The sequence below is a fragment of the Danio aesculapii genome, chromosome 20 (assembly GCF_903798145.1).
Source record: "Danio aesculapii chromosome 20, fDanAes4.1, whole genome shotgun sequence".
NCBI lineage: Eukaryota > Metazoa > Chordata > Actinopteri > Cypriniformes > Danionidae > Danio > Danio aesculapii.
The window spans coordinates 18,139,194-18,278,824 of record NC_079454.1 but is presented as its reverse complement, the minus strand read 5'-3'; the positions used below and the strand labels follow the sequence as shown (position 1 = coordinate 18,278,824).

Sequence of the window (139,631 nt, the reverse complement as noted above, 5' to 3'; positions counted from 1 at the left end):
GGACCTGCGCCGGGCTGATAGGCAAACGCAGGGCCACCGCAAGGTGAGAAGGACAGCTGCAGGGGGAAGGGAAGGAAAACTCAGGGTCCGATGATGCCGTCTTCCACTATGCAGATGTTCGCCTTCATTCTGGCATTGCTTGGGGTTGTGAGTGCCACAGTGGCCACACTGCTACCCAACTGGAAGGTGAGTGCCGATGTGGGCTCCAACATCATGACTGCTATCTCGCAGATGCAGGGGCTGTGGATGGACTGTACCTGGTACAGCACCGGAGTCTTCAGCTGCTCGCTTAAGTACTCGGTGCTGGCGTTGCCGGCTTATCTTCAGACTGCACGCACCACTATGGTGCTGTCCTGCATGATGGCGACAATGGGACTCTGCCTCGCTGCCCTAGGGCTGAAATGCACTCGCTGGGGTGGCAGTTATCGCTCTAAGGGACATACGGCCATTTCCGCAGGGGCTTGCTTCGTCATTGCAGGGATCCTGTGTTTGGTGCCCGCATCCTGGTTCACCAATGAAGTCATCACTACGTTTATGGACTCCAAAGTGCCCAAGAGCAGCAAATATGAACCGGGAGCTGCAGTGTACGTAGCATTTGTATCGGCAGGATTCCTATTAGCCGCAGGCGTAATCTTTTGCTTATCATGTCCTGGAAGAAGAGGCGGTCCATTAGATTCGGGCTCTTCCCACCCGGAGAAGCCAAAACAGCTGAAGCTGCGCCAGAAGCAGCCGACCGGCAACCAAAAGAAACAGCAGCACCGCGAACAGCAGAGTCAGACTGAAACACCGGAACAAGAGGAGTCACGTCCAGAAACTCTACACCAAGAGAAGCCACAACCTCAGCAAGAGAAGAAGTCTGTCCCCGACAGATTAAACCTGGAGAAGGAAAAGCAGTACCGGTCTCCTTCCCGAACCCGAAATCAAGATGCCAAGGCCGTCTACAGTCTGCACGACTACGTGTAAACAACAGTCATTTACCGCAGGAGCATGAGTGTTCTTACTTATCAGACTGCCTTTCTTTGTGAGCGGCAAAAAGAGGAGGGGAAAAATCAGTGGAGCAGCAGGAGAAATAATGACTTTGATGGCGTTATCAACCCTTCTCATCTGTGCTTTCACTTACAGCAAGCGAAGCGGTGGAGGTATTTCCAAAGCCTTGGAAGAGACAGACAAACTAAGGATTGCGAATTCTCGGGTCTTTGATTTCACTGCAACCACAAGTGACAAAAAGGGGGCCGAATTCGTAAGAATGCAACACAATTCAGCACAGTTCTGAAAGTGCTTACCAAAGGTTTTAACAAGCTATTTATTGCAGTCATTTGCCTGTCAGTTGAAAATGCAAACTCCGGCAAGCAATTTTATCAGCATTTGTCCACCTGGAACCATGTGTGGTTAGCAAGTTTTAATTCAGAAGCTTGATTCATTAAGCAATATGTGCATGCTGTTTGTAGATAATTATGTTAATAATGCCGCTAAATGGCTTGCAAACACAAAAGAGGAAATCAGGCTTGCACCTGAGGATGCTTCAGTCCATTAAATGGTGCGTGTCCATCAGAAAAGGGATTTTGACATGTCCAGTCCATATTTTCTTTTCTCAAAGAATGGTGATGGGGGAGAGGCAGAGCAGCAGAGATCGTCTGAGGTAATGATGCTCTTTGCTTTTCCATTAGGTTCGCTATGGATGGGCGCACACTGCTCATTTATTGCGGGCAGGCACAGATACACCAACACACACACATACATAAGCTTTCCTTCCCTCCCTCACACTCTTGCTAGAAGGGTAATGGGGGCTTGCACCCAATCATGATGATGCTGTGCGTCAGGGTGTCATGCCTGCAGGAAGTGCAGTTGGTCCTGTTCTAGGGCAAACAGGACGAAGAAACACGCTGTTCACCGTTTTGTCGAAAAGTAGAACCAAGGTGACAGAAATCCCAGCGGCAGCATTAAACTACCCCGCTGGGCAACAATTACACCTTTGGTCTATGTCATTCACAGCACTTTTTTATTCTTATAGCGATGCTGACTGCATTGAGTGTTCATTTAGAGTCAAGCTATTGAATGTATTTTAGAAAGAAGACAATGTAATGCAAGGTATCTGACTCAAGTTAATACTGGAGTCATTGTATGTTTCCGATTTAACAATGGTCAAGGGCTCCTGTTGTCTCCAGCGAAACATTTTCTGCCTTCATTTCTGTCTCACATATAAGCACACATACTGTTTATTGTGTTTAATACAGAATACTCTAGAAATTGACACAGACTGAGAGTGTAAATATAGACAGCAAAAAAATGTCATAAAGTGCCAATAGACAATGACTTAATTGTACGCATAGGCTTGATTCTTGGGTTAAGAGTTTGATGCCCCTGGTGAAAATGCTGCTACTGTATATATTGCATTTTATTTTTTCATTATATTTGGTAAAGGTTAAAATCATATGAAATAGGTGTTACCCTCTGTATCTTTTACTTTATTATGTCTTCTAAAAAATGTTGTATTTATTATTCCTTTTGATTAAACTATTTATTTTCAAGGTATTTGCAGATTTAAATGATTGAAACTCATTACCTCTGCAGTGGAAGTGGGCCAAAATTAATTATAATCCTGGAACAGAGGTGCACTTTCATGTGTAACCGTTCTGTTGTATAAATATCACAATGATTCTGACATTAATTCTTTAAATTATACGAATGCTTGTAATGAATACATGAAATAATTTAATTCTTTCTTCATGAATATACAATATAGGATTAAGAATAAATAAAATATAATTCGTATTAAGTTAATGTCATCATGAACACATTTGGATTCTTGTTTTTACGCAACACATATATTATATATGAGCAATATAACACGAGTAGCCTTATATCGGCACTGGTGGGAGGCCAGTGACTATAAAGCCATATCGCACTGCTACTTATGTGATATTGCGTTTATACAACAGTTCGACGGCATAACAGTGTATATAATTAAAAAAAATAAATAAATCAAACACGGAAAGTCTGAAAATCTTTTTGTTACGAGGAACTACTACTTTCCTCTGCCATTCATTTACATCTGCAGCTGATGCCAGAACAGCAGAAACTGTTTCTACTTCACTAACGTCACTTCAGAGCTAGTATTTGAATGATTCTTTAGCGTAATGTCTAAAGTGATGACAAAACAGGTGATTTTGCTCACATTTTAAGATCATAAGGCTGAACAGCATAAAATATCATCGGTCTAGAGACATTTCAAAGTATTTCTCTGTTGCAATCAGGAGATCACAATAATTAACCCCGAAAAAGCCAAACCAAAACAAACACTACCAGATTACTATGGTATAAATACAGCACTATGACATACAAAAGAGAGAAAGAGAGAGAGAGAGAGAGAGAGAGAGAGAGAGAGAGAGAGAGAGAGAGAGAGAGAGAGAGAGAGATCGACAGAATGTCACTTACCTGTTTTACAATGATTTGAACAGCTGCCGTTTGAAATTTCGCCGAGTTTTTCCACCTCTAAGTGCTTATTATGCAGTCTCTGTCGCCATCTTGTGGCAAAACGTCAACCATCTTTGCTCTGTCAGTATGACAGGCTGATGGATGTTGATGCGCTGCATCTCCGAAATTATAAATATTTAAAACAGGCACTATCCTTATAAATAAACTGCATCGTTGCAATCTAAACAACTACATTCTCACATAAAAAAAGCCTTTAAAGTACATTATGTTGTCTAACTGCTGCAATATTTGTCAAATTGTTGTGAGTTTATTGATCTGCCGTCACTCTATGTGGGTGGAGTAATACAGAAGGGTGAGGAGGCGGTACGAGTGCTGTTATTGCGGAATATCGCACGGCTATCAGATTCGAGAACCAGACAGAACTGTAGACAGAGTAGACAGAATATATATAAATAATCAAAGTAAATATATGACTGGATTAAGCCTATACAACAGAACACAAAAATATATTTTAACTATTTAATGAGGTTGATAAAATCTATTTCTAATGTCTATTTAGAAATGAAAATACATTCATTTAAAATAAAATGTATATTGATGTTATGATGAAGATGCTAGGAATGGGGTTGTTTACATTATGGTCACTTTAATTGTGTATTGTCTGATATGGGTCACATCTAAAAGACAAGTAAACAGCAGACATTACGAACTGCTTATTTTAGTTTGTGATGCAAACATAGCCCCAGGAATCAACCCCAGGAATACATTTTACATTTACTGTAAGAGATAATGATGGTGAAATACTTGGTTTCTTTTACTAAAAAAACAAGCATGCTGTAATCAAGATGACGCAGTGAATGTTGATAAAGCAAGACCATTTTTTCCCCATAGCATTACGCAGCTATATTGTGTTGGATTTGTCATTTTGATTTCTCTATTTTACAAAGTGAAAGCTTGTTTTAGTCCATTTATAAACTCCAGTAGTAATGTGGATCTATCCAGTTCAATTAAAGCACACGCCTGTACATTTGAACGTCTTTGTTTTTGTCATGTCACTGGAAAATAGCCTCCTATGCTTTCATTTCTCCTCAATTTCAGCTAATGTTCACATCAAGGACTTTTTGTACAACTGGCTATTCAATTTGGACATCATTCCCTCTTTGTTGTGAGTTCGTGATCGGACTGCAAACGCCTCCTTATAATGGGGGTGTGTGGTACGAGGTGTCTTGGTTGGTCGGGCCCATCCAAACGACAATCTGCATACTCCCTCTGAGAGTGAATCCAAGCATCAAATAAGCTCCATTTACACAGCTGACTGCCCATCACAGTGTAGCCACTTTTTCACTCAGCATTCATGATTAGGCCAGGCACACTTCAACACCCCCCTCCCCCTAAACCACCTCTTATAGATCAGACTAAGGTTAAATCAGCAGTCATATTCATCTTCTGCTTTACATGCGCTTTGTTTACACAGATGGAGACATTGTTTATTCCCGTTCGCGATGCAGAAATCGATTCTACAATTCAAATGCTGCGAGCAAGAGACTCATCAAAAGGACAGAAGCTGTGCTGCATTGTGTTTCATGAGCTCTTGGAAGCTGCGATTGTGACATATTCATTTTCAAGACATGAATATGGTAGTTTGGTGCTGTGCACTTTACAAAGAATGAAAATGCATGTTCTTTATTTAAGGTGTTGTGCTAGGGTCTTAAAGCACGTTAAGTGCAAGTTAAAGGGTCACGAAACACCAAAACACATTTTTTGAGATGTTGACAGTCATGTGTCCCACGTTGCTATAAACACTATTAGGAAAATTAGTTGTTTTTGCAATGTTTCAAGCAAATTCGTTCGTCCAGTTTGAAAGCTACGTTACGGTCATGAGACCCTTGTGTAAATTCCAGCGTGGAGAATGGATGTCTGTACTGGCAGGTACAACAGGACATCTTTGAGTTTTCATTATTATTCATGAGAAAAAGCCTAGTTCAATTAGTGGGCATCAAACTTACATACTGCACCTTTAAAGGTACAATTAAATTAAAATAAAGCTTTTTTTAAAGATGTTAGTATTAGTATTGCTTGTTTTTACAACATCTGTAAGGTAGTGTGCTCCAAAACATTGGCAAAATTATTTTATATAAAGAAGGTATAAAACCGATATTAACATGTAAAGCTTGTAGCTTCTCACTTCTACATAAATGGATTGACGGTTTTATTCGTCACCTCATACTACAGTTTCTCATCAAATCTTAATCAATCAAATACTCTCTAGTATCTGACATGCCCCGCCCTCTTCAAGATGCTTCTCATTTGATGCCCTTGAGTTCAAGCAAACTCACTGGCAGAGCGGTGATAAAACAAAATGCTATTGGCTGTTTTTTTTTTGTTGTTGTTTTTTTAAGGGAGGGGCTACATTATGGCTGCATTCACACTGCATATCTTGATGGTCAATTCCGATTTTGCGACTGTATCCGATATTTTTTTTGAAACCCGCTTACATCATCTTTTAAAAGTGACTCGTATCCGATGTGCGCATTTACACTGCACACGGCAAAGGCGTAATGACCAAGAAAAAATTAAGCAAAATAAAAAAATAAAAGAGCGGGCACTGACTGACAGCTAATAATAAAAGATAGCTCCTTTCTCCATTCCTGTATTTAATCTGTTCACAGGGTTTAATTTTTTATTTTATACTTTTGACAAGTTGTTTTACTATAGTTTATAACAGAAAAGTTCTCATTTGGCCATCTTCTTTTAATCTAGACCTTTTTAAACCAGTAGACATTTTAATGTGATGTCCATGGTGTGATTTATGCAGGTGATATATGCAACACTTTTATATTAGTTTATACGAGGCGGATGTCTCACTCTCTCTTATTAACATGTTTAAATACTTGTATAAATGACAATATAAAAGTTATTTTAGTCCTTGTGTATGAGATTTAAAGTTTGCGACTCTGCTGAAGTCTGTTCTGAAATGAAAGTGTCAGAGTTGACGTCATTCGCTACAGACTTTATGGCGTGTAACTTACATTGACACATGAAAATCCGATCTACCTGCTTACACCGCAGACAAGGGCACAGATCCGATTCATAAAGGATAAATATTCACTTGAACAAAGCCTGAATCTGATTTGAGTAAATCTGAATCCATGTGATTTTTTCCCTGTTTACACATAAATGGGCCATATCCGTTCCAATCTGGGAGAAAAATAAATAAATAAAGAAAAAAAAGAAAAAAAAACTAAAAAAACAAAAACAAAACAAAACTAAAAAAAATCGGAATCGAGTCACTTGAACCATGCAGTGTAAATGCAGCCTTTGTTCCATTCTCTCTTCATGTTTGAGATTACATCAAACATCAAATAAAAATGCATTTTTGAAAGCACTTCACAGGATCTTTAAAATTATATCTCAATATTTTCTGTTATGACGATAAATTATATTATTGAGACGAAAGAGAGAGACAAAAAAAAAAAACCTGTATGTTTATATAAAAGTAATGATTTTCATTTTGTTTTATTTGTATTGCCCACTATCCAGCAGCGCTTAGCTCCAACTACCATTAAACACATTGAAGCAGCTAATGGACCCTTTTTACACTTCAGCATTCTCGAAGTGGAAGTCGTCATAGTTGCTGAAGTGTATGTGTTTTTGCACCACCTCAACCTTTAAAGAGCCCCTATTATGGGTTTTTGAAAATGACCTTCAACGCAGTGTGTAAAGCAGCTCTAAGTGAAGTGAAATATCCAGCTTAGGCTTAAATCTGAAAGTGCACTGTGTTTAAAACTATTGATTCATCTACAAAAGAGTCGACTCAAAGTGGTTCAAATGAATCGCCACTGTAACCAGTCTTTAGCCGTGTCGGAGTGACGTGGATATGGAACTCAAGCCCCGTCCACAAACACTGTAGAACGAAAAAAAGGAAAACACTGTAGCAGATCCCTGTTGAATCAAGTCGCATAGACGCTGTACTCTGAAGTGTGAAGAAAAGTTATTTTTCAGCCGTTTGTTAAAGGAAGGATCAGAAAAGACTATTGATGTATGGGACTTTGACAGAGCTTGACAGGAACTTTACAGTACACAGTTTATGGATCAGTTTCTTCCACCATTTCACATGTGTAAGTAACTTAAATGCAATTAAAATGGTTGCCTCCTTGTTTTCTCTAGCTTGCACATTATGTATTTAGTTGTGTTTTGTTACTTGCAACCGCTTGTACTGTATCAGGTTAATTCTTTATATTCTCATATCACGTCTAAAACCACGTTGAAAATTCAACACGTACCGTGATAAATAGAATAGAAATATATAATATAAATAGAAATGTGTTTGTGAGCACGTGATCCACTGCCGTTTGTCGTTGCCACCGTCAGCTGTTCCTACACAGGTGCGGCGGTGAAGTTTCAAAATAGTTCAGCTTTTGCCACTGTGTGGATTAATACTGAATGTGTATCACTGTTTTTACTTATGTTTAAGAACAGAGCAATGTGCTGGTGTTAAACTGCATTGCTTTAATGCACTCTTGCATTGAGTTCACACATGCACTCTGCACTCTGACTACTCACTTGTACAAATGAATTCATCAAATCAAAGTTCAAGAAAGGCTACAAGTTCTTCTTCGAGGGCTATCCGTAAGCTAACTCCTTTGGGTTTTAATGGTATAGTATCCTCCTAGGGCTTGAGTGTCCACATATGAGGACAGCACATTTTAGCTCTTAAGTGGCTATTTAAAGTACTTTAAATGTTTTATATTTTGTTACAGACATCCAGTGTCATCCTGCAACGGTTTTGCAGCATATGAAATGTCCCATACAATATTTTTAACTGTTCAAAATGGGAAAAAATTGTTTTTTCTCTCTGATAGTCAAAGCAAGTTCGAAAAAAAAAATCTATGTTATATATGCATTAAAAAAATTCAGGAAATAGTGTTTTATGTAAATTCGGACCACGAGTCCACATATATGGACATCATTTTTCTCTAAAAGTACATCATATCAAAAGATGATACTTAGGTTTTTATTCTAATAAGCCCAAATCTCAATTAGAAAAAAAAATGCATGTAAAAAACACCTTGGGCTCATTCTCACACACACACACACACACGCACACACACGCACGCACACGCACGCACGCGCACGCACGGGCATGCACGCACACACACGCACACATCAGCCATTTAATTTTTTTAAATCACCTATAGCTCATGTCTTTGGACTGGGGGAAACCAGAGCACCCGGAAACCCACACAAACATGGGAAGAACATGCAAACTCCACACAGAAATGCCAACTGGACCAGCCAGGACTCAAACCAGCGACCTTCTTGCTTTGAGGCAACAGTGCTAACCACTGATATAAGAAAAACTGTGAAAAAATTCCTTGCTCTGTTAAACATAATTTTAGAAATATTTGAAAAAAAATAAATCAAATAAAAAATAAAAATCACAGGAGGGCTAATTTTTGACTTCAACTGTATAACACAACTGTATAACACAAGGTATTTGGCTCATATGAAAAGCATTTAATTAGTGAGTGTGAAGAGTTAAGCTCAGCGACTGCCAAATGTCCTGAAGCGTCATCATTTCAGATGGGCTGCATATGAGAACGGCTCCTGCGAGGCCGAGCACAAAGGCTTCTCCATCTGTCTCCCATAATGAGCTAAATGATCTGACACATTTAAAAGGGGTCACTTTTGCAGGTGTGCCATGTTCAAGTGCTGTATTTTTAGTGTGCAACTTGACATTATGACAAATGGAGTTTGACTTCCCTGCAGGCAATAGCAGAGCAATTCCTGTGTGTATTCTGCCACCAAGTGACAGGTTTTTTTCCCCTCCTCTCTTTTTTCATTTATTGCTTAACTGCTATAGGCAAGACTTAATACCACAGATATAAAACGAGACACGTAAAAGAGACACCCATGTATGCTTTTATAAGGTTTAAGTAGTGATTATGTTATTATTTGCCATCCATATTATTGCGTAATGTAAAAAATAAATAAAGTAAAAAAATAAATAAAATAATTATTTAAATGTCTCTAACTATAATTAGTTGAAAAAAGCTTTTCAATTATTATTATTATTGTTGTTGTTGTTAATTCTACACTAAATTGGGTTTAATAATGGTTTTAATATATTTAGTAATGTATAAATCAACCATTTTTTCATTATTAACTAAAAATTAAGAGTTCAGATGCCAAGAGCCATCAAAAAATTTCCTCCAATATCAGCATTTTTCCCAGTCGCCAATGTCTTGACTCAATAATTTCACTTTTATGGCAAAGAATAGGTTATTTTAATTGCTTAAATTATGAAATAACTGCACTTAAACATAATAGGCTGAGAAAAATGCTCATTGGTGAAGAATATTCCAGATGGCACTTATATGTTTTTGACATGAAACTGCAATTAAATAGTGGCATATAAATAAATAAATAAATAAATAAATAAATAAATAAATACACACAAAAACAAGTTGAGTTTTTACCCCTTTTTTCACAAAATCACAGCCAAAATAAAATAAAAAAGTAAAAGTATCAAAGGAGGGCTAATAATTTTACCTTCATATTTAAGTGGCTGGTATTGTCTCATTATCATTATCATTACTATTATTATTACTACTACTGCTGCTATTTTCCAGCAATTATCTAGAGTTTGTTACTCTGCCATCATTGTTTTAAAAAGAACAATTGCTAAAATTAAGCGGTTGAAATTCTTGTAATGAATATAAGTGTACGGTATATTGTTAATAATAAAGTCTATAAATGGCCATCTGTCTATGTCTGTCTATGTCAGGGTTGCCCAAACTTTTTCCTATAAAGGGCCAAAAAGCAAGCTTGATTGAGTGGTGTGGGCCGAATATACCCCAAACCGTATTTATTAAATTTGCCATTGTTTATTCTCTAATTAATTAATATTGAAAAATAACTAGAAAACGTTGCTTTAACACATTATGCAGTATAATTTTTTACTTTTTATAATGAACTTATTACAGTAAAACTTAATCCTGTTTATAACACAAGTTCAATGCTGAATACACTAGTTAAGCTTACTTTGATTTGCTCACAGATGTCTTGTGCAGTTTGCTGCCAGTATTTACATTTTAAATATCTGATTCATTTACAGTATTTAATTGAATCATTTAATTTCAGCTAGCTTTTTTGTAGCTCCGCAATAAAACAAAGAAACGAAAGGTTACGTTAAATTCGAAATGATGATCATTGTCAAAGGCAATTCGCTCCAACCACCTCCCCATCATTTTCATCATCTCTGGTCAATGTCAATATTTCATTACAAACACTTGATAACTACAAACTAATATATGGCATTTCTTGTAATGACAATGTTGTGTTATTGTACTGTATGTTAATCCTGCTCTACCCTACTACAGTATAACATTGTCAATGTAAATGTACCTTCTTTCTTAAGCAGTCTTGTTGGAGCTGGAGCTGTGTGTGGACTCCACTAGAGGGCAGAAATGACCATCGGCTCTTCAGTTCACTGTAAACACGACAAACCTCATCAATACAATAATCTAAAACATCCCCATTACTACAGTTTATCCAGTATGACCAATAAATTAACATGACAAATGCTACAATACCTAAATCCTGTTTATTTGACAAATTATTATTTTAAGTATTTACTAAAACTGTGTGCATATGTATATACATATTTGCAGTCTGTGTGGAGATGTTTTTTTCCTGTCTTCAGGAAAATGTGATGATGTTTAATTTGTCTCCCTCTTCTGCTAAAATTTAGGAGATAGCCAATAGGAAACATCTTATTAAAGTACAAAAGGATACCAAGAGCTCTTTGGATTTTGCACATTCGCAGTGACCATTTATATTTACACTAGCGGTCAAAAGTTTGGGGTTAGTAGGATTTTTAAATGTTTTAAAATAAGCTTCTTTTGCTCACCAAAGCTGCATTTATTTATTCAAAAATACAGTACAAATTGTAAAATTGTGAAATGTTCATTCATTTATTCATTTTCTTTTTGGCTTAGTCCCTTTATTAATCTGGGGTTGCCACAGCGGAATGAAACACCAACTATACTAGCATATGTTTTATGCAGCGAATGCCCTTCCAGCCACAACCCATCTCTGGGAAACATCCACACACTCTCATTCACACACATACACTTTGGCCAATTTAGTTTACCTAATTCACCTATACTGCATGTCTTTGGACTTTGGGAGAAACCGGAGCACCCAGAGGAAACCCACACAAACGCGGGGAGAACATGCAAACTCCACACAGAAACGCCAACTGACACAGCCGAGGCTCGAACCAGCGACCTTCTTGCTGTGAGGCGACAGCACTACCTACTATGCCACCGCGTCACCATTGTGAAATGTTATTGCACTATAAAATAACTGTTCAAATGTAGTTTATAATTTAATTTATTAATTTATTACAGTGATTTTAATGATGAATTTTCAGCTTCATTACTTCAGTCACACGATCCTTCAGAAATTACTCTAATGTTAATTATTATTCTTATTATTAGTAGTAGTAGTATTGGTAATAATAATAAAAGAAATAATGACTGGAGTAAAAATTTCATTTGAAACTACATACAATAAGTAATAAACAAATATTTAATAAATAAGTATTAAACAATTTTTTACATCTAAAAAAATGGCGCCTTGATGAACAGAATAATTTTATTTAAATTATTAAATAAAATTATTAATAAAAATAAATAAAAAAATAAAAACTGACGCCACTTTTGACCGGTATTGTGTGTTCCAGTCCCTTTACTGAGATAGAAAGTACAGAAAACGAGAACACAAAATGTAATAAAATTAAATAAAATCAGAACAAAATGGCACAAAGCACGTTCTTGCTCTTTTTTCTGCCTAGGTAAATATTATAGTGCCTCAGTTCAGAGCCAGAGTACAAGCAAAAAGCTAAATACAGAATGCTGTCATTTGAGCTATACAGATAACTTATAAATAAAGACAGATTGTGGCGGAGAGTTGAGAACCCTTATGCTGGATTCAGTGACTGGTGCACCTCTGCCCTGCTGCTGTGCTGTGTGTGTGTCTATACATTTGACATAGGCTACTGCTCATAGACTTTATAATAGAAAGCTTGATGGCTAGTGGTCTGCTTTCGGTTTGTTGCTTCAACACGTCAACGCAGCCACCATCTAGGCCTATTATAAGCCTCTGTTCAGGATTTGTTATGTGAACGTGTGAAGTATCACAAGCATATGAATACGAAAAAAACGCATATGAAAATTTCAGACTTTAGTGTGCAAACACCTTTAGTCCCTTGTTTATCAGGGGTTTATCAGGGTCCCAATTCACTTATAGCGCATGTCTTTGGACTGTGGGGGAAATCGGAGCACCCAGAGGAAACACACGCAAACACGGGGAAAACATGAAAACATAGGCTCAAACCAGTGTCCTTCTTGCCATGACAGTGCGAACCACTGAGCCACCATGCTGTCAGTGTTAAATCTTAGTAGTATATTTATTAACAAAAATCACAATTTCATGATATTGGAAAAAAAACAGACATTGCAATATTTCATTTTTCTGCGATACATATTTGTATATTGAGTATAATTTCACCAGATAAAAGGAATGGCTCCATTTAGAAAGAATTCATAATTTCAGATTTATTGGGATGGTTTTAGGAGAGTGCATTTTAATAGAATATAATAAATCAACCACAATCATTGATAAACACAGTAGAGCAAAGATTGAAATCAAATAAAGAGCATCCTATGGTTTTCTGGGAGTCTAGCCATATTCAGGCACAAACTGATTAATCAAATGTAAAATAACACTGTATTGTCTTTGTCGTGTAAACACAATAAATCTTTTTAAAACTAACAGGCCTGAATGCTTTATATTGAGTTACTTATTTAAAAAAAAAAAGTCAGGAGCGCCTCACTTTGCCCCCTTAACTAATCACCTACTCCCTAAAACTAGGCAGACCAGCCCTCTAGCACTGTTCATCTCGTTCTCTCGACCTCACCCTCCCTCTATTTCCTTGCTTCCCATTAACAATCTTTATAACACTCTCTTCACTCCTAGGTTTAATTGGTAGTATTGTATTTAATAATACAATAAAGTCTGTGGCGTGGTTCATGCTGGTGAAACTGGCTTGAAATGCTGACAGTCACAGGCCTTAAAAACACATCCAAATGATAATTTGTTTTTGTAAAATGTCTTGGTAAACCTTGCAATGACTCCACAAATCATGTACATGTTTTCAAACGTGGCTCCTGGTCAATTGTAATCCTGACTCGACATTGTAGATCCTGTGTCCGGGTTTTACACTGAATAAATGAATAAAGCGGAGTAGTGACAAGTAATCTTTATTAACCTATTTGCAAAATGGTCTGCCTTGCAGAATGGATAAAAATAACTCACAAATAAACAAGAGGATATGAATGAGCCCATTATTGCATTTTTGAGTCTTGCTCTTAAAGGGACAGTTCACCCAAAAATGAAAATTCTGTCATCATTTACTTGTTTCAAACCTTAATGAGTTTCTTTTTTCTTTTAAACACAAAAGGTGGTATTTTAAAGAAAGCTGGGTACCAGTAACCATTGGTTTACATTGGAGTTGTTTTTCCTACTTAGGAAGCTTTCTACAAAATATCTACTTTTGTGTTTAACAGACGAACAAAAAATCATAAAGGTTTGAAACCAGTCAAGAAAGAGTAAATAGTGGGTAGCATTTTATTTTTGGATCAACTATCCCTTTAACAAACTATGTTTTATTTCCCCTTTCCATATAGACCCTTTTCACACTTCTGGGTTTCTCAGTAGCGGAAGTCATCATAGTTGGGAAAACTTAGAGTGCAGTGAATAGGAAAGTACAACAAATCATTTTTTACAATCTTATTAGCTCAAATAATAAAAGAAAAAAGCCATGATGATGTTATAAAAATTTCAGAAAAAGGAAAAAATTGTGTGAGACTGATGATGGCAGCCAGAGGAGAGAATAACGTCAAATTTGCTGTCCTGTCCCATAGACGCTGCATTAGAAACCCCTCGCACAAGCAGTAATTCTTGGCTTGTAATTTGAAGCAAAGATGACATACCATATACATAAATATTCATACGTTTTTTTAAATAAAAATAATAAAAACTTTAAAGTATTTCAGATGCTGATGACCGTTAAACACACCATAACAGGCTTGTGAAAAGGGTCCATTGTGAATAATAAACAGATTTCACTTCAATGTGCTTGTTTCACATTCATTGAGCCTAACTTATTGTAACAATTATTTGACTATCATACTTTTATACCCTGAATTATTCACTGGCATCCCCATGTACTAAAAAGCTTTTTTATTGCTTAAATATTAACATTTAACTGGTGAGAGAAAATGGCACCATCAAAAAGCCTAAAGAGGAAAGTTGATGGCAAAATTAGGGCACGCTCAGAAGAATGGAAAGCAGTAATCTGTCTGAAATTTATGGAATTCTAATAAAAGATTATATTACTTATTTAGGAATTAAGATATGCACAGACCAAAAAGAAAGAATAACACTAAATTATACCCCAATAATTAATAAAGTGCAAAAGAAATTCAACATTTGTCTAATGACTGAGTCCAATCTCTGAATGAGAGTTTTATTATAAATTTTTTATTATCAAAAGGTTTATCTAGATTTTTGCAATGGCCATAGATATTCCAAAACGCATCATTAATAAAATAATTAAATGTATATGTAATGTTATTTAATGTTATGTAATGAAAAAAATGCAACATTTTGCAATCCATTTAAATCAAGAAGGGCTAAACGTACTTCAAAATATCTAACACTATTTTTTAAATCAAGTGGATGCTAAATTACATTCGTTCAAAAAATTAACTATGGTATTACATCCCTAATATTAGTTTTGAAATAGTAGGTGGCACAGATTTTTTTTCTTAACTCCAATTTTAATATTAGTAAGCTTCTCATAAAACTTTCTTATTTTCACAAACAGGCATTGTTATCATGGATGATTATATACAAACACAATTTTCCCCTCACAAATGTTTAATTTGGAATAATAAATATATTACACACTGAAATAAATCTCTCTTTTTTATTAATTGGTTTAGAAATAATATTTTTGCTGGTTTTATCACTTTTAAATAGTAATGGTCATGTTCTTATACCTATTTTTTCTGGAAAAAAAATCCCTTTTATATACACCTGTCAAAGAGTATATGTTGGTAATTAATGGTTTCCCTCAGAGCTTAAGAAATTATTAGTAAACGATATAGTTCAAAATACAAATTTAGATATTAGTCTTAAATTGGAAGGTATGAATATAAAAGAAACAAAATTTAATAACAATTATCTTAGAATGATTTGCCGGAGTGTTCCTTCAGCCATTGGTTTTTGGAGATCACAATTTCAAGATGTCAACTAGAACGAGACTTTTAATATCTCCAGACATTTTTGCATAACAAATAAAATTAGAGAGGTATCATTTAAAATTGTTCATTTTATTTATCCTGTAAAACAGGTAATTGCAAAAATTTGGAAAGATGTCGATTTAAAATGTGTTTTCTATAATGATAAAGAAGAGAGTATTGTTCATTTATTTCATCATCATATTCATACACAATTATTTTGGTGTGATTTTTCTTTTTTGTTAAGCAGAGTACAGATGTTGAATTGTAATTCAAAGAAAAAGATGTTTTTTTTTATGAGAAAACAGTTGATTTCAAAATTTGGTATATATTGCTGATTTGCTCATTATACAGTATATGGAACATTTATTATCCATTAATGTAATAAATGGACAGTGAAAAAGCCTAATTTTACTCACTTTAAAATAGAAATAGGTCATTACCTGTGTACAATAAAAGAAACAAAAAAATACCAAAGCAAAAAGAACTGTTAATTATCTTAAAGCCTTAAATCTTCTCTTTGAATTTTTGTTTTATTTTTATATTGTATTTATTTTGATGTTAATTTAATGTTATTGCCCTTGTAATGTTACGTGTTCTAAAATTGCAATTGAAAAAAAGAAGAAGAATGAAAAGACAACTGTGTGTTCAAACTCTGTATATTTAGAATGCAAAGCCGGTGTGTCTTATTTGCAACAACATTGTCGCTGTTTGAGAAGAATACAATACACACATTTTATGTAGGTTATTTTAGTGTCTAGCGATCCAAAGAGACTTTTGAATATTTTTCATAACTTTTCAAATGAAAAGTTATAAATAATAAATAAATAATAAATACATCTCAAGGAAACACTGCTGCAAGACATCCTTGCAACATAAAACACAAGGTTCAGAAAAACATTTGTTGCAAGGTCTCTTAATAATTCTTAGAAATTTAATAGACACCATAGACACATCTAGTCCGGTTGACTAGACAAAATATAATACAAGTGAGAAACAACTGAATGTGGTGATGTCACTTGCCCATGAACATTTCCTGCTTGTTATCAAACTATTTCAGAACTGTAACAAGAGGCAATTCAATCATAACTTAATGTTAAAACAGCTATCATAAAATTATTTATCAATATGTGGATCTTTTTGGATTCTCAGAAGCTATAGAAATTAAAAATGTAAAACAGGAAGTACGTTGGGACCATTGTTTTTGTTTACATCCTTTCAAAATGGTCTAGATTTTAGGTTGTGTTACTTACCTAATTCCAACCCCATCCAACAGCATTCAGCATCACATTGTCTGCTGGGAAAGGGAGGAAATAATTAGTAATATGAAACAAAAAACGTTGGAAATATATTAACAAGTAGTCACTGCTAGAGATTGGGATTAGCTTTGGTTGCATTTACATAGTTTTAACCTGCAGGTGTCGACAAACCACACAGCGTTTCAAGCACTTCGAAGGAGTCATTTAACAAATTATTTGATTCAGCTGTTTTGGACTTCTAATAACTTCATATCTCTCATCATCAATATTCACTAACAAATCCAAGTTCGTATTCAAATGTTAAAAACGCAGACTGTAAAAAATAGTATTTAAACGTGGGTGCTGAGTTACAAAAACTGCAGCATGGCTCATGGTTGTTGTTATCCAGACCAATTTCAGATTATGAAAGCAAACAACGTTACAGTACGTCTAAATTTTACGCCTAAAAACTGAACGCACCTGTTCTCCCTTTACTTCTAAGTTTAGTCCACACACACTGTAAACAAAACATGTTTGTCTGGGAAAGTTGAGCTTTCTGAAGACGTCTAATGTGGAGAAGTTTGAAAACGCCGTCGTCTTACAGGTTGAAAAAAAGATCGTGATGACGCATTTTGTGACGCATAATAATTGCTCAGCCTGTTCAGTGCTTATACATCTTATACAATTATTCCTAATTTCCTAGATTGGACTGAATCGTTTTTGTTTGTATTGTTTTTTTGCAAATTTATACAAACAATAAAATTAAATAAAATTTCTACCAATAACTAAAACACAACATTTGCATAAACTATAGCAGGAGTGAGAAGTTTTTAATCAAACACCTGATGAAAATAAGATGGCAGAAACAACAGCAGGAAAATGGAAAGATGGTTTATAACATTCAAAAAAAAAAAAAAAAGGTAAGTAAAGGTGGAATAACAAGGAGAAAAAAAAAGAAGTCATCATATCAAGACTTTAATTTGAACATATCTCTTAACGGGTCTTTGTATACAATGAAACAACACCGCACAGGAAAATGTGAACATCGTGATCTAGAAGAAGCTGTGGAGCATATAATGAGGAAATATTATATAAAGAAAAGATACAACAATGAATGAAGAATATATATATATATATATATATATATATATATATATATATATATATATATATATATATATATATATATATATATATATATATATATATATATATATATATATATATATATATATATTTTTTTTTTTTTTTTTTTTTTTTTTTTTTTGAAAGAAATAAGATGAAGAATGATTTAATAAATATTTTTTAAAATAACTCATATGAGGACTATATTAAATTTAATTGCCATATTTAAAAACATACATAACATTGAATGGTATTATCTAATTTTGTACTTTTTTAAAACACAAACCAGCTGACTAAGGTAAGTGGTGTAGACAAAAGGCATTTCAAAACTAAGTCATCATTTTTAAATATGGATTTAAAAACTGACAGAATGCAACTCACCGTGACATAGAAATCAGGTAAGACATCTCTGATCAATTCCACAGTAAAACATAAAAGACAAACAACATTAACAATGTTAGCAAAAAGCAAATTTTGAATGAATAAATCAAAAGTAGCAATATACAGGTAAATGATGTGGAAATTATTGGGTCATTTTTCTTACTATTCCTACACAGAATTTTGTAAAAATCTGCAGATGCATACTACCAATCAAAAGTTTGATGTCAGTTTATATATATAAAAAGTTAAATTGTTAAATATACTGCTTTCTTATTGTAGTTTCAAATGAAATTATTACTCCAGTCATTATTGCTTTTATTACTATTACCATTAATAATAATAATAATAATAATAATAATAATAATAATAATAATAATAGAGTGATTTTTGAAGGATCATGTGACTGATTGTATATTGCAATAACATTTCATAATTCTACAATTAATACTGTATTTTTGCAATAAATAAAATAAATGCAGCTTTGGTGAGCAGGATAAGCTTATTTTAAAACATTTAAAAATCCTACTGACCCCAAACCTTTGACCGGTAGTGTATGTAGAATGATTTTGAGTGTGTATGAGCTGAAAATCACATAAAATATTCATGTTTGTTTGTTTCTATAGCGCCATTACAATGTTGATTGTGTCAAAGCAGCTTAGAAGTTCATAGTTTTAGTATATTTTACCTGTGTCAGTCCAGTTTTCAGAGTTAAAGTTCAATTTAGTTTAGTTCAGTGTGGTTTAAATTTCACTGCTGGAAGTCCAAACACTGCAGCGCAAATCTATCGATACACAGCTCCACAAGTCCCAAACAAATCAAGCCAGTGACGACAGTGGCGAAGAAACAAACTTCACCAATTGACGAAAGTGAAGAAGAAAACCTCGAGAGAAAACGGGCTCAGTTGGGCATGAAAATTTCTTCTCTGCCCAAACTTCCTGTGTGGATCTACAGTCTGAGTGCCGGAGGCTGGAGAACACTGGACGTCCTATTTGAAACTGCAGGTGTGAGGAGGTCAATTGTCAAATTCAATCAAAATACAATTGGAACCACTTGTTTAGAAAACAAAGCTACAGCAGTTCTTTCATATAATAACTAAAAGATAGAAAATATTACTTTCCAAATTGTATTATATATAATTTATCCAACATATTATTCAATACCATTGCTGCAATTGATATAAAAATCGAATACATTTATATTTAAACACATTTACCAATGAATAAAAAAACTGAATGATGGGCTCCAACATCTGCAAATTACATGTATACGCCAAGGTGCACAGTATTTTTTTTATAAACAGTGGCATGGGATTTTTAATGACCACTGTTATAGTGTTCCCCATTGGCATGTAGCTATGGATTCAGAAGGGGTGGGCACATCCTACTCCAGAAAGATTTGCAGTCAGACCAGACTTCACTGTGGGTCCCTTCAAGCCTTAAGGTCTTTGGTTTCAAACTCAATTCCTGGAGGGTCGCAGCTCTGTACAGTTTTGCTCCAACCCTAATCAAACACAGCTAATCCAGGTGTTCAAGACTACTAGAGACTATTAAGCAGATGTGAGTTGGAGGTGGTTGGAGCTAAATTATGCAGAGCAGTGGCCCTCCAGGAATTGAGTTTGACACCATTGATGTATTCTGCATTCTGTTCTCCCTGTCATACACTTGATGTTTCACACTGACCCTGCTTCACTTCAGTGGGCAACTAGTCTTGGGCTATATGGTTGTATGAGAGTAGATTTACTACATTTGAAGTTCAATTTATTTCACAGCTATTAAAAAATACATTGCATGAACATGAATAGTATAAATAAAATTCAGATGTCTGCATTCACCATATTGACATCGTCACATGACATTCAGCATCAGTTGTGTAGCCTCACTTCCAATCGTAAATATAGGAGCTAGTCATATAGTTATATATGACTATATATATATATATATATATATATATATATATATATATATATATATATATATATATATATATATATATATATATATTTCAAAAAGTTGGTTTATTTCACTCATTTCATTCAAGAAGTGAAACTTGTATAAGGTATACATTCATTTCACACAGACTGATATATTTCAAGTGTTATTTCCTTTAATTTTGATGACTTAGATGACAACTAATGAAAACCCCAAATTCAGAAAATCAGTAATCTCAGAAAATTTGAATATTGTGAAAAGGTTCAGTATTAAAGATACCTTGTGCCACACTGTAATCCGCTAATTAACTTAAAACACCTGCAAAGGCCTTTAAATGCTCTCTCAGTCTAGTTCTGTAAGCTACACAATCATGAGGAAGATGGTTGTCCAAAAGATGACGATTGCACCTTGCACAAGGAGGGCAAGACACAAAAGGTCATTGTAAAAAAGGTTGGCTGTTTACAGCGCTCTGTGTCCAAGCACAATAATATAGTGGCAAAGGGAAGGAAAAGATTTGGTAGAAAAAAAGTGTTCAACCAATAGCGATAATCGCACCCTGGAGAGAATTGTGAAATGAAACAGAACCACTATACACAGACGCATGCAAGACAAGTTTTAGCTGTCACATTCCTTGTTTTAAGCCACTCTTAAACAATAGACAGCATCAGTAGCATCTCGCCTGGGCTAAAGACTGGACTGCTGCTGAATGGTCTAAAGTTATGCTCTCTGATGAAAGTAAATTTTGCATTTCCTTTGGAAATCAGGGTCCCAGAGTCTGGTGGAAGAGAGGAGAGGCACAAAATACATGTTGCTTGAGGTCCAGTGTAAAGTTTCTACAGTCAGTGATGGTTTGGGGTGCCATGTCATTCAATGGTGTTGCTCCACTGTGTTTTCTGAGGGTCTGTACCAGGACGTTTTAGAGCACTTTATGCTTCCTGCTGCTGACCAACTTTATGGAGATACAGATTTAATTTTTCAACAGGACTTGGCACCTGTACACAGCGCCAAAGCTACCAGTACTTGGTTTAAGGACCATGGTATCCCTGTTCTTATTTGGCAAGCAAACTCACCTGACCATAACTTTATAGAAAGTCTGTGTTGTATTATGAAGAGCCAGAGCCAACAATGCAGAAAAGCTGAAGGCCACTGTCAGAGCAACCTGTGCTCTCATAACACATGAGCAGTGCCACAGACTGATCCACTCCATGCCATGTCGCATTGCTGCAGTAATTCAGGCAAAAGGAGCCCCAACTAAGCATTCATGACTATGCTCATACTTTTCATTTTAATAATTTTCAGTTGGCCAAGATTTCAAAATCATTTCTTTGTATTAGTCTTAAGTTATAATTACATTTTCTGAGGTACTGATGTTGGGGTTTTCATTAGTTGTCATCAAAATTGTAAGAAAAATTAAATCTTCAAAATTTCACAGCTCATATGTGCGATTAATATTTGTAGCAACGTCAAAATAAATCGAATCTACCCAGAATTAATAATAGGGTTCCAAAATTAGCATAACTCTAAAACTGAAGATACTCATAAAGGTTTATGTTTATTTTATTAGTGTTAAATTTAGTAACAGTGTCAGAATTTGATTGTCTAAAAACAATCTGTGGGTCTTTAGCCCACAGATGGGCACAACAGCTTACCTCAGTCTTCATCTCATCTATTTGGCATTGGGGACTAAACATGACATGATTTCTAAATAGGTGTAAACCCTTTTGGAGAGATGTGTTTTACAATGTCAGTACTGACTCCAGCTCAAACAGCATGCATTAAATGATAGCTCCAAGTAATGGCAAAGGGAAATGCTTGCTCCAGTGTGAGCCGCTTCAAAACTCTTTGCTTCGGGGGCTCAAAGGGAGGAGATTTTAAAACTAGGATGAGTCCCATGAGGGTCCCAAATTGTCTAGAGGAGATGCAGTTTCTGAGCGGCACAAAAAAAACTATGCTTCCCCAGTGGGTGGCCATTTGTCCTTACATAATAGTGCTGAAATTGCAGCCATATAAATGTTTTTTTTATTCCAGCAGGAACCAAAGAATATATAACATTGTTAAGGAGGAACTGTGTGTGTGCTCCCACACCTACAGGCTTACACATTCCTATTATTGTTTTCAACATGGTATTCTGTTCATCTGGGTTGGCAAGATCTTATGTGTTATGAACAGGAAGCATGTAGACAGTACTTAGGATCCAAATGCAGTATTTATGTACAGACAAGGGACAAAACAGGGGCAAATGACAGTATAGGGCAAATGCAAAAGAGTAAAACTGTGGTCACACTGCACTGCAGGATACGAAAGCTAGTGCGACAAGTTTCACATGCGCCACTTTGCAAAGTTCAAGCTTGGTGAACTCTGATCTGCGAAATTGCATCACGTGATTGTGTGAGACCAATAGTAGATCAAAACATGACCTCTCTGTAAAGAAATTTTAAATATGGATCAATCATCTTGTTTAATGCCGCCCCTGTTAGCAGCACTGCATGACAGAATTTCACATGCTCAAACTCTACTGTGAATGTGGCTTAATCCAATTACATGCAATGGTGATGGCAGGCAGCAAAGAATTACAAGACTCAAAGACTTCAATTTCAAGACTGTAACAGTTGTGTAAGAAAGTGTGGTGTTTATGTAGTCTGTGTAGAGTGTATCAGCTGTGGAGGTGCAAAGGGATATGGGAAATGTAGTCCAGGCAGTGCTTAATTTAAGCCGGATCTTGCCGGACCCTGTTCAGGAAAATGTCACATACAAGTCAGAATTATTAGCCCCCCCTGTTTAATTTTTTTCCCAATTTCTGTTTAACGGAGATAATAAAAAAAAAAAATTCCAACACATTTCTAAACATACTAGTTTTAATAACTCATTTCTAATAAATGATTTATTTTATCTTTGCCATGATGACAGTACATAATATTTTACTAGATATTTTTCAAGACACTTCTAAACAGCTTAAGGTGGTCACGGTAACTTTTATTTCCTGGATTTGTTCCAGAAAGTCCAGGGGCCTCATGTGTCAATGCTGCATACGCACAAAAACTTTGCATATGCCAGATTTTGCGCTCACGTTTGGATTTACTAACGATGAAATGAACGTGAGAATGTGCGTTGGTCCACGCCAACTTTATGTCTGGCGTGCGTGCATTTATTGTGTGTGTTTGTTTTATTTCCATTGGCGACTCCTAGAGGCAATTATGTTAAATTATTCACCACAAAGTATCTTTGAGCCATGCAATGGCAGCTGTATGGGACAGGATCATTCGCATGTCTAGCAGGTATATAAGGTTTCCATACCATGCCGTTGACCAGCCAAACATTAAAGCGCAATTTGCAGCGATCGCCGGTTTTCCCAATGTAATCGGAGCGATCTACTGCACGCATACTGCTAAATTATAAAAGATGCCATCTGAAGACGAATTTGCATACATGAATTGGAAACATTTCCTTTCAATAAATGTGCAAATAATATGTGATGCTCAAATGCGCTTAACATAATACACACACTTATTAATGATTTCTACTTGTCTTCCTCGTGATGAAGAGTAGGCAAAATCTGATATGTAATGAAAAAAAGACAGAGCTCATCAGACGCTGGATTCGAACCGGGTTCATGATCAATCGTGTCAAAACACGTTGCCGTACGCTTTACTAGCTACACCACTCACACTGCTTTTAGCTTCTCTCTTTAGTTATGTTGTCTCTATTAATCAAACAGTGATGGGCAGGAACCACTTAACTAGCTCATTCCAACGAGGTGTGCTATTTGCACTACAAAATTTTACACCTTTACATCGGACCATTTCTTTTTTAATTCATTCACAGTGTGATGTTCAGACCCCACTGCGTTAGCCACGTCAGCTAAACTCTCCCACTCTCTTTTTTTTCTTTTGTTATTAATTCTGGAGGACAAACTTGCAAATAACAGTTTTTCTCCAGTCTACATCCGATAGTAGCACCTCAAATTCACATTCAGAGAAGCACGATGTTTGTAAAAAAGTAGGGGGAGGGGGAGCATGATATTTATGAAAAGTGGGGGGGGGGGGGGGAGTAGTGTTCTGCAAGTAGTGAAAGTATCTCAGGTTCTGGTGGCTCTGGCTCTGTAGGTGGAGGCTCAAGGCTGATTTATACTTCTGCAAAGTGTACATTCAGCAAGTGTTCAGAAAAAAACAAAACACCAGCAAAGAAACTCAACACAGAGGAACATAAACACCCCACTGCCAACTAGCGTTTCGGAAGTGTTATTGCGTAGAAACAGAAACAGCGCGTAGAAGTATGAATGCACAGCTACGCGCGTTGCATGCGCCGTGGGTCACGCCGATCACTTGACGCAGAAGTATAAACCAGGCTTCATGCAGCAGCTTTGGCAGGAGACAGAGAGCTATCTTGGGAGCCGGCAGCAGATTAGACTGATGAGCGATAGTCAGGATAGGCCAGGGTTAACATGGAAGTGGAGTGAGCTGCAAGAAACCTCATCACCAACAGGTCTTGCAAGGTGCAGTACAATCAAACATACAGTGACAACATTAAAACAATGAGCAACATAAATTACAAAACAGAAAAGACCTGACATTTTGGAAGTCATACTATGGAAGTCAGTGGTTACCTGTATCATTTAAAAAAAAATAACAGAAAAAAGAAATTCAAGGAGGTTTGACAAGTCATGGGGGAGTAAATGATGACAGACTTTTCAGTTTTGGGAGAACAATCCAATGAAGCAATATTTGGCTGTATATTTGTACAGTGTTGTGGCAGTTCTAATAAAAACTGGAAGGCTGTTCTAGGGTTTTGTAGCAGCAATAGTAAAGGCTTTGGTTGACTCGTGATTTCAATTTATCCAAATGAATGTTTAATAGTGTCTGTTTGGATGACCTGAGAGACCTTCCAGGATTATGAACAGATAAAAATCAGATAAACAGGAGTTAATCTATTCAGAGCTTTAAAAGCACCAGCAGCACATTAACATTAATTCTGTGTTGAGTTAGGAGACAATGCAAAGATATTAAATACTAGGGTAATGTGCTTTTGTTTATGTATACCAGTAAGAAGATGCTTGACTGATACCCATATGAAAGCAATTATAGAAATCGAGTCTCATTGAAGGATATTAGAATTGAGAGTTCAGTGATCAAATCTGAGACAAGGTCAGATAGAGTTAGTGGTCACTGGTCAGGCAGGCAGTCAGTAGGCAGAGAAGAGATATGTGAGAGAATGCAGAGTCAAAACTGTGTTAGGGCACACTCACGCTATGCACAGTTGCCTTGAACTGGGCTGAAGCACGCTTGTCCCCTGTCCCGTCTCCCCCGATGGCCTGCACTAACATTGCATTCGTGCCTGAGCACGCTTGCGTCATCGATGATGCGCTGTTCAGTAAGAAGTGCTCTTGTTCAGCACAGTGGAGATTTCTTTATATCGTTTTAGTCGTTTGGAATGCAGTGACACGCAGTCAAATATTTCGCCAAACAGATCAGCCACTTTTCACTCTCATCAACAATCATAAAGTCATCGTGCTGTGGGTATTAGGAGGTTTGCTAAAGGTGCAACTGTCGTGCAGTGAGCGGTTTGCGTCTTTAGTAATCTACGACAGTTTGCATTCATTGAACAGTAAGAAAGATTAATAAACACATATGAAACAGTGCCTTAAAAGTCATGTCTTGTCTTCAGTTTTGGGCTCAGGCGTGCTTTACACTCACACTACAAGCGTACCGCGCTAAAGCCCAAGTGAACCGCGATCTGGCACACCCTTTCACCAGGCCAGGGCCGGCCAACTGAACCATGCAGAACCGTTCAGAGCACTCACTATTCTCATGATCCGGGAACTGGGCACGGTTCGGATAGCTTAGTGTGAGTACGCCCTTAGTAATTAAATGAAGGTCATCTGGTGTGAAGAGATACCAGCCTAACTGAGGGAGATTAACTGAACAAAAATAAAGAAGTGGCAATTTGGTTTAGAATATCCTCAGGCCATTGAAGATGTAGGTGACTTTTTTTTCAGGATAGCATTGAATGTTTTAACTAAATCTGTGGTCTTTGGTAATTCTTATAATGCAAGTCATTGGTCACGTGTTTTTGAGATCAAACTATATACAACTAATCCAAATAAATCCCCATGGCTGATGATACACTGAGGTCTTATGAAGCGAACAATCGGCCTGTGCAAGAAATGGAACATTATTTACAATTTTATTTGCTTTAATCCAGTCTGGGCAAACAGTTCTCTGTGTGTGCACAAGTGTGTTAAGCGCGAAATTGTTTGATGATGTATGCATGTGTACACAGTCATAAGGTGACAAGAGTGGACATGCACATTTTTGTCTTACCTGTGATTTCCCAAGATGTGGCAACTGCTATAAATTAGGTAGAGCTGTGTGATTAACTGAATCATAAATCCATTTGAGCAAAGCTGAGATTGTCATGCCCATCTTGTAAGGAAAGCATGGTGTGATCAATAGTAAATCTCCCACTAAAAAGTGGGTGAGGTAGGACCGAGAGTCATGGGAGCAGTGTAATGCAGCGGTCACACTAGAGTTTGAGCATGTGAAATTCTGTACCATGCTGCAAAAAGGGGTGGGATTAAACAAGATGATTAGACATTTAAAAAAGCGAGCGATTGATCCATATTCAAAATTTCTGTCCAGAGAGGTCATGTTTTGATCTTCGATTGGTCATGTTATGCGATTTCGCAGGTCAGAGTTCACCAACTTTGCAACGCAGCGAACTGCGAAAGTGAAGGAAAAAACCTTGAGAGAAACCAGGCTCAGTTGATCAACTTCTTAGAGCTGCAGTCTAGGCTGGAGAACGCTGGACGTCCATCGTGGAGAAGCTGCAGGTCTGAATAGGTCACCAGCGGGTGTACAGGCTGGCCCACAGGATCAATGCAGACACTTGTCTGTCACTGGGGTCTTTCAGGAATCAGGCTCATGCTCTCCACTCCTCCATGACCACCACAGCATCTGCTCAGCTTGGTCCAGAATTATGGAGTGCTCAGGAAAAGGAAAGACAGACTAACATAAGCGTAGATGCCATTGAAATTATAATGTCTTTTGGGAAGTGTTCCCGCTCTGGTTGCCCTAATTAATGCAGCCTATCAAATCTTTAGAGGATTTGGATTTCAAAAGCATTTGTGTTTTATGTGTATGCTATTGCAAAGAGATGTGTCTTTAATCTAGTTTTAAACTGACAGAGCGTGTCTGCTTCCCGAACTGTGCTAGGACGGCTGTTCCGGAGTTCAGGTGCCAGATATGAGAAAGATCTACCGCCTACAGTTGATTTTGATATTCTGAGAATAATCAATGTTCTAGAATTAATTGGGCGTAGTGGATGTGATGGGCTATAATACACCAGGAGCTCCCTCAAATACTGGGGAGCTAAGCCGTTCCGGGCTGTGTAGGTAATCAATAAAATTTTAAAAGTCTACAATTACATAATATGCAGTCATGCACACCTTTTGTTGACAGCTAAAATATGGGTGATTTTGGGAGATGCAGACACTTCAAAATCAATTTGCACATTAAAATACTTTTTCTTAATGCAAAATTAATTTAAAAAGCAAGTTGCCTCATGCCACAGTATTCAGAAACTTAAATAAACAACTATCCTTAAGCAAACTTACTTTAAAGGTACTAAATCAATTGCTAATACTATAATCTTGACAACGTGAAAGTTTGAAGTCTGCAGCCCGAAACAAACATGGAAAGTTATCGTGTATCATCTTTAACAAACTGTTTATTACTATGAATTTTATGTAATTTTGCTCACATGGATAATTGATTATTAATCAGATGATGTAATTTCGCTGCTGTCTTGCTGTCAGCCTATCGCTGCATTGCTGATCATGATTTTGAGGATTGCTAGATCTGTCCTTCACAACAAGCATGAGTACAAGCAGCAATCTGAGGTCAATTGATCCAGAGAGGTTAATCTGATAGGCAAAATAGTTTGAAGAACCAAATTAGCCAGAAATCAGTTGTCAAGATTAAAATATCTAAAAATTGCTAACCAAGGTACAAAAGTGTACCTCTTGAAATTGTTAGGTATTAATCTATTCCTTTAAGGTATTAATATGCGATCTATAAGTACAAATGTGTACAAATCTTTTAAAAATCTTCTTTTAAAAATATACTGCATCAGTGACAGGTCGTGTACATTTCTTTCTGAGAATGTTAGTACAGTAGTGTTCTGCTGCACAGCTCTCCTTGGTGGTGGTGTTCTGGTAAAGCAACAAACTGCGAAGTAGTGGCCAAGGACAGTTACGCGTATTTTGCATTTCTCCTCCAAATTTAACCTATCAAAGTCACACATAGCGAACACACTGTGGAAAACATCTGCAGAAGCACTCGGGTAGCAGGTAGGATTTAGGATCCTTGCTTAAGAGTATTTCAATCAGGAGTATTGAAGGTGGAAAAAGCACTGTCTATTCACTCCTGTCACTACAAGTAATTAAACCTACAACCTTTGCTTTACAGGTCCGACTCTTAAATTTTAAATTAAATGGGGGTAAACACCATCATTTTTTGGGGGGTCATTTTTTTTATTTATGCATTATCAAACAATACAACAATTTTATATTAAAATCTTTAGATGATCATTTGGAAAAGTGGCAGAAGGTAGATTTTTCTGATGAATCATCTGTTGAACTGCATCCCAATCATCACAAATACTGCAGAAGAACTATAGGAACCAGCATGGACCCAAGATTCTCACAGAAATCAGTTAAGTTTGGTAAAGGAAAAAAAGGATTTGGGGTTACATGCAGTATGGGGGCGGTCGGGAGATCAGCAGAGTGGATGGCAACATCAACAGCCTGAGCTATCAAGACATTTCTGCTGCCCATTACTGGAGAGGGCAAATTCTTCAGCAGGATATCACTCCTCATAGACAGTTCAGCCTCCACATCAAATATACACAAAATAACAATGGTCCAAACTTATTTCTCTTTACATTTTTTATTTCCATAGCTTCCGAGAATCCTGAAAGATCCACATATTTATCCACATAATGTTATGACAGCTGTTTTAAGGATTTTTGGGATATGATTCAATTGCCTCTTGTTACAATTATTAAAATTGTTTGACAGCAAGCAGGAATTGTTTATAGGCCAGTAACATCACCACATTGAAATGGTCTATGGGGAGTAAAGTTGGTGAAGGGTGGAGATGGAGCTGTGCAGATGAAGCCACTAGAGGGCGTAATTGACCGTGAATTCACTATCAGCTCTTTGGCTCACTGCGGGCATGACAAATTGCATCAAGCCCAATAGTTTTTAAAGGCAAAGGTGCCCAAACTCTGACCTAGAGGTAATCTAAAAGAGATGTCCTGCCCCACAGCTGGCAGGAACTTTGTGGTTAGTGTGGTTTCACCAGGAAGGACATATAAAAGGATCAACATCTATGTTGCTCATTGACCATATTAATACATTTTTTTATTTATAATTATTATTATATTGGGTTCCAAAGGGTCCTGGTGGGTTGTTCTTAATCAGTATCTACACCATACAATGTTGAAAAAGTAGACAGAAGATTTTTACATCATACTGCATGCATTTTGGATCACTAAATGGGGTAATCTTTGATGCACAAAAAAAGCATCCTGCCTATTTTTGTCCAAGTCGCAATGAGACCCTGCCAACCTTACAGCATAAAGTCTTTTGTTTAGTGTTTTGTGCTTCATTGTACTGTATAATGGTGTTCCTCTCCTGGAGGCTACAACAGTAAAACTTAATGAAAAAAAAATCATGTTTAATTGATGAATCTGGCATCGCCTTAAGGGTTTGGACTCCACCGAACATGGAAGTTACAACATTTTTGATGCATGTTAATCAAAAAGCTCTAAAAAGTGTTTAAGGAATTAAATTCATGATAACTGAGTTATTTTACTTTCTTTTTTTAAAAGAAATGTAAATTTCTTTATGGGCATATACCCTACAAAATGGGTTACAGACATGAAAGCTGCCTATAACGCTTATAACCCCTGTCACAGTGAAGGCTCTTCAGGTCCATCAGGTGGCGCTATTGGCTCAAATTGACACAGGACACATACGAGCACAGAAAACTATACATTGTGTTAAGAACACGGGTAGTCTTTGCAGCGTATCTAAATTGTTTTATAAATTATGTTTTTCTAAATTAATTAAATAAATGTATGAAAATACACTGCAGGACACTAAATAGGCTACAGTAAACTGTATATATTTTTGTCAATATCTAAAATTGTGTTAAAATGATAGAATATGTAAATTAATAGAATATAATGTAAAAGGGTAGAATATTAGGTTACAATATCTCCTCATTTCACGGTCAACTTTACAAATATTATTAATTTATTATTTTCTTTTTGCACTTCTGAAAGTTGTGGCCAAGTTCTTAGATATGTAAAATCGGGCTGCAAAATAATGAATACTAGACTACAGTAAATAGAAAAAGGTTTAAAGAAGATAACTAGGGTATAACAAGACAAACGAGCATATTTAAATTTAACTACACTGTAAAACCCAAAAAGTTAGGTTCCTCAAACCATTTGAGGAAACTAATCGCAGCAAACCATTTAAGTGCAACTAATCCTAATGAGTACTGTGAACCTAATCTGTTTGAGTAAACGAAGCAATCTGAGCACAGTAAAACCCAATAAATGAAGAGAACTCAAACCAACTGATTACTGTAATGCAACTCAAACCATTTGAGGAAACCGATTGCTAAAAACCATTTGAGTTAAAAAAAACTAATCTATATGAGTACTGTGAACTTACTCCATTTAAGTTAAAGTAATGAGGCATTTAATTAACTCATTACCTTCAACACTGAGTTCAAAACTCTTTTGAGTAGAATTAACTTTCAGCAAATTTTGATTTAAATACACTCATTTAATTTAATAAAGTTGACTTGATAAAGTGTACTGTAAAATAGAATTTAGTAAAGTTTGGTGAATTGGACAGTGGAATGTGTGTTACAAAATGTAGCCCATGAAAACAGTTTTTCAACAAAACAATAATTGTTCTCAAATGAAAATATTTTTTTTTCATTTATTTCACCTGATAATTAACAGACAACCTGTGAAGTGAAGTTCCAGGAATTCTTGCCGTGACGCATCACGTTTAGGCAGTTTTATTCATCTTTAGTAATATAAATTTGGCTGCTTTTTTATGCAATAAATTATTATTATTATTATTATTATTATTAGATTTTCTACAGAACACTGTTGTCCGTGCGTTATGGATAACCTAACTCCCCTAGTAAGCCTAATTAAGCATTTGAAATTTGACTTTAAGCTGAAAACTGGCATCTTGCAAAATAACTGGGGGTAAAATATTATCTACTGGCAAAAAAGCTAATAAAAATTTGTTATTATTAATTACTTGTTTAAATGATTATGTTTCAAACATGATAATATGTCTTCTCTCCGTTTAACTAAACTTGGGAAATATATGAAGAGTTCATATGCAAAAACACCTGACTTCTGAAAATTTCTTCTAAAATTTGCATTTCTATTAGTCCAGGCTTACTGTGAGTAGGTTCAGTAATTTCGCCTTTATGGCAAAGAAGTTCCTTTCATGGTGTTCAAAGTGAAATAACTCAACATAAACAAAGGAGGCTAATGCTCATTTTCTATTGAAATTTTTGACGACACTTAGAGGTTTTTGCATCTCAACTCTTCATATTTATAAAAAACATTATTAAAATTCCATATACAATAACTAAGGATGCAATTCGGATGTTGACGTGTTTTGTATGTTGATGACGTATCATGTTATATCAGACCATATTAAGTTATCGAAACACGAATTTGAAAAAAAGCGCGCGAAAAAAGAAGGCTTTCTACAATAAGACGTAGCTTATATCTTAGTTGGTGGCTTTTCAGCCCAAACTCAAAGACAGAATCTTCAGTAAATTCCGAGGGATGTTTTTAACAGTCCACGGACAGCAATGCTGGTGGGCACGGAGACCCCCTCAGTATCCAAACTGCCGCCACTAGTCGCCCCCAGCGCCACACGTCACATCACGTCTGCACTTGAACTTGAATCCCATTCCACTCTTCAGAGGCAACCCCTACTGCCACACACACACACACACAGAGAGAGAGAGAGAGAGAGAGAGAGAGAGAGAGAGAGAGAGAGAGAGAGAGAGAGAGAGGAGAGAGAGAGAGAGGAGAGAGGAGAGATGAGAGAGAGAGAGAGAGAGGCGCAGGGTCCTCCCTGAGAGCAGCGTGAACGCGAGACGTAATTGCTCGGGTCCTGATTGATCTGGAGAGGAGGTGTTGTCTTCAGAGGTTGAGCCATTCCGCGCTCTGATGCCAAGCGCACATGGAGGACTGTGCCAAAGACTTCTCTCACCTGGCGAGCCCGCCGTCCACGGACCTTGGATTGCCTTCATAACAGGACAGCAACCCTATTTATGTCCTAGGGATTCCGAAAGAGCGAATATACGCGTTTTAAGACGGGGTTAAACAAGGTGCCGCGGGTCGGAGTGATTTTTTTTCTCGCCTCGGCGTCTCAGGTTAAGTTGGCACTTAGTTCAATTTTCACACCAGTCGAGCGCTATCTAGGCTGTTTGTAGAGACTGCGAGTGCTACTTTGAAGCGCAGAGGAACTATAGTATAAGCGAACTTACACCGGACTGTGGAGAAAAAAGTTTGGAGAGCTTCGGGAGCGCGCGCGCTGAGGGTCCGAGTGTCCGTGAGATGCTGCTGTAAATGCGGGGCGATGTCCCGACGGAAGCAAGGCAACCCACAGCATCTGTCCCTCACGCAGAGGGAGAACCTGCCGAGTGAGTACCAGACCCCCGTCACCTTTATCACACTGACCACACACACACACACACACACACACGCACGCACGCACACACACACACACACACGCACACACACACACACACACACACACACACACACACACACACACACACACACTGACATTTACAGTAGAGGGGCGATGAAACTGGAGAAACTTCTTTCTTTCTTTCTTTCTTTCTTTCTTTCTTTCTTTCTTTCTTTCTTTCTTTCTGTTCACTGTATACATATGTAACACAGGTCTACTAAATACACTCAAATATTTGTTAATCAGATAAGTCAACATGATTTAGTTCTTTTCAATGTAGAATTTCCAGCTGTTTGTTCAAACTACTTATTTTAAATGAGCTGAAACAACACAATTCTTGAGTTTTTTGTGGGACAACTTAATTTTTTAATGTTCAGTCCACTTAACTTAATTCCTTCTTGTTGTCCCAAGACAAACCGATTGTGTGGAACCCAGTATTTCTTACAGTGCCTTACTTATGATCATTAGCTCTTAAAATCAGCTCATTTTGGAAAAGTACTCATTGCATATTTATATATTTTTTTTAAAAAAGTATTCTTTGCATATTTATAAAATGCAAAGTTTGCAGAAATTCAAAAATTCTGCTAAATATAATTATGTCAGCTATTCGTATGTAATCAGAGTGTGTGGTTAACATTAATAAACTAGCAATTGGGGCCTCATGGTTTCCTGATGTCTTCTTGACATAACATAAAATTCAAAGCGTACAGTTTTTTATGACTGTGAAAGACCCACGCATTTATCTGCTCTGTTCCTATCAACACACACTCACCTATTTTCTATTATTGTGTCTCACACACATGCCAGCACACAGTACATGTTTTATCAAGTTTAGCTTGCGTAGTTTATTTAAGAGGCCCAAACTTTACATCATACATTTTTAAAGTTGTTTATTTGTATTTAATCATTATTTTTATTTTAATATCTGTTTTAATGGAGGTCTTTGGTGCTGACTGTTCAAAACAACATACTCATCACATTTTCTTTAATTTATCCTTTTATCTGAGATGCTTTACACACTCTTTCCACTATAAAACTTTATGTAAAAATGCCAAGTACTTTAAAAACATCAGTTAAATCATTGCTAACCCTATTTAGGTTTTCCTTTGCTGTACTCTTTATTTCCCTAAAAGCTTTTTTATTTTATTTCACACAATAAAAAAGAAGCATAAATGAGCTGAAAACGTAAACATCATGCAAATTGTTTACAAAAAAAAAACATAAAATGACGCCAACAATAAGATCTTCACAAATGTTTATAACACTGAGTGTAGCCACAAACAATAAAAGGCCAATGAGTAATACTTTGCATATCATTGATTTATGAGTTTAATTGGTGAAATAAACTTCTCTTCTATTCTTTTGTGTTAAATATATCTCTACCATACATTATTTATATACAGACACATATCTAACAAATAATTATATATACAAATTGTTCCATTTAGAATTTCTTTGCTGATTTATTATTCTCACTGCGTTATTCATTTGGGTATTTACGGTTTCGACTGAGAATGTGGGTTCAATGCGAAGGCGTGCCTTCCTGAACATTTTCTCATTCAGTGGTGAGTAGATGGTCTTTACACGTCAAATTTTGCACCGATAATGATGCTGATGTTGCCCGTTTTTTAAAAATGTGCAGACAGCAGACGAGAAAACGTGTCAAAGGAGTGGGTGGGATTTTTCGGAGAGCCGGTGGCCTGTGAATTCAACCCACTAGTTTATTTCACTTGCTGCGAATTATTTAGTCAATTCAGTTCATGTTTGTTTCTATAGTGCTTTTACAATGTAAATTGTGTCAAAGCAGCTTAACATAGAAGTTCTAGTATTTAGCCAATATCTTTTTTTTTAGGCAATTTTTTTTAACTTGCAGAATAAACGTTTTGGTAACACTATAGTTTAAGTGACAACTAACTGCTGGCTTATTATTAAGATATGAACTTTTTATTAGCACTTATAAAGTATGAAATTATTCTATATGCCCCATACCTTAACCTAACCGCCTTAATAACTATTAATAAGCAGGTAATTGATCTAAAATTCTTAGATAATGGTTTGTTAATAGCAAAAAATGTATCTTAAAATAAACTGTGACCACTCTTTCTATTGATTAACAATAAAAAAAACTACAATATCAAACACATTACAGCAAAACCCGTCCAGTGTGAAAGTCTGCAAGTGTTATTGAGCAGAATAATTATACTAAATACGTGTTTAGTTCAAACATAATTAGTCTGCCGGTGTGTGTGTGTGTGTCAGCTGGCAATTGTGCAGTTTACATTACACAAACTATACACTTATCGCATGTGTACAGAGTGTAAACGGACACTTTTTTTTAAAAAGTGGACACAGGTTTGCACGCCAACCTCCATTCCAGGCTTCACAAGCAAGATCACGCTCCTTCAGCGGTGTCTGTCTGCAGGGGGAAAACCGAAGTGCCCTCATTTGGCTATGTCAATGCTCTTGGCACAAAACATGTCAGTTAGCTGGAGGTTGCACAATAGAGAGATTCCGCCCTGAGCGACAGCACCTATAGATCACACTCCAAAGAGAGAGAAAGAAAAAAAATAAAACCAAGGAACTGGAATATCAACATACTTCGCGTCTTGAAACGAGCGCGGGGTGCACTCTCCGCCCGCATGAACATGTACAGGTGTGTGCATTAAAAGCAGACCTAAAATGGCAGGGCAATCTCATGAAACACAAGCGCAAGACAATGCGGGTTCTTGAGGAAGTCGCTTGCTTTCCGTATTTTTGCGTCTCATGTGAACATGTATGAATGATTCATTGCATGAGTGTTTTGGATGTGTTGGAAATGTTAAACTGTGGGTGGGGGCCGTCCATTAGGGCTCTTAAAATGTAAAACGACTCTCGTTTGAATGTTGGCACGATGTTTGCGAGGGGCTGTGGTCACTTTACTTATGCGTCATGCTAATAAAATGCAAGGCATGACTAGCAGGTCTTTGATTTTTTAGATCTTAAAGGGTCAGATTAGCATTTTACTACTGGTCTACGTCTTTAGGAGGGATTTTACAATGATGTCCAGCCTCTTTGTATGTGTGTGCATGTGTGTGCTTTGAAAGGACTTACTTCACAGACTTGAGTGCTGTTTGATGGACGTGTGGTTAGCCGCTAATTTTGCACATTTTGACCTGACTTGGCTAATATATTTCTGCAGAATATTGTATTATTGAAGCTAAGCTTCAGTAAAGGTGTAAAAGTGCATGCTTGAAGCTGATAGGGGGTGCTGTAAGCCCTTTATGAGAGGGAAAGTGATGGAGAGGGTGTATGTGTGTGTGTTTTCTTTGAGAATCTGATTACTGCCTTCAGGAAACGTGATAACTGTATTTAGAATGGTTAATACCCCGAATTGCTATCTCTTCTCCCAAGTGTATCATTTCCACAACAGGCTCGCACTATAAATCTCTTATCATAAGCTAAAGGTAATTAATTCGATTTATTAGAGTATAGATTTCACCCTGGGGAGAGCTAACATGGACCCACTGTGCTCGTAGCTTCGAAACATTTCACATCCTTTCCTCTAACTAACTTTTTAAAACAATATTCAGTGGGTTATGTGTGTTTTGAGGAAGGGGGCAACATGTGCGTTTCAGAATTGTGCTTATTTTTGTTTGGCACCCATCCAGGAGCAGTTGAGAGGCCTTAAATGAAGATAAGAATGATCTTTTTTTTGTAAATGCACCTGTAATCACACACGAATCTCGTCGTCGCACGTGTTGGAGACGTTACAGTTCTGCAGACATGTTTTACTCTGGATGCGTTTTGGCGCTGTCTGTCATCCGCTGTGCGTGCTTCTTTAATTGCTATTATTTTAATTCAAGGTCATAACCATAAAAAAGGATCTGACCTCGAACGACTCGTTATATAAATGAAGCATTAATCATTATTCACAATTACTGGAAACAGTTAATCATTACGCAGCTTTTTAAACAATGTTTTTGTTTACTCCTTTTCTTTTATTAGCCTACTAATTATTTTAATTACTTTAGATTAATTACTGTTAAAATGTTTTTATTTTTCTTGACGTATGCAAGAATTCTCATTAGGCCACTTTTTGTTATTTCTGTCTTTATGTTTGAGTTTTTTTAACATGTATGTTTGTTTTTAGTCTTACATTTTATTATAAGCATAAAAATATATAGAATACGTACAAAAACTGATGATTATGTTGTCCAGAATCATACGAGAGTGTTTCACAGAACATATCCTTGAGTGCAAATCAAACAGGAAGTTTCGTCCAAAGAAATTAACAGCTTAAATAACAAATGATTTTTATTATTAGTTATAAAGAAATAGTAAACAGTGGTGTTTCATTTTCCCTAATCACTCACACTAGACTCATAATAGATACACAATCCATTACACAAAATGACTGTAGGTGCTTGTTCAAACTACTTATTTAAAATGAGCTGAAACAACACAATTCGTATGCTTTTTTGGGAATAACTTAATTGTTTTAACTTAGTTGTTAATGACATTAACTTAATCGATTTATGTTGGGACAACATGAAGGAATTGTGTGGAACCCAAGATTTTTTTTTGTAGATTTTGTGTAGATTACACACTTTTTATTTGTATAATACTGTAAATTATGTGAATAACAATAATAATAATAATAATAATATTTATTTATTTATTTATTTATTTATTTATTTATTTATTCTTCAGTTTACTTTTAAGCTCTCTTTCTCTAAAGATTTTCTGTTATTTATGTCTTTATGCTTGCGTTGATTGCTGGGATTCAGAATCTGACACTATTAATGAGTTTTATAAACATGCATGTTTGTTTTTAGTCTCACATTTTATTACAAGCATAACTAAATATATAGAATACATACAAACACTGATGATTATGTTGTCCAGCATCATTCGCCCAAAGAAATTCACAGCTTACATCACAAATATGATTTTTATTATTAGTCATCACGAAATAGTAAACAGTGGTGTTTAATTTTCACTAATTACACACACTAGAATCATAATAGATACACAATACCCTACACAAAATTATTTTAGGTGCTTGTTATTTAAAATGAGTTGAAACAAACAACACAATTCTTATACTTTTTTGGGGACTACTTAATTGTTTTATATTCAATCTACTTCAATTTATAAAAAATTATGATGTTTTAAAAACAATAATGACATAATCGATTTGTTAGGACAACATGAAGGAATTCTGTGTAATTGTAGATTACACACTTTTTATTGTATAATACTGTAAATTCTCTTATTATTATTATTATTATTATTATTATTACTATTATTATTATTATTGTTATTATTATTATTATTATTATTATTATTATTATTATTATTATTATTATTATTATTATGCGAGTAATAATAATAATTATTATTATTTATTTATTTGTACTTCAGTTTTCTTTTCAGCTACTTTCTCTAAATATTTATAGTCCAGCTTCTGCTTGAAATCTCGCACAACACACACATCATTTGCTATCCACCTGTGGCTCTCAGCACCTTCATCCTATTGTGTCCACTGTTTGCGTTTGGCCCCGTCTGGAGCTGTGCGGACTCCTTCCCAGCGCACCCTCTGCGCACAATACCGTGGCATTGGATGCATTCCAAGTCCACAAATGTTTGTGTTCTCCTCCCTGGCATTATTCCACCGCTCTGGGGGTCTCCTGTCAGCCAGAGAACCAGAGCCGCAGACAGCCGAATGTGTGGCAGCGTACCCGTGTGCATCCTTCAAAGCATGTGTGTGATCTCTGGTATAACGCTCGTTTACCAGAGATATCACATGCTGCGAGGGGAAAAAAACAACTATGGTCAGACTTCTTAAAGATTTTTTGTGAGCCTTAGACGTGAAGTAACCTAATGCACATTCTCTGATGTCTGGGCTTCATTTTAAGGCATCTGCAACAATGTAGTACATCTCAATTATTAATATGATACAAAGCATGTGTAGTGTAGATACATGCGCTTACATTATACATATTCAGTAATTTAATTCAAGCATAATGTAAACACATGTATCTACACTACACATGTGCTTACATTATACATATTCAGTCATTTTTTATTTTATAATTTTCTGATGTCAGTTAAAGGAGGTCTGCTATATTTTAATATGTGCAATTGAATAATTTAATAATACATAAACACTGTTCTCTGATATTGGAGAATTGTTTACTATGTGCTACTGGCTGGGCGGTGCTATTTTATATCTCATATCTATATTTTTTTATATAGGTTTGCATGGACAAAAGGCCTTTATATAATAAATACGCTTGAATATTTAAGAAAAGAAAAAGGACTTGATCTTATTTGATTAGTTAGTATTTTATTTTTAACCTTATCAAATGCAATTACAGCTGTAAACTAGTATAAAGTTTACTAACACCTACACATTTATCCATCTTTAAACCTACCCATACCCCTAAACCCATCACTAACCATATCCCACTTCAATGTCAACTAAAGTGTTTTGCAATACAACATGAACATGAATAAAAACACGTATAGTAAGTTGTTTGATGTATAGTAAGTAAACAGTAGTTACAGGCATATAATAATGGTTACCTGACAGGTTTTCAGTTTATTTTGCTTCATATATAGAAACAAATTTGTTCTGCTGATTCCACTGCACATTGTAAAAAATGATATGACAAAAATTCATGGCAACATATTGATTTATGTTACTTTAACTTATTTTGATATGTTAATCAGGTTTCAACTAATTGTTTTCAGTTATACAAGGTTTAAATCAGTGTTTTTAGTCAGTTTGACTAATGTAAGTTGAGATGAATAGAGTTCATTTGATTTAATTAAACAATTTAAGTGAGTAAGATTCATATTATGAAAGTGACATTTCAGTTATTTGGACATAAATAAGGTAACATCAGATAACATCTTCTCACAGACATAAAATGTATCTAGGTAATTAAAAAGAAAATAAAGCTTAAATATGGAAATATAAATATATTTAACACTTCAAAACAGTTTTTTTCCTTTCAAAATACTTAATATAAACAACCGTACACTTTTCTGGCATCTTTCTCAGCCTCATGCACATGCAGTCAAGTTGGCCATGCCCACTTATTTACATTTTATGGTATACACAGAATAATTAAGTGTTTTTCGTTACACATTTCATCCTGTGGTAGTGATGTATACCGTCATACCTCCCAGGCCTAGCTATATATTATAATATTTTGTTACAATACATGTATAGTGATGATAATAATATTAAATAATGATGATGATGATGATGATGATGAAGATGATATTAACTTCAGTAATTTAATGCATATTCAATGTTCTCAGTTAATGAAGACTTGCTTTATTTTGAGTGATACAATATAATAATATATTTAAATGAATTGATCTCTTATAGCACATTACATAGTATAGATACCAGTCTTTACATTTTCAAAATAACCATTTGCAATTGTCTAACTTAATGCATATATCAGTGAATTAAGAAATGGTTTATTTTAAGATGTCTTTTCCTATGTAATAACATTTAAATTAATAACTTGTTACAGTTATTTCTCTAACTCAATACGTTTACTGTTCTCCGATGTCAGTTAATGAAGACCTGCTTTATTTCAAGTGTTATTTTCTACTATGTAAGAATATTTAAAATAAAAATGTGTTATGTTAATGCCATACATAGTGTAGAGACAGTGCATGAATTTAAATGTGACTCGTTTTTAAAATACTTGCACACAATTACAGCTGTAAATAATTTAAGTATACTAACACCTACACCTTTACCCACTTTTAAACCTACCTATACCACTAAACCCATCACTAACCATATCCCACTTCAATGTCAGCGAAAGTGTTTTGCAATACAACATGAACATGAATAAATACACATTTAGTAAGTTGTATTGACGTACAGTCATCTAATAATGGTTACCTGACAGGTTTTCACTTTATTTCGTTTTATATATAGGCTTATATGACTAAAATTGCAGTTATTTTGTTATATATTGCGTAAATGCTATCGATTTTAATGTCTTATGTTGCACAGGTGTATTTTTGGCAATAGCTATAAATACATTTAACGGGTCATAGATATTGACTTTTCTTTTAATAAAACATGATTAGAATATTAAGTAAAGATGATGTTCCTTAATATATATATATCAAAACTCAAATTTTAGTTAGTAATGTGCATGACTTTATTTAGATAACTTTAAAGATGCTTTCTTTTTTTGCAGCATTAAGATTTATATACACACTCAGATTCCAGAATTTCAAATATGTGTATCTCGGCTAAATATTGTTCTGTCATAACTTAAAGCATTTATTATAATATTTTTTATTCAGCTTTAATATTATGTCTAAATCAAATTTTTTAAAGAATTGACACTTATGAATTGTTTTGTGATCCAGGGTCACATATTTCATTTCTTCATTTGAATTTTGCTTTCGTTTTAATCATGAATTAGTAGCTTTTCATTAACTGCTGTTCTCTCACAAAACCTCAAGGGCTTGCAAACCCCACATTTGGCACAACCCAGTCCTAAATGTAATACAGATCAAGAATCAAATATCAGATTTTCACAAAACGTCCCAGCAGATTGCAGGTCACCGTGTTTGAGTCAAAAATTGGGAGTTAGATTTCAGTGTGTTCTTCCCAGGGCTCCTACACAGTGTGTACTGAAGAATGTGTTTGTTCATCAGATGGAGACTGGAGTTGATTTGCTTTCGGATCTCAAACTACTGCTGTTTTTTTTTTTCTCCGTCGTAGTTATGCACTCTGCGAGTCTGTTTTGTATCTGATTGTGGTTTTATGTGTTGAGTCAGATCCATTTCACAGTAAATGGTGTATTGACTGTTTTATCACTGCTAATACAGCAAGAAAACACAGTGAGATGCCAGACAGGGAATTTTGAGAGGCTGCAGAATGCTGAAGACGTACTGTAGTCTATTTTCACATATGAGACGACTGTTTTTGAGGCTCCTTAACCACTGTTCCCAACATGCACCTGTGATGCAGCGGCATGCAATGCGACCCGAGGCTGAGAGCGTATTTTGAGGCTGTTTTTGCGGCTTTCGTGAGCGCTAGTGTGTCTGCTGAGATATACCTGTATGGTGCATGTGCACCTCTTCAACATCCGTCCAGCATGCAGAGAAGTAGACCGGAAACACAGATACCACTGCAACACTTCTGTGACTGTACTACCTGTTACACACACATACACACGCACATACGGACGCACACACATACGCACACACACATACGCATACACACATACACATACACACACATACGAACGCACATATATGGATATACACACAAATGCACTCACACACACACACACGTACAAACACATGCACAAACACACACACATACACACAAATACAAATGCACACACACACACACACACATCACACACAAATGGTGTATTGACTGTTTCATCACTGCTAAACACATACACAAAAGTACACACACAAACACACACACACAAACGCATACACACACGTACCCATACTCACAAGACAAACATTCAGAAGCACACACATACACACACAAACAGACAAGCATACACAGTAACTAAAACACACGCGCACAAATACACACAAACACAGACACACAAACGCATACACATACACACAAATGCACAAACATACACAGGCAAACGCAGACACAAACACACACAAGTAACCATGCAGAAAAAACACAGACAGACACACACAGAGATGTACACACACATTCACACAGAAAAACACAGACAGACACAAACACGTGCAATCACACACACTTATACAAACATAGCACACACACACAAACACACATCCCCTCCGCTGATCTTACTGTGCAGCTCACAGGTGTTAGTGTAAACTGTGTGCACTTTGGTTTTTGAGGACAGAATCAAACATTCACGATACAAGAGATATGAGACTAGGAAGACCCTTTCAAATCCACAGAAACAACAGACGTGATCTAATCTTCATGATAAGAAAAACAGTTTCTTACGTTGCAAACCAAAAATCTTATGGCATTTCTGATAAATAATTAAATAAATAAATGAGTAAGTAAAAAAACAAATACATAAATACATCTTTTTTTAAATAAGATGACAATAACCACAGATCAGTTCCACAAATAGACACAAACACATCTGAATATCTAAATATCTGGTCACACTTTTTAAAGGTTCAATTCAGCCATAAACAAACACTAAGCTATAACTTTGCCTCTATCAGTTCGTAATATGCAGCTTATTATTAGTTAGTAAGGTATAGTAGTAGGCATGGGCTGGTATAAGATTCTGACGGTATGATAACCTTGGATAAAAATTTCACGGTAATGTGATTACTGCTCTAAAATATATCCTTTTAAAATGTCTGGGTAAAACCAAAAAAGGTTTTACCCTTTTAAACACAATATATTTTATTTTAAGAAACATATTTTGGAACAGTAAACTTGTCATGCCATATAATTCAAATGAATCTTTGACTTCTGCTGTCTTTCAAAAACAGATTTTTTTTTTACAATTTAAAACAGCATCGTTGGATATCTTTTCTGCTGGAGAAACTGTTGTCCTAAAAACTAGACAAAAAAGAAGTAAATAAAAAATTGTACCTTAGGAACGGTATTACAGAAAATGTTGACGGTTTTAAAACCTTGACTTTTCCAAACAGCGTTATACCTTGAAAACGGTTATCGTCCCATGCCTATAGTTACGTTTTGGTATTGGGTAGGATTATGAATGAATGTAGAAAAAGATCATGCTGAATATACAGTTGAAGACAAAATTTATTAAAATTTTTAATTATTTCCCAAGTGACGTTTAACTGAACAAACTAATGTTTATTTGCTATTATACTTTTTTTTTTTTTTTTTTTGGAGAAAGTCTTATTTATTTTAGCTTGGCTGAAATAAAAGCAATAAGTGTATTTTTAAATGAATTTTAAGGTCAATATTTAATTTAATGAAATAATAATTTAATACTTATAATATTTATTTTGATTTATTTTAATAAAATTTAATTTTATAAAAGGCTAATAACTTTGTTAATTCCATATGTTAACAACAGGCATGCTAATAAGCAGCTAGTTACTGTAAGTTTAATAGTATTGCAAAAATTTCTTTATTTTTGAGATGTTGAGAAAATATTAGACTTCTTTGAGTAACGAGTAATCAATTGAATTACTGCTTTCTCCGTTACAATGCCATTACCATTAAAATAAAATGCGTGATACTATAATTGAGAACACTGAAGTGGTTTTCATGAGAGCAGTGTCTCTCTTAGCCAGCCATAGGACCTCTCTGGTGTGTGTGTTCGGGGCTGGAGCAGGACACATAACCAACCAGTGATGATGATCGGTGTGTCTGTGAACGTGGTGTAACTGAGAATGTGATGATTGGCTTTGATAGAGTACATTTACATCGTTTGTTAATCAAAGGCAGAGTAGGTCGGGTGTTCATACAAACACATGCACAGTCAGTGCAGGAGTGGACTTAACCAACAAGCGAGGTAAGCTTCAACCATTTCCAAAAAGCCTGTATAAATTATTTAGCGTTTTTAAAATTATAAATTTACCATTATATGTTGTAAATCTGTCTATAACCATTCGGATTTCAATGTTATTACTAGGGATGAACTGATATTTCAGCTTTTAATCGAATGAAAAGTTAATTTAGATGAGCCAATATTCAAAAAATGCAGTAAAGTAACTGTGATGTTTGGCTACACATCGAATCTGAGGTCTGATCTCATATTTCTCCTGGTGTCATCCAGACATCGATACGGAGACGCCACACAAGTCAAGTCGCAAAACTGAGACTGGTACCGGCTGACAGAATAGCTAAAGCATTTGTCAAAACACAGTCCTGAAATTAACAGGCATAAATATCTTTGAGCCAAAAAGCCTATCTGTAGGATATCTGTAAAAACACAATCAGAGCCAATGTTATGTAGAAGTTGTGCCTAATAATTATATTAATTAGAATAAAATGAAAACCAAAATAAATAATTCATAGCATTTTTCATTTGATAAAAAATATGCGGAAACAAAAAAACAAAAACAAAGAATTTGCATTAATGTGCTTTAATATTAATAAAAATATGCTTAGCCTATTTAAGCTTAACGGCTATAAGCTGCCAATAGGCAAGCCATTCAATAAAAATGATTTTACTGTGTTCTGGGTTATAATGTATATTTTACAATACAAACTAAATGTAGCATGTCTCGCTGTTATTTAAAACATGCAATGCACAACACACCAGAGCTGTAGGTCTGTGTATGCAGTGTGTAAACTTACAGGGAGGCATGGGTCAGTAGTCATACTGCGCACCACGTTATTGAACTCCAATATCTCTGAGGGAGATGATGTTACCAGATATTAACTTAACAAGAACTTAACTTATGCCAATATTAACTTAAGATATTTTAAAAATAAAAAGCATTTAAAAAAAAGAGCAACACGCAAATATGCAACAAATAAAACTGGTCCCGTGAAGTTTAGCTTTGTCATCTTGCCAGTGTTGTGTAGTGTGTATCAGCGCATGTCAACTGCCGCTGGTGAGAGAGAGAGAGAGAGAGAGAGAGAGAGAGAAAGCACGCATGAGAGCTCAAGACGGTATCGATATAACCAAAAGCAAGATCATGTCATTATAAATATTCCATTAACGATATCGTAATATTTATACATTTGCGTGGTGTTTATTGAAATTGTGTGATCTGTATAGGCTGTCTGATCACGGCATTTCTGTGTGGAGTTTGCATGTTCTCCCTGCATTTGCGTGGGTTTCCTCTGGGTGCTCCGGTTTCCCCCAAAGTTCAAAGACATGCAGTACAGGTGAATTGGGTAAGCTAAAATTGTACGTAGTGTATGAGTGTGAATGAGTGTGTATGGATGTTTCCCAGAGATGGGTTGCAGCTTGAAGGGCGTCCGCTGCGTAAATCGTGCTGGATAAGTTGGCGGTTCATTCCGCTGTGGCAACCCCGGATTAATAATGGGACTAATCCAAAAAGAAAATGAATGAATGAATATAAAATGAGTTCTAGCTTGTTTAGCTGTGATCATTATGCAAGGATCATATTTCATATTCGGTTTATTCTTCAGTAACCTATAGATTCGTTAATAATGTATTTTATAAACAGATTGTTTATAAGGACTAAACTACTAATATATAATACATTAGGCTTATTAATACATTAAGGCATAATGTATTAGCTTACCCAATTCATCTACAGCACATGTCTTAAGACTGTGGGGGAAACCGGAGCACTCGGAGGAAACTCACACGAACACAGAGAAAACATGCAAACTTCACACAGAAATGCCAACTGACGCAGCCGGGGCTTGAACCAGCGACCTTCTTGCTTTGAGGCGGCAAATAGTTTGATATATAAATTTTTAATTAAACAGATACACTCAAAAAAACACATTTTTCTTGCTGTTGTTTCAAACTACTTCTTGAGTTTTTTAGGACAACTTAATTGTTTTGTGTTCAATGCACTTAAATTTGTTAATATAATAAATTTAATTTCATTGATTTGTGTTGGGACAACATGAAGGAGTTGTGAGGAACTCAGCATTTTTTACAATCTACAGTTGCTTTTGTTAGATAGACTGATTTGTGAGAACAGCTGCCAATGCATGTGTGGAAAATGTTGGTCCTTGAAGTCATTTAAAAGATTGTGCATTGTCTGTCGAGTCTGCAGTACATACAATATCCCAACAAGCAAGTTAATCATGTCTGGACCAGTTTGATAGCCAGACTGAAAAACAGATATGCAACTCACAATAACCGAAGAACAAAAATCACAGACACACCAATAGCGATTTGTCATTTAGAAACCTGACAGGTAGTTTAATTAGTTAAACCAACTCTTTTAAATTCAGCCCAGTCAAGGCGGGGCGATCATGTGTTTATTAGATTACACATTTTAAGTACTGTTAAAACAGCAGCATGATGATTGTTCAAAGAGTTTTATTAATTGTATAGAAAAATAGCTGTAAGGAGATAGACAAAATAGACATATAAAACGACATTTCAAAACATTTTAAGGAAAAGTACCAGCCTAAAGTTGACTTTTCGTTATTTAATCATTACAAACTTGTTTTTGCCACAAATTAATTTGTCTTTCAAAGAAGCTTCTTGTCGCTCTTTTGCTTACAGTCACAGTTTATTGTTACTGGTCGTCTGGGTTCATATCATCGTTTTGTGATGAAAGAACAGCATCATATTTCACTGAAAATATTTCATTAGCCCTCCTGTGAAATTTGCCATTCTTTTTCCAAATATTTTCCAAGTGATGTTTAAGAGAGAAAGGACACGTTTTACATCTGGAGAAAGTCTTACTTCTTTTAGTTTGTCTGGAATAGAAGCAGTTTTTAAATTTGTTAAAATGAGTTTTTAGGGTCACTAATATTGGTAACACTTTATTTTGATGGTCCATTTGAGTATTAGTAGACTGTCTGCTTAATATCTGTTGATATGCTCCTTCAACAGACATTTAACTGACTACAAGAAACTTTGCAAGTACATGTCAATTTACAATAACCCTAACTCCAATCCCAACCTAACAATCTACTTATAATCTAATGAGAATTAGTTGGCATGATGCAATGTAACTTAATTCAACAAACGGACCATCAAAATAAAGTGTGACCCTATTATTAGCCCCTTTAAGAAATTACTTTTTTGATTGTCTACAAAACAAACTGTTGTCCAATAACTTGGCTAGTTAACAAAATAAACTATAGTTAAACCTTTGAATAGCATTTTAGGCTCAATACTTTTACCATTTACGAAAGTAAAATAGTATTATTTATTATATATTATGTTGAGTGGGTAGCACGGTGGCGTATTTGCCCTCTCGCCTCACAGCAAGAAGATTGCTGGTTTGAGCCTCGGCTGGGTCATTTGGCATTTCTGTGTGGAGTTTGCATGTTCTCCCTGTGTTCACATGGGTTTCCTCCAGGTGCTCTGATTTCCCCCACAAGTCCAAATACATGCGGTACAGGTGAATTGCGTAAGCTAAATTGTCCGTAGTGTAATGGTGTGTTAATAGAAGTGTATGGGAATTGTGTGGGTGCTCCGGTGTCCCCCACAAGTCCAAAGACATGCGGTATAGGTGAACTGGGTAAGCTAAATTGTCCGTAGTGTATATGTGTTAATGGAATGTATGGATGTTTCTCAGTGATGGGTTGCAGCTGGAAGGGCATCTGCTGCGTAAAACATATGCTGGATAAATTGGCGGTTGATTCCGTTGTGGCGATCCCAGAATAATAAAGGGACTAAGCCGAAAAGAAAATGAATGAATGAGTATATTATGTTAAAATATTAAACATTAGTCATTAAAACTATTATGTGTAAAGTTAAACCTTGTATAACTTTAAAAAATGGTTGAAACCTGAAAGCTTATTAAAATAAGTGTATAACATGAAAAACATGAATTTCAGCGAATACTTAAATATATATATATGTTTATAAAAGACTCTAGTGTGCTGTATAGTGCTTGATATGTTTATTTTCATTTTTTGGATGCTTTTTGTAATGTGTTTGTAATGTTACTTTAGTCTGTTTTGGAGTGCTTGATAGGTCTGCTGATGTTTTCCAAAGTAAAAAAATTGCTTGAATGATGGACTAAATGAATCATAATTTCTTATTATTCATTCATTCATTTTCTTTTCGGCTTAGTCCCTTTATTAATCTGGGCTCGCCACAGCGGAATGAACTGCCAACTTATCCAGCATATGTTTTTACGCAGCGGATGCCCTTCCAGCCGCAACCCATCTCTAGGAAGCATTCATACACACTCATTCACATTAGTACACTACGGACAATTTAGCCTACCTAATTCACCTGTACCACATGTTTTTGGACTGTGGGGGAAACCGGAGCACCTAGAGGAAACTCACGCGAAAGCAGGGAGCACATGCAAACTCCATTAGATGTTTTCATTTCTGTCAGCTTTGCATTTTTGACTGTTTAGCGCCATCTTGTGACTGAATAATGCGCAGGTTAGTGTATACTCCATTTGCTGTTTTCGTTTTCACCAGCTTTGTGTTTTTGACTGTTTAGCGCCATCTTATGACTGAATAATGTCCAGGTTAGTGTATGCTCCATTAGCTGTTGTCGTTTCTGTCAGCTTTGCGTTTTTGACTGTTTAGCGCCATCTTGTGACTGAATAATGCGCAGGTTAGTGTATACTCCATTAGCTGTTTTCGTTTTCATCAGCTTTGTGTTTTTGACTGTTTGGCGTCATCTTGTGACTGAATAATGCACAGGTTAGTGTATACTCCATCAGCTGTTATCCTTTCTGTCAGCTTTGCACTTAAATAAAGAATTAATAAACTATTACGACTCAAACCAATGTTTTGCATCTAATTTTAATGTTTTGTGGCAAGTATCCATGTAATGAGCGGAATAAAGTACATACAGGATGGTTGTTTTTGCAGAATAAAGCTATACTGTCTTATATAACAGTGCTCTAATCCCCGTCGGGCTGTCGATAAAAACTACGTGGATCTACTTTAATCCTAAATGCACAAGCACAACCTTATATTTTAACTATAAATAATAATAACTTTTTATTCTTAGTCCATGCTATTTAATACATTAACAAATGCAACCTTATGGATCACTAAGTGGAATTGTAAGCCATATATTAATAATATTAATTCCAATCAAACTACTGTAAAAGAGTAGTGCATAAATAAATTTTTCCCCTCTGTCTTTCACTCCTCAGCTCCAGCAGATCATGACGCAGGGATGAACCAGTGTCCATCAGAGGGCTCCATCTCCAGTCCTGCAGGGGGAGCCAGAGAGAGTGACCTGCTGACCTGCGGCCAATGCCAAACCAACTTCCCCCTGGGAGATATTCTAGTGTTTATCGAGCACAAGAGGAGACTGTGCCCTGGACCGAGCTCCTGTTTCGACAAACCCAGCGACTGCGGCGGCAGTGGCTCCCCGTCGCCCAGACCCCTGCGGCCGGACGTCTGCCGGAGGTCTGGACCGGTGGAGGTCGGGATCCAGGTCACACCGAGAGAGGAGGAGGAGAAACGCCTGACGCCTGCCAGAGGAATCTGCCCCAAGCAGGAGGGCGTCCCAACAGGTAGGTGTTTTACACTGAGGGCTGGAGGAGGGGGTGTTTAATAGGCTGAAGTTTGGCAAGGAAAGAGGAGTCAAAAACTCACACACAAAGATTCTTACTTATACACTGTATAGCTGGAATACATACACTCTTAAAGAAACTTTCTTGTCAACAAACATTTTTTTTATTGTTTAGGGTTGTATATTGTAGCGATATATGATCTGTTAAAGCTGTAAAAAATTAAGTTGAGCTGACTTAAAACAACTGCTATGAATAAATTCGAAACAAGGTTATATTAAATGAACATAAAACTAGTTGTCATGTCATGACTTGATTTTTTATTATTTACTTTTGCTCACAAAGGCTATATTTATTTGATTAACTCTACAGTAAAAACAAAGCAAATATTATTACAATTTAAAATAAATAAATTCAGATTTTTGGTCAGGTTCAATGTGGAAATTGCAATACTTGTTTTATTTTACATTACTTAACTTAAACATAAATTCTATTCTTTCAAAATATTCAGCACCGATGGATAAAAATACAAACAATGTGATACAGAAGACTAAAGTAATGATGCTAAAAATTCAGCTTTGCCAATTAATTACGTTTTAAAATATATTCAATATTCAACATGTAACTCAGTCAGTAGTCACTGAAATTAGCAATTAGCTGACTTAAAAAAATTGAGGAAACCCGCTGTTTTTAAACCAGCATAGGCTCATTCTGAAAACGTAGCCCTACGGTATATATGTTTCTGGAGATTGCGAATTATGTAGCCAGAAGTACGTCTTTAAAATGAATGCTGTGGGGTGGTATGACGCCGTTACTTTTTGCATTTACAAGACCGCTTATCTCAGTATGGAGGTACCAGTTTGTCCAGTAGCTCACCATGTATGTCAACAAACTTGAGATGCAGAGAGGAGTTGACCATGATGACTGGGTTCAAGTCTGGTGAAGAACAGTTCTAGAAAGCCAAAAAATAAAATGAGCAAGTAAATAACAGGATAAAAGTGCGGTAAAATCTGAAAACGTGGTAAAAACCACGCGAGGGCTTTTCTTTTTCTGGATTGCTTTTTAAAAGTGTCGGTTAGGTTTAGGGAAGCAGGAGGGTGGGTAGCGGCCTCTGGTTTATTTACGCAAGAACAGCAGGTGAGAATGGCACTCGTGAGAGAAATTTAAACGTACACAGCAGCCTCTGGTGGATTTGCGAAAACTAAAACTGAAACAAAACATAGCTTCTGGGACGTATTTGGCGCTCTCCAGTAATTAAATTTAGAGCATAATATTACAAATTAAGTTAGGTCAACTTAACAGTTTCAAGCTTAAATGGGTTTACTCACCAGATTTAATTAAAATCAACGTATCGCTTTTCACAGCATAGTGTAAAAATGCTGGCCTCCAAACAATTGATTTACGTTGGGACAACATGAAAGAATTAAGATAACTTGTTAGTTTTTATGAATTTAATTTGATTGAACATAAAACAATTAAGTAAAAAACCTCAAGAAGTAAGTTGTTTCAGCTTATTTTAAATAAGTAGTTTGAACAAACAGCAAACACCATTTTTTGAGTGCAAAATTCAACAAGTTTCACATTTATGAAGTAAATGCTGTTACCGATCTCAATTCAAACACACATTGTAAAAAAAAAAGCATTTGAAAGTATAGTTTCATCCAGTACTTATTATAATGCACACGCACACACACACACACGCACGCACACACACACACACACACACACACACACGCACGCACGCACGCACGCACACACACACACACACATAATTAAACCACACAAGCTGGACACAAAAATCCATTCTGACTGCATCATTTTTTTTTAAAGGTCCTCTTATTCGGGTCTTCAAGAGGTATTAACGCCCCTTTGCATGATTTTATTAGAGCAAGACGTAGCATCTCTCTCTCTTTCTCTCTCTCTCTTTCTCTCATCTTTAAGTGAAACACAAAACAGAGTGTGCCAGCAGCTGAAACCAATTCTCTAAGAGAGAGAGAGAGAGAGAGAGAGAGAGAGAGAGAGAGAGAGAGAGAGAGAGAGAGAGAGAGAGAGAGCGAGAAAGAGAGAGAGAGCCTCCAGAAATCCTCACTCGACGTGTTTGGGGGAAATATCATCGCATTAAGACGAAAAAAGAAAAAAGGCTAAGAAAAGCCCATTAAAATTCAAGTGCTAAGAGACATAGTGTGGGGATTAATGAAGAAGATTCCTTATTCGGAGGGTTAAAGACTCAGTTTAGCGTGCGGGGCCTGCAGGGGCCACATGTTATCTTCACCCTCCTCTCAGCACACGCAGTCTGGACAAGGAAATGCTTCTCTTGCTAGTCAGAAAATGACAAATAGAGACAAATCAAACACACACATTCGCTGCCCAATGCTAGTCAGCAGGACCCAGAGTTTTTATATAAAAAAAAACTACATTAAAAGTTCCATATTTGTTAGAATGTGCCTTTTCAAAGCTCTTAATCTTGTGTTTTTTTCGTATTTACTGAACAACTTTGGCTTTAGTTTTGCTTCGTTGACAGAAGTGGCGAATTCGTCAAGGTTATCCACAGAAATGCAGGGCAGGAAGGTGCTTTAGGCTTGAATTAAATATTTCCAGAGCATGAAAGCTTCGCTCGACACATTAGACTGCCACTTAACTGTCTTAAGTTTCTGCCAAATTAGATTATATTTAATGGGGCTAATTAAATACAATATGGAGCTATGGTTGCCTACAGGCAAAAGCCATACACGCTGTGGGCCAAAAAGCGCCAAGCCTGATGGATGTTAACCCCTTCTCAACTCAGTGGAGATGTTTTAATTAATACTAAGTGTGAATGTTTGAAAGCATTTCGAAGATAGTTTGTGTTCAGATGTTCTTTTTTCTCTGCAATTTATATTGCGATATGAATACAATTTTACCAGATGACTTAACTCTATTTGAAAAGTCGTTCAATCAGATTGATCGGGAGGATTTTGTAGGGGAGTGAATCATGTAAAGGGCTATATATTATTTTATATAAATATATTTTATATTATTTATTATATACATATAATAAACAAACTACAGTCAAAAATAAACACAATGAAGCTAAGACTAAGTGACATAATATGTGGTGTAGTATTCAGGTAAATTAAGTGAATAATTAAATGTAATAGAACAGTGAATAGGTCTTCATCATTTTAATAATTCAATAAAAATTATCTTTATTAGTTACAAACCGTAAATATCTTGTGCCTGAACGCTTTAAACTATCTTAAAGTGCTCACAAAGTCACAGGAATGAATAAAAACACATACAAATGACAAACATTCAGTATATTATGCTTCAATTCTGCAGTGACTCCACAATCGTGTGTGTTTTAACCCTGTGGTTTCTGGTCACCCAACTCACTCTATTGTGGATAGACACATTGCGATATCAATGCTGAAACAATATATTGTGCAGCCCTAATTTTAACTATTTTAGGTTAAAAATGGTTAGCTATATATAGCTTCGAATTGTACAAGTGAATAGGAATGAATGAAGTGGACTTAATTAACACAACATTACAAGCAACTGACAAAAATGTGCAACCAATATCTGATGTTGCTTTGAAAGTTTGGTATATTTTGCTCCTTTTTTTCCGCATTATTCATATTTGATATGTAATGCAGCTGCAGGTCATCAGTATTTGATTTAGTTTATAAGTGCAAATTATGTACAGTTATTATGATGACAATGTACTTAAAAAAACAACTGATTTCTACACTTGTTAAGTACAGATAACATTATTGTCTAGTTTACAACAACAAAAATGCTGTATTAGGGGCCATTTGTATCTAAAAACAGAAGGTTTAGCTCCCAGGAATGTTGTCCTACACCATTTTAATGTCAAATAATACAAAATAATAATAAAAAAATAATAATGTTGTCATACCAACTTTGTACTGTAATCAGAAGCTTGCAACATTAGTTTCTAAATTCTGAATTCTGAAGCACTGCAAAATATGGGAGCTTAATGGACACACATGTCTGTCAAGTGTGTGTTTTACATATAAAAACAATTGCAAAGTTGTCTATTACAATAGAAAAAATGTGTTCTGTGCGAATGGATCCTTGTGCATGCCAGGCCACTGGTTGGCAATGTCATGTTGTGATGTAAATGTTTAGTTAAAATTGTTGTCATAAAACATAACCTACTTTACATAACCTAGTATAATATAACTGATGGTGTTTACATAAAATTTGACAAATAGTAACATTTAATTGTATGAGTTTATTTATTCATACACAAAAATTCACAACAATCATACAATAAATGCTTGTGAGTGCTTCAATAGGAAGTATTCAATTTAAATTGCTTGGATTAGAAAATAGAAAAATAACTATTTGTGTTACTTTTATTGAGATTGTTACAGTGTAAATACACAAACAAGAATGGTGACACCTTTGTTTGGTACCAATTCTCACTGTAAACTACTGGATTAGTACCTACCTATTATTAAAATACTGATTGTTTATTAGTACTTATAAATTATATATTCTCCATGAACTTAATCTATATCCCTAATCCTGCCTAATGACTATTGCCAGACAGAATCTTTAGCATTTTTACGTTTTTAGCTATTTCTGCTGAGAATTTTGTAAAAAAATGTGCGGATTCGTGTGGAATGATTTTAGGAATAACTAAAAACTTAATATCTGAAATAAAAAAATAATACTTTTTTAACTTTTATTTAATGTTTACAATGCAAATCCAATTAGATCTATTTATTTGGTAAACAAAGCAAGTCTCTCATATAATATCTCTACTAAAAGACAGAAAATATTACTGCACAAACTGTGTTGTAGGTAAATCATATGAACATTTTAATATTATTATATCACAATAACTGAATAACTTTTAAAGTGAATAAATACAAATTTACACAAGTAAAAACATAGACTCAATAATGGGCTAAAAATATGTGAAAATCTGTGGATTGCTTTGTGCGCAGTTTCCGTGTGGGCCTACTAATGACTAAACCCAACCACTACCTTAATAACCATTAATAAGCAGCAAGTTAGAGGTAATTGACACAAAAGTCTTAGCTAATGGTTTATTAATAGCAAGAACTGTACCTTAAAATAAAGTGTGACCCTAAGAGCTTATTATGAATGAAATTACTTAACCATACTGTAATTAATATAGGGGTAAGGTTTGCTTTATTCACAATTCGTACTGTAATAGGTGAATGTAATTTGCATTTAGATTATTTTAAATATGAGATTATGTCTTAGTTAGACCTGTGCAAAAATCTCTTTTGTATTCAAAATAAAGATTTTTTTGTCTCAAATCTTTTTTTGTTTTTGATACATACACTGTAAAATAATATTGCTGCCTATTTTTTGGTGTTGGATCAGGTTAACTTTTGTGGTCAATCCATTGTACATCAGTCGAACTGACTAAAAATATTAAGTTAATCTTTGTCAAATTGACATATTTAGTTGAAACCTTCAAAATAAAGTAGCATATAAAACATTTGCTGTCATATCACATTTCTTTTACTGTAATAGATTATATTTATAGTATGTATGTAATAGATTGTTGTAATAGATTTACATTTTTAGATGCGTTAAAAAAATAACGCCATGTCAATTCATGTCATATTCCTTGAAAATGTCAATTTTCTGTTGTTTCCTGTCATGTGCTTACAAGCAGGGTTTGGCAAAAATGCATTGAAATGTATTTTAAAATAAAAGACCAAATACCTCAATTTTAAGTGTATCAAAATAAACTACAAATGCAGTAGCCACAAAATGTATTAAAATAAAATACTGTTATTATATTTTGAAAATACTACAAAATACTTTTACAAGGAAGCATGACATTTCTTTCCAAACCTTCCTTCCATCAATAGGACTATTGGATCAATCCCTTCACCATTAAACTAACTTAGTAAAGTAAACAATGATTGCCAGCAACAGCATTTCTCTGAGCAAGTTTAAGTCAGCTTCTCTGCACCGTACCTCTACTGTACATGAGGAGGTATTCATAAAAAATGTAACTTGTGTTTCTCTTTAATTTTAGTATATATTTTGTACAAATTTCATATAGAAAGTATTGTCTTGAAGATGATCTCTTTAATCACTGTAAAAACTATTTAATGCAGATAATGAGTTGGAAAGTAGTACTATATCTTTCCATACATCTCTATTTATTGTGAAAATTGCATCCATCTCTTAAGTTATATTTGTTATAGTTATATTTTAAAAAGGAGATATATGAAAAGGTATTTAAAAATGTTGTTCACATAATTTGTTGAATAAATCTTTTTTTTTTGCTATTGAAATCAATACTTCAATACTTATGATACTGTTCAATACTTATTGTAAAATCACGATTTCTGAAAAATACCAACATCTCCAGTTTTAGTCATTTTCATAAATTATGTTTTTTTTGCAATTGCAATCTTCAATACACAATGTAAATACAATATCTCAAAAAACTAAGCTATCTGTTTTTGCTGCTATAAAACCTGAGTTGGGAGTTTTTGACTAATCTGTAGATTGGAGTATTATTAAATATTTTTATCTCATACTGATTAACTATGTCAAAGTTTGCAATTAACTACATACAGTATAAAGAGCATCTACAGATTAGCAACTGGCATTTGAAACAGTAGGTATAGGACTTACTTATGTTGTTCGTCTTATTTTCCTGACTTATTTTGACTTGCTCCTGAATCTACCCTTACTATTTTTCTGTTACTTTATTTATGCATAATTTCCATCCATATACTTCAAGCATTGATCAACTTCTTCAATATTACGAGTAATCAATTTTGTAGTCTGATCTCAAGCCTTGGCAAATAACTGTAAAAACACGGCTATTAAAGGACACATTTTTATGATGTCATCATGTAGACTTCTTACTAAATTGTTTAAAAATACAAAAATACAAGACACTGAAGTATTTTGATACAAAATATTAAGCCATTTTCATAAACCTTATCAAACAAATTACAAAATACTATTTTGTATTTAAAATACGTATTTGAAATACTTGTAGCATAAATACTGCCCATCCCTGCATACAAACATAATTCATGTTGTTTTCAAATCCTATCGTTCACTGTAAAACAATATTTTTTAATTAATTCTGTTAATTAATTAATTATTTACGGTTGTGAATTGCATTATAGGAAGTTGATTTCTGCTCTGTCGACTTTTAATGTTGAAAATTCAACTCTACATTTTAACAAAGTGAATTTTATTGACATTTTAGTAGTTTGAAATAATATAATGTATAAGAAATAATATATATAGAGAGAAATAAGTCTGTGAATTGTTGTGGCAGTTTATTTCAAGGTATTTGTACCTTAATATATAACACCAACCCAGACTATATATCACTTTAAACTATTAAAAGTCCAACTTTTAAGGTTAAAGGTTGTTAGAAGAAAGATCAAAAGCATAACAAAATGCATAACAGCGCTCAAAAGCATAACAAAAAATATAAATACTGAAAACTGCTAATTTACAGATATTTTTATAGTGTTCACTGCCCTTAAATTTGAATCAACCATCTAGCTAATCATCCTCCATAAACGCAGGAGAAAGTGTACACGGCATTGCACGCTTGTCCTTTTCCAAACGCTCCTCTAATCACCTAGCATGCGCTCATTTAAATATTAGAGTAGGCTTTAATCATGGAAAGTAATCAGTGTCATGAATATTCATACCGTGCCGGTCTAACAGTCTCATTGTCTCGCTCCTGTGCCAAATCGTGTCTTCCTGCCTCTCAGCTGTCTGCTCTGATGGCCTCAGTCTGCCGTCAATGGAAAGAAGTTTAAAATAAATACACTATTCATACATGATCCTAAGAGAACAGAGCATGTGTGTGTGTGTGTGTGTGAGTTTCAAAAGATGAGGAGACTGATCCCTGTTCCAAGTGATGAATATTTGCACAGCGGCTCAAGAAGACGCCATTTGCATAATGACTTTGTAGTTTTGCATTAATTAAATTTGCATATGAAACTGCGTTAATTACCTCTGATCATCTGTTTTCAACATTGCAGCATTTGATGTCCAGCCTTCGGGGTTGTGATTAGGGGTTACAGTGGCTGTTTCAGACTGCCTGTGTGTGTGTGTGTGTGTGTCAAAAATCGAAGTAGAAAAGAAAGTGAATCTGATGAGTCAGTTTGACTTCTTCCCTCTTTCTCGTGTCCAAACTCTTGCTTATATCCTGGCATATGAAAACAACACTTCAGAATGCTGTAGTTAAAAGAGAAGACATGTTTTTCATGTTCAGAGCTCTGTGTGTGTATGTGTGTTTTTAAAATACTCACTGTCTTTAGCAAGTTCAAGGATCGGCTTTTGAATTCTGATGAAAGTACTGTCTCTAGTACTCTTTTTGCACATGCATAGGTATTTTTTTATTTTATTTAATTTTTTTTCTGAATGTCTTTATGAAAAATGAACCACAGATCAAGCACTACATGCATGAAATTATGGTTATCCTTGACCATAGTAACTTTATATATATATATATATATATATATATATATATATATATATATATATATATAAATATATATATATATATTATATGTACATATGTGCATATGTATATATGCATTGAATTGTTTTAATGCTAAAACCATATATGTCATATGTATTAAACAAAAACATGTCATTAAATCCGACCAGAGAATTATTAAAAGGAAAAGCCACGAATGTATAAATCCAAAACAGCGATTTAAACTGGCTTTATATACTGGGTGTTTGTTTTAGACATATATAAATATAATTTTTAATGCATTCATGATTTTGGCGGCCAATAATTCATGGGTAAAACACATTGTGGTTACAGATCAAATTGAGCACCCCTTTATTATCGTTTATGTACTTAATGGCGTCTGGGTGGTATTTTGTTGATGGGTTTTGAGCATGTCACAGCCTGTCCTTGTGCTTGTGTACATTTGTGAGTTTGATTGGATGTCATAAAAAAGAAATCATACACATTTTTTCACACTTTTATAGAAATAAAAGGTACACGAGTTTGGGGTCAGTAGGATTTTTAAATGTTTTAAAATAAGCTCTCCAAGGCTGCATTCATTTAATCAAAAATACAGTATTAATTTTAAAATTATGAAATGTTATTGCAATATAAAATAACTGTTCAAAGGTTGTTTATAATTTAATTTATTAATTTATTCCATTGATTTTAATGATTAATTTTTAGCTTCATTACTCCAGGCTTCAGAGTCACATGATCCTTCAGAAAACACTCTATTATTATTATTATTATTATTATTATTATTATTATTATTATTATTATTATTATTATTATTAATAATAACAATAATAATAATAATAATAATAATAATAATAATAATAATTATTATTATTATTATTATTTTATTAAATATTATTTATTATTTATTATTATTAATGACTGGAGTAATAATTTCATTTAAAACTGCAAACAATAAGTACACAATAAATACTTAAGAATTTAAAAATTGTTTGCAATTTAATTAATGCTGCCTTAATGAACAGAATAACTTTCTTTAAAAAAAAAAAGCTGACCCCAAACTTTTGACCGGTAGTGTATGTTTATTACGTGTTCATTGCATTTTATGAATTGCATTTACAGTTGTTTTTTTGCCTTGCTGTCTGCAAACTTATCAGATCAGATCTGTGACCCATTTATATCAACATACACACACCAGTTGAGAACACTGTTGATTCAGATTTTGATCAATTTGTTTTCAATTCCGCAAATTCTACAGTAATAAATGCTCAGCGTAAATCCAAATGAAAACCAGTACATAATTTAGTAGATTTAAATTTTTTATATATCTATAGATATTGTTATATGTTGAAGTTAGAATTATTAGCCCTCCTGAATTATTAGCCTCCCTGAATTATTAGCCCCCCTGAACTATTAGCCCTCCTGCATATTTTTTTCCCCAATTTTTGTTTAATGAAAGGAAAAATTTCTCTACACATTTCTAAACATAAGAGTTTTATAACGACATTTTAATAACTGATTTCTTTTATCTTTGCTTTCATGATGACAGTACATAATATTTGACTAGATATTTTCCAAGATACTAGTATTCAGCTTAAAGTGATTTAAAGGGTCAATTAGGTTAAATAGGTTAACTAGGCAGGTTAGTTTGTTCTGTAGACAATTGGAAAAAATATATAGCTTAAAGGGGCTAATAATACTGCCCAAAAAAATTAAAAACTGCTTTATTCTAGCCAAAATAAAGCAAATAAGACTTTCTCCAGAAAAAAAAATATTATCAGACATACTGTGAAAAATGCTTTGCTCTGTTAAACATATTTTGGGAAATATTTGAAAAAGAAACAAAAACAAACTGGGCTAATCACTTTGACTTCAATATATATATATATATATATATATATATATATTCCAGAAAGTGGGAAGCAAAAAAAAAAGCCAAAAAATTAAATAAACAAGTAAATAACAGGGTGAGAATGTGGTAAAATCTGAAAACGTGGTAAAAATCAGGCAAGGGCTTTTCTTTTTTGCATTGCTTTGGAAAACACTGTCGGTTTAGGGAAATGGGTGGGAGGATCAATCGGTACTTTTGAAAACACTATTGGTTGGGTTTAGAGACGGAGGAGGGTGGGTCAGTTGATCGGTCGGTCAGTCAGTCAGTCAGTCAGTCAGTCAGTCAGTCAGTCAGTCAGTCGACAGCAGCCTTGGTGGATTTGTGCAAGAAGAGCAGGTGCGAATGGCACTCACGAGAGAAATTTGAGCTCTCAAAAAGTGTACTGATGGATTCGCGAAAAAAAAAAACTGCAAAAAAACATAGCTTCTGCAAAGTATTTGGTGCTCTCCAGAAATGTATATAGCGGTACATTTTCAGAATGAGCCTGGGTTGATAGATTAGAGTTGGAACAATCGTTGTGTGAGTTCAGTATTTAAGTGGATGGAACACAAAACAATTAAGTTGTCCCCCAAAAAACTCAAGAATCAGTAGTATCAACAAACATTATTTTTTGAACGCATGATTCCTTGCATGGTGCCTGTGGTTTTTTCGAGCCTCTGGGATTTCAGTCCTGTTCAGTTTTTTTGGGATTGGTCCAAAACGAGACCACCCCCATTGCTGTCTGATTGGTGCTGTCTGAGCGGCAGGGGTCAACCTGGTCCATGTTGGACGCATTATAGAGCAGGACAGCGCTGCATGTGCGCTCCATGAGCCCAAGCGTTGGAAAGAGTTAAAGTCTCCCACATGAAGGCATCAAACGCTCCACATACCACTTTATTGTAGTCATATGGCAGCAGATTTGATATTTTTCCTTCCACAGCAGGGAATAAAACTTGCCACTAATTTGGACTGCGAGCGTCGCCACTAAATTTCAACATGTGCTGATGGTGTTGACCAGATGTGTAACTTTTTTTTCGTCTTCCTCTCTGTCTCGCTATCGCTCTTTTTGTCAAATCATCCATTCAAGTAAAATATTGCAGAAGAAATCACAAGGATGGTGAGATGACATGACGGCGATTCATATTGTAAATGTTGACAGAATCTGTACTACTAGTACTTTTAAAAGCTACGTATTTGAATGAAACATCTAAACTGGTTTAAGCTGGTCTTTAGGCCTTGCCAGTACAGTTGAAGACACAATGATTAGCCATTCTGTGAAATTGTAAGTCGGTTTAAAATATTTCCCAAGTAATAATCCTTTTTGCAACTCATTTCGGGTCACACTTTACAATAAGGTTTCATTTGAAAATGCATTTACTAACACTATGAACTAATGTTAATTAAGTAATTAACTATTCATAATTAACTAATTATGAACAATACATGTACAGCATTTATTAACTGCAGTTCAACATTTACTAATACATTATTAACATCCAATTTCATGCTTGTTAACATTAGATTACGCACCGTGAGTTAACACGAACTGTCTTTTTATTAACTAATGTGACATAGCATGAATAAATAAAAACTTATGTTTGTTTGTGTATGTTAATAAATTCATTAATTAACAATAACTAGTAAAACCTTATTTTAGAGGGTTACCTAATTTTAAATAGCAAATCACACTTTATACTGAAGTACAACTTATGCTATTAACAAACCATTAGTGAACCACTAACTAAGACTTTTAACTCAATAAACTACTAATTAGTGGCTTTATTATTCATTAGTGGTTGGGTTTATGTATTGAGGAGGAAAATAAGATCATTCTTTATAATAAACAGCTAATAAACAGTTAATATCTTAATAGTAGACCGGAAGTAAGCCGAACAGTGTTAATTGTTACTTAAACTAGAATTTTACCCCAATATCTTTGCCATGAGAACAGTACACGATATTTTACTACACTGTAAAAAATACCCATAAATTAGCAGTTTTACTTACTTTGTGATTCATTCATTATTTTATTCTTTTGAATTGCGTAATGGGAGCTTGATCTTTCGTCCAACAACATTTAACCTTGAAAAGTGTGAAAATGTGACTTTAATGAACATTTTTAATAGTTTAAAGTGATATATTGGAGCATGGAGATGCAATGTTTATTACAATACAGAAAACATCACAATATGGCTGTGATTTAATTAATAGATTTAATTAATTAATACACTACATGTTTGAGAATGAAGCGTATCATCATACACTGTTTCTGCATCTTGATTCATAGTAAATGATCCAAGGCTCTTTGAGGTGATGAAATCACATACAATGAGATAAATGTGTGTAAATGAATGCAGTTGAATCCTGCAGTCTGAAAGCTGCAGTGCATAGTGGAGAAAATAAATGTCATTGTTCAGTGTTTAGAAATGATGAAATATAGTTTTATTTGTTGTTCAACTTTGTTTGTATGAAGTACTTTTTTATATTTTACACTACAATAGTATTGTATATACAATAATAATAATAATAATAATAATAATAATAATAATAATAATAATAATAATAATAATAATAATGATAATAATAATAATAATAATAATAATAATAATAATAATAATAATAATAATAATAATAATAATAATTGTATAGTCACCAGGGCTGATTAGACTATTTTCTTGAAGATTAAAAGGTAAATATTTTATTAAATATTATTTATATATTATTATATAAAATTATTTATGGAATTATGATGCATAAATATGCTATTTTACATTTAACTGTTCAAGTTTTGAATTTAAAAAAATGTTAGTCTCTCCAGAAAACCATAAAGCGCCATTTATTTAACTTTTATTTTTACTCTGTGAAATTTATATACAGTTAAAGTCCAAATTATTAGACCCCCTGAATTATTAGCCCCCCCTGTTTATTTTTTCACCCAATTTCTGTTTAACCAAGCAAATATTTTTTCAACACATTTCTAAACATATTATATTTAATAACTCATTTCTAATAACTGATTTCTTTTATCTTTGCCATGATGACAGTAAATAATATTTTACTAGATATTTTTCAAGACACTTCTATACAGCTTAAGTGATATTTAAATTATATTCATATCTCACTATATATTGCAGCAAAAGAAAATACCGCAATGTCAGATTTTTCAATATATCGTGCAGCCATAATAATCTCAATAAATGAATCAGTAACATTGGGAATGTGTAAAACTATCACTAACGAACAAAGTTTATTCAGATGTTGTTTTTGAAAGCTGTTTACACAAAGGACGATATATAATTTATATGTCAACAACTCTGACCAAAATTTTAATAAGCATTATATTTTATGAGAAACAAAGAGATGTTCATGCTGCAGCCAATAATACTGGAATATCTTTCAGAATTATTTTTTTTTTCAAGCTGATAATTGATAAAAACAATGGCATGAATACTAATATACACCGTAAAAAGCGTATAGTTGACTACTTAAAAAAGGGGGTAAACTTGTTGCCTTAAAATGTTTACATCAATGAACTACTGTATGTGCATAATTCTAACAATTAAGTTAAGTCAACTTAACAGTTACTAGTAAAGTCAACTTGTCGCTTTTATTTGGAAGAGGATTAGGGCCAAGCAATAATAATAAATGTTGAGAGTTGGTTATAATAATAATAGTAATAATAAAAAATAGATTAAAGAGAGTAAAGTTATTAAAATGTAATAATTAAACTATGTATAATTATGTATAATGTATAATTAAACTCATAAAATTGTGCAAATAACATGTTTTGAATAAACATTATTTTTTGAGAGAAAAATCATTCAATTTTGAGAAATTGTTAAGCTAAAAATAAACTCAATCAATTTTAAGAATTAAGTATTTTATTGAGAGAAAAGTCTCAATTTTGAAAATTTTGAGCATAAACTCAATGAATGTCAAATCCCGAACGTCAATATTTACAATAATCTTAAAATCTAAAATTTTATCTCAAAAATAATGGCTTTATTCTTAGAATTTATTGAGTTTATTTGCTAGTTCACTAGAAAAAGTGTTGCATACAAAACTGTTGCAAACTATTTATTTGTGTTAAATTTAAACAAACAAATTCAATTGAGCAATGTTCAACCTAATTTGTTTGTTTAAATTCAGCCCAAATAAATTGTTTACAACCACTTAACGTAAAAAAATTTTGTAAATCCAAGGAATCATCTTTGAATAATTTTTTTCAGTGTTTATTGTGACATTTTCTCAAAATTGAATTATTTTTTTCTCAAAAAAACAGCTTTTTCTATGAATTTAATAGGAATTTTCTACTTGTTTTTCTCTCAAAAAGCATTTATTTTCACAGTTTAATGAATTTATTTAATGAATTTTCCTTCAAAAATAATGTCTTTTCTCTAAATTAGAAAATTTAATTTAGATTTATTTCTCAAAATTTAAAGTTCAATCTAGCATTTTAATGGCTTTCATCTCAAGATAGTTTTATTTATTTATTTATTTGTTTGTTTGTTTTTGGTTTGGCCCTAATTCTCTTCAATACTGTTAAGGCGACAGGTTTACTCGCTTTTTAAAAGTAAATTATCTGTCACTTTTTTAGTCTAATTATTATAAGTCTCTATTCTTGATGCGACCTTTAAACTTGTACGGTTTTAAGATTATTTCTTTCATTTTTCCACATTAGCACTCACTTGACATTAGGATAACTCTTCTAGTAAGACATTACGATAGTCTTGGCTCTGCAGGGTGAGAAAGCATTTGCAAAAACTGGTTATAGTGTCACAATCAGGCAGCCAAGCCACACACACATTCTAATGCCCAAAGGAGAAGCTGACAGTGAGGGATTATGAGTAACTTACCACCCTCCCAAACCAGAAACATGTGCATTCTATCTGCATTTAATGCCATCTTCTTGGCACATGGTTTATTGACAACAAAAATTTTACGTAGAAAAGCTAAAGGCCTGTGAACATTTGAAAGGATGTTAATAAAAACACTGTCATTATCAAAACGAGATCTCACAGACTGCACTGAATTACACTGGCTGCGGTAAACTGAAGTGTTTTCAACCATCGCTATGGTTTGCTGTCAAGAGTTTGGTGGCAAATTTCTGTCATTGTGTGCGGAGTCCTGCTGGGTGGCACTGTAAAAAACGCCTTTAAAGTAGCATTTCTCATACAATTAGACTTTTTTTTCTTTGTGCATCTGTATTTTAACAATATATTAACATTGGGTCTAAATTAAGGTGGAAATTCACAGTTCATTTTGTTTATTTGAAGTCTTAAATTGTTCTCCTAAAGGGATAGTTCACCCAAATATTCTGTCATTGTTTACTTACTTGTTCAAAACCTATTTGAGATTCTTTCTACCGTTGAACACAAAAGAAGACATTTGAAGAATTCCGCATTCTTCAAAATATCTTCTTTTGTGTTCAATAGAAGATAGAAACCCCTAAAGGTTTAAAAGCACACAAGGAAGAGTAAATAGTGAGGTAATTTACATCTTTGGGTTAACTATGCCTATTATTTAGTTATTATTAAAGAACTATTTTGGCACAACAGTTCTTAAATGTTCATTTTGTGAGTGGGAAGAACATTTTAGCTTTTTCACTGAATAGAAGGTTTTATGGATGTTAAGGATTATATTTGTTTGCTTGTGCATGTGCGTGTGCGTGTGTGTGTGTGTGTGTGTGTGTGTGTGTGTGTGTGTGTGTTTGTGTACTCGTTTTGGTGGTTAACGGCATGTAATGGCATTACTATGATCTAGTTGTATGCTATTACAGTGGTTTACGAGGACAAACTGATGTCCTTGTTATTCAAAACACTTCAAAATCATAATTTACAGTCTTTTGACATTCAAATTTTGTCACAATCCCTATTTCATAAAAAGTGTTTTACTGTATAAAATACACCTGTGGAGAGTCCCTGTGAACCACCAATACCAACATTTGTGTGTGTGTGTCTGTGTGTGTACGTGTGTATGTGTGTGTATTTTTTCAGTATCTTTTCATGCTTTCCCAGACAAAACTGTGTTTAGATGAACATAAACAGACATTCAAAAAAACATTTAATATTCACATAATGCAAGCCTGTGCAATCTTCAAAGTTGACCCTGTAAAACCACATGGTTAGTGATGGTTTGTTACTCCATTTTAACTGGGGTTTTGAGGATTGACAGCCAAGAAAACTCCCTAAACTTGGCGAATATTTATAGGCAATAAATGAACTTTGAGGATGGTCAGGGATGTGCGCATCGATGCTGCAGTATCGATAAATTGATTACTTGGAAGCTACTAATTTGGTATTGATATTTTCTTATATTTCAATTGCTATTAATATATTCAGAACTAAATGTATTTAATGCTCGGTGAAGGCTAATATTCGAGCTCCATTTTAAAAGAAATATTAACTATTTTATGCATTGTCAGAAAAAGGAAAAATTTTAAAAAGTCAGTTAAGAAAATACGTAACTCAGCCTACATTATTTGTAGGAGCGCAAAAATATTTTTTTTTGATGAAATGAACATATTATTGACGAATAAATTATTTTTTGTGCAGTTCTTTGCAATAAATACCACAAAACAGCTTAACAGTGTCTATGATTTGTAATCAAATTAGTTGTCACTTATGTTTTCTTTCGCAAACCCTATTGGTTGGTTTAGGGAAGCATTTAAGTCAGTGGACAAGCTCTACCTTCTTGTGGATGTGTACAAAAGGACGTGTATCTGAAACATACCACAAAACGTACCCTAAGTAATGTATTTCAGATTTACAAAAATTTTGAAATTACCCTCTAGTGGATTTGTCATCTGAAACGTACAACAAAACGTACCCGGAGCAACGAATTTTACATTTTGCAAAAATGTAGGCTGAGACACATTTCCATTGAGCCTTGTCTGGTGATTTTGCCTGATTGGATTGAATAACTACACTAATAATAGACATATCTGACAGGAAAGATGATTTAAATAACAAATGAGAAAAATATTGTCACTAAAAATAATTCACTAAAGGACTGATAAATAGTCAATCCCAAAAACTGCTCAATAGTCTTGCAAATAAGTTTGCACCAATGTAATTTATACAGAATTTATAATGATCATACTTTTTGATCACACTCTATTTTAAACTACACCTCTCGCTATTAACAAGCCATTAACTAAGACCTTTAGCTCAATAAACTCTTAACTTGCTTATTAATACTTATTAAGGTTCAGGTTAGGGCATTAGGTAGGATTAGGGATGTAGAAAAAGATCCTGCAGAATATGTCCTTTTAAAGTAACAATATATACGCTAAAGTTTTTTTCCGGTGTGTTCTCATCTCAGAAATTAACAGCGAGTACTGGAACACAAGTCTGGTGCTCCGTCATGTTGACAGTGACACCGAAGACATTACAGACGGAAGATTTGTAGAGTAGGAGCCACCATGATAATTCAGCATTAAAGCCTCGCTGGCAGCCCACTGAATGAATAAACTCTCGATCTTATCGCTTTTTATTCATGCCAGCGAGGGCTTGTTCCTGCATGTAGTGCGCGGCAGATGTGGCCCTCCCGGTATGTTTGCTAAAGGCATTGGCTAGATGAAAGACTGTTCTTAACCATAAGCTATGCGGGGAGCTGTGCCAAAAGCTGAAAACGCATCATTGTGAAAACAGCCCTGGGAGAAGCTGATCTCCCCCAGCAGAGGATGAAGAGGGCGAGATGACACACGACGGAGAAATCCGCACTCTCTCTTTTCACTTTTGTTCTCATAAATAGAACTGGCATGGAAAAGTGAACCGTCAGTGTTGTCAATCCATTCATAACTGAAGATACCAAACTTCTTTTCGGGATTTGCATGCTAGAGTACACTAGAGTACATCGGTTTAACTAAAAACTAAAATAATTTTAAAGGTAAAAGGCTAAAATAATTTTTTTTGTCTAAGTTTTGTATTATAATAATAATTATTGTTATTATAATACAGGAGAATCCTTGAAAAAGTGTGCGGAAGGTTTGAGCTATGGATTTTAATGATAAGTTGGGTATTAGACAAGTTTGTGTACAGTATGTGGTCTTAAATAGAGTTTTGTAAACTTTGTATTAAGTATAAATAGCAATTATCATAGACATGCTGCAGCTATGAATACCTTGAGAAAAATGTAGAAGATATTTCATTTTCTGTGTGAATTAGTATGTCTTTTAACATGTTAAATTATGTTTAAGATATTGTTTAAAAATTGCATTCACTGTACATTATGATTCCATTCTGAGTGCAAATACAAACATGGGCAGATACAGAAGTCCACAATTAAGTATCTAATATAAACCAATTATATATTCAATATTGACTTATTCTGATATATTCATCTGGGTTTTTTTGACAGGTTTATGTGTGTGGTCTGAAACTGACTTGGATAAACATGCGGTATAAGTATAAGTATAAATATTTAAGTATGAATAGCAATTATAGTGCGCATGAAATAAACAAAGTTTTGCATTTACTCTGTCACAGCTTACTGTAAGGTTCTATTGGTTAATATTAGTTAAAATATGCATTTATTAACATGAACTAATCATAGTTAATCATAGTTAAACATTTACTCGTGGATTATTAACATAACAAAATTCACGCTTGGTAATGTACTAACAACGAACGCCTTTATTTTCATTAACAAAGATGAATAAATACTGTAATAAATGTATTGTTGTTGCTAGTAAATGCTTAACTGACTTTGACTAATGGAACTTTGTTGTAAGTGTGATCTTAATACCAAAAAGCAGCGTAACAGTGTTTATGATTAGTAATCGAATTCCCAAACGTGCAGACAGCACCCTCTAGTGGATTTGTCAACCAAAACCTGCCACAAAACATACCCAGAGCAACGTATTTTAGGCTGAGGCATGAATTTCCAACGAGTCTGGGACGGTGGTGAAAAAAATATCTTGCTTATTATTTAGGTTGTATAGTACGCAGACTAAGCTTTAATCTTGTACTACATGCTTTGGTGTTTGCGGTCACCTGTGTCTGTGCCAGGGATTATGGCTATTGCCTGATTCTTGCACCAGTCGTGGCGCTGCCAGCTTTGGTCCTGCTGGGCTCAACAGAAGTGAAACCCATCCACATGACTGGCATGTGTCGCAGATCCTGCACATACGACATCTAAGGGGCTTTTTTACAGGGCCCTGATTGTTTTGGAAGGAGCGCTGAGGGCCTGGGGATTTTTACAGTGAGCTTTAAATGGGTATTGAAGCCTGGGCCCAGCTGGGGACCATTATAGTACACATTATCCAAAAAATACCAAGGCAATTATTTCGCATACGGGACAGTCTGGGTTCTTTTGCAGCCTCAAACTCATGTAGGAAGCAAAATTTAGTAGAATTAGTATAGTGCTGTTCTATCTATCTATCTATCTATCTATCTATCTATCTATCTATCTATCTATCTATCTATCTATCTATCTATCTATCTATCTATCTATCTATCTATCTATCTATCTATTTATCTGTCTGTCTGTCTGTCTGTCTGTCTGTCTGTCTGTCTGTCTATACTGTAACATATAGAGAATAAGTGACAGATTGTATAATATTTTCAGTGTAAAATTTTAGTAATAGGTATTTAACAGTTCTTTTAAATTAAAAAAATATTGTTACACTGAATAACAATTTATTGGGTGTAATTCCAATTTTTCTCAGTCGCTTTGGTGCTTTTCTCACAACACTATTTACATTTGCACAACAGTTAATGCATTTCTCAAAACAATTAGTACAACCTAAAAATAGACATTATTTAGTTGTCTTGAATGACATTTAGTGTTTGTTATTAATGTATTACAATATTATTATCGACTTTACAGACTTTATTTTAAAGTAGAAATCTCACTACCGACTAACATTTTTGGCTCAATAAACTACTAATTAGCTTCTTTTTAGCAATTAGTAATTTATTATTTGGGTTTAGGTAGGGATGTAGAATAAAATCATAGTTTATAATTACTAATAGACAGAAAACATATGATTCATTGGATTTAAACAGATTTTAAACAAAAAACTTAAAACAAATTAAGTTAAACGTTACTTATTTTTAATTGTTTGTTAAAATTTAGCCCATATAAAATGTTTGCAAACCCCTTACCTTAAAAATATTTAGTAAATCCAATGAACCATTTTTTTTTCAGCATAAACAATCAGTATCTTAATAATATGCAGGTAATAAGCTAACAAATAATAGTGGGAATTGTTAGGGTTATAAGGTTATATAAACGTTCATGTCTGAAATATCCAAAATTGAAAGGATTAAAAGGGCAAAATGTACATAAGAACTTGACTAAAGCATGCTATGTTCACTCCGCCTCATGCCAGACCGGCTATGCAGGGATTAGCTATTAGCGCGAAACCGCTGGGATGTTCGACTGGGAGATTTGATTGTGATCCAGGGTACGATTGCGATGACATGGCGCAATGTTTGCTTTGAACTGGTCTCCTCGCTGTCCCCCTATTTGCTTTTTTTCTCTCTCCCTCTCCACCCCGCTGAATTTCCTGCGTCTCCCTTCAGCCGCAAGCATCAGTGTCATCCATCAAGTTCCTCGCAGCTCTTCTCGAACGCCTTTTTCACGCCAGCCAGATCTTAACGCAGTGACGCACACTCATAGCTATGATTCAGGCTAGCTGCGATGCCACAAAACGCTGTGCTAATGCACTTCTCTCTGTTCTCGCCGAGCCAAGAGTCATAGCTCTTTACTGACAGAGAAGTCTTTCCAGTTGTTTTTCACTGTCCTTTCCCGTCTGCGCTGTGGGATGTCTTCGCTCTGGCAGTATCTGATGATGACAGGGCACTCTGGGGTGGCATGTGTTTTCATTTAGACGCTTATGCTACCCTTGGCTGGTCTTCACCAGTCTGGCAGCAAGCGTTCAGGAGGAAGTCAAAGCTGATGTGTGTGTGTGTCAGAATGTGTAGGACAGGTATGGAGGATCAAAAGAAGGGCATTGAAAATGTAAAAAATATAACGTAAATGTTAGTATTAGCAACTTAGTCTTAAGCAGATCTAGAAGCTAGCATGCTCCAAAACAGTTTGCATTCATAAGATACAAACATCCAAATCTTGTAGTTTGTCATTTCAGCCTAAATGGATAGATTATTTTGTCACCTCATACTTCAAATCTTCTAACCAATCAAATGATCTCTAGTATCTGACATGCCCCGCCCCCTTCGAGATGCCTTCATTTGCTTTTGATTTGATCTGCTTGAACTCAACCACTCTCATCGATATTTACATTAGATGTCATCTACGCCATTGTTGTCTATTGGAAGGAATGCGTCAATAGAGCGGCCATTTATGTAGGGTAGTGCTCTTTTGAAATGAATGTGGGACCGAGGTGCAGTGGAGGACTGGCCATGCGTAGCTATAGATATATAGATGCATATATCTATGATCGGGAGTGTTCCCGGTGGTCAGTATGCAATTTTTTTTTTTGAATTCTGAAAATTGTCATTTGAACAAAAAATGAACACCCTTGTTACTACAAAAACTAGCCGTTACTTCACTTAGCCGACAATTATACAAGTTTCTGACACTGCAGCGTCTTGTTATCATATTTCATTTACAATGTTTACTGATTTAAGTCAACCAAACTAGCATAAATCTAGTATTTAGTGCGAGTTGGTGCTACTTTGCCTAATGGTCAGTGCAGTAAGTGACTGTATTATCATCAATAACTTTAGTTGTTGAGCACAAAAGTTCGTAACATACAAAAACTTAAAAGACGAAATCTTACCCACGAAATGTTCTGCATTTATGCTTTGTTTTTTGCTCATTTCTACACCTTTATGCAACACAAAAGTCCAGCATCTTCACATTGGCTTTAGTCTTGACTAGTGTGGTTGAATGACTATTTATCTATCTATCCATCTATCCATCTATCCATCCATCTATCCATCCATCTATCCATCCATCTATCCATCCATCCATCCATCTGCCCGTCCATCTATCCATCTATCAATCCATCTATCCATCCATCCATCCGCCCGCCTATCTATCTATCTATCTATCTATCTATCTATCTATCTATCTATCTATCTATCTATCTATCTATCTATCTATCTATCTATCTATCTATCTATCTATCTATCTATCTATCTATCTATCTATCTATCTATCTATCCATCCATCCATCCATCCATCCATCCATCCATCCATCCATCCATCCATCCATCCATCCATCCATCCATCCATCCATCCATCCATCCAGACAGACAGACAGACAGGTTCTTTTTTCTATTAACCAGCAATTAACCAAGATATTTAGCTCAACAAATAAATAAAACTGCAATACCTGTGAATAGAAGGCATATCAAATGTAAGTGACATGTCTAGTTTCCAATTAAAGCAATGTAATATAATCAGTGAGTAAATAAATAATAAATATATTAACCTGTTTGGTACTTACTTGCTTGTAACACTTTTTGCCAGTCAAGTTACTATATTGGAAAGTTACAGTATAGATGAATAGCATTAGTGGAACTATTTTGCTTTCAATGGCACAAATAGGTGTCTTCATTCACATTCATTCTTTTTCCTTCGGCTTAGTCCATTTATTCATCAGGGGTCACACAGGGGTTTACAGAGCGGATGCCCTTCCAGCTGCAACCTAGCACTGGGAAACACCCATACACTCTCACATTCACACACATACACTACGACTAGTTTATTTATTCAATTCACCTAGTGCGCATGTCTTTGGACTGTGGAGGAAATCGGAGCACCCTGAGGAAACCCATGGAGAACATTCAAACTCCACACAGAAATCCCAACTGACCCGGCCGGGACTTGAACCAGTGACCTTCTTGCTGTGAGGCGACAGTGCTAAACACTGTGCCACTGTGTCGCCCCATAAGTCTTATATCTTATATAAATTGTTTGGTTTGGATGTATTTATACCATGGTCTTGGTGTTTTTGTTTGTTTGTGAAAATGGCTGGGTTTATTTGTTTGCATTGGGGAGGGTGTGACTGTGGATATATAGATGTCTCTATGTGTATATCCAATGATATGCTTGTGTTTGTGTGTGTGTGTGTGTGTGTGTGTGTGTGTGTGTGTGTGTTGAGGGATTTGTGATGTTCCTCCTCTGTGTTCCTGCAGATGGAGACAGATTGGAACGGTTACTGCAACAGGCCTGCTTTCACTTAGACAGGAGACTGTCGTGTGTGTGTGTGTGCCTGCTATAACCACTATTCCTGCCACTATCCTCTGTGGTCTCTCTACACACACAGTTTTTCCACTGCAGAATCAGAGTCTGTTCGTATACAGTTGTCTGTCCGCATTATGGTCAGTATTCATAGATAACTGTAATCCACCGGAGCAATGAATTACAAGAGGATTATGGGGGAAAATAGGAATACAGTGAAATTGATCAAGGTGTTTATTAGTTTGGTTTATGGTATCACTAGAGCAGGCTTTTGTTTAACAATTTTGGTGAATATATTTACTTTGCTTTATATTAAATTTGTGTTTGCTTTGTTTTATGAAGTCGTAATATTCATAAAATGAGATTTTTTTCTAAATATTCTATTCTAAATTACTTGAGGAAAAAAAAAATTAATTAATTAAAAAATAAAATAAAATATTGGCCAATTTTTTTATTCTTATGCAGCTCATTTATGTTCGGCATGGATTTTTAAAAGGTGTGTGCTGCTTGTGGGAAACAAACTCCTAAAAAATATTAATTGATATTTTGGTCTTGTTTTCCTAACAACCTAAATATTCTAAAATTAATTGGGAATAAAATAAAATAAAATTAAATTAAATAAAATAATAAAGGGTGGCGCAGTAGGTAGTGCTGTTGCCTCACAGCAAGAAGGTCCCTGGTTCGAGCCTCGGCTTGGTCAGTTGGCATTTCTGTGTGGAGTTTGCATGTTCTCCCTGCGTAGGTTTCCTCCGGGTGCTCCGGTTTCCGCCACAGTCCAAAGACCTGCGGTATAGGTGAACTGAGAATTGTTAATGAGTGTGTATGGATGTTTCCCAGAGATGGGTTGCGGCTAGAAGGGCTTCAGCTGTGTAAAGCACGTGCTGGATAAGTTGGATGATTAAAAAAATGAAAAAAAAAAAATGAATGATTAAATTAAATTAAATTAATTTTAATTTTAATTTTAATTTTAATAAATTTTATTCCCTAGTAATTTTAGAATATTTAGGTATTGTTAGGAAAACAAGACCAAAATATCAATTAATATTTTTTGGAGTTTGTTTCCCACAAGCAGCACACATCAAAGAGGATGCACACACACGCACACACACACGCACACACACACGCACACACACACGCACACGCACACACACACACACACACACACACACACACACACACACACACACACACACACACACACACACACACACACTACACTGCAGGATCTGGAATTTAGCATGAAAACATCAGCTCTGCTGAGGAACCTGGTATGGTGGTTTTGGCCCCAGCATGTGGTCTGGCTTTCCACTCATCATCTTCCTGCCAAAATCATTTATTTCATTGTCATAATCATTTATCAAAGACAACACAATGGCTTGTTACGGCGTACAGCTCAATCAGTGTACAGTCGCTGCTATCAGAAGGACTGAGAGGAATCCAGACAGACAGAAATGCGTAAAAATTAAACGTGAAGTATGTCAAGTGCTCAAATTCTTAAATCTTAACATGTCAACTAAAAGTAAACATTATCAAAACATGCTTGCCTTGGCACAGTCTGCATTCTATAAAATGCTACACACCTTAAATAAAATGATGGGTTGTTTTATCCCAACTTTAGGGAAGATATGGATAAACCCAGCATTGGATTTTTTTTTTCAATTAAATGCAAATGACACTTTTCAACCCAACAGATAGATTTTTTTATATCTTATTTGACCCAATGTTGTGTTAAAACAACTCATTATTGTTTGAGAGTGTAAAGAAATAATGGTGACTAAATCATTCCAACCAGTTGTAAATAACAACGACTCAACTAATGGAAGTAGGGATGATTGGGACCACAGTCCTTATTTTTTACAGTTCCATTTGGTATTATTAGAAGCAACAGAAATAGCACAATTATCCTAAAGTTACTTCAAAGAATCATAGTATTTTATTTTTTATTTTATTTATTATTATTATTTTAAATAAAATAACATTTCTAACAACAGTACTTGCATATACTAGATGTTACTGTATGTAGTTATTGATTTAGTAATTCATTTTGCTACTATTATAGGCAAATCATTGGCTTACTTTAGCTGAATTCAAGTAATCTGTTATACTTAAAATAGTATTGTTGCATTGCTCAGCACTTATCATATAGCAATTCATAGACATTTTCAAAAGATGTTAATAAAATGTCATTAATTTTGCATTTCCAATTGGTACTACTATGGAGAGAAATTGTATAGATGACCTAAATCAACTTTAAATGTTTAATTAATTTATTTATTTACTTATTTATTTGTTTTTTTTAATCATAGAAAATAAAGTATTCCACAGTACTTTATTATTGCAGTTGCATTTGTTACCAACAATACTTCAAATGTTTTTTAAATGTATTTTTTTGCTTGGTTGTTTGTTTATTCTTAGAAAATAAAGTATCATTTAAAACTTTCCCTTTTTGTTTGAAAAACCTGTCAGAAAGCAGTCATTATTATTGCAGTTTCATTTGTGTCCACTAGAGGCTCAGAAAACAAATTTAATTGACTTAATAAAAACAACAATACTTCAAAATGTTTTTTGTTAAATTTATTTATTTGCTTGCTTGTTTATTCATAGAAAATTAAGTATCCTTTAGTACCTTTCCTTTCTGTTTGAAAAACCTGTTGGAAAACAGTCATAATTGCTTCAGTTCCATTTGTTTCCACTAGAGGCTCTGAAAATTTTTTTTATTGACTTCATAAAAACAACAATACTTCAAATGTTTTTTTATTTATTTATTTGCTTGCTTGTTTATTTATAGAAAATAAAGTATCCTTTAGTACTTTCCTTTTCTGTTTGAAAAACCTGTCGGGAAACAGTCATTATTTCTTCAGTTCCGTTCATTTCCACTAGAGGCTTTGAAAACATTTAATTGACTTCATAAAAACAACAATACTTCAAATGGTTTTGTTAAATTTATTGATTTGCTTGCTTGTTTATTCATAGAAAATAAAGTATCCTTTAGTACTTTCCTTTTTGTTAGAAAAAAACCTGTCAGAAACAGTCATTATTTTTGCAGTTTCATTTGTTTCACTACTGAAAACCTAACCAATTAACTTTACAGAAACAACAATACTTTGTTTATTTGTTTGTTCGAGATGCTAAGAAAGAATAAATCAAGTACATTTTCGCCTTTTTGTTTGAAAAACCTGTAAGCAGTCATTATTTGTGCAGATCCATTTGTGTCCACTTGAGGCACAGATAACTTTTTAGACTTCATAGAAACAACAAAATGTCAAAAGTTTTTGATTTATTTGTTCTTTCCCTAATATAACATATTCCACAGTACGTTTCTCACAGCAATGCATAGGCATTGTTTAGTTTCCCCACAAACATGAGCGCTCGCATCCAAATCACATCCCGGATCCCCTAGAGTGTGTTGGTGGCACCGACAGCAGTGTTGCACTACACCTCTGTGTTCCTCATTAGCATAGTGGTCTGGCCCACTGATTAGCCACGATCATCACAAACAAGACATCAGTGATGCGAGGTGAGGCCCCACAAGCCCCTGGGAGCCCCAGATCACAGGCATGCTAATGAAGGCCTGCGCGACTGCGGTGCGAGGTGTCAGCCAGGCTTGTGACAGGTGCACTGAGGGGACGTTTGGGAGGAGGGAGGGTCCGGAGGGGAGCGAAGGCGTGTCGTCGTCCCTATGGCATCACCTCGTCCTTTGTTCTCTATGCAAATCCGCTGCTGTGGCTTTCTTTCGACAGCTAGGAATGCAGCAGGGCAGAGGGGCAGAGATATGAGAGTGCCAGGGCGAAATGTGTGTGCATATGTTGGTGCATTGCTATTTTAGAATTGTGGCATTATCGTATTACCAGGTGTAATTAGTTACAAAGTAGCTAGTTAATGTAATTAAAATACTTACCTGATGAAAAAGTAAGCAGTGATTTTAATGGTAAAAAACTGCTGAAATGGTAAGAGATTTGGGATTTGAGTTGTGTGCATGTATGTTGGTGCATTGCTATTTTAGAATTGTGGCATCATTGTATTATCTTGTGTAATTAGTTACAAAGTAGCTAGCTGCACTCAAAAAAACCCCCAAACAATTATTTTGCTTCTTGTTCAAAATACTTATTTAAAATGACCAGAAACAACACAATTCTTGATATTTTTTCAGGACAACTTAAATGTTTTACGTTCAGTCCACTTCAATTTGTTAACCTAATTGATTTGTGTTGGGACAATATGAATGAATTGAGTGAAACTCTGCATTTTTTACTGTGTACTGAAATTAAACTACTTTTAAAAGTAAAGTAAGTACTGTAAAATGGCAGTGATTTTAATGGTAAAACAACTGCTAAACTCTAAAAGGCATAAGAGAGTGGCAGGGCGAGCTGAATGTTTATATGTTGGTGCATGCTGCATAACTGGGTGTAATTTGTTACAAAGTAACTTGTTTCTTTAAATAAATTACAAGACAATGATTGTGAATTTGAAAATGCTCATTTTCATCAAGTTGGATTTAAATAATATTTTCTCTTATTGAAATTATTCAAAAATAATAGCTAAATTCTTATTAAAAGTATAAATTATAGTACAATTTATTTAATTGTATTACAGACATGTTAAAGTAATTTCAAAGCAAAAAAGGCCCCATAAACAGGAAATAAATTTTATTAAATAAAGTGTACATATTAAATTTTTTGAATTCTACAAGGCCACAAAATTACTTTTAACAGTGGGATTTTAAAGTTAAAAAATGCTAAAAAGAGATAATAAACGACCATTTTAACTGTAAAAGAAATAATAAAATGGTAAAGAGATATGAGTGCCAGGGCGAGTTGTATGTGTTGGTGCATTGCTATTTTAGAATTGTGTCATCATCAAATTACTAGCTTTAATTAGTTACAAAATATCTAAATTACTGTAATTAAATTACTTATATGCTGTCAAAGTAAGCACTGTAATTTTTACAGTTAAAATTTGTAACATAATTAACAGTAAGTTTGCTTAATATATATGGTTAATGTCTATAAATAGACTTACCCAAAATTCCCTGCATGACACTTCATTTTTATCCTTTTTATCTCCTTTTTAGTTTTTCTCATCAGTTATGTACATTTGATGTTCATTGCATTGCTTTAGTTTCGTATGTGTTAGCATGATGGTTTTTAGTAATTGTGTGAATAAAATTGAGCTCCTTCTAGTGTGTGAATGTGAATGTATGATATGATAATAATTAGACTTTTTTAGATGAAACTCAACTGAGTCAGAAATCAATGGCAATGTATGACCCTAGAGCACAAAACCATGGTTATATGTGTAGGTATAGCCAAAAATAGTCAAAACGATCAATTACCATTTTATGTCAAGACGATCAAGTTCCATGAAGATATTTAGTAAATTTTCTACTCTAAAGTGATCAAAATTGTATTTTTGTTTAGTAATACGCATTACTAAGGATTTGGACAACTTTAAAGGCAATTTGTAGATTTGTATTTTTTTTAAACATATGTGTTTTTAAAATAATAAAAATAAAGCTAAAAAGGCCCTGTTTTACTAACACTGAAATAAATAAAAGTTTAATTTCTATTGTGTATACTTTGAGATTTATTAAGATTTTACTTAAATCAATTATTGACTAGTTCAATTACTTTTCAAAGTAATTACAAATTTAATTTATAAAAAATGCTGGGCTGTTTTAACCCAATTTTGTGTCAAATAAGGACAAACACAACTATTTGTTGTAAAAAAAAAAAACTATAAATTAAATTTATTTGGAAAAAAACAACCCAATGTTGGGTTTATCTATATTTTACCCAATGTTTTTAGAGTGTAGTAATTAAGTAACTAACCCAAGACTGCCAATAAGTCTGGAAATTATCAAGTGAGTATACACATTAACACACATCTCTACACTTGCCACTGAGACAAAAATGCATACACTTGCACAACTCTGTAGATGCATGTGATTATAAACAGGCATCAAATGTGTGTGCAGATTTGTTGAACATTGTTGGCGATCACATGAATGAAAAATGAAGTGCACAAAGAAAATGAGACTGCAGTTGTGCAAATGTACATTCTGTGTACTGTACATATGTGCAAACATGCAGGTTTAATAATAATTAAGAAAAACTTTGTTTTAAGTTTGTTTTAAATAATTATTTATTTTATTTTGGCTATTAAAAGCTTAGTTTGCTAAAAAAGTTTAATGTCAATATTAATAGCTCTGTTAAGAAATAATTGTTTTTTTGATTGGCTAAAGAACACCACTGTTGTCCAATAGCATTCTTAATAAACACCAGTTAACCTAATTAATCTAGCTAAGCTTTTAAATGGCACATGAAGCGCTTGCAAAATAACTAGTTCAATATAATGTACTTTCATCATGTCAAAGACAAAAGAAATTAGTTATTAGAAATGAGTTATTAAAACTATTGTGTTTAAAAATCGCTCCATTAAACAGCGCTTGGGAAATGTTTTTAAAAAATCTATTTTACAGTAGGGATAATTTTTTTATTAACTGTAGATGCTCTTGGTTTTTTCATGCATTTGTACATGCTCATAATAACTTGCATCATGGTATATCATTAATTTTGACAATTTTGGCACACTGCGATTCATTCACACATGCACATATTTGCGATGTGACCCCCAAAACATTTGCATGCATTTGCACTTTTTTAAATCTTTGTATTGTGACATCATGAAAGGAGATTCACACATTTGCATTGTGGCATCATCAAACCAGTTTCACACATTCGCATATGCTTGTATGTCCTAGTGTTGTGACATTACCAAACGAGCTACACATTATATCACACACACACACACACACGCACGCACGCACGCACGCACGCACGCACACACACACACACACACACACACGCACACAGATACACGCACACACACACACTTAGCATTGTGACAACATCAAGCGAGTTTCACGTATTCGCACATCATCACAGGGCTATTCCATTAGTCCAGCCTCAGTAAGTGATTGGTTGGTGCTCTGGTAATGCCGGAGACAGCGGTAGCTAACGCTAATGTCGTTTCCCATGTGAAACAGAAGCGCTCGTGAGTCTGCCAGATTTGTTCGCAGATAATTAAAAAACACCCTCCAGCCCCTCCTCCTCACTTTTCTGTCACTGCATTCATGCTCTTAAAGGGAAATTAATTGCCACAAAATGTTGAAATCAACAAATCTAAACCCAGGTTGAAGGTCCCTGAGGATGGGCTAATTGGCCGTGAGGTTTTGTAATACTAAACCCAAGAGAGTGGATAAGTTTAGTGTAAGACCCCCTCTGCGTACACATGCTCGTGTGTCATTAATCACATATCCTGTACACACACACAGAAGACGTGCACATAGACATGCTTAACACGATGAGAATGCTACCTCAGACTTGTTAGCGCCTTGCGTGCTACCAGCCAGCTCTGTAATATAACAGCCACAACTCAATTTAGCTGTTTAACCTGTAATCCCTGCAATATTTATTGAAGTGCAAGAGGGAAGAAAATTAGGCTATTAGGCTCTTGCAATTGAATACATTGAGAGGAGAAAAGACACTCTGTTAACTGGCAGTTGACCTCTGCGGCCCGCAGCGAACGGTTTCATGGACGCGGACCACGGTAATTACTGCAAATTGAATCACAGAGCGAACAGCGATGATTCTGTAATGAGCATTTTTATTGGCTGGAGCACTTTGCTGTGACATGGCCCTCCCAGGCCTCTGTGGTGTAGCACACACACATAGAGAGTAGGACCCAATGGACCATGATCAGATGGAGATTTGTGTTCCTGAGGAGCCTGATGGGTAATTTCACACCATCATGCCACACAAGCTGCTGTCACAAGACATGGATCTCTGATGGGTCATTAGCATATCCTAACTTATTCACTATGGGTTTCTCTCCCTCGTTCTGGCTTGTTTGGAAAGTTGATGAAATTTGTCTTTAGTCGTCATTAAGTCTGCCTGTCTGTTAGCTGACACGGTCCCTTAGTAACATATGGTGTTTTTTGTATGATGTGATAGGATGCAAATTGCAAGAGCTCAAGCACACAGTTATGTTGGGGCTAAGAGCGTGAGTGCACAATCGCGAATGCATATATTCCTGCTTGCACAAATTGCACTCTTTATGTCTATCTGACGTCCTGTACGTCCATCGGTGGAATATGGCTTGTTAATAAGGCTTCTTTTGGGCGCAGAATATGTCCATTGTTGATTTTATCCAGACTTGGGCTGCTGTCCAGGGCTTGAAAATGAATATGAACAGCCTGTGTGTATTTTAGCATCTAATCTCCATTACCTCTTTTCTTGTGTCCCCTCTGTTACTCTCTTAGCATTCAGAATCCCTCCTGCCAGGTGTCCATTTAACAGCTAGCCAATCCAAACACAGGCTGTGGTCATACAGAACCATTTACTCTTCCAGTATCTGAAATATGATGATCTTGACAATTATCTAGTAACACACTTTAACACTCAGAAGTCCCTTCTAGCGCAATTTGTTAAAATAACTGAAAAATAAATATGTTTCTGTACAGATATATGGAATGATTTTTCTTTTAACAGCAGCTCAAACTCCTGGTAAAATGTTTCGAATTTCAGTCATGGTCACTTCATAGTGACTCAATTGCCACTAGCTTACAAATTTAGCATGGTCAATATGCAGGACTCAATAGTAATGCATTTATTAAAATTTTATATCAAACAAATATTAGTGTAAGGGTGCCAACTGTGCCCCTGACTATGTCAAGCGTATGGACCTGTCAACATAATTCCCTTTCATTCTCTTTCTTTCTTAATCCTCTCTTTCTCTTTCTTTTGCCACAGAATTATCTCCATATGGAAATAGCGAAAGGTGGGGGGTGGTAGGGTGTTGAATGAGTAGTTCTATATTAACGTCTGGCTGACATTAGCATTAGCACAATGAGTTGTGGCCTGTGGGCGATACCTGCCATCTGCATTAGGCTCCAGCCCTCGGGGAGCTTCCCTGCTCTCACTAACCCCCTAGTGTGACTAGTGTGATTCTGGGGTGAGTCACTTACAGGCAGATCCTCTTTGACACAGCTTTAGAGAGCAGCCGGCCCTGCCACACAGTAGATAACCCGCTAGGCTATCAGAGAGCTCTTGTCTCCCCTCTTAGGGTGATGTAATTTTCATTCAATCTTTTAAAATGGCTGTCGCCGCAGTGCAATGAGATGTCTTTCACATGTTGCCTGTTTAATTTTTAAACAGAAATGATCCATGAACCTCTCCATAGAAGACTCTTAGCTTTGATTACATTCAGAGTCATCACTGAGAACAAACAGATGCTCAAATGACATGGAAAGCTATTAAAGTCAAAACTCAGCTAGCATCAAATCAGAGAGTTAATAGCTTATATATGTATGTATATTAATTCCATCAACTTGTTTTGTGTCTTTCAGGAAAAGATGAGCCCTCCAGTTACATCTGCACCACTTGTAAGCAGCCCTTTACGAGTGCGTGGTTTCTGCTGCAGCATGCACAGAACACCCATGGGATACGCATCTACCTGGACACCCACCCCACAAGCTGCTCTCTTACTCCTCGCATGGCTCTTCCTCCACCACTGGGGGCTGATGCCTTGCCCCGTTCCCCACTTGCCAGCTTTCTGGGTGACGGCAGCAACCCTTTCCAGCTGTTGCGTATGGGTGCCCCACTGCTACGAGAACCACCACATGGATACATTGAGACCCGCTTGCCATCTACACCACCCTTTGTAAGCCCTCCCCCACCACGCCATCCCCTAGAACGCCTTGGCCCAGAGGAGATGGGTCTTCTGTCCCAACATCCAAGTGCTTTTGAGCGGGTGATGAGAATGACACCAATGGGCATCCATGAACCATCCATGGGCTTTTCGCAGCGTCTTCGTGAATTGGCGGGAAACAACAACAATGGTGGTCCAACTCCGCCGCTTTCACCCAACCGGGTACCCCCCATGCATCGACTTCTCAGCCCCACTCTCTTCCAGCATGGCTCCAAAGCTCTACCATTCCTACCCACACCCTCACAGCCACCATCAATTCCATCAAGGGGAAATTCTTCATCCCCCCTAAATCAGGTCGGCAAAGCCAAGTCCTGTGAATTCTGTGGCAAGACTTTCAAGTTCCAAAGCAACTTGATTGTGCATAGACGTAGCCACACTGGCGAAAGACCTTATAAGTGCCATCTCTGTGACCATGCATGTTCGCAGGCAAGCAAGCTAAAGCGCCACATGAAGACGCACATGCACAAATCAGGCTCTATGGGGAGTTCACCTGAGCAGGGAGGGCAAGATTCAGCAGGAGAGGGGCTTAAGAGCTGTGAGGATAATGGCATAAGGGAGGGAATCGATAATGAGGAGGAAGAAGATGAAGAAGAGGAAGAGGAGGAGGAGGAAGAAGAGGAAGAACAGCAAAATGGGAGCAGGCCTGAGTCCAACCTAAGTATGGACTCGGAGTTGAGCAGAAACAGAGAGAATGGTCCAAGAACCACTCCAGAGGAGAAGCCTCTAGCCACTGATAGAGTGACAGAAAGCCAATACAACAACCTCGACAATCACTTGAGACTGCCACCAGGCAGCAGACCATGTGAGGGGATGGACAGAGATTCACAAGCAAGGGAGATTGACAGGGACAGACAGCCCATGGTGAATGGCAGAGGCTGTGGCCCAGAGGATTCCATCTCTGCAATGTTCCATCGTAAGCCAATGCCCATTTCCAGCTCCAGCCTCTCTGGATCTTCCGCCAAGAGGATCAAGGTGGAGAAGGATGTCGAGCTGCCGCAGGTGCCCATTATATCCCCTGAAAATGTGTATTCTCAGTTGCTTGCTGGCTATGCTGCATCTCGTCACTTCATAAGGGAGCCCTTCCTGGGCTTTAATGACTCTAGGCAATCACCTTTTGGCACTCCTTCTGAGCACTCTTCATCTGAAACAGGAAGCCTGCGATTCTCCACCCCTCCAGGGGAAATTCTTGAGGGTGGTGGTATGTCAGGGCGCAGTGACAGCAGTACACCTCACCTCCATTTGCGGGGTCCTGGGCCAGGAAGGCCACCTAGCTCCAAGGAGAGTCGACGGAGTGACACCTGTGAGTACTGTGGCAAGGTGTTCAAGAACTGCAGCAATCTGACCGTGCATCGGCGCAGCCACACAGGTGAGAGGCCTTACAAGTGTGACCTGTGCAGCTACGCTTGTGCCCAGAGCAGCAAGCTTACTCGACACATGAAGACCCATGGGCAGTTTGGCAAAGAGGTGTATCGCTGCGATATTTGCCACATGCCGTTCAGTGTCTACAGCACCCTGGAAAAACACGTGAAGAAGTGGCATGGTGAGCATTTGCTGACCAGTGAGGTCAAACTCGAACAAGCTGACAGAGCTTAAGACCACTTAGCGATGCACTGCATTATGGGTTTAGCTGGATAGTCTTTTTCTTGACTATATATTTTTTGGAGTGTTTTTTGTGTGTGTGTGTGTGTGTGTGTGTGTGAAAAACTGCCACCTGAGAAACAAGAACACAGGGAAATGTTAGTCTGCGGTTCTAAAAACCCTTCTCGCATATCCCAGTAACTAACAGAGGAGTAGTCCACTCGGAATTGATGGAGCCTTTCTACTGTGCAATAATTTCTGTATTTATTGGATTATTTGTAATGACACATGACATGTGCCGGTACATTATGGATGGGTTTCTGATGCATTCTCTTCCTGAAATTATGTTTCTACACCCCATCTGATGATATGACAAATACTGAGATTTTGGCTTTCAGCCAGTTTTGTGTTCTAAACTAGTTTCCTCAAAGGAAACATGGGTAATTTCTAAAGAAGAGGTCAACTTCTAAAAATCAGAGAAATGTTTCACATTATTGTTGCTGTCAGTGGCCACACTCATCATGGCTTATATTCAGTAGATAGATACAAAGCACTGAATGTCACTTTGACAATAAAATATTCAACAATTTTAAGGGGCAAAAAACCCAGGGATGTTTTAAGGCAGCTGACTGCAGTTTGACTGCATCTGAAAGATTTTCTTTTGATAACTTGAAATGAAATTAGATTGAATGAAAGTTCACCAACTAGTTCATATATACGAATCACAACAAAAAATTTCCTGTATATAAACAGTGTTGAGGCCACCAGTGTTGCATTCCTGACTTTTATTTCCAAAATAGATTTTTCATAGCCAATATTTTAGATTTAAAGATCAAAATGTTTACGTTTAAACTAGCATTCATTCCACTTCTTCCCTCATTTATCTACTTTAAGTGGTTTTCAAACCTTGCAAACATGGCCAAATACTTTCATAAGTATTATATTAGGTTGTTTATTGTGCAGTCTTGACTAATTCAAAGTGGATTAAATTACCGCTATTAATTATCAAAGGACTGTGTTCATTTATAAAATAAATTCATTCTGACAAAATGGCCGCCAAATTAAACACAGGTGCTCACCTGAAGAAATCGTAAACACAGGCCAATAGTTTGCAGTAGCATTCCATGCACCATCCTGTGCGTTGTTGAAACTGCAATCACTGAATTGTGTTGGGGCTCTCTGGAAGCCCTGGGTGACTGCCTGCCCTCTAAAGGATCCCGGGATTAAATCATTTCCTCATTACGACCTCTGTTCCCACACACTGAATCGCCTCCACCTGTCTCCTTTCATACATCGTCAGCTCAAATTTACACGAGCCTCCGTCACTCTTCTCCATTTGCATATTCACTATTTACAGCGTTCTGCCATTTATATTCAGTGGCTTTTACAGTTTACATTTGTGACTTGAATAAAAAAGTTAAGCTAAAGCTGCACATGCTGCCCTCTTGAAATGTAAAGAGTGCGTTAAAAATAAATGTACAGCACAAGGACGAGCATCATTTTTAAATATGGATGTGTAGTTTATCACCTACTTAGATCCTTTGCAAACCTCTCTTCGCGTAAATGACAGGAAGTGGCCATAACTTGAAAGAAAATCAGAAGGAAATGTGTTGTAGTCAAGAAAGCGAGACGAATTTAAGTGCTAGCAATGGCTTTTCGGAGACAGACAGAACTAGACAACACGAACGTGCCTCAAATTGATATTCAGCCTTTATCTTCTGAAGCAGTGCAAACTCTTGATAGACAACAGAACAAACCTGAACTCATTTGAATTCATTTAGAGGAATCAAACCAAACACAGTTAAAGGATTATTAAAAGATGGTTGTCCATTTATTGGGGAAATGTAAAGGGTGCTTCATTTTCAAGGAAACCTCATAACGCACAGATTTGATTGAGAAAAGCCATTTCTTTATTCATTTGTTTAGATGGATTTAGAATTCTTGACAGTGGAGGATAAACTGGACAATTGGAATAAAAATAGAGCTATGACACTGTCTACAAATGATGTTTACAGTGTTGAAGTATAAGGATACTGAGCTCTTCTGTATATGTGTTTTAAATGAGACGAACGTTTTGTCCTCTGTTTTTCTACAATATTGAATATCATAGCAGGGTTTTCTCCTTTCCCCCCTTTGTTTCTTTCCCCATCCCTCCCTATTTTTTGGTGCAGGTATTTCCGTACATTTCTATGGATATATGCCCGTTGTATGTTTTGTTCATTGTTAAATACTCAATGTATTTGTAATTTCAGTGGCATTTTATGAAATGATGCAAAAAAACAAACAAAAAATCTTTATATTTTGCAGTCCATTATGAAATTGTGAGTCTATTCAAATGTTTTGTCACTATATCTGTTCATAATTTTGGTAATTCCATCCACGGGAGGATGTAAAAAATACAATAAAAATGAAAACAAAAAGAACGATCGGCATGTCTGCTTATGTTCTATTATAAGCCACTTAAACTTGGGAGTTAAGCCCAACGGGGCTAATTTGCATCGACCTTTGACCCCAAACACTTCACTAATTTGTCAAACCTCCATCTTCCCTGCACCTGCCCTTCCTCCTCTTTAGTCTGAGTGTGGAGTGTGCAAAATCTCGTCTGACCTCTCTTGACCTCTCCCATCTTTGCCTCATCCCGTCTTGTCTTTTGTGAGGCAGGTGGGTCTTTTGTAGCTCCAACAATGTTTCATGTTGGGGAGGGGAAGCACTTAAAAACTCTTCATAGAACATTTACACATGGCCAGTCACAGATTTTCCTTCTGAATGAGCCACTCATGTGGAGACCTATACGCTAAACGCAGCCTGACCTAGTGATATTGTAAACAAACAATTGCCTCGTAGTTCATTCATCCTGTGTCATCTTGTTCGTCCTTCAAGTTTAAGCTACAGTTATGGAATGTGTGTTAGGGTTAGTTCACCCCAAAAAGATTCCCTCTAAAGTCGGGGAGTCCAAACTCGGTCCTGGAGGTCTGGTGTCCTGCATAGTTTAGCTCCAACTTCTTTCAACACACCTGCCTGGTAGTTTCTATAAAACTAGTATTTCTAGTATATGTAGAAAGAGCTTGATTAGCTGGTTCAGGTGTGTTTAATTGGAGTTGGAACTAAAATTTGATGGACACCTGATGGACACCTTTACCTGCTCTAAAGGTATCCTACACTCTAAGAAATAAAGGTATGAATTCTGTCACTGGTGCAATACCTTTCCTGCAGGCACAGGACATCAACATGACGTCATATTTACGTTGTACCCCAATGAACCCCAGCGTAATGGGGATGTTGGATTTTGTTTGGAAACAAATGAAACTTAAAATAAAGCAAATTGTTATTGGATGTCAAAATAATGTTGTCCTTACATACTGGCTAAACATTGAATTTTGGTCACCTGACATCATGACCTAAATCTAACCTAATATTAATGTCTTATGATGTTTTGTGCCTGCTGGGTTTTCAAAGGATTCACATTTGTACCTAAAGAATTCATATTGGTACCTAAAAATCTCAAGAGGCAAACATTGGTACTTTTTAAGTACTAATGGGATACTGATATGGACAACTGTGTTCTTTTGAAAAATTCACATTCTTCTTTAAGCTGAATCCAATCTTAGTTATTTTCTAAAAAGATCCAGGCTCTTTCAAGCTATAATGGGTGGATGTTTCTTTTATGCCTCATTCCTACTGAATGGTACAGTTCAGTGCAGTACGGATTGATATGGGTCACCTTTATCAGGCTTGCGTTTCCACTGGCAGTGGTACCCTTTTGGTAGACATTGTCAATCTTGCTCGAAGGTTACATATTGCATATGAGAAGCACAGGATTTTAAGATAGCTGCAGTTCAATGCTAATGCGAATTACTTAACGTCTGGAACTTTAGAAAAAACATATATGAACACATACAGACCCTAAAAGTGTGTATAATTTGACCAGAGAATAACAGAAAAACAAACCCCAAAAATATATTTAGGCCTCAGTTGTGTTCATAAACAATCAGCACAAACCTATCAGTGCCTTTATTCTTCACCAGCACCTGTAGCCTCTTCTTAAAAAGTAATTCCGTCATTCCGAGTTCATATAATAGTCCACAAGGCAATGATAATCACTAAGAATCACAGTTTATTTGTGTTTTATGTTGCTGAAAGTATCATTTGCTCATTTGTTTTTTCATGCTTCACTCCCGTCTGTCTCTAACCGAATAGGATAAGCACTTCAACCTAATCATGCGCCTTATTGTGAACTCAAGATTATTATCTCAAATATAGATGTGCGGCAAGCACATGCAAATAGAGAGAGAAATTGGCACCACTCATTCTTTTAGATGCTCTTATAAACAACCATAGAGGACTTATGTATGACAGATTCTGTTCTTGCTTCTTGGCTCATCACAAGTTGATGACAAGGTTTGACAAGCTTGGGCTGTCACTGTATTATTAAAGCTAAATTTAAAAATGGTATGTTTTCATTCTTCTGGCAAATTTTTTGCACTGGTGACTGTTCTCTGTAAATGAATAGGGTTCAATTATGAGTGTACCGTACCTTACTGTATCCAACTATACTGCTCAAGTAAAATGGGCCATTAGGGTGCTTTCACTTTCAAATGGTTAAGACCAAAGGCAACAAATGATAAACTGTAGTATTTTTCTGTTTATTTGTTTCTTTTTACAGTACAAAGATGACTCTGGTCTGAACCAGTTGAAATGAACCAAAATGCTGTCATGTGACATTATCCACACTACTTATTGGTGTTATTGAACATGAACTAAGTTTCAATTGGTCAGAATTAATGTGCGCAAATATTCCTTTGGAACTTCTGAAATGAAACAAAGAGAGGAGGAAAAGCCATCAGACAACATGCTAGTTGTTAGTATGAACAGTCAACTGTGCTGGCTGACTGGATCCCTAGTGATCTTATTTTGTATACTGTAGTTCATATGCATACATTTTGAGAATAAAGTGCGGATGTGGGTTCCACGGTGGGTCCCACATTAGCAATCCCATGATATCCCAATCAGATGAGTTTGAACACATATAAATAGCCAGATTTTCTTACCTTAGTCATCTTCATCTTGAAGAATACCCTTATCCACCTTTACTTCTTCCCCGCTTTCTTAACCAAACATGGGGGAGGTCTCACCTACCTGAGCTCAGGCACCCTCTCTCCCGATGAAATGGGCGAGAACTCCAGGCTTGAGGGTCTCCCGAGGTCAGGGCTCTCTCTTGGGACAGCATGCCAAACTTGCTATTACTTATCAATCGTCAGCTAGGTGTGAACTCTTGAAAACAATGTTTAAAGCACTTCAAATGGTGTAGGCACATTGCAAGTCACTTCAGAAGTTTGTCCGCGTGTAGTATCAAAACTTCAGATCATGTTCTCACCACAAACAAACTACTCAAATGTTTGTTTGAAAGTGTAGCTCGGTGATAGCATGCTGAAAACGAAACTACATTTTCACCAAAGTTCAAACTTGAGCCACACAAAGAGATATCCTGCTATTCAGCGAATTCTTCTTTACCACCATTAACTAGCAACGTCTACTGGTAAGATGACATAAACATACCAACCAGAATGTTGACATTGTGACAGAACACATACAGAACCAAAAACCACTGTTAGTTAACTTTATTGGTCCCAGTAGGAAAATTTCATTTGCAATATACACTCACAGAGACATCTGATATTTCACTTTTGGCATTTATATAAATAAATTATATAAATAAATATCCAGTTTACTGGCCATCAACTGCTACTGAGAGAGGAGGAATTAAAAAAACAAATTGCTTGAAGTATAAATAATATTTTTTACACACCTAGGAACACAATTTCATCGACCTGATGGTAACATTTGGAAGGGGTATGATAAAGGATGTCTCTCATCATTGACACGCATGATAGCCTTATTCAGTACTCTTTCTTTGAATACTATTAATGTTCTTTAGTTTTATTCCAGCACTGGCAGAGGGACGGGCATAACCAAACTCCAGTGCAAAACACGCAATCAAACCAAATGTTAAAGCACTCTTAAAAAGTCCAAAACAAGTCAAATAAAGCACATGCATCTATAATAAAAAGGCCTCACAAGGCTCCTGGCGGTAACTAAAGGTCCTCTGTAGTGAATTGAGGAGGTTTTGTAAGACAGATGTCCTTATTTTAAAAATCTTGTGCAAATTCTGCTAACTGTTATACACACACTTACTAGAGACTGCCTTTACAGGCCAATCTCACAAGGATACGTAACTTTTTCATATTGTCCGAAAAGTGCCTAATTTGTACAAATTCATTTGTATGAAAATCTATTAATTTTAAAAGGAAACGTGTCCCCAAACATCACCCCAACCCTACCCCTCAAATTGTACTAAAACAAGAGCTTGTACAAATGAATATGAATCAGACACTAAGGACATTCTTACACTAGGTACAGTTGCCTAGAACCATGTCGAAGTGCGATTGTCCCACTCCACTCTCCCTTGATGGCCTGCACTCAGACTGTATTTTTAACCTTCCGAGTTAGAGCACGCTTACATCATCGATGATGCGACTGTTCAGTTTAACAGAAGCTCAACAGCTCTTGCTCAGCACAGTGGCCATTGCTTTCATTTTGTACTATTTTAAATAATTTGGGATGCAGTGACACTCAGATCCACAACTTTTGACACTCATAAGTTATCATAAAAGTAATTGTGCTGCAGGTATTAGGAGTTGAAGTTGCTGCTGATGCGCAGCGAGGGGTGTGCATCTTTAATAAGCTAGGAGAGTTTGCATTCATTGAAAAGTTAAAATGATTAATAAATCTATATGAAACAGTGCCCTAAAAGTGACGTCACTACAAGTGTACCGTGCCAAAGCCCAACTGAGCCACGATTGGGAAACATCCATACACACTCATTCCCACACATACACTACGGACAATTTTAGCTTACCCAATTCACCTGTACCGCATTTCTTTGGATTTGTGGGGGAAACTGGAGCACCCAGAGCAAACCCATGCAAATGCGGGGAGAACATGTAAACTGACCCAGCCAGGGCTCAAACCAGCCACCTTCTTGCTGTTGTTTGCAATACGAGACCTTTATTCATCCCCCAAGATCTGTGTATCATGGATAGATTGAAGAGATACATGTGCCTATTTTCATTGTAAAACTCTGATTGTATTTGACTGAAAGAGTCATGTACACCTAGGCTGCTATGAGGTTGAGTAACTCATAAGCTATTTTTCATTTCTGGGTGAACTCTTTCAAGAAAGAAGGATGAGTATATTTACAACGGAGCCGGACATCTGGGAGACATCTTCTGCCCACAAACATCCCAGTCCCCAGCAAGTCCCCGCCGGCTTACAAAGTCAGATTCCCAGAGCCTCATTCATGGCACCAGTTTCCCCCTCGAGGTCCCACTTCTTTTCGCACTCTAATTATGAGCGGCCACACCAATGAGCTGCCAAGTAGCTTTGACCACATAAGCTGGTGTCGTAGTTCAGATTTGGTGTGCCATTTAAGGTCCCTTTTAGGCTCTTGTAATGGCAGGTCCCACTGGGCCCGTCCTCTCTCTGCCATGGGAAGAGACATATCTCTCTATGGTGGTGAAGTAGCCCCTCATTTGTCAGGCCAAAACGACTAGGATCCAAATGGGATGCACACAGGGAGAGTGGCAGGCAAATGAGGGGTCTGAATGAAGCGCGGTCGCAACAAACGGGGTGTCAGCAGGGGTTGCGGTTCGCCCCTTGACCATGCCTGAAGACCGCAGAGTCCTAGTTTTTCAACCGGATGACAGGGAGTCTTCCCAGCAGTCCTCTGCTCTGTAGATCCAGTTACTAATCTCTGTTCTCCTGACCACTGCCCAATCAAACTGCATCCCGCGAGCAGGACGAGCCCATGAGGCAGACAAGAAGGCAACCAGGGAAAATCTGTTTCAGCTGGCTTGCCCGTGGGAATGAGAGGGTATGAGGAGGAGATGTTATAAGACCGAGATGCAGAGTTGTTTGGTTACTCTGTGGCTATTCAGCAGCTGTGGCTTCTGAAGATCTGTCCACAGCAGAGATATGACCTTTAGGAACAAAGGGTTTGTGGTGTCGAAGACCGCACACATGTATTTCCTGTCCGAGTTTAAGATGCTGTCTGCGAGTAACTCTTGTTGGATGAAAACTAAATTGATATCTTTCTTGTTATTTATGTAACTCCAGGCCTGCACAGATTTTACACCAGCAAAAATGGTCTGAGAATTGTTTGTCTCTTACAGTCCAGCGTGTCTTTGTGCATTATGCATTTAGGCATGAATGCTTGGCAGCTAACCAATGTAAGTGTTCACACTGTATCCAGCATATGTTTTACGCACCGGAAGCCCTTCCAGCTGCAACCCATTGTTGGAAAACATCCATGCACTCTCATTCACACACAAACACTAAGGACAATTTAGCTTACCCAATTCACCTATACCACTTGTCTTAGCACCCAGGGGAAACCCACAAGAACACAGGAAGAACATGCAAACTCCACACAGAAATGCCAACTGACCCAGCTGAGGCTCGAACCAGCGACCTTCTTGCCGTGAGGCGACAGTGCTACCCACTGCACTATCGATCCACCCATTTATAGGACAATAATGTTCAAAAAAAGTGAAAATTTACCTACAAAAAATAGTCTTGTCAGAATAATTACACAGATCTGTAAATCTGTATTATTCATGCCAGGCAAGTAAGTGGTGACGTCAACATTGTAAAAAAGCACTACAAGCAGTTTTTTCCCATGGCGATGATCTATTTAAACTGCATGTACAATTTTGAAAAACATTATATTTCTTTAAGCGTATGTTGGTTTGAATGATTTGAAAAAAAAAAAAAAAAACAACATCGGCTCATTCTGAAAACATTTCTGGAGATCACAAATTATGTTATTAGCCAGAAGTACGCATGGCTGCATTTCGCAGTGGGATAATCGTGCTTACTAGCTGACTGATTACCTTCGTATGAACGGCTTTCCTGCTGTTATCAGTTGATCCAGTTAGCTCACCATGTACGTTGGTGGACTTGAGAGGCAGAGGTGTTGACACGATGATGGGGTTCAAGTCCAGTGAAGAGTGGTCCCAGAAATCAGGAAAGACAAACAGAAGCTAAAAAATAAAATAAACAAGTAAATAACAGGGTGAGAATGTGGTAAAATCTGAAAACATAGTAAAAATCAGACGAGGGTTTTTCTTTTTCTGGATTGCTTTTTAAAACTGTCGGTTGGGTTTAGGGAAATGGGTAGATGGGTCAATCTGTGCTTTTGAAAACACTATTGGTCGGGTTTATGGAAGGAGGAGGGTGGGTCAGTCGATCGCTCAGTCAGTCGACAATGGCCTCTGGAGGATTTACATGATAACAGCAGGAGTGAATGCCACTCAAGAGAGAAATTTGAGATCCCAAAAAGCGTACATAGTGGTTTCTGGTGGATTCGCGAAAACAAAAACTGCAAAAACGTAGCTTCTGGGACGTATTTCACGATCTCCAGAAATGTATAGAGCGATACATTTTTAGAATGAGCCTGGGTTAAAAAAAAAAAAAACTTTTTAGCTCTGTCACCCACATTTTTGAATGTTTACACACATTTTACAAAACACAATTCATAAAGCAACAAGCACCAAATAACCTTTTTGAAAAAGATCTTCATTTGTGATTTCAATATGGAAGCCCTTATTTAAGGCACAATCTATTCAGCAGGTACCTGGATGTCAAAACGACATCAAATTGAGATGAAACATGTCGATTTAATGTCAAAACTATACTAGTTATTTACTACCACAACTAACTACATGTAATCTATTAAAATGACTATCACCATTGTCATGTTTAGTTGCTAAAAGTGCGATATCTATGTCGCCCTCAAAAAAAAGGGAGGGGGGATGGGGGGTGAAACTATGTTGTTTCAGTCACCATCCTATTCAATGGCACGCTGACACCCATTCTGCGCAGTCCGATATTAATTTTCCCCTGCAGAACAATTCCATTTGTATAAATGAAATATGAGCTCAGGTCATGCTGATACAAGCTCTGGAGATACTTGATGACACATTGGAATGGGGGAAACAGTGAAGCGTTGCCTGTATATAATGAAAAAACCACACCTACGGTCTGAATAATTGCCACCGCTCGCTCCAAGTTGCAGTCATTTGAATTCTTGCAGTCAGACCTCCCTGAAGTACCCAGGCAGAGGTGAATTACTCAACTATTTAGATTCTACCTCGGGGGGGTCAGTGTAATTGTTGACACCGGAGTCCACGCTTGTCCCAGCGAAATATGAAATCTCCTCATTTGATTTGGACTGTAATTATGTCGTAAAAGCAAACTGGCTGTGAAACTGCAGCCCCCGCCAGTTGAATTTGCTTTCATCAAGTGCAGACTGGCTTAATTACAGAGTACACGATCAGCCATCTTTCAGTGCGCAAGCCTCGTCTGTTGTTTTATTTTCAGAGCCGTATCGTTCCTCCGTTTGAAGCTAATCACAAGGTGATTGTGCCGTTCGCATCGGCTCGAGAGGAATTTGGACACGTACAGCTAAAGAGTGTAGGTTTCAAGGTTGGATAAACTTTAAGACTCATATTTTAATGGTCAGGTATTTCGAATCATTCTGCATTTCAATAGAAGGAAGATACCGCAAGCAAAATGGATCAGGAATGCCATAAATCAACGCCAACACTGCATGTGTATAGGTGTCATTTTTTTTCAAGGTTAAAATATGCAAAGGCAAGTATAAGTAAGTCATTCATAGGCTGAGCCGTGGCTTGATGCCACTATCAAAAGAGGTTTGAGCATCCCACGTGGTGTAAACATACATTTTACTCAGAAATTAGTAAAAAATTCAGCAAATGACAAAGAAATTTGCTTCAAAGTTGGCTTAAGAAAATCTGTGCATACCTACTGTTCCAATATAGATTCTAGGGGCATTTTATGGAGTAATGAATGAGCATATACGCTCTAAAATATGTTAGGTTCTCAACTTATTCGTTTTTTTCAACAAATGCAAATGGATTGAACATAAAACAATTAAACTGTCCCAAAAAACCTCAAGAATTGTGTTGTCTTAGCTCATTTTTAAATAAGTAGTTTGAGAAAACACTAAATGTAAAAGTTTGAGTGTAAAAGCATTACTGGAGTTTTTTTTTAAATACCTAAGGAATATACATGCTATGTAGATATCAGAGAACCATTTAACTTATTGAATTGGTGCAGTATATGGCATCTTTAAATTGTATTTTCATGTTAAAAGTCCAAGAGTCAAAAAGTTTGGACAGTGCTAAAACAAATTTACTCACTCACGTACTATCCTTAGGCTTAGTCCTTTATTTATTAGGGGTTGCCACTGCGGAATGAAGCACCAATTACTCTGGCAGTATATGACATCTTTAAATAGTATTTTCATATTAAAATGTCTAAGAGTCAAATAGTTTGTGCAGTGTTAAAACATCAAATTTACTCACTCATTCACTATCCTTTGGCTAATAGTCCGTGATTTATCAGAGGTCGATGCAGCAGAATGAACCACCAATTACTCTGGCATGTGTTTTATGTGGCAGAACGCTGTTTAATAAATGAGATTTGGATTTGTGAGGCAGATGTGTCTTTTGTAACTCTAACAAAAATGCTACATTTTATTGAAATTAAAATGTAATTAAACTGGAGAAATTATTTCCATATTTATCTAGAAAAACATTACTTTTAAAAGCACAATGTTGCTTTTAATAATTTTTAGAATAAATTGTAATTTCTTCTGAAAGCATGTAGTATCAAAAAACACAATGACTATACATAATTGTAAAAATATGGGCGAAATAATGTTTCATTATCATAGAGTGCAATGCATATACTTACAATGTAAAATGGAGCAACATTATTATAGAGATGTATGGATGCAGTCCTCCAAGCTCATGAGAGTCATACATAATATTAATTATTTTCCCACTGCACCATGACTTTATATTCTATACTGTACATTATTTCTGTTTAGTGACCAGACTTTTGGCTAAGCAAAGTCAGACCTTACTGTCCTAATTAAATAATTAAAAATCAAGACATGATCATATTTTATTTTGGTAAAATAAGCTTAATCTAGAAGCCAAATGATACCAAATGATCAGCTATAAGTCAAATATTATGTGTTGTTCCTAAAACTTGGATAGGTGACAAGACTTTTTGTCAGGTAGTGCAGTGTAGATTGAAAAATAGCCAAGAAAAAAATTCTGAATTTGCAAGTCGCTATATATTACATATGACTTATAATTTATAGATACGGCAGGATATCTTTAGGCAGAGACCCTCCATTCTTGTGTGAATAAATATGTGCTGTCCTTTTACAAGCAGATAATTAGCTCCTCATATTCAAGTGACTTTTATATCTGTCTATTTTATGGCACGACATCTTGAGAAGTGTGTGCTCAGCACTGAGCTTGTTACGTGGTAAGTGAAGACAGATACTTTCTTACTGTCAAACACTCCAGCAGGATCCCATACGCGTCAGGTTGGCCTGTGTTTCTCTGCACATTTAAACCTTCTAGACTGTCAAATAAATCAAATAAGCCTCTTTGTCTTTGGTTAACACCATCCATAAAATGTTCAAAGCTGCCAAAATCTCTGAGGCTTTTCCACATCTTGCAAAATTAAGCCTATATAGCCATCACATCGATACTACCTTACGTGAAATGCAGCACAAATGTCAGTGCAGCCAATAAACCAACCATCATTTTGGGAGTTTCAAACTAAATAATCTAAACAATACCCAAATAGGTAATTTGTACAAAGCGGCTTATTGTCAATTAAAGACAATTTTAATTTTAATTTAGCTTAAAGACAATTAGTTACGCTTTAAATTCATTAGCCTGCTAATGGACAAAAGAAGAATGATGTGCGTTGTCTTGAAACACTGTTAAGATTTGTTTTAAGCTTTGGATAATTTAAATAATTTAACTAATGTGTATTGTGATATCTTGCTTATGTTTACTTAAACTGTTTCCCAAACCACTATATAGTTTATTATATTGGGTGTACGCCATTTTGTAGTGGTGTTCGAATCATGAGTGAACGACTAAAATCTTTACAGTACCTCATTGCAGATACGAACCTAGGTCTACATTTTGGGGGACATTGAAATAAGTAACCACAGGTACATCTGCTTGCAGTTTTTGTTTTTGCAAACCCACCAGAGGTCGCTGTGTATACTTTTTGATGATATCAAATATACACTTCAGCCGACCAGGCCAGCTTGCTGTGGACTGACTCACTGATTGACCCATACACCCTCTTCCCTAAAACCAACCAATTGTGTTTTCAAAGGCAATCCAGAAAAAGAAAAGCCATTGTGGCCGCGTGACCACCACGTTTTGAGCCTGTTGTTTATTTATTTTATTCTATTTTTTTTGCTTTTGTTTTATCTGGTTTCTGGAACCATTATTCACCAGACTCGAACCCCATCGTCACGATCAACTTGGCTCCACATCCCAAGTACATCGATGTATGCGGCGATCTACTGGGCAAACTGGTAACACCCAAAAAACCGTCCACATAGAGGTATGCGGTCAATGGTAGCCAGTGCTTAATTTGTAAATTACGAGGTCCCGGAACAGATCAGGGTAATGGATCTGGCATGTTACCAGAGGAGAGAGAGCTGTCGCAGACAAAAGTGAAGAGTGGGGGGAGGGGTGGTGTTGTGTCACAGACGAAAGTAAAGAGCGGTGGGTTGGGGGTGGTGAATGAAAGTGAAGAGGGGGATATGGGGTTGGTGGTGATGCTGTGAACGAATGTGAAGAGGGTTGGGTAGTCGCGGAAGAAAGTGAAGAGCGGGGCAGGGCGGGGTGGGGCAGAAGGGGGTGCATGTGAGGAGGGAGATCAGTAAAATGAGGTGCCAGCTCAGATTTCAGAGGTTTCGGATCTGGATCCGGCTTGTTCTGGCACAAATTAAGCCCTGGTGGTAGCGCAATAAGGAACAGAAGCTGTAGGCGGCTCATAGCATTCGTTTTACAGATGAAATGGTGCCAGACCTAGAAATGGAGACGGGGTACGTATCCACAATGAGCCTTTGTTGATTACCTCAATACTTTTATAGAGTTTTATAGAGTCTACTTTTATAGAGTAAAAGTAGTGCGAAAAAGAACTGCGGAACTTGTCGCATGAGCTTGCATTTGAATGCAAATCTATGGGGTGAAAAGTCCAGTGTGACCGCAGCAAAGGATCTGTTATTGCACTTTTAAGCCAAGATTACCAGGTTCTCCCCACTCACAATCATCACAATAACGCAGATCCCTCACCTTCATGAGTCCCACACCTTCACGTCATTCCCTCTGCTCAATAAAACCAGTCACACCGCTGCACTCAGTGTTCGGCCTCGTCACAACAGGACTGCACTTTCCTCATAGTCAGTGTACCAATACTAGTTGCGTTACTTGCCTCATTTCCCCCTGTCATCTCCAGTGTCTGCGTCTGTGTGTGGCTTCTCCTGATTCCGAATCTGGTCATCGTTGTCCCACCTGTGTTTGGTCTTCTACGTTCCAGTACTGCCATCAAAGTTCACGCACACACACAGCAAGGACACAAACACATAGCGCACACACATACACACACACACACACACACACACACAAACGTAGCACAGACATACGCACACACATAGCTCAGGCACGCAGACACACACACACACACTTAGCTCAGACACGCAGACACACACGCACACAGCTCAGACACAAAGACACACACACACGCACACACACACACACACACACACACACACACACACACACACACACACACACAGCTCAGACACGAAGACGCACACACACAGAGAGAGAGAGAGAGAGAAAGAGAGAGACAGCGCGTTAAGCTTTGCACGATTGCAAGATTTTATGTGACATGATACTGGTAATATCCACTGCTGTATGGATATCTTATATTAATGTACAAAATAAACCCGATTTAACGTCCACAAACGTCTTCCTTTATAATTGTTCTGACACGCGGCTGTGCTGATTTAGTGAATCTGAAGTGAATCGCTGTAATTCATTACACACATGCTCTGTTTTAAAACATTTTAAACTTGTAAAACTCACTCTTTATCACGTTTGATGATGATTAATGATCCTAGCGAACTGAACAGACCTAGATTATGAGTAGACTGTTAGGTTGGGGTTAGGGTTAATGTAAGTTGACATGTACTAGCAAAGATTCTTATAGTCAGTTAAATGTCTGTTGAAGGAGCATATCAACAGATATTAAGCAGACAGTCTACTAGTACTCAAATGGACCATCAAAATAAAATGTTACCAATGACTGTTTAAAACGGTAAATTTTTTGGACATTCTTTTTACGTAAACTACATATGCTACGTATGCTGGGGTATGAATTACAAAGGTGTCTGATTTAAAGTTAATGGTGCTTTAAAAAGTCCTTGAATCTGCTGTTCAGGAACCCTGTCCTAACAGGTCCTTAAAGGAACATATTAATACAAATGTGTACCTGTTTCTGTTTGTTATCAATAGATGTTACCAGGGGCGGACTGGCCATAGGGAGCACTGGGACATTTACCGGTAGTCTGACGGTCAATTTGGCCTGCCACAATGAATCTGGCCTGCCCCTTCTACCTCCCTCACCCCTCCATCTCTCTTCAACTTACAGTACCTCAATTCAGTACCTTCAATTCACTGATACCTCTTCACATCTTCACTTACTAATCGCCACCCACCCTTCACTGGTCTTCACTTACCAACACTTACCAATCACTACAGAGGCCTGAGACTCAATATCTATCCCGGGCAAAAATAGTGTCCCAGGCCACCACTGGATGTTACAAATGCACAGTGACATCAAATTTATAAAGCCAAGAATTAAATATTGAATCATCGTAGGTGTAATGTTCCCGAGAAAACTGTCCACAATAGTCTGCTTTTTGGCTCACACTATTCACATCACTGTTTAAATTCGTTCACAATTCATACAACTGCACTTGTATGAAAACATGTGATTTTTAAAAGGAGGCATGTCTCCAAATCCAACCCCTAAACCTACCACTCACTGGGGGATGTGTAATTTCTATTTAAATATATGAATCACGTTGTACAAATTAATACAAATTAGCCACTAATACAAAAGATTCCATATTGCCATGCAATTACATAAGTTTATTTTCATTCATTCATTTTCTTTTCGGCGTAGTCCCTTTATTAATCCAGGGTAGCCACACAGGAATGAACCACCAACTTATCCAGCACAGGTTTTACGCAGCGGATGCCCTTCCAGCTGCAACCCATCTCTGGGAAACATCCATACACACTCATTCACACTCATACACTACGGACTATTTAGCCTACCCAATTCACCTGTACCGCATGTCTTTGGACTGTGGGGGAAACCGGAGCACCTGGAGGAAACATGGGGAGAACATGCAAACTCCACACAGAAACACCAACTGACCCATCCGAGCCTCGAACCAGCGACCTTCTTGCTGTGAGGCGACAGCACTACCTACTGCGCCACTGCATCGTAAGCTTTTTTTGAGCATGTAAATTCAATACAAACTTGGACTTGTCATAGTCGCTTAACAAAAGCATCTGCTAAATAAATAAATAAATATAATGTAAGTGTAACAGAGGCCAGCTAGTGAAGTGCTATGCAGGTAAACCTCACTCCTCTGACCTCTAAAAGGTGTTCTAGGTCTTCACTGGAGGCCACGGTCTTTAGCGTCCTTGTTAGAGCAACTGATTCCTATGGGAAAAGTCGCCGGTTTGAACTCGACATGGAGCGGGTTGGGTGGTGTAGGACCGGTGGGGTTACATTGGTGCCGTGACCCAGATGGCAGGGAGGTTTAGGGGGTGATTGTAACAGAGGCCAGCTAGTTAAGTGCTGTGCAGGTATACCTCACTCCTCTGACCTCTAAAAGGTGCTCTAGTGACTGACACTAGAGGCCATGGTCTTTAGCCTCCTTGTTAGAGCAGCTGACTCCCATGCGAAGAGTAACCGATTCGATCCCAGCTCGGAGCAGGTTGGGTGGTGTAGGACCGGCGGGGTTACATAAGCGAAGAGAAATCATTTTGAGGGGGAGGAAAAGTTTAGGTATTTATTTGAAGATTACGAGAGGACATTCATTAAAAATAAAATTGCACAGATGAATCTTTTATAACCACTACCACAATATTTGATATATAAACAATATCTGTACATTGATTTCATGGTGGCTTTTTTCCCAATGAAGTGTTTTGAAAAGTGCACTTTTATACCATGTTTGACATAATCTTAACTAAAATAGGAGGGTGGGACAAAGAGTAGCTCCTCCCCTTTAAAAAAAACAGCCAGTAGCAATTTGTGATGTCACTGCTCTGCCAATAAGAGCGATTACGTTCAAGACCATCAAATCAAAAGCAAATGAGAAGCGTCTTGAAGAGGGCGGGGCATGTAAGATATTAAAGAGCATTTGATTGGTCAAAAGATTTCATGAGAAACTGAAGGTTATGTCAAATATATCGTTGATCAAGACAAACTGCAAGATTTGGATGTTTATATCTTATAATGAGAATCTTGTCACTGTTTTGATGCACACTAGCTTATGGATATCATTAGGACTAACATGCTCAAAAAAGGGTGTGGTTTCACAAGGAACTTCAAACTTCTACGTGAAATCACTGCAGTCAACAAACCAACCAACTGACCAACCGACCATTTTCCAAAACAGGAAAACAGGAGACCTCACGTGGGGTGAATTCCCAGTCCAAAACGAGAGCAGATCACTGAGTCCCAACAGACAAAGTAAAGCTTGCGATGCTGTCTGGAGTTTGACCTCTTGTGTCTGAAGTGCACGCTGGGAATCAATGGGAGGGTCTGGAGGGCCCTGGGGGTCATTGTGAGCGTGTCTATAGGACGTGGTCCCATTGTGAGCGATGACGGGACTTTTTTTATAATGCAGTCACCTGTGTTTGGGCAGGTGGCTGGAGAAGAGCTCACATCTTCTCGCATGAGGGTCCTCTTTGTCCTCTCGGCTTAAAGGACTCTGCCTCATTAAAGGGCTGTTAAGAGGTTAAGGAAAATAGCCTTTTTTTGTGGCGTGAGAATGAGAGAGAGCAAAGAGGGAGGAAGGGTTGGGGGTGGGGTGAGAGGGTCAAGGTGAGGAAACACTTTACATTCAATAATGCCTCTTTTTGCTCATTTTACTGATAGTTACAGAAGGTAAAATAAGTACTCAACACATCCAAGCATGTTTTTTTTTTCTGATAAATACATTTCTATAGGAGCTGTTGACATGAAATTAACCCATATTTTGGTAAAAAAAACAAAACAATCAAACATACAAATGAAAAAAAAAAACAAAAAAAAACTAAAGTGTAATAACAATGGAGTGACACAATGAGAAGGTTTTGAACTCCTGAAATGTATTTAATAATTTGTATAAAGGGTTTTTGGTAAGGAGATCTTCAATATAGAGAATGGAGTCAAATATATTGCTCAGGTCAGATTTTTTTCCCCTAGACGTCAAGTCAAAACATCTTGACAGTTCTGTAAGTCTTGTCTCTCAATTCTGATCTTTAGTTATAATTTTCTATTGGATTCAGGTCAGGTGATTGGCTGGGCCATTCCAGCAGCTTTATTTTCTTTCTCTGAAACCAGTTGAGACTTTTCTTAGCTGTGTTTAGGGTCATTGTCTTGCTCACAAAATGACAAAATCATTCGAGTCCAGCTTGGTTTCATCTTCATCCTTTGGAAATGTAGGTGTTGGGATTGAAGCAGATCATATTCATTTACGCTGACAATGGCTGCTGATAACTACTGAGAGATTTCAGCTGTTGCCTGGGCTTTCCATGAATTTCATTTTATTAGACGTAACATCATTTCTAAACTAATAAGTTTTGCTTTCTTTGTAAATATGGTATATTTTGGTTGTTACTGACATTTGATGAGTCAACAATACCTTTAGAAATGTTTTCTGAGAAAAACGATGTGTGTTCAATACCTTTTTTACCTGCTTTATGTTATAAAAGCAGCATATTTGATCTTATTTTAGACAACACGAGTCACACAACTGTAAAAAATACAGTTAAAAACTATCAAGTACCATAAGCAAATCTTAAAGTCTTTACAGTAAAATATATATGTTAATTGTAATGTTGATATTCATAATCTTTTACTTTTATTTAGGATTTTGATTTCTATTACAGTACTTCTTTGCTCTAGCAACTTTTAATGTTAAACAAAGTTCAACAAAGGCATTTATACATTTCAGAAGTTATGTTATGTTACAGAAATTGTGTAACGAACTGCCAGTACTTTTTTAGTGTATACATTTATTACTAATTCAATATATTATTGAACTGTCCTGTTGCAGCAAAAACATATATATATATAGTTTGTTTTTTGCTGTTGAAATGATCCTGGATAATTTTAGACCCTAATGTCAACAGGATGGTTAAAATATTATACTGAATTTGTAATAAAAGTATACAATAGCTGAAAAAGTGCTGCATTTTGCACACGTGTAAAATGATTGTCCTAGGACAAACTTAACATACAGAATTCTCAGACCACACTTAACTACTACTTTAATAATCTCAGCACAGAATCATTGATAAATTGTGAAATTTAGTTTTCAACATCAAAAGCTCTCTGAACAGAGATTGAGGTCTCATAATACATTTCAAAGACATAAACAGAAAACAACATGTGAATCATGAGTCACAGACAGCAGTAATTGATATATTTCTTATTGAAAATGTAAGAGTGAATCTTAATTGCAGTGAAATCACTACACCATCCAGTAAAACCAGAAATATTGTCACCATATTTAACAATATTCTAAGTTTTACATATCTTTTGGTGTCACAAATGGGTTGATAAAGAAGACAATGTGAAGTGGATTTCACAAAGAGCAACAGACAAAGATCAAACAAAATTGAGGACATCCAAGGTGACAAAATCAATTAAACAATCATCATGACTAATAAAAACACACTTATTAGAAACCATGACACTACACAGGAAACATTTATGTGACAGCAGTGTTTTTCTTTGAGAAAAATTTGAATAAATTAGAATGTTACACATACAGTATGTAAAAGGGTCAATATATATATATATATATATATATATATATAGTGTAATTTTGTCCCATTCTTCCTGCAAACAAGTCTTAAGGTGGGCAACAGTATGGGGTCTTTATTGTCGTTTTTTCTCTTCAAAATAAGTGACACATTCTCAATTGGAGACAGATCTGGGTGGCAGATAGGCCAGTCAAGTAACTGTATTCTCTTCCTCCACCGCCACAACTTTGTAATGGGTGCAGAATGTGGTTTTGCTTTGTATTGTTAAAATATTGTATGTACATATAGTTGACCATGGTTAAGCTCAGGTATGAGATAAAATTATGGAATATCAACATGCAATCTAATAAGGAATAGTTACTACTATTTAAATTTAATCTATTTTATTTGTTGTCAATTGGGTATATGCTTCACTATGAACTGGAAATTACAAATATATTTATATAATGCTGTCTGTCAATACATTTATGAATAAAATGTTGAAAACAATAAAATTGTGAAAAAAATATAGAAAGATGCACTGAATTCCTCCTTCAATGGGCCAGAAAAGTACTAATTACATAGTAATTATTACTATAAATAGTACATTTTTGTTTAACTGCAAATAACTTTCAATTAAGAGTCTGAAAACATAACATTTATCTCACAATTAAGCTTTTCTACAAGTATATTTGTGCAATAAGCACTCAAGGGAAACCTTATGGGAAAACCTGTAATGTGTCAAATACAAAAGCCAAAAGAATAGACATCAGAATAGGCAAGAATAAATAGATGTTACACACCGTAAAAAAATCTGTAAATTAAACGTTTTTGTATTTTGTGATACATTTATTTATGCTTTTAAAGAGCACCTATTATGGGTTTTTGAAAATGACCTTCCATGTAGTGTGTAACACAGCTCTAAGTGAAGTGAAATATCCAGCTAAGGCTTAAATCTGAAAGTGCACAGTGTTTAAAACTATTGATTCATTTATAAAAGAGTCGACTCACAGTGCTTCAAATGAATTGTCTTGATAGCGAGTCTTTAGCCGTTTTGGCGTCACGTTGATACGAAAATTAAACCACGTCCAATTGTTGCATGTGGAAACCCGGGAAAATTGGAGCCTGCCCACAAACAGTATCAAAGAAAAAGAGGAAGACAAACACTGTAGCAGATCCCAGCTGAATCAAGTCATGATGACGCTGTGCTCAGCTATATATTATTGGAAGTGTGAGGGAAAGTTAGTTTTATTATCTCTACCCAAAGATTAAACTGTGAAAGTCAGTGGTTGAGGTTTATTTTTGCAAAAATATCTCAGCATTATAGCCCTCATTTTTCTGACGAGTGCTTCTGGAATCTACACGCTTACAATGGGGAATTCGTCAGCTGTTTATTAAAGGAAGGATCAGTAAAGACTATTGATGTGTGGGACTTTGTCAGAGCTCGACAGGAACTTTCACAAGTGTGCGTAAATGCGATTAAAATTGTTGCCTCCTTGTTTTCTCTAGCTTGCAAATTCTGTACGTAATTGTGTTTTGTTACTTGTAATCGCTTGTACTGTATCTGGTTAACTCTTTATATTCTCATATCACACCTAAAGCTACGTTGAAAACGCGACACGTGCCGCTTTGTTTACGGATTTAAATTCATTAAAATTCGTTTGTAGTTGCTATGGCCACCGCCAGTTGTTCCTACCAAAATCTGAGGACTGGGAGGGGGGAATGGTGGTTGAAACTACGGGGGTTTTCCAAGATTAATAACAAAATGGGAGGGTGGCAGGAGATGGGTCTGAACTACGGGAAACTAGTGTTGGCAGGTATGCTCACACATACACTATGCACTCTGACTACTTCAATATTGTTGATAAGCAGTGGTGGGCATTTCAATCTGTCTCATGCTGAATGCTGTCAAGCAATTGCAGCATACTGTCATTGGTCCAATCAGCGCAGATTAGCTTCGCGCTAAGGAGGATTTAGGAACAAATGAATTGCTTAACGAATCATATGGGAGTCGCTGGGATAATTAGGTAAAAATAAATGCATATTATAGGACAATGAAAATGTTTTTTGACCTTGCATGCATATCAACCTGTTGTTGGAGACCCTTAAAACCAAAATATGACCCTTTTTAATGTATATTAGGGGCTCTTTAAATTGCCTTATGGGACCTTGACTTTTAACCCATTACAAAGTTCCAAAAAATTACAATTTTAATAGTTTAAAGTGATGTATTGTCTGCGTTGGTGTCTTATATTACACTACAAAAACCTTGTAATAAACCATCAGTACATTTACTGTAATTTTACAGACTCATTTCTCCAAATAGAATTTCTTATACATTAATAATATATAAAATGTTGCTTCTTACTTATAAAGCTTTAAATTATCTAGCTCCTGTTTATCTAACCAACCTTCTGTCTCGCTACAATCCGACTCGCTCTTTAAGATCTTAAACTCAGCGTAAAAATGTATTGCAAAAGTGTTCGTAAACATGTATTTTAAAAGTTTTCGAAACAGTAACTATTGTAAAAAGCGCTATACAAATTAATTTGAATTGAACATTATACTATTTCAAACTACAGAAGTGTCAGTAAAAGTCACAGTTAAACTGTAGAGTTGAATTTTCAACATCAAAAGAGGACAGAGCAGAGATCAACATCACAAAATGCATTTCACAAATCTACTCAACAAAATACAGACACTGTTAATTAACAAACGAAACTTAAACGAAACTTGTCGAATCGGTCAGGCTGATTACATTTGATTAAATGATCTGGAAAAAAAGCATGGAACATGTTTGAAGCGTGTGCTATCTTGGCAAGAACGAGCATGCCAAATAAACAAATTTCTGGTCTGACGCAAACGTAGCATTACACATGACACAGGGTCATCAGCCGTACGAATAGCTTCCCGGCTTTCATCTCTATTTATAAAATTAATTAGCCATTATTTTTACGCCTTAGCATCAGGGTAATTTCCTGACACTCGAGGACTCCTTCCTGCCACTCATTAGCCTTTATTATGTGGTGTGGTGTGTTTTTCTTTGGCGAGCCCCTCATCCGCCGTGGACCACCAGCTGGAGGCACTTACGTCTCCGCCACTCAGATGCCTGGTGTCCATGGGAATCTGCATCATTAGCCCGATTCAACGAGATCATTTGCTCAGGTTGTTGGAATAATCCTAAAGAAGCTCTCACACAAGCCCCTTCCCTCTGTTTGGCATACGATTTGTTTTGCTCCTCACTATTTGGCAGGATCTTCGCCCTCCAGGTAATGTTATGCTGCTGAAGTGTGATCAGTCAGGCAATTTGAAGAACTTTCATTGAGTGCGGAAGATTGGAGGAAGAGACAGGGGATAAACACAAGCACACCCACATGCCACGCGCATGCGACAGCGACCCAACGCAGCCGCCGAAATTTGCATGGTGCTCGGGTAATACATTAGTGAACATCACTTGGCAATCTGTTCATTCCCAGCTTAATTGGATTTTAATACCGCCTCTGATCTTGTTTTCTAATTAACGGCAGTGGCTGGCAACCAAGCAGAACCGTGCAGTGAACAACACCTTTGATCCCGGCCATATGGAGCTCCTCCAAGCATTTCTCGGATAGAGAAATCCGTCACCTCCACGCAGGGTGTAAAGGTATGGGGGCGAAACAGGGGGTGGCGGGAGGGGGGCATGGCGTGGCGCAGGCCGGCGCTCCGGGTGGCTTTCCTATTGATTAATTTTCCTCACGATCGGTTGTGATCACAGATAAATAAAACATGAGCTAGTGAACTGATGCAAATAAGCCCTTGCATGCTTTAGGGAAATGTCAATTGCTTTTCTAATCTGTTTATTTCTCCCCTTGTGGCCTCCCTCTCTCTCTCTCTTTCTCTCTCTCTCTTCTGTTTTTGATGAAGACCTGCTGAAATGTATTCCTTTTCTTCCTCTGGCATTTCCTGTGAAGTACATCCTGAACTGTTTTTTGTTATTGAATGCCATTTGAAAAAGAAAAGATGCCCGGTACAAGCAATGCACTCCAGTGTGTGATCAGTATACTGTATCTTCACCTTGTGTATATTGTGGTGGTTTAAAAAAAAATCCAGTAAGAGGTTACACAATACACGTTTACCAAAAGAATGACTTTAAGAAACTTACATTGTGTCATTTTGAGGTAAGTTATTTACAACCCAGGCTCATTCTGGAGACGTACCCCTTTATACATTTCTGGAGACCGTCAAATATGTCCCAGGAAAAAAAAAATCATACTTAGGTAAAAGTACTATAACTTGCCCAAAATTGTAGAGTAAGTAGAGTAAAAGTATCTGTTGTAATTATTACTCAAAGTATGAGTAAAAAGTAGGCCCTTTAAAAGTACTCAAGAGTAGTGAGTATTAAACTGACAAAGGTTGATGCATTTACATGTAATTTGTGGATGTGTGTTAACGTAACATTCTGTAGTGCATTTAGTTTTTGCCCAGCAGGCACACAACATCATAAGATGTTAATATTAGGTAAGATTTAGGTTGTGACGTCAGGTGACCAAATGTAATGTCTAGCCAGCTTCTAAGGACAACTTTATTTTCATGTCCAATAACAATGCCAAATGACGTTGATATTTTGTTGATTTTAGGTTGTATTGGAACATCGAGCCAACATCTTAAACCAACATCATATTGACATCCAATACTGACATTTATTCATCAGATTTGGCAACCAAAATACAACATCTGATAGCCGTCATAGTGTTAACGTCCACACAACATCAAGCGGTAACATCATTAGATGTTGATATTTGGTTGATTTTAGGTTGGATGTTTGGTTGATTTTGTCGACCTGACATTGAGTTCTGGCGTCAACCCAATTTTCATTTCCAAACAAAATGCAGCGTCCCCACGACGCTGAGGTACAACGTCAAACTGACGTCATGTTAACATTCTCTACCTGCCGAGTGATTAAGGCCATTTCAGTCATCATACAGATATGGCTACTGAGAACGCGTATTTCTGCACGTGCAGTACTGCAATTTGTCAACCGCAGTCACGCGCTTTTACTGCAGCTGTAAAGGCTGCCTTTTCATAAAAAAAGAAACATTTCTGTGCTTCACGTAATAGCCACCAGGTGGCGCAAGGAACAAACGCTTTTCCATTGACTTAGCATGTTTACATGTAGATGCATGGACAGCATTTGTGTGCGATAGCTCTCGATTCAGCTCCCTCGATGCCTCGAGCAGCTGGGTTTCTTTATTTATTTTATAGATAATGTATACATAATTGTAATCACATATGAATACAACAGAAAGACATAAAACTTGATAAATTACGTGTCCACTTTTAAGGGCATAACACAATTTAATAGATCTAGATAAAATAGCCTAAGCGATATTGAAATCATTTAAAGATATACAAATATCGGATATGATAAAAACATTAAATAAAACAATATAAAACAAACAAAAGCTATAAAGATTTAAGAATATACAGTGTAATATAAATGAATTAAACCATTTTAAGCCATTTTGAACTTAAATTTTACAAAGGCCTATTTAAAAAAAAGATTTTAGATATTTTCTAAAAACAATAAACAACGGATTTTATTAATATTTTATCATTTTAAAATAAATATTATTTATAAAGTATTTGGACATGAGGATATTAATCACATCGTGCTAACAGAGCTTTTTCTTTTTTACAAACAGATTAATTAAATCATAAATGAAGACAAAAAGGAATTGAAAGGTAGTTTATGATGGTTTTGCTCACCCAAAATGCTCTGTTTGCATGATTCGATTAATATCATTGTATCCAAATAAATAATATTACAAAACTCCTCTGTTGTTTATTGCTTTTAGAAAATATTTAAATGCTGTGTTTTGATGCATGTGTGTGTGAGATACGGGCTGAAAGAGCGCTCGCTTCACAGAACTGTTGATGCCGCGAGCGGCTGGGTTTCTTTATTTATTTATTTAGGAGATAATACAAAATATGAATACAACAGAAAGACATACAACTTTACAAATTACGTGTCCACTTTTGGATAGGCTCAAAACTATAGTGTCATGTCTAGATAAAATATACTATATTGAAATCGTTTAAGGAATTAGGCTATATTGGACATATTAAAATCACATTAAATAAATAAACCAATATTAAACAAACAAAAGATATAACAGTTTAGGTATATATAATAAACGTCCGTCATCTTCTCATCAGTGACATGCATCTAAACAGCCTCTGGGTCAATGCGTGTAAAGACTTTGGACATCTTGGACACTTTTAATGCTTCCAAACAGTTTGCAGCAATTATAAATCGCCATTATGAAATAATGTGATTTAACTTCTATGTGTAATTTGATTGGACAGGAATCACAGCACTGATTTTTCTAATCAACATAGACATGACTGCAGGTTGAAGGAAATTAGTGGAGTTAAAGTACCAATACTGTACTAAAAATGTATTCAAAGGAAAGTAAAAGTACACATCTATAATATGACTTAGTAAATTACAATTCCTGAGAAAAATTACTCAATTACAGTAGTTTAAGCATTTGTAATTTGTTACTTTACACCACTGGTGCTTAATATATGACAGCTTGATATTGCCGGACCCATACATTCCCTTCCTTAAACCCAACCATAGTGGTTTCAAAAACAATCTACAATAGAAGTGGCATCATGGGTCGTTGTGCTTCTACCGCAGTGTCACACTTCTTTTTGACTTTCGTTTTCCCTGCTTTCTGGAACCTTTCTTAACCATTTGTGGGGAGCTACCTAGCAAACCATCATGCTGGAAAAGCTGTCTATACGGTGGTAAGCAGTCAGCAGTACTGGCCAGTAGTATTCGTTTTACACACAAAATGCAACCATATGTACCTGCATGGACATTTTTGCCGGTTCTCAAAAATTTTGCCCTGGGCACATTTTCCCAATGAGTCATTTAGTTTGAGAGTTTACTAAGCTTGGAATTAATGCCATGATTTTACAATTGTTTTTATTTTCTTTTTTTAATTTGTTTTGCAACAACCCCAACCCCAATTTACATTTTCAAAACAATGTTTTTTGCCCTGGATGATCCTAATGAGTAGCACGATCGACTCCCAGCATGAGGGTCGCTGGTTCAAGCCCCGGCTGAGCCAGTTGGCATTTTTGTATGAAGTTTGCATGTTCTCCCCGTGTTTGCGTGGGTTTCCTCCGGGTGCTAAAGTTTCCCCCACAGTCCAAAGACATGTGGTATAGGTGAATTGAATAAGCTAAATTGGCCGTATAGTGTATGAGTGTGAATGTAAGAGTGTATGGGTGTTTCCCAATATTGGGTTGCGGCTGTTTGTACAAAATGACATGAAGGCGATCTACAAAACATTTTGAGCCACGAATCTATGAAATGCGGCAGAATTCAGGACAAGTACATGACTTCTGTTCAGTGTCAATTTATTGTCTATATATATATATATATATATATATATATATATATATATATATATATATATATATATATATATATGCAATTTCTTTTTCTTTCATTTTTAATTTTATTGTTATGTACAATGAACAGCCTTCCGCTGAATAGTCAACTGATGTACATCATGTGCTCTGTCTAGGGTTCCACTTGAGAAACTGACATTCAAATGATGTGTTTGCCCTTCAGAAGCTAATTATTTAACTTAATGCACAATATCTTTGAGAGTGGGCCTCATTGGCCAATATCCTTATGTACTTCAGTGCACCGTCCTGTTTTAATTGCAAGACACTCTATTGTGCTGCTGCTAATGACTAGAAACTATTAGAGTGAACTCCAGATACCAGTGTTTATCAAGGTCCAGGTCTAATTCTTGACATCAAGCTTCAAGTGTGTTTCCTGAATGCTTGGCTGTCAATGAGTGAATGTTGAGTCAAATTCAGCTCTGTGCATGTACAATAAATGCTTGCAGTACTAAATAAACCAAAACCTGTATTGTCACTAACTGCAGTTGTTTAGTGAGGGTCATACATATATACATCATATAACATTCTATTACATGCATGAAATAGTCTTAACCCATTATGTTCTTTATATTGTCTTAATATATGTTTTTATATATGTTTTATCCAACATAGGCTCATTCTGAAAACGTAGCCCTATATACATTTTTGGAGATCGCAAATTATGTAACCAGAGGCACATATGGCTGCATTTCGTCTTTAAAATGAACGCTACTGTGTGGTATGATGCCATTCCTTTTCACGCTGACCAGTTGACAGCTTATCTCCATATGGACGGCTTTCCCGCTGTTACCACTTTTGTTCAGTAGCTCGCCATGTACATTGGTGGACTTGAGATGCAGAGACAATGACCATGGGGTTCGAGTCTGGTGTAGAATGGTTCCAGAAAGCAGGTAACACGAAAACAGAAACCAAAATACAATAAACAAGTGAATAACAGGGTGAGGATGTGGTCAAATCTGAAAATGTTTTCTGAACGCTTTTCTACTTCTGGATTGCTTCCAAAAACACTAACTGTTGGGTTTAGGGAAGTGGGCGCTGATCAATCTGTGCTTTTTAAAACACTATTGGTTGGGTTTAGGGAACAAGATAGGTTGGGTTATTGGTCGGTTGGTCAGTCAGACAGCTGACAGCGGCCTTTGGCAGATTCGCAAAAACAAAAATGTAAAAAAAGTAGCTCCTGGGATGTATTTGGTGCTCTTTATAAATGTATATGGGGTATATTTTCAGAATGAGCCTGGGTTGCACATTTTCATAAAATTTTAACTCTTCTTAGCCACTATAGGCTATCTTTTGAATATTTCGAATATTTAAATTTCTTTAAATTTAGAATAAAAAATATATATGGTATATTATGATACAAAGATATTTAACAGTATTTTTAGATTGTCTTTATCATAAAACAAATGAATTTGAATACGATTTACAAAGCATTATATTTTTGTTTATCATTTATAAATGTGAACTTGCAAAAGTATTAATAATTGTTTTGCAAATTAACATTCTATCATAAATGATGATGAAAAATGATCATGTTTTGTAATTAAAAGTCAAACTTATTTGTTTTATTATAGGTATATTTGATAAGTTTTAAAGGGCCATGAAACCCCCCCTCTTTCAGTTCGAGTCTACCTCAGATTTTTTTCAAAAAATGCTCTGAGGTGGGCGTGGAGCTCTGCGAGCAGAGGGAGGAGTGGGCGTGCCCAGCAGAGCAGGAGAGAGAGGGGAGCGAACAACTGTTGTCAGCTGGCTTACAAAATGAGACACTGTGTGGAGACCCATGATTTTATAGTTTACAAAGTTAAAATGCAAAGAAATGCTCATTTAATACCCTGCTACATTTGTTATTTGTAATTTCATTTACACATAACCACACTTTGTTATATCATCATAAAGATAATCGTGTTTATATAAACACTATAAATGAGGAGGATTTCTTTTTTACCTCAATTCCGTGCAGCAGGTCTCTTGCCCTGTCTATTCCAACCATTAGCCCTACCAGTAATCTGGAGGAATTTAAACATGTGCGAACACAGCAGCATGGATATAGGCGATGTGTCTGAATGGTAATGAACTCAACTGATAAAAGACAAAGTCCACCATTCTCCAATTCTCATACATCTCTCCTGACAAAAACGTACAGCTTTGGCCCTGACAGAATCCTGGGGAAAAACATGCAACAAAAACCATGAATCATGGAAATGAACACATACGACCCGTGCATACCTGTCAACATTGGGATGTGAAAATAAAGGATAACCTTTCTTCGCTGTATAATTTAAACATTCTGAGCAGCGAATTAATCTCTCATTTAGAGTTTCTTGCTTGATTATATTAAGAAAACAGAGGTATCACTTTAAAAATGCACAGATCAATAATGAAAGAATTCTAATGCTTTCATAACTGTTTATGCTTAGTTAAGACCAAATTTGTTGTGTTTAAAGAAAAACCCACCAAGATCGACATGTTTAGATGTTGTTATTATTATTATTATTATTATTATTATTATTCATTTATTCATTCATTCATTCATTCATTCATTCATGCAAACTCCAAACAGAAATGCCAACTGACCCAGCCGAGGCTCGAACCAGCGACCTTGCTGTGAAGCGACAGCAATACCTTCTGCACCACCGCGTCGCCTATTATTATTATTATTATTATTATTATGTTCAAATTCGCACCCAAAACCCAAAAAGATTGTCCACTTTTGTCCTGCTTTCCATTTGGGAAACAGCGTCTATTTAACATAATGGAGTGCGTCTGACAGTCACGCACTACTACAGAAACTGACTGTTTTAAGGATTGCATAGGAGGGGCAACGGCGCCTGTAATGGAAAGGATAGGTATCCCATTGTTTTTATATTTATTTTAAAGTGTTTCCATGCCTAAATAAAATGAAAGCACAGAACAGATTTACATTTAAGAGCAAGGGGTGGTTCGAGTTGCGTAGATGAGTTGCGTATAGGAAGGATTGGCTCTTTAATGTTTATTGCACTCTTAATCAATTCAAAAAGATTAAAAATACAGGAGAAATACGGGAAAATACCTTTACGTGATGATAGCGGGATAGAATTGTAAAATACAGGAGAATCCTGGGAAAAACGGGAGGGTTTAGACCCATGCCGTGCGCAGACGCGGACTCGCCCAATCATTGGGTCTCACAGCTTGGCAGGTCTAATTAAGAAGCAGGGTCTTCTCATAGGATAAGAAAACTCAGCTATGAATAATAATGAGAAACCAACACGTCATCTCTCCACTTGAAGATTAGCGATACGTCACTGATTTTTATCCCGCCCCAAAATTATTTTAAACCTGGAAGATTAAATTAGCTGACAAAAGCTCAAAATTATTCAGTTTTCCCCACAATTAAAGCTGACAGGTGCTAACATTGTCTTAACTTATGTTCAACACACACAAATCTGTTAGAAATGTAAAAAAAAAAATACTCCAGGGTGTCTTGAGTAACTTCAAAGTAAAGTAATTAGTAATCTGATTACTTTTTACGTTAAGTAATTAGTAATGTAATTACAATTTTCCAGTAGCAGTCAGTAATTTGTAATCTATTACTTTTTTAAAGTAACTTACCCAACACTGATGAAGACAATCTAAAAAATTGCCTTAAAATTCTAAATCTAAAACAATCTAAAAATTGCTACAGTATGGACAAGAATAAACGCATTATGTTTTGAAACAAACGCAAATGTTTAGAATTTTTACTAACCTCTCTGCAGAAAATGTAAATTAATTAAATAAATACCTCCACAACTTGCATGGTTCATGCCAACTTTGTTGAGATTATAATGTATTCTTTCAGTTGTGCATATTTATTCAAATGTAAACTTCTCTTGGTTTGGCTTCCCTGTCGTAGTGGCTTTTTTGGGGGGTCCGGAATCATCCTTGGTCTTTGTAGTTCTTGTGAAGAGTAATCAGTGTTAAAACTGTCTGTGTTGTTATCTGGAAACGGTACATAGCTGTGTGTCCTTTATGTGCAGCTTGGGGATTGAATGGACTGCTTTGTTGTTGTTCTAAATGTGATGTTGGTGTTCTGTTTTTCCTTATCTTTCATTTGATCATCTAAAAATAAATAAATAAATCAATAAATAAATCCACCTCAAACTAAAGCCACTGATTATATGTTTCTGCTGCGAAGTTTGGAATTTAACTGAAGCTATGTCATTTCTGAATATTGCATTAATATGGCAGTTATTCCATAGTTGTTTAAATTCTAGATTCACATTGGCTGGAAGGTATGAAATTAAAGGTCCAATGAAATTTAAATAAAATGTTTTACATGTTAGTATCAGTATTGTTAGATTTTAGAATATCTATTAACTTGTATCCTTCAAGACAGTGACAAAATTCACATTTAGAAGATATAAAACTGATATAAACATGTAAAATTTGTTGTTTGTCACTTCCACCTGAATGGATCAACGGTTTTATTCACATCACCTCATACTTCAGTTTCTCATCAAATCATAACCAATCAAATGCTCTCTAGTATCTGACATGCCCCGCACCCTTCAAGACGCTTCTCATTTGCTTTTCATTTGATGCGCTTCGGCTCAACTACTCTCACTGGTAGCGGTGGTAAAACAAAATGCTACTGGCAGCTTTTTAAAAAGGGGAGTAGCTACACTATTTCCCACCCTCTCTTCATGTTTTGGTTTAGATTACATCAAACATCAAATAAAAATGCACATTTCGAAGCCCTTCACAGGACCTTAAAACGTTTAATGCACAGGGATTTTCAGTCAGTTTTGATTACAGTTCAAAACAAATGCAGTTACACAAACAATATTTACAACCATAGCAACGACAATTGACTGAGCCTTCATTCATCTGCAAAATTTCATTGTTCACCAATGTGTGCTTCACCAGAAGTTGATTTTGATTATCCAACTCAACTCAAAAATATTGGTGAAGAGGTAGCTAACACATATCACTATGAGCTCTTAGATATGCCCGTGTCATTTACATGCATGCACATGGTCTCTCTTTTACGCACGCTCCCTCTTTATCTGTGACTGCTTATTCAAAGAGGGGACTAGATCGAACTGACAAAAATTAGGCAAAGGGCAAAACTAGTTTTAACTTGTCTATTACTTGGCAAATGATCATGCAGTAAGGGATTTTACCTCTTAGCCAGTGCCAGGACGTGGATGCACTGGGGCGCTGTTTTATGACATGTCAGTGTTTATGAATAGATTACACCAAAAAGAACAGGAGTAATCTTGACAAACTATACGTCAGTCTAAAGCTACAACTCTCAAGCAGCCAATGCTGCTAGTTGTTATTCAGTGGGAAGCTTATAATAAATGTATTTGCTAAATTTGTGTAAGTTGTACAGAAAACGCTTATTAGGTATGGAGTGACATACATGCATTCATTGCTGTACATCACGGTTTATTTTGAAAGGTAAGAGTCCACAAAAAAACATCCCATTGAGCACATTTAGTCCAACGACACAATAGTGTTAAATTATGGATGGTTATTCATTTGTATGTCACCTTTTCTGCCGGAGACCTGTTGTTTACATTGTTTATCATATTACTTACACACGAAAACGGTGTCTTTGTAGTAAAAAGCAAGTCGGTGTCATAGCTTACAGTGTTACAGATAAAATGAGACCACGAACTGAATAAAAAGTCAAAGATATAGTTACAGAAAATCTAAACAAAGCAGTCGAGTGTTTTGACGTTCCACATATGCTGTCTGTCAGTCATTGCTATCGATCAGTCACAGTAGTTACTACTTCGTTTGACTGATGGAGAATTTAGCCAATGACTGCATGATTCTTTCGACGTATGGACTCTATTGGACAGTTGTTGCTTTATTGCACTCTTTGCGCTCACACTGGCTCAGTGACCTGTCAATCATTACGCGACAAACCTGCCCCCTGCTGCACAGCTGCTAACAGTTCAAGCTAACAGCAAAACGGCTGGTTTGCAAAAAGGAAACAAAGAAAATGCATCATCAAAAGTTTTAATCTGCTGAAGAGTGTGGAATGTGGAGGTATGCACATTCTTTGTTTTTCCGAAACCAATAAATAAATAAATGTTGCTACACCAGGAGAAACCACTGTAGCTTTATTCTCACTACATAGAGTAATAAATGGAGAAAAAAACAAGATATAGCTAAAAGAATGAGTTCTTGTTATTTATAGGAAAACGTTTAATTCATTCATTCATTTTCAGAAACTTATTTGGGGCCGTGTCGCAGGGGCAGCAGTCTTAGGAAAGAACCCCAGACCTCCCTCTCCCAGACACTTCCTCCAGGGGGATCCCGAAGCATTCCCAGGTCAGCCAAGAGACATAACCTCTCCAGCATGTTCTGGGTCTTCCCTGAGGCCTTCTCCCGGTGGGACATGCCTGGAACCCCACCCTAGGTAGGTGTCCAGGAGTCATCCGAAACAGAAGCCTGAGCCACCTCAGCTGACTTCTCTCGATGTGGAGGAGCAGCGGCTCTACTCCGAGCTCCTCCCGGGTGACAGAGCTCCTCACCCTATCTATAAGGGTGTGCCCTGCCACCCTGCGAAGGAAACTCATTTCGGCCGCTTGTATCCGAGATCTTGTCCTTTCGGTCATGACTCAAAGCTCATAACCATAGGTGAGAGTAGGAACGTAGATTGACCGGTAAATCGAGAGCTTTGCCTTTCGGCTCAGCTCCTTCTTTACCACAACTGACCGGTATATCGACCGCATTACTGTTGCCACTGCACCAATCCGCCCGTCAATCTCACGTTCCATCCTTCCCTCACTCATGAACAAAACCCTTAGATACTTGAGCTCCTCCACCTGGGGTAAGGTCTTTCCTCCAACCTGGAGATGGCAAACCACCTTTTTCCGTTGGAGCACCATGGTCTCGGACTTGGAGGTGCTGATTCTCATCCCAGCCGTGTCACACTCGGTAGCAATCCACCCCAGTGCAAGCTTAAGGTCCATGTTTGATGAAGCCAACAGAACAAAGTCTGCAAATAACAGGGATGAGATCTTGCGGCCTCGAACCGGACCCCCTCCAACCCAAGGCTGCACTTTGAAATTCTGTTCACGTTTAATACAATTAAGCAATATCAAAAAAACACAAGATCATATAGAAACTTTACAGTAAACAAGTAATTAATGTTAAGTGACTTGTATTTGTATTTATTAACTAGTGACTAATTCCCAGCTAATTATTAAGATATTGGCTGGTTATTTGTTCTTATAAAGTACATATTCTGTAATCTTATTCTACATCCCTTATCCTACCCAATACCTAAACCCAACAATTACCTTGATAACTATTAATAAGAAACAATTTATTACAAATTATAATGATCATTAGGGCAAAAATCATAGTTAATAGTTTATTAATAGCCATAGATATATACACTAGATATCGCATACAGACCCTGAGCATATGTCAATAGCACTGGCACATTTGTACAGTGCTCTCAGGACAAATATCATTCACCGGCAATAGTCAAGACTAAAGCCAATGTGAAGATGCTGGACTTCTGCACTGTGTACGGGTGTAGTAACGAGAAAACAAAGCACAAAGGCAGAACATTTCATAGGTAAGATTTCGTTTTACACATTTTTGTATGTTACGAACTTTTGTGCTAAATAAGTAACCTTACTGACGATAATACTGTCACTTACTGCACTGACCATGAGGTAAAGTAGCACCAACTCACAATAAATTCTCGCCTTATACTAGTTTGGTTAAATAAAATCAGTAAACAATGTAAATGAAATGTGACAACACGACGCTGCAGTGCTAGAAACTTGTATTACTTTCAGCTAAGTCGTTCACAACGGGGGATTCATTCACAAACAAATCGCTCCCTCTGTTAGAATGAGAAGTGAAAGAAGGGCTGTGTTTCAGGACATGGATTAGATCAGATTGAACAGGAAGGTAGCTAATACATTTCCATGCAAACAAACACAAACATGGTCTTTGAAGACAATGCCCATGCGGTCACTTATCCATCGATGTAGAAAAGTGATGTAAAATGATAATTTTCGTGATTAAAAAATATTTGTATACTGACCACCGGGAACACTCCTGATCATTGATATATGTATATGTGTATTTATCTCTGACTCTGGATGACCCGTCCTCCACTGCACCTTGGTCCCACATTCATTTCAAATGGGCGCTACCCTGTACTAAAATAGCGGCTCTTTTGATGCATTCACTCCCAATAGACAACAACAGCATAGCTGACATGTAATGTAAATATCTATAATTAATAGCAAGAATTATACCTTAAAATAAAGTGTGACCATAATTTATTTGTTTGGCTATTTATTTATTTATTTGTTTACATTTTTGCCTGTCTGTTTTGTTTATTTTTAGTTTGCGTGTATTTATTTATTTATTTATTTATTTATTTATATTTTTGCCTGTCTGTATTGTTTATATTTAGTTTGCTTTTGTTTATTTATTAATTTTGCCTGTCTGTTTTGTTTATTTTTTGTTTGCAATTATTTATTTATTTATTTATTTATTTATTTATTTATATTTTTTGCCTGTCTGTTTTGTTTATTTTTAGTTTGTATTTATTTATTTATTTATTTTGCCTGTCTGTTTTGTTTATTTTTAGTTTGTAGTTATTTAGTTATTTGTTTATTTGTTTATATTTTTGCCTGTTTGTTTTGTTTATTTTTAGTTTGCGTTTTGTTATTTGTTTGTTTGTTTATTATTATTATAATTATTATTTTTATTCATTCATTCATTCATTATATTTTCGGCTTAGTTCCTTTATTAATCAGGGGTCACCACAGCGGAATGAACTGCCAACTTGTCCAGCATATGTTTTACGCAGTGGATGCCCTTCCAGGCGCAACCCAACACTGGGAAACATCCATACACTCTCTTTCACACAACGGCTAATTTAGCTTTTTCAATTCACCTATAGCGCATGTCTTTGGACTGTGGGGGAAACCGGAGTGCTCGAACCAGCAACCTTCTTGCTGTGAGGCGATCGTGCTACACTGTGCCACTGTGATGCCCTATTTATTATTTTATTTATTCATATATTTTTTAACTGATTATTATTATTATAATAAAATTTTAGCACATGCCCCTGCTATCATAATTTTAATTTCAGAATTCCAGGATCTTGCCTTCGATGTCTCAAATGTTTAAATCCCATTACAGTTTACAGGTCTTTCATTTGTCTGTGACTTTACAGTCAGAGCCGCTGAAATAAAGAGAACTTTGCAAAACCTGAAAGGACACAGTAACCCAGCCTGTGTTAATGCCCAGTGGCAGAGACAATTAATTCGACTGTTGTTAAAATGTCCCAGCAATGTCAATCAGCTCGACTTCCCTCCGGCAAAACAGCAGTTTAAAGTCAAAGAGATGCACCTTTCTACCGACGCATTCATTTCCAGACGTGTCACTCAATTTTGTGAAAACAACAGAGGTATGTACAGGATCATGACACTGCGAAGACGACTAATCCATAATCAAAAACATAATGACGTTGTGTATCTGAGAGTGATTTATCTCCTGTTTTATTCTGCATTCTGTGATACATCCTCCTGTGTACTTGCATGCGGGGGTGTGTGTGTCTGTGACAGAAAAAAATAGAGAATGAGTGAACTTAAAGCCATTTTAAAGATATTGATCCATAGTGAGTGACACATTGATTGATAACGCAAACTGCATGCTTAGCAAAGTTTTGCAAAAATACTGCATGCAGTGTTGTTACTTCAAAAAGTAATTAATTACTAATTAAATCATTAAAATTGTATTTAAATTACTTTTCTACACTGTTAAACTGTCGCAATTTTACAGTTATTTACTAAAAAACACACAGTAAAATACCACATACATTATTTACAGTTCACTACTGTAATATGCACTGCATTGTGGTGATTTTAAAACTTTTTCAGGAACTTACTGCATATTAGGAATTTACGGTATTCTACTTTAATAAAAGTAAACAAGTACTAATAAACTTTAGATAAAAGACAAAAATGAGAAAGAAATTTATCTATATTTTATACATTTTTTATTTATTTAAAATAAAATAATAAAAAAATAGAAAAAATATTAATATGCCACAAAATGTATTTAAAATAGATTAATGAATGAAAATTACCTTCATAGACCATTTAAAATTAATATCATAACAATGAATACTACAAATACTGTTGTACATGATCTCGCCACCTGTTTGGATTTTATTAAATTTAATAGTAAGTACTAAAAATGACTTGACTGCTAGTGTGAAATGTAAATAAAAATATGTCATACTGTAGAATTAAAATTATGGTAAAAAGAAGTTGGGTTAGAAGTTAAAATTGTACTTAAATGACTTTTCTACAGTGTTAGATGTTGGCGCAATTTAAAAGTTATTTACTGCAAAAACGCCCAGTAAAAAAAACACATACATTAAAATTTAAATATGGTAAAGGGCATTTTACAATAAAAAGAAGTTGTGGTAAGGCTATTTTACATTAAAATTAAATCTGGTATGGCCTATCAAATGGACTATCAAAATAAAGTGTTACCACATAAAGTAACCAATCGCTTTACAATGTGCTCTGCATGGTTGCTGACAGATTTAAAAGATGCTTTAAAAACTGTCTTATGTAAGGTGACTTCCTGTGTTGTGTTTGACACATCTGTTCAGCTTGTGGATGACTATGAAACGCTCATGGGAAAGATTTTTGATGACCGAAGATGCAATGATTAATCAGGGTAAAAGGTCAAATGCCACCATGCAGGTTTGGTTTGGGCTGAACTACATTAGCAGTCACCACACCTTCTGTAAGCTGATTTTAGATCGAAATAAACCTTTGATTCTGACTCTTGAATAAAAAAAAAAAATTCACACCCTTATTTAGCAGCTGATTTTAAGGACTGTTTTCGCCACCCCTGAGATAAAAAAGATACTTCCTTTGTTACGTGCTTTCAGTGAAATCTCCACACCCAAGTTTCTTTGCATGTGTAAACTGACCACAACACCCAAAACCACAAGGCAAGAATCAACTTCGATTAATTACAGCGGCCAACATCAGTTAAATACCAGAGGAGTGACATGTCAGGTGATAATTAGGTCCATGGGAAGCCGCTTCAGGTAGACTGTATTGTTGTGACAGAGCCTTGACATTAAAAACGCAGGAATGTTCACTGAGCTTGCTTGATTTACAGTGTTTGTTGACCTGCCAACTGCCTGCTATGCATGTTGGGACGGATTGTTTTGAAGGACTTGAGATTACAAAACCTATTGAGCTATTTTGCTATCTACTGACTGGAATTGAATCTTTTAAGTGACCTATTTAGGAGGCTTTATGTAAAGCATAGGCTGTAAACATGAAGTTGGTCAAAGTTCCTCTTCTTTTTTCCACTGCAAAAGTGAAGCCAAAATACCCCAGGTATGTCTTTTATTGTGTCAATGATGTCACTTGAAGCCAGAATCTACGGATGGTGTTTGTTTATATTTGGTAGGGCAGGGATGTAGCTGTGTGTTTGACACTTTTTGGGATCCCCAACAAACTCAGAAACATCCTGTTTGGAATCAGCTAATCATTTTATGTAAAGCCAAAATATCCCAGGTATGGCAGTTGTCATTTGGTTACTGATGTCAATTGAAGCCATAATCTGCAGATGGTGTTTGTTTACATTGGAGAGGCCAGGGAAGTAGCTGAGTTTGTCACTTTTTGGGATTCCGCAACAAACCCAGAAGTGTCCTGTTTTGAATCAGCTGTTCATTTAATGTGAAGCCAACAAGTGAACCCAAAAGCGAAGCCAAAATATCCCAGGTATGGCAGTTGTCATTTTGCATAAATGATGTCATTTGAAGCCAGAATCTGTGGATGATGTTTGTTTACATTAGACAGGGCAAGGAAGTAGCTATTTTTGCCCCCAACAAACCAAGAAGCATCTTATTTTTAAATCAGCGGTTCATTTATTGTGAAGCAAAAAAGTGGACCCAAAAGTGAAGCCAAAATATCCCAGGTATGGCAGTTGTATTTTTGCGTAAATTATGTCATTTGAAGCTAGAATCTGCATATTGTGTTTGTTTAAATTTGAGAGGGCAGGGAAGTAGCTAGGTTTGTCATTTTTATGACCCCCAACAAACCCAGAAGGATCCTGCTTTTGAATCAGCTGTTCATTTAATGTGAAGCCAAAATGAATCCCAAAGTGAAGCCAAAATAACCTAGTCAATTGAAGCCAGAATCTGTGGATGGTGTTTGTTTACATTGAAGAGGGCAGGGAAGTAGCTAGGTTCCCAACAAACCCAGAAGCGTCCTGTTTTTGAGTCAGCTGTTCATTTAATGTTAACTGTGCAATTTGTCTGATTCTTAGTATAAAAATATACAAAGAAACAACAACATATGATCAGGACTTTAAAATAAACAAAAACTTTAACCATAACCTCTCAGGGACGGATTGTTTGACGGACTTGAGATTACAAAACCTACTGAGCTATGTTGCTATCTACTGACTGGAATTGAATTTTGTTAGTGACCTATTTAGGGTGCATTACAAAAGCATAGTCTGTAAACATAAAGTTGGTCAATGTTCCACTTCTTCATTCCACTACAAAAGTGAAGCCAAAACATCCAAGGTATGGCAGTTGTCATTTTGTGTCAATTATGTCATTTGAAGCCATAATTTGTGCATGGTGTTTGTTTATATTGGAGGGGGCAGTGGTTTAAAACATTCAAGCATGATTATTGAGCCCGATCATAGCTGATGTTTAAAGCCCTGTGACTGAACAAAGTGCGCTAATGTGAGGGGCATGCTAATGCGCAACATGACAACATGGTTTGTCACTTTTTGGGATCCCCCACCAAACCCAGAAGTGTCCTGTTTAGTATCAGCTGTTCATTTATAGTTAATTGTGCAATTTGTCAGATTATTCCAATAGTATTTGGTTGCAGACTTGGATTTGCAAGCTGAGACTGCATATCTCAGACTTGCATTGCCAGACACGATGCACTCAATTGAGCTAGTGATGTCACTATGAGGGGTAGGGATTAGGGGTTAGGGATGGGTAAGGTGTAGGTATTAAAAAGCATTGCATGCAGCTCATCTTGCAACTGTACCAAGTCTGGATCCAGACCCCCTCTTGATTATTCATTCATTCATTCATTCATTAAATGTTCTGCTGCTTAGTCCCTTGTTTATCAGGAGCCACAGCAGAACCAACCAGCAACTATTTCGCGCAGCAGATGCCCTTTCAGCCGTTACCCAGTACTGGGAAATTTTCTGATTAGGCTCGTTTGAGGTGAGCCTCGCCTTGACTGCGTTGTAGAAGAGAGCAGGTGTCTGCAGTAAGAGGAGGGCTCAAAAAATACATCAGAAGTCGGTCACATACCGAATCTTGCGGTTTTTCTGCCTGGAAACGTCACCAGTGGCAGAGATTGCGTTCGCATTTTTTATCGCGGATTTACTATGGTGATTTATAGTAAATGTTATAGCGTTTTTGAACATGTTTTTTTCAATATTGGGTTATGTTTATAGTTGTTGTAATACCAGAGCAACTATAGAATTTAAATAGGCTATTTTTATAATATGGTTCAAAAACACTATAGTATTCCTGTAAATTACTATAGTATTTTTATGTGAGAGTGGATGCAACTGAAATATCACTGTTTTTACAAAAAGATGGTCACAATCACAGAAGATAACCAGCTCATTACTTAAAAGGGTGTATTTAAAATATAAATCTGTTTATTCCACAGTGGTAAATGTTAAAAGAATGACAAAATAAACAGCTTATACAGCAAGAAAGCTTTAAAGAAATCTCAATTGGCTACATTATAAATTAAGTAGCTACAGCAAGATGCTTTTGAGTGACAAGTCGTGACAAATGTTTGTTTGACATAAAGAAATTCTTAAGGGGTTTATTATATTGACATCCTTATTAGGCCTATATAAGCTGCTTTTACTCCAGCCAGACTAAAACAAACAGCCTAAGACTTTCTCCAGAATAAAAACAATTAGACTGTAGGAAATACTGTTCTTGGTCTATTAATCATGACTTTTGACTTCACATACGTGTGTGTGTGTGTGTGTGTGTTTTGTTTACCACACCTCTTTCACTTTTCATATGAAACTAGATGAGGCATAATGACAAAACAGTATGATTACCTTTGTATGTATGCATATATGTAGCCTATGTATTGGATTTACTTTCATGGCATAAAAATTACAATACAAAATTCACACAAACATACAAAAAAGGGAAAATGACAACAAACAGGACTTTAAACTAGGAGAGAAATAAAATACAGCACATATCCTAATGATTTATTAGTAACATTTAGTTATATTAGATAGGTCATGTTATGTTTTTACAAAGATGTGTTTTGTTTTTGTTTTGTTTGCGTGTAAATCTAAATAAATAACCACATGTAATGCTCTACGATTTTTTTTAATATCAACTAAAATACAAAAAAGGTATTTAACAAAGCCAGGTATAAACCTTAGTAAAAACAAGATAGAGAGTAAAGTGTAGTTTGTCAGTCTCATCCAATAAGCATTCAGCTGTGTCGTCAGCCAGTCGTTTCCCATCATGCTTTTGATGAGCGCAGTCTTTGGAGAGCAACTGTTGCCGACTGCTCAATCCGGGGTACCCGCCTAGCCGCCGCGAGAGTTTTGTGCCGCACGTCAGAGTGACATCAGAGCGAGGCGAAGGCAACTCGGACACATCGATTCTGCGCAGATTTTGGCCATCTCAAACGAGCCTAATATTAGTCCTAAAAATATACAAACAACACACCATGATCAGGACTTTAAAATAAGCAAACAACTATACAGTATATATAATAGCTTTAATCAAGCTTTAATAAACTGCAGCACACTTGAGCTTTCTCTGCCACAGTAGCAAAAAAAAAAAAAATAAATAAATAAATAAATAAAATATATATATATATATATATATATATCAGAAGCAAACGCATACATCAAATACTGCTATCAGAGCAAAACTAAAAAAAATCCCACAAAAAACTTGCCTCCCAGACCTTCAACAACACCACTGACCCATATCAACAAGAAGTAGCCAGGTTCGTCACTTTTAGGGGTCCCCCAACACATTTCCAGTGTGGTTTGCACTATTTGCAATTATAGAGCGATGAATTGTTCTTTTGTTAATGTTGACGAGTGACTTAAAGATTTACCCGTCTGTTGAAATTTAATCAAAATTTATCAAAGATAAAGAACAAAACCTTGTTACCAGTCACACCTGAGTATTTACCAATACCAGAGGGGAAGGAAAGTTCAGAAAAGAAGGCAAGAATGTGTCTATCCTGGGCCTTTTTCTTCAAATTACAGAGTTTTTGTTGTTTTATAACAGGGCACAGTTTAATTCTGAGTAAAATCTATCCCTACATTACCATGATGAGCAAAACAAAAATCTGAAATTCCTATGGGGGTTTTGTCAAGCTAACCAGGGCCATCTTCTGGAACATCTTATTTACAAAAATACCTCATCAAAGTAACATTTTAAAGGACATATTTATACTCACCCCAATGATCATCTTGAAGGGACATGTTTAGGCACACATTGCTACGTAGGCAACTCAGTAGGTTTCCAATTTCCATAATACTTTTTTTCATTCCTTCCTATTTGAGTGTTGCGATTATTTCCCAGGAACCCGATTTCCTGTTTGTCTAAACAATATTCCACACCTCTGATCTCACATCCCTATCAGATGTCATTGTGTGCAGACTTGTGACTTGTGTGAGAACGATCTGTTAAAGTCCTGCGGTGAGTCAGAATGTCAACATGTTTTTTTCTCTCCCCCCACCACCTCCGTTTAGACCAGATTAACTTGTCAAACGACTGGTCCTCTGCGCCAGACTGGTCTTCTGAACGGATCTTAGCGTCTGATCCTTCATGGGCCAATGGCAGAGGCTTAAAAAAAGTACAGGCTTGATCAGAAGGGGACTGCGGATTTAGCATCGGTTTACCTGGATATGGATTAACGCCATCAGGTGTGTAGTCGTGCAAGCCTGAAGCATCGACTTTCAGAGACACACATAGTCTTGATTGTTTTTCAAGACCTATAAAGAGTCAGACATGTGTTCGTATGCATTGAGAGATGCATGTCTGTTAGGACATTACAAAAAAAAAAGACACAGGGATTAAAGTGCAACACTTGTTCCCACTTGTCATACCTGCTCCTGTTTTTTTTGTGCTCTGCTTTAATTGGTAATTATTTTTCAGGGTTAATGCCTTCATTCAGACTGTCAGTGTGTCGTCAGTAGCAAAGGATTAGGAGCCCCGGGGAGACGAGCAGGGGAGATGAGACACTGGCAACGGGAGGACAGCTCGTTTTTACACAGGCAGAGAGGGAGGACAGCTCATCTTTGATCCGGCAGGGGCTTTCGCAGGCCAGAGGGGTGACAGCTGCATTTTCTTTAGCCCACATTTGAATTTGAATTCTATCTTATGATGCAGCTATGTGCCGGCTTGGCAGGGCAGTGGGGTAATCTGCTCCATACAAACGCCCGGGCTTTCTTCCTGTGTGCCCTCACAGAGATTTAAGTAATTAAACTTAAATTGAATGCATAAAAAAAAACCTTCACTTGTACCGGTGGCTGTCTTGCTCGTGCCAAGAGTGAATAGTCAGGGCTGTCCTCTCTCTCTCTCTCTCTCTCTCTCTCTCTCTCTCTCTCTCTCTCTTTTAATCCCTCTTACTATTTCTGCCCTCCTGACTTTGGCTGGCCTCGCACTGGAAGCTCGACATTCCTCTCCAGACATCATCTTCTTCGCGAGCTGGAGAAGCAAACTTCTGAACTTCCAGAGTTAATTAAAATAAACATCCAGGCTGGTACTGTGGAGAAACTTGTACAGGACATCATACAACACAATGTGTGCTGATTTGGTTTGATCAACATATATAAGTATAGGAGGCTTTACAATATTATATTGGTCCATATTCATTAGATTAGTTGTTACTAGAGCTAAATCTAGAGCCAATCTAACAAAATAACTTGCGATAATGGTCCAAAATGAGTACACAAAATTAGTAAAATATTAAATAGAAAATAAAAAAGAGCAACATTCAGGAGCAACAACAATAAAAAATGTATAAAATTTAGTGTTTTCCACAATATTTCACATGATTTTAAAGCACATTATCCTGCTGGAAGTAACCATTAGAAGATGGGTACACTGTGGTCATAAAAGGCATAGACATGGTCAGCAGCAATACTTAGATAGGCTGTGGCATTGACACGATGCTCAATTGGTACTAAAAGGCCCAAAGTGTGCCAGAAAAATATCCCCCACACCATTACACCACCACCACCACCAGCCTGAACCGTTGATACATAGCAGGTTTTACCAATATTCTATTGTCCAATTTTGGTGAGCCTGTGCAAAGTGTAGCCTCAGTTTTCTGTTCTTACCTGACGGGAGTCGCACCTGGTGTGGTCATCTGCTGTTGTAGCCCATCTGCCTCTAGGTTGGATGTGTTGTGTGTTCAGAAATGCTCTTCTGCATACCTCAGTTGTAGTGAGTGGTCACTTGAGTTACTGACTACGTTTACATGGACACCAATAATTAGATTTTAATGCGATTAAGGCAATACTCTGATTAAGAGTCTACCATGTAAACAGCGATTTTTGATGAATTTATTCAGATTAAGGTCATAATCGAACTAAAGAGAAACTGAATTAAGACATGCTAAGAGTATGCCTTAAGAGTATGCTGATTTTAGTCGCATTATTGAAGTGCAGTAAAGACATGTAAAGACCTTAATCTAACTATTACCGTCATGTAGGATTTTTTTGCCACGTTTAGTCCACACACACACACACACACGCACTCACACACACACACACACACACACACACGGCTGTTTGACACTCTTTGCACCTACCCAGTCAGTGCAGACCACAGACACCTGCATCGTGAAATGCGGAGGTTTTTTTTCTTCCATTCAGCATGTGGTATGAACTTCCAATAAAACACTTCCGGCAGTTTATAGTTGCATCCAATATCTCGTTTGTCACGGACGGCGTGCATGAAATGTTCGTGAATGAAAGTGAAAATACCAAACTAAAGTCGACAAATTAAAAATGAAACACCCGAAATTGCATGAAACTCCGGAGGAAATGCGCATAGCGCGGTCACGCAATGATGTTAATCGAATTATGTGCTATAACATGTAAAACGGGATCATGAAAGTGACACTCAAAAAGCAACTCATGTAAACACCTTATCCTTATTATTCTCTTAATTAGATAAAAGCAAATAATTTGATTACTGATGTCCATGTAAACGAGACGACTGCTGCCTTTCTATCAACTGGAACCAGTCTGGCCATTCTCCTCTGACCTCTGGCATCAACATGGTATTTGCGCCCACAGAACTGCCAATTACTGAATATTTTCTCTTTTTCTGACCATTCTCTGTAAACCCTTGAGTTGGTTGTGCATAAAAATCCCAGTAGATCAGCAGTTTCTGAAATACTCAGACCAGCCTGCCTGCCAACAACCATGCCACGTTCAAAGTCACTTAAATCACCTTTCTTCCCCATTCCTATGCTCTGTTTGGACTGCAGCAGATCGCCCTGACCATGTCTACATGCCTAAATGCATTGAGTTGCTGCCATGTGATTGGATGATTATAAATTTGCGTTAATGAGGATTTTTAGACAGTTGTACCTAATAAATGAAACAATGAATATACACTTTATGTTGAGCACTGTATATAGATTAAAATGTACAAAATCTTAACAAACTCTCCTGGAGATTTTTCTTAAAGTTTGATTGATATCAAGGCGTAAGCATACTATATTAAAATGCATCGCACTCAGTCGTGGATTTAGGCATGGGCAATATGGGTGATCACCCAGGGCCGCATCTTGCTGGGGGCGGCATGGGGAGACAGTGCGAAAAAAATGTCCCCTAGTAAAAGCATTGAGATACTATTTACTTTATGCAAGTGTATTAATTTTGAGTGGCAATCCCAGAATAAAGACGTTAGGGGCCATTCACATTTGTTATCTTTTGCATGCGCAAGTTTGTTTTTTTCTATGTGCAACTAAAACAATGCTGGTGAAAGCAAACTGATGCATGCGCGCAGAAAACCATCCTTTTGAAAGCACTCCTGTGTGAATCCCGGGGTCCGTTCTTCGTACCTTACCTAAATGATCTAAGAATATTTGACAGATCCTGGATCTTTTAATCTTGATATCTGATCTCTGGCGATTTTGGTTCTTCACACAAGTTCGCGAATCAGATTAAAATGTCTGGACGAACTGATCTGAGATCACTGCATGTGTTGTGTAGGACAGATCTATCGATCCTTAAAATCAGGATCAGCAATGCAACAATTGGCTGATGGCACAGCAGTGTACTGACATCTGATTAATATTCAATTATCCATGTCAAATTCATAGTAAACTGTTTGTTAAATACGATACGCGATAATTTTTCAACTTAGTTGTGGACTGCAAGGTTTACACTTTCATGTGTCAAAAGTATTTATTAATTTATTTAGCTTTACGTTTTAGATCGGATTTTCTTTATTATAGTAGCCTAGACCTATAATCGGCGTAAGGAATTTAAATAGATTTTGCATCCAAAAGCATTTTGATATTGGAAAAATCTCTGCAACTTTTGCAAAGCATCAAATCACCGTTATTTTAGCTGTCAAAACATATGCATGACTGCATAAATTGTTATTCTTTCATAAAAAACAAACAAACAAACAAACAACAAAAAAAAAAAGCTGAATATTGTGCATGTCTATTATCACACACAAATGTACTAAAGCTGGTACCTTAAAATAGTGAGTTTTACAGACGTGTTTGTGTCTAAAATGTCCATATTAATGTTCTCTTTGATCCCCTTGGGGAGAACTACCCCATTTTTGTACTTTTATTTCGGAGTGCAGATTGCATACGTTTTATATATTTTTATTTATTCATATGTATATAAACATAAATATTATAAATTATTTAATATTAAACATTATTAATTATTATAAATTATAAATGTATATATATATTTGTATATATATATATTTGTATATACATATATATATACTGTAAGAAAATATCAGCATTTGGTACATACTTTCAGTATCTCCTTTGCTTGAAATGACCTGATCTAATCCTGTTTATATGAAATAAACCTGCTCCCGAGCAGGTTTGAGCTGCCAGACCTGTTGCCATGACAACAACTCTCGGATGAGTTTTGAAGAACGAAACGATCCTGGATCATGTCAAATCGTCAATAACCAAATCCAGCTAACGAAGTAATCTGCGTACAAAGAACAGACCCCCTGTTGTTTACATGCACGCTGATAAAAGAGTCGCAACAACAGCCTTTTGTGCAGAGGTGTCAGCACACAACGAGTTTTGCAAGACAAACCAAGGTTTATGTAATATGATGATGATGTTACTTTCACTAAGCGTGGCTAGAAATCAGAAAGGAGGGATAAAGAGTCAGGGAGGTAAGAATTCTAAACATTCTTTCTCGCCCATGAGAAATATATAAGTTTCATAGATACTAATAAATTGTTATATTTATAAAAAATATATAAATATATAAAAGGGAGGGGGGGTGGGGGGTGTATGGGGTGGTTCGCCCAGGGTGCCATTTAAACTAGAACTTTCACTGATCACACTGCAGTGTTTTCAACACTTTTTTTTATGAGTGAATGCTATAGCATACTGTAGTATTAACTATAATGAACTGATAAACTGTTATAAATACGGTATTATTGTTTAATTTGTACTACAGTAAACTGTGGTGTGTTGTAGTATAATACATATAGTTGTAGATAATAATACAAACAGAATTTGCACAACAGGTCATTTCAAGTACTTCACTATAGTATTCAACACAATTCTTCATTTTGCTGAGGGGCAGTTTAATTGTTTATTTAAACATGTACTTACATATGTAAAAACAGTTCACTTACTATTTGTGTTGGGACATGAAGGAATTGTGTGGAACCCAGCACTTTTGTATTTTGTATGCACACTGTATTTAAAGCAACAACCTGATGAATTGAATTAAAAAAAAACAAACATCTGAAGCACTGAAGTTGAGAAATACTCAGTTAAGTGTATATTTACATGAGAAACAATATATAACAAATTACATTTTGTGTATACAGAATCAATCCCCATTCACACAAATCAACAAAAATGACAAAAAAATGCAGTATTGTGCATGACAGGCCAGTAGTTGGCGATGTAAAAAAAAAAAAAAAAAATTCTATAGTCTGCCATTGTTTTTGGCATGTCTACAGACTGGATATATAAGAATAGGATGACTACCTGTGCCACATCTTGCAGGAAAATACTCCAATTGGCACTTTGTCCTACATCCATCAAGGTGTAAACAGTTAACACTGTTCCCTCACAGCAAGAAGGTCGCTGGTTCAAGTGCTGGCTGAGCCAGTTGGCATTTCCCCGTGTTTGCGTGGGTTTCCTCCAGCTGCTCCGGTTTCCCTCACAGACCAAAAATATACAGTATAGGTGATTTAAAAAAACTAAATTGGTCGTAGTGTATGAGTGTGTGTGTGTGTGTGTGTGCGTGTGTGTGTGCGTGTGTGAATGAGAGTCAGAATTATCAGAATTAATAGCCCCCCTGTTTATTTTTTCTATTATTTATTTTATTTATTTTTATATTATTTCTAAACATAATAGTTTTAATAACTTCTAATAACTAATTTAATTTATTTTTTCTATGATGACAGTAAATAATATTTGACTAGATATTTTTCAAGACATTTAACTTAACTAGGTTAGTTAGCTTAACTAGGCAATTATTAACTAGGGTAATTAGGCAAGTTATTGTATAACGATGGTTTGTTCTGTAGTCTATCGAAATAAAATATATGTAGCCTAAACGGGGTAATACTTTTGAGTTGACCTTAAAATGGTTTTTAAAAAATTAAAAACTGTAGCAGATCTATACCTCCAATACCAATTGTATCAACATTGCCACATACATATTTATTACCATACTAAATCTTAAGAGTGTTTATGACAGAAATAAAATTATGTTTTCTGGTGTCTGCTTTGAGGTTAGCATCTTGGCTACTGCAATTCACAAAATGGTGGAATGTCAACTCTGGTATTCTCAACTCTGTTAGTGTTTAAAAAAGTTTAACAATAATTTAAACAACAGATGTTAACAGAATCAAACGTTCCCTATCACTTTCAAGCATTTTGTATTATTCTACATTATTAATGGATTCAGTTTACTGTAAATCATACGTTTGTTCTATGTCTTTTCAGTTTAAATCAATGAACATGCCAGAAGTGCAAATAACAATAAAGTTAACTTTTTTAAATAGATAGTTTTAATTTTTTATTGCAGTTTGCAAATTTACATACTGATAGGGTTTTTCCCAAATTGGATACACAAAACATCCAAACATAGGAATCCAGAAATTGCAGAAAATTAAAAATGCAAAAATTTAACAAACTTATTCTGAAAACGTAGCCCTATATACATTTCTGGAAACCGCAAAATATTTTACCAGAAATATGGCTGCAATTAATTTTTAAAACGAATGCTACGGGGCGGTATGACACCATTCCTTTTCGCGCTTTCTAGCTCACCGCTTACCTCTGTATAGACGGCTCTCCGGCTGTTTGTCCAGTAGCTCACCATGTACACCGGCGGACTTGAGACGCAAAGAGGAGTTGACCACAACAACGATGTTTGTGTCCAGTGAAGAGTGGAAGTAAACAACAGTGTGAAAATGTGGTAAAATCTGAAAACTTGGTAAAAATCCGGTGAGGGCTTTTTTTTTTGGATTGCTTTAAAAAATGTCAGTTTGGGTTTAGGAAAGAGGGTGGACGCTGGTTAATCTGTGCTTTTGAAAAAAATAATGGTTGGGTTTAGGGCAGTAGGAGGGTGGGCGAGTTGATCGGTCAGTGAGTCAGTAAGTCAGTCAGTCAGTCAACAGCTGCCTCTAGTGGATTTACGTGTGAACAGCAGGTAAAAATGGCACTTGCGAGAGAGATTTCAAAAAGCATATACATACAAGCAGCCTCTGGCAGATTTGCTGAAACAAAAACTGCTAAATAAAAGTAGCATCTGGGAATGCACTTGGCGATCCCCAGAAATGTAGAGGTCAGAGATCAGAATGTTCCTGGGTTGCAAAAAATTTATAAATAAATAAATGAATACGGAAATTACATTTCCGTATGCTATCCATCTCAGATGCAGAAAAGCTAGTCCATGTTTTTATGACTTTTAGGCTGGACTACTGTAATGCACTGTTTGCTGGCTGCCCAGCATCCTCTATTAACAAACTTCAATTAGTACAAAATGCAGCTGCCAGAGTTCTTACCAGGTCTAGAAAATTTGATCACATCACCCCAATTTTATCCTCCTTACACTGGCTGCCTGTTAAGTTTCGTATTGAATTTAAAATATTGCTTCTTACATATAAAGCTTTAAATAATCTAGCTCCTGTTTATCTAACCAATCTTCTGTCTCGCTACAATCCAACACGCTCTTTAAGATCTCAAAACTTAGGGCTTCTGGTAGTACCTAGAATAGCAAAGTCAAGTAAAGGAGGTTGAGCCTTCTCATTTATAGCTCCTAAACTCTGGAATAGCCTTCCTGATAACATCCGAGGCTCAGACACACTCTCCCAATTCAAAACTAGATTAAAGACCTATCTGTTCAGTAAAGCATACACTTAGTGCACCACTTAGGGGGCTTACACACAGGTTATGCGTCTTGTTGATATACACTGTGAACATCAGCTACGCTAATTATTTTCTTTATTCTCCATTTCCACCTGGGGTTACTCTTCCCGAGGCCCTCAGACTATGCAGAGTCACTGATTCGATCCAAGACAGACGAGTCTTCGCTGAGGCCAGCTTCCAGCCTCCGCCACTGAGACTGCAGCTCTGCACAAGACGTTTGGCCAGCGGAGAAATTAAAATGATTGTGCCCAACTGAGCCTGGTTTCTCTCAAGGTTTTTTTTCTTCACTTCCGCCATTAGTGAAGTTTTTTTTCCCTCTCCGCTGTCGCCACTGGCTTGCATGGTTCGGGATCTGTAGAGCTGCGCATCGTTGGATTTGCCCTTCAATATTTGGACTCTCAGTAGTGATTATTAAACCACACTGAACTGAGCTAAACTGAACTGAACTTGAACACTACAAACTGAACTACACTGTTCCTATTTACTGTGACCTTTTATGTGAAGCTGCTTTGACACAATCTACATTGTATAAGCGCTATACAAATAAAGGTGAATTGAATTGAATTGAACATTAAGGATTTAGGCATATCATAAGATCAATCAAAACAACCCAGCAGAAACACAACATCATAAGACATTAAAATTGGATAAGATTTAGGTCACCAGCGTCTAAGGACACTTATTTTGATGTCCAATAACGACGTGAAATGGTTTTGATATTTAATTGATTTTAGGTTGTGTTGGAAAGTGACTAAAATCTAACGTCATGAGCCAACATCTTAAACCAACTGATATACTGATATCAAATACTGACATTTATTTGTAAGGTATGGCAACCAAAATCTAACGTCTGATAGATGTCATATTGGTAACGTCCACACAACGTCAAGCATTGTCCCATGACGGGGTACAATCAGGGCTTAATTTGTGCCGGAACAACTTATTTTACTGTTCCCCTTCCTCACCCGCTCTCCTCCCCCATCCGTTGTTAACTTTCAATTTGTTCCACGACTCCCCAACCCTCTTCACTTTCGTCCCTGACACTTTCGCGCGGGAGACCTCTACATCCTCCGCATGCCGGATTCGTTACCCCGATCTGTTCCGGGTCCTTCCGATTCACAAATTAAGCACTGGGTAGAATGTCAATCTGACATCATGTTGATGTCCTGTGCCTGCTGGGAATACTCATAATTGTTTTGCATACAAAATCACATAAAAATTATTTGTTGTTTTTCACTTACAATTCAATTGTGTGCACATTTTCTTTTCATTTTCACAATGTCTAAGTCTATCCCCCCCCCACCCCACCTCCACCCAAATATATTCATATAGAATTGTGAGGATGGTACATTTAACGTTTAACGTATATGTAAAAAAAAAAAATAATAAATAGGTATTATTCCTCACACTATTTCCTTAATTAATAATAAAAACGGCAATTGATATATCAGGTTCAGTGTAAGAGCTTTGGAACATATAATCATATTAGAAATCTATTGTGTTCTTGATGGTATTTTCACAGTAGTATCATTAGTCAGACACCGTAAAGTGAGGTAGATTTGCCTACCATTTGCTATAAAAGAACGTTGTTTGTTGGAATGTATAGCATGTGCAGGCAATTTAACGAAACAGACTGGAGGCCCCATGCTATTACAGCGAAAGGGGGGGGGGGGGGGGTGGATTCAACACATCTAACATAAAATACCCCTGTGAAAGTCTGTGGCCTAAGGCGTTATACCTTTAATGTGACCAAAATCTTTTATTGTATCCAAATGGTTCACACGGAGGCTCCTGTGATTACGTTCAGCCGAACCGTTGACAGGATGAGAAGAGATAAGGTCCGATTTGGCACAGTCTTCCATCACAGGCGCCTTGGCGGCCGACGCGCGGATCCCACATCAAAGTCTGAGTGGAAAAAGTCTTGCGGGGATGACCTGTTATTGCAAACAACTAATAAAGACAGAAGACAGACAAAAAAGAAATGAGGGGGGAATTGATTCTACACTAATATACATGGCCGGCCCAGGTTTGTGAGCTAATTACACCCTATATGTCTCAGTGGGCATTATATGTGTATGTTTTCATTTACAACACAAGAGACCTCCAAGGCCTGGACAAAAAAAATCCCATTTAATAGTTACCTGTCAAGCATAATTAACTGTGCTTTTCTCATCCCATGCTTTTTCATGGTGCCTGCAGCGAGACGTTCCTTTCGAGTTGTGTCTGTCTCAGCGCCTTTGCCACCCAAAAGCTCTGAGACGGTTTTAATTGCAACACGGCGACCACAAGAAACGCACAAAAAAATCCTCATAAAAGTATAGAAAATCTGGCCGAGTTCCCAATGAGGGCAGCAAATCATGGAGTAATTACAGGTAAGCGACCTCTCCATCTCAGACGGCTCTACGGGGAATGAGATTTCTCAATATTTTATGTACGGTCACAGCTCGTGTTGTGCTTATTGTTTGAGGGTTGGCTGCGGGCCCACAGGCGGTGCCCTGTTCTCTGGAAGAGATAGAAGTTTGCCAGCGAGTAATATTGGCAAGGCTGGCCACATTCATTATTCAATTAATTTAACCGCTTTATTTGCGCCGTTCTAATTTGTTTGTCATCCATTCGCACAACGGAAGAAATTATTACTGTATTTTGCCTTTTGCAATACAAATATGCTCTTAAATTTAGAAATATGCTCTTAAATCAATATATTTTGATTATGGATTATAAAAGTTCAGTGTCATGAATGTGAATGAGATTTTGTCAACTCAGGCTCATTCTGAAAACTTAGCCCGATATACATTTCGGGAGAGCGCCAAATACGTTCCAGGAGCTATGTTTTTTGCAGTTTTTGTTTTTTTGCGAATCCACCAAAGGCCACAGTGTATGCTTTATGAGATCTCAAAATTTCTCTCACGAGTGCCATTAGCACCTGCTGTTCTCGTGTAAATCCACTATCAACTGACTGACTGACCGATCAACTGACCCACCCTTCTCCTTCCCTAAACCCAACCAATAGTGTTTTCAAAAGCTCCGATTGACCAGTGCACACCCACTTCCCTAAACTTAACCGACAGTGCTTTCAAAAGCTATCCAGAAAAAATGAAAAGCTCTCGCGGCTGCCTGATTTTTTTACCACGTTTTCAGATCTTATTATATTCTCATCCTGTTATTTACTTGTTTTTTTTTGGCTTTTGTTTTACCTACTTTCTGGAGCGGTTCTTCGCCAGACTCAAACCCCTTCATTGATGTCAACTCCGCTCCAGGTCACAAGTCTGCCAACGTACATGGTGAGCCACTAGACTGGTAA

The 139,631-nt window shown here is 36.4% G+C and overlaps 2 protein-coding genes and 1 long non-coding RNA gene across 4 annotated transcripts in view; 2 read left to right on the top strand and 1 right to left on the bottom strand.

The window, feature by feature from the left end:
• Positions 1–4,508, top strand: part of LOC130213823 (claudin-20) — a 20,066-nt gene extending 15,558 nt beyond the window's left edge. For both annotated transcript variants that reach the window (XM_056445609.1, XM_056445610.1), the window contains one exon: positions 1–4,508. This exon is cut by the window's left edge and continues 37 nt beyond it. In XM_056445609.1, the coding sequence (XP_056301584.1) occupies positions 91–963 (873 nt within the window). In that variant the 5' untranslated portion in view covers positions 1–90 and the 3' untranslated portion in view covers positions 964–4,508.
• Positions 4,509–32,652: 28,144 nt separating this feature from the next.
• Positions 32,653–87,632, top strand: bcl11bb (BCL11 transcription factor B b). The gene is made up of 3 exons (XM_056480802.1): positions 32,653–33,233; positions 49,994–50,359; positions 83,270–87,632. The coding sequence occupies exons 1-3, from the start codon at positions 33,170–33,172 to the stop codon at positions 85,222–85,224; spliced, it is 2,385 nt and encodes a 794-aa protein (XP_056336777.1). The 5' UTR covers positions 32,653–33,169; the 3' UTR covers positions 85,225–87,632.
• LOC130247525 (uncharacterized) lies at positions 50,958–58,443 on the bottom strand. Its single transcript, XR_008839556.1, has 3 exons — positions 58,350–58,443; positions 58,042–58,127; positions 50,958–51,308 (listed from the first exon to the last, which is right to left on the bottom strand). It is a non-coding gene; the product is annotated as an uncharacterized LOC130247525 (long non-coding RNA).
• Positions 87,633–139,631: the final 51,999 nt, after the last annotated feature.

Coding starts and splice junctions, on each gene's coding strand:
- bcl11bb (XM_056480802.1), top strand. CDS start 33,170: ATGTCCCGACGGAAGCAAGGCAACCCACAGCATCTGTCCCTCACGCAG. Junction 33,234..49,993: donor GCAGAGGGAGAACCTGCCGA/GTGAGTACCAGA, acceptor TTCACTCCTCAG/CTCCAGCAGATCATGACGCA. Junction 50,360..83,269: donor GCAGGAGGGCGTCCCAACAG/GTAGGTGTTTTA, acceptor TGTGTCTTTCAG/GAAAAGATGAGCCCTCCAGT.